A 144,179-nucleotide genomic window follows, 5' to 3' on the forward strand; every position below is an offset into this window, starting at 1 on the left:
ACAAGTGCTCAGCAAACTTTTGGAAAAAATTGTGTTTGAATAGGTCTTAGGAAACTTTGCAGTATTTAATTTTTTTAAGTACTATTTTTTACATTATTAGCTCAGGAAATGTTTTGTGTCATTACAGACACCCGGGAAGAACTATTGGATATTAGAGCGGCGGTAACTCACCAGAACTACCAGCATTACAACCAAGGAATACGACTTCCCTGGAGCAGATCCTTTGTTCACTCTCCCCAGAGCAATTTAACTTATTCCAGAGGCCAATCCAAAACATCACCGGCAGAGGAGAGGCACTCGAGGCGGGCTGCTGGTTCGACTTAAGAGGCACGCACACCACCCACCACTTCCAAGTATATTGCTTGCTAATGTTCAGTCTTTGGGAAACAACGTTGATGAGCGTAGAGCAAGGATTTCTTTCCAGGGAGACATCGAGGCCTGTAATGTACTTTGTTTCACGGAAACATGGCTCTCTCTGGATATTCTGTCAGAGACGGTAAAGCCAGCAGGATTCTCAGTACATTGCACAGACAGGAATAAATATCTCTCCGGGAAGCATAAGGGCGGAGGGCTGTGTTTCATGATTAACGACTGATGGTGTAATTATAGGAATATACAGGAACTCAAGTCCTTTTGTTCACGTGACCTAGAATACCTAACAATTAAATGCTGACCATATTATCTCCCAAGAGAATTCTCCTCCGTCATCGCCACGGCCGTTTACATCTCATCTCAAGCCAAAACCTCGATGGCCCTCAAAGAACAGGAAGTACCCGTGCTTCGTACTATTCAACGCTGGTCTGACCAATCGGAATCCACACTTCAGGATTGTTTTGATCACGTGGGCTGGGATATGTTCCGGGTAGCTTGCGAAAATAATCTAGACGCATACACGGATACGGTGACAGAGTTTATAAGGAAGTGTATAGGAGATGTAGTACCTACTGTGACTGTTAAAACCTACCCTAACCAGAAACCGTGGATGGATGGTAGCATTCGCACAAAACTGAAAGAGCGAACCACCGCATTTAACCATGGCAAGGCGACAGGTAACATGGCAAAACATAAACAGTGTAGTTATTCACTCCGCAAGGCAATTATACAAGCTAAACATTAGTATAGAGATAAAGTGGAGTCGCGATTCAACGGCTCAGACATGAGACAGGCACGCTTTGAAGATAACACAGTGCCAACAACGAGGCCCGCTACTAAGGACTGTGGGCTCTCCTTCTCCGTGGCCGACATGAGAAAAAACATTTAAACGTGTGAACCCTCGCAAGGCTGCCGGCCCAGACGGCATCCCTAGCCACGTCCTCAGAGCATGCGCAGACCAGCTGGCTGACTGGTGTTTATGGGCATATTCAATCTCTTTCTTTCTCAGTCTGCTGTCCCCACATGCTTCAAGATGGCCACCATTGTTCCTGTAGCCAAGAAGGTAAAGGTAACTGAACTTAATGACTATCACCCCGTAGCAATCACTTCTGTCATCATTAAGTGCTTTGAGAGACTAGTCAAGGATCCAATAGATCCACAGACAATGCAATCGCCAACACACTGCACACTGCCTTATCCCATCTGGACAAGATAAATATCTATTTAACTTCTTGCGGCGAGCCATCCCGGATCCGGGATCGTGAATACATCCTCAAGCTCATTATCATAACGCAATGTTAACTATTCATGAAAATCGCAAATGAAATGAAATCAATATGCTAGCTCTCAAGCTTAGCCTTTTGTTAACAACACTGTCATCTCAGATTTTCAAAAATATGCTTCTCAACCATAGCAAAACTAGCATTTGTGTAACGCTATTGATAGCTAGCATTAGCATTTAGCATTAGCATTGAGCAGGCAACATTTTCACAAAACCAGAAAACCATTCAAATAAAATAATTTACCTTTGAAGAACTTCGGATGTTTTCAGGATGTTTTCAGTTTTTCCTGAAAGATTATTTGTGCAGGAGAAATCGGTCCGTTTTCTGCGTCATGTTTGGCTACCAAAAAAAAAATAATAATTCAGTTATAAAAACGCCTAACTTTTTCCAAAATAACTCCATAATATCGACTGAAACATGGCAAACGTTGTTTAGAATCAAACCTCAAGGTGTTTTTCTACATATCTCTTCAAAGATATATTGTTCGTGGAAGCGTGCTTTCCCCTCTGTATCCCATGGGAAAATGCCAGCAGCTGAAAATTACGCACCAATTTAGACAAAGGACACCGGGGGGACCCCTGGCAAATGTAGTCTCTTATGGCCAATCTTCCAATGATATGCCTACAAATACGTCACAATGCTGCAGACATCTTGGACGAAGGGCAGAGAGCTTAGGTTTATTCATGGCACATTCACAGCCATATAAGGAGACGATGTGAAACAGAGCCTCAAAAATTCTGCTAATTTCCTGTTTGAGGTTTCATCTTGGTTTCGCCTGTAGCATGAGTTCTGTGGCACTCACATATAATATCTTTGCAGGTTTGAAAACGTCAGAGTATTTTCTTTCTAAAGCTGCCAATTATATGCATAGTCGAGCATCTTTTCGTGACAAAATATTGCGCTTAAAACGGGCACGTTTTTAAAATCCAATAATGACATAGCGCCCCCATAGGTTGAAGAGGTTAAGAATGCTGTTTATTGACTATAGCTCAGCATTAAACACCATACTACCCTCCAAGCTCATCATTCAGCTCGAGGCCCTGGGTCTGAACCTCACCTCCACTCCACTGATCCTCAACACTAGGGCCCCACAAGGGTGCGTGCTCAGCCCCCTCCTGTTCTCCCTGTTCACCCATGACTGCGTGGCCAAGCACACCTCCAACTCAATCATCAAGTTTGCACACGACACAACATTAGTAGGCTTGATTACCAACAATGACGAGACAGCCTACAGGGAGGAGGTGAGGGCTCTGGTAGTGTGGTGGCTGGATAACAACCTTTCACTCAACGTCAACAAAACAAAGGAGATGATCGTGGACTTCAGGAAACAGCAGAGGGTGCACCCCCCTATCTACATCTATGGGGCCGCAGTGGAGAAGGTGGAAAGTTTCAAGTTCTTTGGCGTGCACATCACTGACAAACTGAAATGGACCACCCACACAGACAGTGTGGTGAAGAAGGCGCAACAGAGCCTCTTCAACCTCAGGAGGCTAAAGAAATTATCCTTGTCACCTAAAACCTTCACAAACTTTTACAGATGCACAATTGAAAGCATCCTGTCAGACTGTATAACCACCTGGTACGGCAACTGCACCGTCCACAACCGCAAGGCTCTCCGCAACGCTCAGAGGTGGGGCGGCCTGCCCAACGCATTACCGGGGGCAAACTACCCGCCCTCCAGGACACCTACCTGGATGTCACAGGAAGGCCAAAAGATCATCAAGGACAACAACCATCTGAGCCACTGCCTGTTCACCCTGCTATCATCCAGAAGGTGAGGTCAGTACAGGTGTATCAAAACTGGGCCCAAGAGACTGAAAAACAGCTTCTATCTCAAGGCCATCAGACTGTTAAACAGCGATCACTAGCACATTAGAGCCTGCTGCCTATAGGCATAGACTAGAAATCACTGGCCACTTTAAGGAATGGAACACGTGTCACTTTAATAATGTTTACATATCCGGTATTACTCATCTCATATGTATATACTGTATTCTATACTATTCTATGGTATCTTAGTCAATGTTTACATATCTTGCATTACTCATTTCATATGTATATACTGTATTCTGTACTATTCACTGTATCTTAGTCACTTAATGTTCACATATCTGGCATTACTCATCTCATATATAGTTTTCTATACTATTATACGGCATCTCATTCACTTAAAGTTTACATGTCTTGCATTACTCATCTCATATGTATATATTATTTTCTATACTATTGTCACGCCTTGGTCTTAGTATTTTGTGTTTTCTTTATTTGTTTGGTCAGGCCAGGGTGTGACATGGGTAATTGTGGTGTGTTTTTTGTCTTGGGGTTTTGTGGGGTGACTAATTAGTCTATGGCTGCCTGAGGCGGTTCTCAATCAGAGTCAGGTGATTTATCGTTGTCTCTGATTGGGAACCATATTTAGGCAGCCATATTCTGTGAGTGTTTTCGTGGTTGATTGTTCCTGTCTCTGTGTAGTTGTTCACCAGACAGGCTGTATAGGTTCTCTCGTTCCGTTTGTTGTTTTTGTATATTATAAGTTATTTCATGTCTCGTTCACTTTTATTAAAGAACATGAGTAACCACCACGCCGCATTTTGGTCCGATCCTTATTCTACTTCTTCGTCAGAGGAGGAGATAGAAGAACGACGTTACAACTATTCTACTGTATCTTTGTCCGTTCCGTTCTGACATCGCTCGTCCATATGTATATAGTCTTAATTCATCACTACTTAGATTTGTGTGTAATTTGTTAGATATTACTTGTTAGATATTACTGCACTGATGGAGCTAGAAGCACAAGCATTTTGCTACACCCGCACTAACATCTGCTTATCACCTGTACAGTGGGGAGAACAAGTATTTGATACACTGCCAATTTTGCAGGTTTTCCTACTTACAAAGCATGTAGAGGTCTGTAATTTTTTATCATAGGTACACTTCAACTGTGAGAGACGGGAATCTAAAACAAAAATCCAGAAAATCACGCCGTATGAGTTTAAGTAATTAATTTGCATTTATAGGATTTTATAACAAAATAAATAAACAAACTAAGCCGTTGACCAAAAGGTTGTGGCCAAAAAGGGAAAGCAAAAAAACAAACGCCTACTCCTGTCTTAGACTATCGTCTACACATAACTGTTACAGGAGGAACGCTTCTCTCTACCTAAACCCTGCCTAGGTTAACAGAGAGACAAGATGCCCAGTCACAGAAGCTTTCTCTGAGGTAGGAAAAACCGACGTCTTCACATGTCCCCATCTCTAATCCCAATCCTCACCCAGCTCCTCTCCTGGCTCACCTACAGTGGCAAGAAAAAGTATGTGAACCCTTTGGAAATACCTGAATTTCTGCATAAATTGGTCATAACATTTGATCTGATCTTCATCTAGGTCACAACAATAGACAAACAGTCTGCTTAAACAAATAACACACAAAACAATTATACGGTTTCATGTCTTTATTGAACACACCGTGTAAACATTCACAGTGCAGGGTGGGAAAAGTATGTGAACCCTTGGATTTAATAACTGGTTGACCCTGCTTTGGCAGCAATAACCTCAACCAAACGTTTTCTGAAGGTGCGGTTCAGACCTGTACAACGGTCAGGAGGAATTGTGGACCATTCCTCTTTACAAAACTGTTTCAGTTCAGCAATATTCTTGGGATTTCTGGTGTGAACTGCTCTCTTGAGGTCATGACACATTATCTCAATCGGGTTGAGGTCTGGACTTTGACTGGGCCACTCCAGAAGGCATATTTTCTTCTGTTGAAGCCATTCTGTTGTTGATGAAGTTATGTGTTTTGGGTCATTGTCTTGTTGCATCACTCAACCTCTGTTGAGCTTCAATTGGCGGACAGATAGCCTAACATTCTCCTGTAAAATGTCTTGATAAACTTGGGAATTAATTTTCCCGTCAATGATAGCAAGCAGTCCAGGCCCTGAGATAGCAAAGCAGCCCCAAACCATAATGCTCCCTTCACCATACTTTACAGTTGAGATGAGATTTTGTGTTGGTGTGCTGTGTCTTTTTTCTATATAGACAAGAAAAATACAAGAATGTGTGTGTTATTAGTTTAAGCACACTATGTTTGTCTATTGTTGTGACTTAGATGAAGTTCCTATCAAATTTTGTGAATTTATGCAGGAATCCAGGTAATTCCAAAGGGTTCACATACTTTTTCTTGCCATAGAGGAAGACACACAGCAATTAATGGGCCCAGCTGTGTACTAATAGGCTTTACACTGAGTATCTATCCCCTGAGGAGGGTGCTGTCGTGTCGTCTTCCTCCAGACGAGACTTCCGGGTCTCGATGGGATAGCACATCTGCATTGCTGTGGGATCTCCCCGATCGGTGAACCACCTGGAAATTAAAGGGTTGAAGCGACAGGAACCATCTTGTTATTCGGCTGTTCGTGTCTTGCTTGACCGCCATCCACTGGAGGGGTGCATGATCCGTGACCAGCCGGAATCGCCTACCTCAGGTATTCCAGTGCCCACTTAATTGCCAGTGCCTCCCTCTCTATCGTCGCATACTTCCGCTCCCTGTCGGGACAGCTTGCGGCTTATGTATAGGACGGGATGTTCCTCCACCCGTCCCCTTGGGACAGAACAGCCACCAAGCTGGTGCTGGGGCATCGGTGTGGACAGTGAAGGGCTGCTGGAAATCTGTGGCTCTCATCACCAGCTCCAGGCACAGCATGTCTTTGAGGTGGAGGCCCGCCCCCTCCGCTTCTGATGTCCATACCACCCTCACCGGGTTCCTCTTCTTAGTCATGTTGGTCAGTGGGGTGGCGATGGTGGCATAACTTGGGATGAACCGCCTGTAGTAACCTGTTGCACTGAGGTTTGATCAGACTGCTTCCGATGGTGTAGCCAAGGTATTCAGCCTCGTTCAGTCCCATGTGGCACTTCTTTGGGTTGGCTGTGAGGCTGGCCACCTCCAAGCTGGCCAGCACAGAGTGCAGCTTGCGGAGGTGGTCCTCCCAGTCCTGACTGTGTATTACCACATCGTCAATGGTAATACACAAGATGTAACCGCGTGTCCATAAGCCTCTGGAAGGTGGCAGTCGCTCCGTGCAAGCCGAAGGGGAGGCGAACGTACTGAAATAGTCCATCCGGGATGGCAAAGAAAGTTTTGTGGCGGTCTTCGGGGGCCAGAGGCACCTGCCAGTACCCCTTTATGAGGTCAAGGGTCGACATACAGCTTGCTTCCCAAGCCGCTTGATCAGCTCATTGACCTTCAGGATGGGGTAGGCGTCAAACCTGGAGATGGCGTTGAGGGCTCTGAAATCATTGCAGAAGCGAATAGACCCATCGGGTTTTGGCACCAGCTCGATATGGCTGGATGATTTGCTGGTGGACGGCTCGATGACAGTCATCTTCAACATTTCCCTCCTCTCTTTCCGTACCATCTCCCGGCGTGACGTTGGTACCCTGTAGGGTTAGAGATGGACCTTCCTTGGCTCGGTGGCTATGCGACGGCAGAGCAAGGTGGTTAACCAAGACCCGTTGTTTATGGTGGACAACCTTTTCAAGATCTTGCGTCTGCTGAGCCGTAAGAGTGGTGCCAAAAGGCACCTTTTCTGGAGGACATTCCTCTCCGTCTGACTTAAGTCCCATAAGCACCTGTGCCTCTCATCCACATAGGCTTTCAACAGGTTGATGTGGTATATCTGCGCCATTTTCCGGGCTGACTCACCCTGTAGTTGACCGGGGACACTTGCTCTATCACCACATACAGGCCCCGCCACTGAGCCAGGAGCCTGTGTTCCGGGGTGGGGATGAGGAGGAGTTTCTTATCTCCTGGACAGAACTGTCGTAGCTGGGCCGTTCTATTGTACGCCGTGGCTTGACTTTCCTCTGTTTTGGCCATGTGTTCCCTCACCACCAACCATTTCGCTGCCATTCGGTCCTTCACGAAGGTGACGTGTTCGATGAGGAAATGGTACAGGCAGGGTTGATTCTCCCAGGCCTCCTTGGATAAGTCAAGGATGCCGCGACAGGGCCTCCCATAGAGCAGCTTGAAAGGCGAGAAGCCTGTGGAAGCCTGGGGAACTCCTGGAGCGTGAAAATGAGGTGGGACAACAACATATCCCAATTCTTCCTGTCCCTCAGGGCCGCCTATAGAGAACCTCAAAAGGCGAGAAGCCCGTGGATGCCTGGGAGACGAACGGGAGCGCAAACATGAGGTGGGGCAGCAACATATCCTATGTCTTCCTGTCCATGTTCACCACCTGGCATAGCACGCTTATTATGGGTTTATTCAGCCGTTCACAAAGCCTGTCCTTCTCAGGGTGGTACACACCGGTCCTTATTTGTTTGACACAGACCCTTCATCAGTCTGGATATGAATGGCGTGCCCTGATTGGTCAGAATGGTGGCCGGGAGACTCACTCGGGAGAACATTAGATACAGTTCCTTTGCTATGGCTTTCGTTGCCATCAACCTCAGGGGAATAGCTTCTGGTAACTTCGTTGCATAGTCCACCACCACCAAGATATACTCATGTCCGCAAGCAGAACGCGGAAGGGGTCGCCCCAGGTTTATGGCTATGTGCTCAAACAGGGTCTTAATAATTGGGGGAGGGATAAGAGGGTTATGGTATGTTCGCTTGGCATTAGTGCGTTGGCAAATGTCACACGGTTTGCAATACTTAGCGACATCTTAGGTAATCCTCGGCCAATAGAAACGCCCCAGCAACCGTTCTGTGGTTTTCTCCCTGAGGTGCACCCTCTACGTTCCTGTTCTACCCCTCTACATTTGGCCTTTCAAGCTGCTCTATGGGAGGCCCTGTCGCGGCATCTCTACATCTACAGAGACCCCGCTTGATGGCGTAATAAGGAGTGGTTACCTCACCTTCCGAGCCAATACTCCTCCCATCTATCCACTTCAATTACCGCATCACCATGTGAAGGTCGGTGTCACGGTGATGGCCCATTAGCTCTTCCGACAGGGTGAAGTTCTGCTTTTGGGTTGAGGGCGGGGGGCTCTCCTGGTTGGATGACTCGTGCCAAACCCCCTCTAGGTGCTCTCCCTCTGACTCCTGAAACACCTGGCGTAACTGTTCCCTCTGGAGTTTGTTGACTTGACCTCGGATGGTGGTCTGGTTAGAACCGGCTACCGCAGAGTTGCTCTCGATCCCCTCCATGTGTCTTCCTCCACGGTCTCTTGGAACAAGTGCCTCAGATAGTCATCGGGGAGTCTCCTTCTTCCCCCTGGTCTGCCGAGGAATTCCGGTTGCCCTGCCACGCCTCCTTGGCTTAATATCATCCCTTCCCCCTGCGGTGTGCGCCATCAAGGGCATCTCTGGGTGAGCTATGAGTGAGCCAGTGCTTGGCGATTAAAGTTGTGTCTGTCTGTGTGATCTATCGGGGCCACTCCCTCGCCCCGCCTTCCTCCACAGAAGCTTGAACAGGGGGCAGTCCCTCCCCAGTAGCACCAGTACCGTCATACGATCAGGGTAGTCTTCCCGGCAGGGGTAATGGAAGCTGACTCGGGCTGTGGGTTAGCATTTGGTGTCCCCGTGGATGCAGGCTATGGCAGTTTCCGCCTCGAGACGGGGCGTGTTGTCCAGGACCTCCCGTACCAAAGACACCATGCTTCCCGAATCCAGGAAGGCCTCCCAGTCCTCCCTCTTACGCACACTGGCACACACAGAGTCGGGGCCAGCTCCACATGCCAACATACCTGTGGTGCGGGACATTCCACCTGGTCATGGGGGGTGGCTGATGATTCAGTGGGCATAGGGATGTCTACACTGGGGCAGTGTCTAGCCATATGACCATATGTGGTGCACTTGAAACACTGTACTGGGCCCTGAGGCATGACCTGACCAAAACTCTTGACTATGGGGCTCGGTGCTGGCCTGGCCTTGTCGACTATCCTGCTAACCTCTGGGCCCGGTCTCTAGGGTTCAGCTGATAGCGGGACTGAATCTCCGCCTTCAGACATGAATAATCCACGGCAGCCCCTTCCTCACAATGTCATAGTACGCCTGGGGCGTTGCCTGTGAGCAGGGGAGCCAGGCGGCCCGCCCATTCGTCCTGAGGCCATCTCTATCTCTGCGCCATTTGTTCGAAGGCCAGAAGGTAGGCCTCCACATCGTCGTCCTCCGTCAGACATGGAATCAGCACGTTGACATTGGGCATCCTACAGTCCCTGGGAGACGGGCGGTCTACTATTTCGGCCTGGAGAAGGTCTAAGGTGTCCTGTTGGGCGAAAGTGCAGGCCGTTAGCTGATGCAGCAATTCTTCGCTCATGCCTATCAGCGGGTGTAGTGGGCTTCCGATAATAAATACAAAAATGATAAATCACAGCCACCGGGAAAGGGGAAAGGTTGTGGTCTTGCCTCAAAGTATCTGCATTCTCCATCAGTTGTGAATGGCTCAGCTTGTCCAAAGCACCCTAACACAGGCGGGAGGCCTGAAATGAACAGACCAGAGGCAGTGGTTGTGACTCCTTTTCTTTTGTAACGTTTACTCAACGGGTCTTCTTTTTCTGGCCAAAATAACTCAGGGAACGTCCAACACTGAAACACCAGAGTAACAAAACAAATAAACATAAACTAAGCCGTTGACCAAAAGGCTGTGGCCAAAAAGGGAAAGCAAAACAACAAACAGCTAATCCTGTCTTAGACTATCGTCTACACATAATAGGAGGCACGCTTCTCTCTACCTAAAGCCTGCCTAGGTTAACCTCTTGCTCCTAGCTGACACGCAGGCGTCCCATCTAGACATCTGGAAATGCAAATGCACTATGCTAAATGCTAATAGTACTAGTTAAAACTCAAACGTTCATTAAAATACACATGCAGGGTATTGAATTAAAGCTACACTCGTTGTGAATCCAGGCAACGAGTCAGATTTTTAAAATGCTTTTCGGCGAAAGCATGAGAAGCTATTATCTGATAGCATGTAACACCCCAAAACACCCGCAGGGGACGTAAACAAAATAATTAGCATAGTCGTCGCTACACAAACCGCACAAATAAAATATAAAACATTCATTACCTTTGACCATCTTCTTTGTTGGCACTCCTAGATGTCCCATAATCACTATTGGGTCTTTTTTTCGATAAAATCGGTCCATATATAGCCTAGATATCGATCTATGAAGACTGTGTGATAAACGGAAAAAAATTGCGTCTTATAACGTAACGTCATTTTTTAAAATAAAAAAAGTAGACGATAAAACTTTCACAAAACACTTCGAAATACTTTTGTAATGCAACTTTAGGTATTAGTACACTTTAATAAGCGACCAAATTGATCACGAGGCGATGTATATTCTTTAGCTGTCCGTCTGGAAATAATGTCCGGGTAAATCTCAACCAAAATATCCGGTCGGGGACCTGAACAAATGGCTTGTCTCTTCTTCGTTTGACCAAGAAACAAAGCCTAGGCAAATGACACGACTGTTGACATCGTGTGGAAGCTGTAGGTATTGCAACCTCAGCCCCATTTATTGTGGTTCGCCTTTATCAATGGGTTGAAGTGGCGGATGGATATATATTTCCATTTTCAGTGATCAGATTTTCCTGCACTTTTCGATGAAACGCACATTCTGTTATAGTCACAGCCGTGATTTAACCAGTTTTATAAACGTCTGAGTGTTTTCTATCCACACATACTAATCATATGCATATACTATATTCCTGGCATGAGCAGCAGGGCGCTGAAATGTTGCGCGATTTTTAACAGAATGTTCGAAAAAGTAGGGGGTAGGAGTAACAGGTTAACAGAGAGACAAGGTGCCCAGTCACAGAAGCTTTCTCTGACGTAGTAAAAACCGATGTCCTCACAGGTCCCTGTCTCTACTCCCAATCCTCCCCCAGCTCCTCTCCTGGCACACCTATTTAGAGGAAGAGACACAGCAATTAGTGGGCCCAGCTGTGTACTAATTGGCTTTACACTGATTACCAATCCTCTGATTACCAATCCTCACTGAACTCTCACAATACATTGTACACAGCACTATTTACTGAACAACTGAATATACTGAACAACTTAATATCAAACACAAATTGTGAGGATTTACTGTCATTTTAATGGTGATAATAAAATGATTAAAATGTTTCCATGTGACAAAAATATTTTTTAACCTAAAAGACAATAGACTGTACAAGATTGTCAATACAAAGATTACCATATATCTGAACGGCACATATAAATATTTTTTACACTTATGTATTTGCTATATAGCTTACACTGTAACTATAAGACAAAATGTAATCTGACGAGTTGGTCTTTTTTGGGGATACAAAAATGACATAATGCTTAATTGTAGGAGAAAAAATATCTTGCTTATGAAAATAAATTAAATACACTGTCTTAGTCTAGACAATTACAGGATTGACATGTTTAAGTCAATTCGACATGGGACATGGGATATTCCATGGTCCTAGATTCCTCAAAAGAAAGCTGAGGGCAATAGCTTAACTTTAACACTATCAACATACTTGGAATAAGTGCATGGATTAATAATCTGGCAGTCCATTAGCTTTGACACATAAACACTGGGATAAAACAAATTAACAATTCGGCTGAGGACACTTTTCAGACAATGGCAGCAATCTTGACATACTGTTATTTGGTTTTTGGCAAGCTTTCCGTCACCCTTCCCAAAGCTTAAAAAGGGTGCCATTACATGAGCAGTCAAATACATATTACACACTTTCATATAGTGGTCAGAGTTATGCACACATTATACACACACATCCAAAGTACAAGAGACAAAAATAAAGATTGTCACCTGAGAATTAAAAAGGGTTTGTTACCACAGCCACAAAGTCACCTTGTCTATAGTAAAACTTCATTTAAACCAACATTGGCTTGTGGCCTTAATTTAAGGTTAGGTATAAGGTTAAAAGTGTGTTTATGGTTAAATTTAGGATTAGGTTTATTATCACATTTTAATTGGAGAAATTGTAAGAATAGGTGGCCTGTATGCCTTTGTGGCTGTGGTAAGTAGGGACGAGCATTCAAGAATTGAGTGACTCTTTTGTGATTAGGTGCCCAGGAGGTCCGGGTCAGACCAATTTAATTCACTCTCCATAATCCCATAGTGCCAGTGCTAGCCCATAGCCAAAATGTTTAGCTAGCTAGTTAAAGTCAGCATATTCGCAAACTAGCACAACATAGCTAGCTAAGGACACAACACTAACTCGACAGCTAACACAGGCAACTGTTTCATGTAAATGAATCCATTGTGATTTAATTATAATGTGTTAGGAAGTGCTATTTCTTATGCAGGTGATCAGCTTACTGCTATTGCATTGTTATAACTGAGACAACACATAGCAACGTATTCTCACAGTAAAGGCTGTGGGGTCCCCTACAGGATAGCTCCCACATTACACACATAATCTCCCTTTTAGCCGAACACTGTGCCCGAAGAGGATTCTACGATGACGGACGGACAACTGAGCCAATGGCGGAAGACTACAGACTACACCCCAGTTGAACCAATCCAAAGATCCGATATTCCAGGATCAACCTACTTTCCGTTCTGTATAAATTGTGTCCTGCTGGTCTGATGGGCTAACGGAAGGGCCGTATTTACGTGTACCAGATATTCTCACTCTGAATAAAATGTCGCTTGTAGTACAATTTTACCACCTTGTCTGAATCGATCCTTAACCGGCTCACCCTTCTACATATCCTTTTATCAACAAATGTCAATACTAGCTACAGTGGTTAGTAAATTGGAAGAAGTATTCAGTGTTGTGTGCAATGCGTCTGTGCTAGAGGTCTTCAAGGATCCACCTGTACCTGAATACCCAAGACCCGAGCAGGTCCGGATCCAGAATTCTAAATAATGTCACGGGTCTGGTTCGGATCTGATTGTCAAAGGCCGCCGGTATGTGTAATTTTAACTGACTTGTCCGGAAGAGCCTGTACATATCCGAATGCGACTCTGTAGAGAGAGAGAAAATGTTGATCATTTATCCTGTTTTTCACAAGTGGAGCGTGGCGCATGTAGCTTGTTGTTGTTGGCCAATCAAAGCGGCAATAGGCTATTCAGTCCTAGAACCAAAAGTGTGTGGCACATTTAGGAGATATCTAATGGAAGATGGAATAAAAATGCCGGAATTAAAAGTTAAAGAAGGATAGGCTACAACAACCAAGAGCCAACGGGAAGGCTGCTACTTAATATTCCGAATGGAGTTGTTGTTATTTGTAACTGTACGATGAGAAAGCACATGCCCGCAGCCTCAATTAGCCTAGCTAGGTAAAGTTAGCTAGCTTTTCCCGGCTTGATGCAGTCAAGACAAGTATCATATTTGATGATAAATAATCTAGCTATGGAAGCAATTAGTCTACTATCTCGTAAGTTGGCTTGGTTGGTTGCTGTCTCCCTCCATGCTCCACCACCTGCTAGAGCGGCACCTCTCTCTCCCACCACGCTTGATTAGCTCCGGTTAATAAAGTAGTTTAAAAAATGACTTTTTTGCTGCTTCCCTTACTCGGATCTAACCAGGTTTGTCTCCGACCAGGTCTGTTCGGAACGGATCTCGTCGCGTCTGTTCGGGTCTCTAAATAAAAATGTATTTATATTGGGTCAGGGTGCGAAAGCCCCAGGTCCATTTCAGAACATTTTGGACCCGTGAAGACCTCCATAGCCTACGTTGCATATGAAGTGTGACTGACTCATGACCGTGGATGTACAGAGAAAATGCCCTCTTTTTTCCTTTATGTTGTCACTCGTTGGGTTCCCCACGTGGGGGTTCATGCTCTCTGATTGGCTCAAAGTCGTGGCCACTGAACATTATTGCAATTCTACAAGTAGAAACAATGCTACCGGGTCGGCAGTGTGTTTCACGCTTTAGGGACCTTTATCTCCAGTAAAGAAACCTTCTTTAAAGGATTTCATACCATTTCCTACTACAGATAAATAATTTTCCATTCACGTACACATACAATAGACAAATATATATTGTAATGCCTTGCAGGTCCTTTTCCTTGACGATAACCATTTTGAGAAACAGAATACATTCGACCTTTGTTTACTCAATCACGCTTTGTCTCTGCAGGTTGACCTGCTTCTGAGGTACTCAGGATGGCACATGAGGATTCTGATTTAACCCATTACCAAACCATAAAATCTGCAAACACTTTATATCGCACCTTACTCCTTTTGTTACTCGCTGAGGTTGTGCATCTGACAAAAATCCAGAGCTAATGTACATGATCCTCTTAGCCCCTTCCAAAGTCACTGCACATGAAAGCAGGGTGGAGAGGAGATGGGGTGTTGCAGGAAATGCTGCCATTTTCATACAGAGTAAAGACTCTCAAATGAGACATAGCTAAATGTATACATTCACTTATTTCAGCCACTGTGAGTTTGCTCATATTGTTCTAGACTAGAGAAACAAATGTTTCTATTTCTCTGCAGAGTGGAGTTTAATGTGAAATGTCTGTATGAAATGTTACTCCATTTGGACTCACATTATTACATGTGGGATTCCTGAACGGCATTGCCATGTCCCTTGTTCTGTACCTCATGGAGGGTTCTATCCTGACTGGATCCATGTTCCCCTAGGCTTTGTTCAGTAAAGAACAGTATGTAGCAGTCAGGGGGTTTGTGTGAGCACCCGGGCTCAGACTGTTTGTCTGGGTCTGTAGGATCAAGGCAGGACTGGGCACGTGGAGGAGGCGAAGGTGTAGGTGGTGGGAGCCGACCCAACACTGCATTAGTTAGTGCTTTTGTACATATGAGCATCCCTGTCGAGACAGTGGCAACTAACACTGGTAGTGAATGTGCTGGTGTTGGTGCACTTTGCCATCCACGTGTGAGTGGGTGTGTGTGTGAATGTCCGTGTAGATCTTTGGGTAGACTTTGGGGACCTCCAGGCCATTGCCTCCCTGGGCCAGAAGGAGCTGCTGCTGCTGGGTAATGTACTCCTCGTAGGTGAGAGAGCCCAGGCAGTCTTTGTCCCCGCTAGATGGTGGACAGGCTGACACCCGGGGGGACGGGCGCTGTGAGGCGTGGGTGGTAACTACCCTTCCAGAGGAGCAATGGTGTTTGGACTGGCAGAACCACAGCAGAACAGTACCCAGGATGAACACCACGCCGGCTGGGATGCCAATGATCACAGGCCAGGGCAGGCTAGGAGAGATGGCTGTGGGGACAGGGATGTGGTGAGGCTTTGGATCTGGAGGGGAGAGAAGATGAGATTTGAGGAGTTATGAGAAGCTTGGTTAAATGTCACTATTAAAACTTGATGGAGAATACATACAGTAGAAAATAAAACCATTACAACAAAAAAACACTTCAGTTATGCATTGTGGATGTAACAGGATATGACATGGTTATAACAGAGTAATAATCTATAATAATCTAATAATCTAAGAATGTAACAGAGTAAGGGTGTAGTAGGGTGCTATATGGTTGTAACAGAGTGTTATGATTAAATAGGGTGTAACAAGGTAAGGGTGTAGCAGGGTGTTCCACTCACCTGGCAGCACAGTGAGGAAGGCACTGCGGAAGCTGTAGCCCATGGTGTTGGCGCCCAGGCAGATGTACATGCCAGCATCCTCATCCTTGGCGCGGGTGATGAGCAGCTTGTTGAGGTAGGAGCCTTCTGGCCTGGACCATACATCTCCCGTGGGCAGCACCACGAAGCGATGGTCGCCCACCTCGATGGTGGAGTTGTACTTGTTCTCGTTCCCCGGCTCCACCCGCTTCAGCCACTGAATCACCGGCTTGACGTCACTGCGCACCTTGCACTGGAACGAGGTTGTGCCACCATAGTTTACTGTGGTGTTCACCGGATGAGTGCCGGTCAGGATGGGCTTGGAGTTTGTCCGCTCTATGATGGAAAGACAAAGGAGATAGTTTTCATATTAACAGCAAAGTTATTGCCATGTTCAGCGCTTTCCTTTCCTCTCTTTCTCCGTGCTGCGGCTAGAATAGGATGAGGTTGATGGAGAAAATGCCACATTTGACACGAGAAAGCACAAGCTGCATTCACTTCATCCTCACCGCTTCTGTGTTTGGTCGAAACATGTGTTTTTGAAGTCAGCACAGAGCTGGGATACAATGAGGAGCAGATGTCGATAGAGAGACTCGCCACGCCAAGCCAGCCCAGCTCTAACCCAACCTCACAGCTCAACACTCAAATCAACCTAAACCTAAACACAAACCCAAACCCCATCCTCAATACTCAACTATAAACCAATTTGGCCAGTGAACACTAGTTCATGCCCAACCTCCAAACTCAACTGCATCAATACTCTACTTCAACCCTAGCTCAATGCTAATCCAACCTTACCATTCAACATTGACCCAAGTCTATGAATCAACCAACAACGAATAAATCTATACTGAAAGTAAGTGACCAAACTTACGGATGACTTCCACTTTGTATGTGGCGTTGATCTCTCCAGCCCGGTTGGAAACGTGGCAGGTATACTTCCCACTGTTCTCAGGGGTCAGGTTCTTCAGACTCAGAGTCCACTTCTTCTTACGGCTCTCACCCACCTCCCCAGGGGTCAACGGCTTGCTGTCCTTCACCCACACGATATCTGGACGAGGGTTCCCGCTAGCCATGCACTTCAGCCGTACTGAGCTGCCCACTGGCCTGGCTATCACGCGCTTCCTCATCTTGGCTGGCTGTGTGAAGCGTGGTCGGACTGCGATCAAAGAAAGGGTTGTTTGCAATAAAGTGCGTTTACAATCAAAGAAATGGTGTTGTTGGGGAGAACATCACAGGAATGTTTTTACAAGTTTTATAATGGTATGCACATCAGACAGCTATTAAATACTTAAATGAATCACGCTGCATGACTTAGAAAATCATTAAGGTCTGTTTATTTGACAACTTTTCTAACACCCAACAGTATTTCTGGTGTGGTAGCACTACTCAGCATAATGTAACCTGCCAAGGGGCACCTTCACAAAGTAATTTTCACTCAGCAGTTCAACGCTTGTTGTATATAAACTGTGCTGAGATTGAGTCAATAGGAGAAAATATATACAGTTGTGGACTCCAGTTTGATAAGACTGGTCTGGCCTTCTAGAGAGCTGAGAGCAGAGAGTGCCACAGCTCAGTGGGAGCACTTCACCACCACACTTCACAGTGCAAAAATACTCATGGCAGCCCAGGGTAGAACATGGCCACATTCTGCAGCCACTGGGGCAGCCAACAGAGGGGGGGGGGGGGGTGGAATGTTTCCCCAATCACACTTCACTTAAATAGCCTGCTCTCTGGCCTGTCAGAGGCAATTACCAAAGCAAACAGTACCCTGCTGTTGAGGTGAGTGGGGGGTTATTTGTGTGTGTGTGTCAGAGAAGCACACACAGGGCAGAGTGGGTCCAGGTGTGTCCAGATGTAAAACTAGACCTACACAAAAAAAAAAAAAAAACCTACACCCCCCTAACTAGAGTACGGGCCACTACATACCCAGCAGTAAGAGAATGCCCTGTTTCTAAATGAACTAGGGTCAGATGAAACAAGAGATAAAGGTCAGAGAGAGAGTGCTCAGTGTCTTACCAAATTTCCCTAACTGGTCAGTGCTGTATTCTGCGTCTCCCGCTGTTCCAGCTCCATCCCTCCCAGTGCTGGTGTCATCTACAGACAGAGAGAGAGACAAGACAGACAAAGGTAGCAGGGCATTACGGTCAGTGGGAGAAAAAGTTTTATAACTCACTGTAACCTCCTGTACAGCTCTAGCTGTGACCCAATACGCTCTAATGGCTGTAGGAGTGGGATTAGGACAGAACCAGAATCCAGTGTCCAGTAACATGGGACACGATGCTGAAGACCCCAGATCTCCTTGTCATGTTTTGTCTTATATTGTCTTGTCATTTTGCTTTTCCTTCTGTTCGTTTTCCCCCTGCTGGTCTTTTTAGGTTCGTTCCCTTTTTTCTCTCTCCCTCCCTCTCTCTCTTCTCTCTATCGTTCCGTTCCTGCTCCCAGCTGTTCCTATTCCCCTAATCAATCATTTAGTCTTTCCACTCCTGTTCCCTATCTTTTCCCCTGATTAGAGTCCCTATTTCTCCCCTTGTTTTCCGTTTCTGTCCTGTCGGATCCTTGTATATTGTTCACCGTGCTGTGTCTTTGTATCGTCCTGTCGTGTCGTGTTTCCCTCAGATGCTGCGTGGTGAGCAGGTGTCTGAGTCTGCTACGGTCAAGTGCCTTCCCGAGGCAACCTACAGTTTATGATCGAGTCTCCAGTCTGTTCTCGTCATTACGAGTGGAATTGTTTTTTATGCTTTATTTACCGCTCCGATTTGTCTAGGAGTATTGCATATTTCCTTTACTGGATTAAAGACTCTGTTTTCGCCAAGTCGCTTTTGGGTCCTCATTCACCTGCATAACAGAAGGATCCGACCAAAGAATGGACCCAGCGACTACAGACGCTCGTAACACTGCCGTCGAGATCCAAGGAGCCATGCTCGGCAGACAAGAGCAGGAATTGTCTGCTGCTCGTCATGCCGTGGAGAACCTGGCCGCTCAGGTTTCCGACCTCTCTGGACAGTTCCAGAGTCTTCGTCTCGTGCCACCTGTTACTTCCTGGTCTGCCGAGCCTCCGGAACCTAGGGTTAATAACCCACCTTGTTACTCCGGGCAGCCCACGGAGTGCCGCTCCTTTCTCACCCAATGTGATATTGTGTTCTCTCTCCAACCCAACACATACTCTAGAGAGAGAGCTCGGGTTGCTTACGTCATATCACTCCTTACTGGCCGGGCTCGAGAGTGGGGCACAGCTATCTGGGAGGCAAGGGCTGATTGTTCTAACAATTACCAGAACTTTAAAGAGGAGATGATTCGGGTTTTTGACCGTTCAGTTTTTGGTAGGGAGGCTTCTAGGGCCCTGGCTTCCCTATGCCAAGGTGATCGATCCATAACGGATTACTCTATAGAGTTTCGCACTCTTGCTGCCTCTAGTGACTGGAACGAGCCGGCGCTGCTCGCTCGTTTTCTGGAGGGACTCCACGCAGTGGTTAAAGATGAGATTCTCTCCCGGGAGGTTCCTTCCAGTGTGGACTCTTTGATTGCTCTCGCCATCCGCATAGAACGACGGGTAGATCTTCGTCACCAAGCTCGTCGTGGAAGAGAGCTCGCGTCAACGGTGTTTCCCTGCTCCGCATCGCAACCATCTCCTCCTCTGGCTCAGAGACTGAGCCCATGCAGCTGGGAGGTATTCGCATCTCGACTAAGGAGAGGAAACGGAGGATCACCAACCGCCTGTGCCTCTATTGCGGACTTGCTGGACATTTTGTCAATTCATGTCCAGTAAAAGCCAGAGCTCATCAGTAAGCGGAGGGCTACTGGTGAGCGCTACTACTCAGGTCTCTCCATCTAGATCCTGTACTACTATGTCGGTCCATCTACGCTGGACCGGTTCGGGTGCTACATGCAGTGCCTTGATAGACTGGGGCTGAGGGTTGTTTCATGGACGAAGCATGGGCTCGGAAACATGACATTCCTTTCAGACAGTTAGACAAGCCTACGCCCAAGTTCGCCTTAGATGGTAGTCATCTTCCCAGTATTAGATTTGAGACACTACCTTTAACCCTCACAGTATCTGGTAACCACAGTGAGACTATTTCTTTTTTGATTTTTCGTTCACCTTTTACACCTGTTGTTTTGGGTCATCCCTGGCTAGTATGTCATAATCCTTCTATTAATTGGTCTAGTAATTCTATCCTATCCTGGAACGTTTCTTGTCATGTGAAGTGTTTAATGTCTGCCATCCCTCCCATTTCTTCTGTCCCCACTTCTCAGGAGGAACCTGGCGATTTGACAGGAGTGCCAGAGGAATATCATGATCTGCGCACGGTCTTCAGTCGGTCCCGAGCCAACTCCCTTCCTCCTCACCGGTCGTATGATTGTAGTATTGATCTCCTTCCGGGGACCACTCCTCCTCGGGGTAGACTATACTCTCTGTCGGCTCCCGAACGTAAGGCTCTCGAGGATTATTTGTCTGTGTCTCTTGACGCCGGTACCATAGTGCCTTCTTCCTCTCCGGCCGGGGCGGGGTTTTTTTTGTTAAGAAAAAGGACGGTACTCTGCGCCCCTGCGTGGATTATCGAGGGCTGAATGACATAACGGTTAAGAATCGTTATCCGCTTCCCCTTATGTCATCAGCCTTCGAGATTCTGCAGGGAGCCAGGTGCTTTACTAAGTTGGACCTTCGTAACGCTTACCATCTCGTGCGCATCAGAGAGGGGGACGAGTGGAAAACGGCGTTTAACACTCCGTTAGGGCATTTTGAGTACCGGGTTCTGCCGTTTGGTCTCGCCAATGCGCCAGCTGTTTTTCAGGCATTAGTTAATGATGTTCTGAGAGACATGCTGAACATCTTTGTTTTTGTCTACCTTGACGATATCCTGATTTTTTCACCGTCACTCGAGATTCATGTTCAGCACGTTCGACGTGTTCTCCAGCGCCTTTTAGAGAATTGTCTCTACGTGAAGGCTGAGAAGTGCTCTTTTCATGTCTCCTCCGTTACTTTTCTCGGTTCCGTTATTTCCGCTGAAGGCATTCAGATGGATTCCGCTAAGGTCCAAGCTGTCAGTGAGTGGCCCGTTCCAAGGTCACGTGTCGAGTTGCAGCGCTTTCTAGGTTTCGCTAATTTCTATCGGCGTTTCATTCGTAATTTCGGTCAAGTTGCTGCCCCTCTCACAGCTCTTACTTCTGTCACGACGTGTTTTAAGTGGTCCGGTTCCGCCCAGGGAGCTTTTGATCTTCTAAAAGAACGTTTTACGTCCGCTCCTATCCTCGTTACTCCTGACGTCACTAGACAATTCATTGTCGAGGTTGACGCGTCAGAGGTAGGCGTGGGAGCCATTCTATCCCAGCGCTTCCAGTCTGACGATAAGGTTCATCCTTGCGCTTATTTTTCTCATCGCCTGTCGCCATCTGAACGCAACTATGATGTGGGTAACCGCGAACTGCTCGCCATCCGCTTAGCGCTAGGCGAATGGCGACAGTGGTTGGAGGGGGCGACCGTTCCTTTTGTCGTTTGGACAGACCATAAGAACCTTGAGTACATCCGTTCTGCCAAACGACTTAATGCTCGTCAAGCTCGTTGGGCGTTGTTTTTCGCTCGTTTCGAGTTTGTGATTTCTTACCGTCCGGGTAGCAAGAACCCCAAGCCTGATGCCTTATCCCGTCTTTTTAGTTCTTCTGTGGCTTCTACTGATCCCGAGGGGATTCTTCCTTATGGGCGTGTTGTCGGGTTGACAGTCTGGGGAATTGAAAGACAGGTTAAGCAAGCACTCACGCACACTGCGTCGCCGCGCGCTTGTCCTAGTAACCTTCTTTTCGTTCCTGTTTCTACTCGTCTGGCTGTTCTTCAGTGGGCTTACTCTGCCAAGTTAGCTGGTCATCCCGGCGTTCGAGGCACTCTTGCTTCTATTCGCCAGCGCTTTTGGTGGCCGACTCAGGAGCGTGACACGCGCCGTTTCGTGGCTGCTTGTTCGGACTGCGCGCAGACTAAGTCAGGTAACTCTCCTCCTGCCGGTCGTCTCAGACCGCTTCCCATTCCTTCTCGACCATGGTCTCACATCGCCCTAGACTTCATTACCGGTCTGCCTTTGTCTGCGGGGAAGACAGTGATTCTTACGGTTGTCGATAGGTTCTCTAAGGCGGCACATTTCATTCCCCTCGCTAAACTTCCTTCCGCTAAGGAGACGGCACAAATCATCATCGAGAATGTGTTCAGAATTCATGGCCTCCCGTTAGACGCCGTTTCAGACAGAGGCCCGCAATTCACGTCACAGTTTTGGAGGGAGTTCTGTCGTTTGATTGGTGCGTCCGTCAGTCTCTCTTCCGGGTTTCATCCCCAGTCTAACGGTCAAGCAGAGAGGGCCAATCAGACGATTGGTCGCATACTACGCAGCCTTTCTTTCAGAAACCCTGCGTCTTGGGCAGAACAGCTCCCCTGGGCAGAATACGCTCACAACTCGCTTCCTTCGTCTGCTACCGGGTTATCTCCGTTTCAGAGTAGTCTGGGTTACCAGCCTCCTCTGTTCTCATCCCAGCTTGCCGAGTCCAGCGTTCCCTCCGCTCAAGCGTTTGTCCAACGTTGTGAGCGCACCTGGAGAAGGGTGAGGTCTGCACTTTGCCGTTACAGGGCACAGACTGTGAGAGCCGCCAATAAACGTAGGATTAAGAGTCCAAGGTATTGTTGCGGCCAGAGAGTGTGGCTTTCCACTCGCAACCTTCCTCTTACGACAGCTTCTCGTAAGTTGACTCCGCGGTTCATTGGTCCGTTCCGTGTCTCCCAGGTCGTCAATCCTGTCGCTGTGCGACTGCTTCTTCCGCGACATCTTCGTCGCGTCCATCCTGTCTTCCATGTCTCCTGTGTCAAGCCCTTTCTTCGCACCCCCGTTCGTCTTCCCTCCCCCTCCCGTCCTTGTCGAGAGCGCACCTATTTACAAGGTACGTAGGATCATGGACATGCGTTCTCGGGACGGGGTCACCAATACTTAGTGGATTGGGAGGGTTACGGTCCTGAGGAGAGGAGTTGGGTTCCGTCTCGGGACGTGCTGGACCGTTCACTGATTGATGATTTCCTCCGTTGCCGCCAGGATTCCTCCTCGAGTGCGCCAGGAGGCGCTCGGTGAGTGGGGGGGGTAACTGTCATGTTTTGTCTTATATTGTCTTGTCATTTTGCTTTTCCTTCTGTTCGTTTTCCCCCTGCTGGTCTTTTTAGGTTCGTTCCCTTTTTTCTCTCTCCCTCCCTCTCTCTCTTCTCTCTATCGTTCCGTTCCTGCTCCCAGCTGTTCCTATTCCCCTAATCAATCATTTAGTCTTTCCACTCCTGTTCCCTATCTTTTCCCCTGATTAGAGTCCCTATTTCTCCCCTTGTTTTCCGTTTCTGTCCTGTCGGATCCTTGTATATTGTTCACCGTGCTGTGTCTTTGTATCGTCCTGTCGTGTCGTGTTTCCCTCAGATGCTGCGTGGTGAGCAGGTGTCTGAGTCTGCTACGGTCAAGTGCCTTCCGGAGGCAACCTACAGTTTATGATCGAGTCTCCAGTCTGTTCTCGTCATTACGAGTGGAATTGTTTTTTATGCTTTATTTACCCCTCCGATTTGTCTAGGAGTATTGCATATTTCCTTTACTGGATTAAAGACTCTGTTTTCGCCAAGTCGCTTTTGGGTCCTCATTCACCTGCATAACACTCCTATCTCATCTCTGTGACTCGTCCTGCTCAAAGCTTTGTACTGCCACCCCCAGTATCTCACTCCAGGAGATGGATTAACAATGATGAGTCAATGCCAAACAGATCTTCCATACTTCACGCCACAAAACCACTTCAAGATGTGGCCATACTCTCACAGAGCAGTTCATCAGAGAAGCAAGAATCAGACGTTACAACAGGTGGGACTGGGTAAACCAGTGGAAACTTGTTTAAACAGATACATTACTTGTCTATTGTCAGTGGCCATCTGTGCGAATATTGGACTGGCTGGCCTGCGCTGAAGATCTAAATAAAAAACCGATGCTTGTGAAAAGAGCGAGCCGAGAACTGTCTTGGACCACCTGCGAGCTCCACGTGCATTGATTTGAAGACAATATTCAGCTATTTGGACTGAGAATATATTTGAAATGCCAATATAAAAAAAAGAATAAAGTATTTTTATAGTGCTGGATGGTAGTATCTGACTAAGTGGTAAAATGAGTTGCTGTATGGTACTCTGGTTACACCACCCTCTCCCCAGCTCCTCCCTCCACCACATGACCGGCATGTTCAGAAGAGAGGAGAGCACCACTGATGATAGGGCATCTGACAGCTTCATTATCACTCAGTAATGCTCCTTACACTCTAGGCCCCTACAGTGGGCCCCTACACTCCCTCCCTCCACAGTACCCTTTCTTCAAGTCTGTCTAATGCACATTCAAACACTAAAGGCACTATGAGAGGTTATTTTGATTACACTGTGCACTTAAATCTGAGCACACACACAGAGAACATGTTGAAAATCATTCATTCAAGTTCAGCTGTACTCAATAACAATACGCACCCTCGTTTGATCAGATCCCTACCCTTTAATCAAAAGCCAAATGTCTTGCCTAGAAAAACATACAGTAATATAGCCTTCATGAAATAGCAATAGATTTCTTGATATACATCCAAACATCACTCCATGCCTGCAGAAAATCACCCCCCCCCTCACCCACGGCAGCCCGCCCATCAAAAACTCTCCCTGATTTATGGAAAGTCAAACAAAGACATGCAGTATGAGGGATGTCAGGTTTCTCAATAAAACAAACTAATTTTCCCCTTTCTTCAGGCACAACAGTGTGCGGCAATTCACACATTTACTGTTTGGGTGCCCTGTGACAGGACTGTTTGTGTAACCCCACAGTTTATTTGCTTTCATGTCTGCCAAGTAACGAGGCTGGTAGCTCGAGAGGGCCAGGTGTTTGGTCAACAGAAATGTAAATCCCTGAGTCCGGTGTTGGTGTAGGGCTCTGTTTTCCAACAGGGTCATGTCCTTCTAGGATTTTAATTTAGATACACTGGTTCTCAGTATGGACAGTCTAGTCTAGTAGCAAGAGGGTGGGTGGGTCAGCGTCTACTCCCCACATTTATTCACTGGCAGGCAGTTGATACCAGGCCAAGTCAACTCTTCACAGTCCAATTGTGGCTTAAGTGGTGAAGGGTTAAAAACTCTCAGAACCAGAGTGTTACCACAACATGTTTTAGATTGATGTACCCAATATCAGATAATAACCCATGGATGCAAAGATGGTCGGACAAGAGCATTACACCCAACTAAACACAGACATTTAACCAAACTATCAAAATAGCACCTAGTCCCTGCAGGACCAAGGTTACCCCCCCAGCTTCAAACTAATTAAGATTTTATCTCAAAGCCACACTAATTAATGTAATCTTTTCTGCCTTTTGAGCAGAAACTAGAGAGTGAAATCCGAGAGGGACTGTTATTCCAACTCAACACATTCAAAGCTCCTGAGGATTGACAGTGTGCAGCACTAGCTACAGTCTTCACCCCCAGCACTCTGATTTATACAACTCCAGAGCCTAGCTTATGGAAAAAATTACAGTTCGGTGCTGTTACACAGGTTTGTATTAACGGCTGGCTCTTAACGGAGGGGGAAATTTACGAGCCTTGGTCACAGCACAGACCTTACTGCATTACCCACTACAAGCATACAAAAGAATGAACAACACAGAAAGACTGACAGATTAACAACCTGTTGAGGATAAAAACAGTCAAAATCGCACCAGATGCATCTTTGAAGTGTTAACATTTTTAAAGTTCATTAAACATGACTGATTCAGCACTATTAAATGTTGACATTTCCTAGGTGTGTGAGTTTTAATCGCTTTTAATGGCCAAACTATGTATGCTTGGCTTGCATTCAAAGACTCAATTCGCAGAGGCCTTCCATAACAGTGGAGGCTGCTGAGGGGAGGACGGCTCATAATAATGGCTGGAATGGAGTCAATGGAATGGTATCAAACACGTTCCTTTTCACTAAGCTGTCCACCTGATACTTGCTTCTTTTAAAGTTATTTTAGACTGAGCCAAGGAAACAAAATTTAGGACTAATACTATTTACTAAATGTGATTACGCATTGCAATTTCTGAGTTCCATCTCGGTCCGAAATATGAACGTTTAAACATTCTGTGAACTGTTTCCAGTATTCAGCCCATTTCATAAGGTAATCCATGTGCATTACCCAGGGTGCCTTGCTCTCTGACATGGGTCCATGGGAAGGAAGCGCAAGTCAGATTTAGGGATGCCTTATTCTGTCGAGCGGAGGATTGACCCGGCATTAAGCATTTCCTCTACTCTTTTAGGGATTACTGGCACAGAGGGGGGAACGACTTGGACCACGCAACATCCTACCTCAGGGCAGGGTTCTCTGGGACCTTAGCACCAGGAGAGACAGAGGGCCAAAACTGGGCTGACTCTTGGCCCCTGGGCTATCTTTTCTGTGCCCTGTACCACTGCCCTATATGAGCCTGGACCCGGCTGCTCTGAAGCTCCCCTGTAGCAGCTAGGAAGGGCAAACTAACAAATGAACAGCTAAAGTAGCCTGGGTACCTTTTCAGCTAACCTTTGCTAACATTTTTTGGCAAATGACAGGAGTGGAATGTTAGCTAAAAAGACTGGTATCCAGACTACAACTAAATCATGAGTAAGAAATAGTGTAACATTGTGATGATCATAAGTGCATTGTCCCCATCTGTTGAACAGATAGGGGATGGGTTCCATTTAATCAAAACAGCATGATACCAATGTACCTACATCTGTATTTGGAGCTGACATCCTGAGCCAGCCTAGTACAACATGGCAGTGATTCAGTCAAGGAGGGTAACTTAAGCTATAGCTACAACTTTTCCTTACTCAGACTGTTAGGGACCCCACGATAAACACCTGCTATTTTAACAACTCAGTCGGACCCCTTACAAATGGCAACTGTATAAGTACCTTCTAAATCCAGAAGCAAACAGAGCAATCCAGGAGCCCATTCAAGGACTGAGAGGTTCAGCTCTCTATGTTTAAAGTCAACAACAAACAGACTAGTATTTCACGTCCCAGGTGGGTGTGCTGAACCCGGAGACCATTCACGTGTCGAGTTGATTCTCAGCCAAGGTAGTGGGCTCACTCACAATTTTGCCTAACAATCGAGAGCATGATGGAGCACCTTGCCGTAAGGCAAAAGTGATAACTAAGTGGCTCGGGGAACAAAACATCGATATTTTGGGTCCATGGCCAGGAAACTCCCCAGACCTTAATCCCATTGAGAACTTGTGGTCAATCCTCAAGAGGCGGGTGGACAAACAAAAAGCCACACATTCTGACAAACTCCAAGCATTGATTATGCAAGAATGGGCTGCCATCAGTGGATGTGGCCCAGAGGTTAACTGACAGCATGCCAGGGCAGATTGCAGAGGTCTTGAAAAAGAAGGGTCAACACTGCAAATACTTCATGTAATTTTCAATAAAAGTCTTTGACACTTATGAAATGCTTGTAATTATACTTCAGTATTCCATAGTAACATCTGACAAAAATATCTAAAGACACTGAAGCAGCAAACTTTGTGAAAATTAATATTTGTGTCATTCTCAAAACCTTTGGTCATGACTGTACAATGCTGTAAACCTGAAAGAAAACCTACATCCAGAGGCTGCTGTTCTGCTTGCCAGAAATTCTGGGTCACTAAGACACATGATGACCAACTTCCATCAACACGTCTCAATGCCACTAGGGACAATATAGTTGTAGACCACTGTTATTCTACCCACAAGCAAGTATACAGGGCTATCCCTCGTCCGTCATTCTGCAAATGCAAATCAGATCATCACTCCATACTCCTGCTTCCTGTTTACAAGCAGAAATTCAAACAGGAATTACCCATGACTTGCTCTGTTTGAGAAATGGTCACCAGAATCAGAGATTATACTACAGGACTGCTTTGCTAGCGCTGATTAGAATATGTTTTGAGACTCCGCCGATAACACTGACGAGCTAACCACCTCCGTCACCGGCTTCATTAGAAAATTTGAGGGTACACAACATCACCTCCACCACTCTGACCCTCAACACAGGGACCCCACAGGAGGACCGAGTTTTGAAATCAGTGGAATTGAAGTATGATAGCTAAGGAGATGGCGAAAACAACTGTCTCCAGATTACATCTTCAAACTAAGTTAGGGCAATGATGGCATCCGTAACAGGCAGAAGCATCCATTCCAGTCCATGTATACAGGTAAGATGGTCTAGCTAGCAAAATTAGATATTACACGTTTGAAATTGTATTTTTTATTTATTTTTTATATGTATTTTTTTACCCCTTTTTCTCCCCAATTGGTAGTTACAGTCTTGTCTCATCGCTGCAACTCCCGTACGGACTAGGGAGCGGCGAAGGTCGAGAGTCATGTGTCCTCCGAAACATAACTCAACCAAGCCGCACCGCTTCTTGACACAATGCCCACTTTTTAAATTTCACCTTTATTTAACCAGGTAGGCTAGTTGAGAACAAGTTCTCATTTGCAACTGCGACCTGGCCAAGATAAAACAAAGCAGTGTGACACAGACAACACCACAGAGTTACACATGGAGTAACCCGGAAGCCAGCCGCACCAATGTGTTGGAAGAAACACCGTACACCTGGCAACCGTGTTAGTGTGCACTGCGCACAGCCAACCACAGGAGTCGCTAGTGCACGATGGAACAAGGACATCCCTGCCGGTCAAACCCTCCCCTAACCCGGACAATGCTGGACCAATTGTGTGCCACCCCATGGTCGCGGCCGGCTACGACAGAGCCTGGACTCGAACCCAGAATCTCTAGTGGCACAGCTAGCACTGCGATGCAGTGCCTTAGAACACTGCGCTTCTCGTGGGAAGTCGTTTCTAATTTTGTCAGAAAGTCGTTTTCATTTTGATGTTAGCTGGCTGGCTCGCTAGCTAACATCACGTGTATGATCTGTGTAGTAATATTATTTGTATCTCAGAGCCTTTTGCTTTGCTAGTTATAGCCTAATGTTAGCTAGCTAACATTGAACGTGGTTTGTTAACTACCTGCAGATTCATGCAGTGTAGTAACGTCATGAGTTGGGATTATGGTTCAGTGTTTAGCTAGCTAGCTACAGGTCTTAACAAAAGACTCCACTATGCAAGTAACCATTTCAATAGAATGTCACTGCAACAACTGTTGATAGACGGAGCTGGTAAATTCGTTCTGGCTATCAACTCAGATTTCAGAGCACCAGTGTCAGTAAACATTGGCAAAAAAGTGTAAATTGTTGCCAGCAGCACAGTTGCAGTCACCAACGCTCTGGATGACATAAAAACAGCCAATCATCTCTGCTAGGGTGGGTAAAATGGTCAGTGAGCTGCTCTCTCATTTGTGTCTGAAAGTAGCTAGCAAGCTAGCCAACATTAGCCAGTTAGCTTGGGTGCTTGACTGCTGTTGTTTTAGGACAAAACGCTTGGATCAACCCTTAAACAGATGGGTGGGGCTAAAACCTAAGAGGGTGTGAACGATGCCGAATGGGTGTAGACGAAGAAGAGCTCTCCAGTAGGTAACAAAACATTCAAAGGCCATTTTCTCAAAAGTGAGGTTCCACACCTGTAGTGTATGATATACCATTTTCTAGCTCTGAGTCTCTACTTTTATCCAATGTAAAAAACACTGTTTCAAATTTTGCTACATAAAACCGATTCGAGCCGGTCAGTCACATGTAAGGAAAGCTATTACTGCCACATTGTGAAAAACACAACGCTCGTAATAAATGAATTGAGTGGTATCCGTGGGCGGTTTTTGATGTGAGAGTGATGTCCCATTCCCTAGTCCTAAATTAGCTCTCTCTACCACTTGCTGCTCCATTTTCAAGTGCCACTCCCCCACGGAGGGACACTGGAAAATGAGGGGGGTGTTGGGATTAAGCCAAAAGCCTGTTTTAGTTCACTGTTCAAACCTTGGTTTCTGTTCAAGCCTGGTTTCTGCCTCACTTGGAAAGCACATTTTCCTCATGCCTGCGTGCAGGGGCTGCTTCATCTCACACTTATTTTACTCAGGGTCACGTATGAAAGCCAAATATTTACCTAAAATGGGTATATGGATGGGCTGGAGAAGATACAGTGGATCCCTGAGCCCTCTGACCCTCTACCATATTAGGATGATGGACTGATACAACCCCCACACGAGGTTGATAGACTCAACCACCCAGGTCCCACATGGATTCACTTCAGGAAGGGAACCGACTGAATACCTCCTTACAGGCCTCTGTTTGTCTCACGGAAGCCTCTCAAGGCGTCGGCATGCTTCCCATCTGAAACAGTTTGGAGCAGTTTATGCATACAGTACCAGTCAAAGTTTGGACACACCTACTCATTCAAGGGTTTTTCTTTATTTTTACTATTTTCTACATTGTAGAATAATAGTGAAGACATCAAAACTATTAAATAACACATATATTTTATATTTGAGATCCTTCAAAGTAGCCATGGCTGCCTTGATGACAGCTTTGCACACTTTTGGCATTCTCTCAACCAGCTTCACTTTGGAATGCTTTTCCAACAGTCTTGAAGGACTTCCCACATATGTGACCCGATTCAGGAAACTAGGCGTATGTCGCAAGAGAGCCTTCACAGGAGAGCCTTTAGAATGTAAAAATATGTTTTTAATCAAAATGCATTGTTTGACACAAATGCCTTCTCGAACAGGTGAACTTTCATGTGCCTTAATATCAAACTTGTATGTCAACTGTAAATATGAATACATTGATAAATTACGAGCTTAGTTCGTTTAGCCGCAGAGAAAGTGAGCAACCTTCCCGCTAGCCATGATTAGCTGAGATAATGAGTGGGCTGGACATGCCGAGAGATGAGTTTGGATTGGTCTGCGGTGTTGCATCTTGTGTCTATAAAATGAGCTGTTCGTAATGCATAGATAATCCTTTATACTGCATTGTTTTCTGAAAGATATAACGTTAGCCATGGAGAACAAATACAATGTCTGCCCTGAATTTATCAAGCGCTATCACCTAAGGTCTGTAGGAAAAAGTTGTGATGGACTACTTTCTGAACGACAATCGTGCCATGCAATGCTGACTCTCTCACTCTGAAAATAACTCGGTTTGAAATCAGTGGGACACAATAGGCCAAACAAGCTGTGCAAACTTAACAGAAACAAAGGATGTCTTGCAAAATGGGTTGCAGTCTGCCGTGAAGCTTTCATCAACGTTTAACGTAAACTCACCCCATTCCGTACAAATGTGTGCAACCGCAACATTCAAACGAGGCTACAAAGAAAATTAATGGGGCTGTAGCGACTGTGTTGACGTCAAAATCGGGGGTGTGAACTACGTTTCTATCCAAGCGTTGATCGACATGGTAATGGCTCTATAGTATTGGAGAAAAGTTTAAAAAGTGGACGCTCTGTTACATCTTGACGTGTCATGTCATAACGTACAGCAACTATTTCTGTCTTACAATCTCTCTCCACCAGGTGTAGCACTTCTATAATCCTTTAAAAACAAGAAATGGACAGTGATGGGGGCAAGGGGGGATACCTAGTCTTTTTTTTGTCATAATTGCATGTGATCATCATTCTCAAAGCCACTGTTTACTTCTAAAATCACTTTAGCACCGCCCTAAAAACCAGATTAAAATTCAACACAAACCTTCAAATAGGTATGTCATGACACATTATATAAACTCTTTATAGTGTTTTATTTAAATTTTAGAGGCGATAAGGTGATAAGTTGGACAGATCGAGTGAAAAAAAGCAATTTTCCAACACAACATTCTCACTATCACGCATTAGTTTCGCTTCCCCACCCGCCATCTTTAAAAAGACCAGACGGGGCTCATTGCCTGCTTGAATTATGCAGAAACGGCCAGCGTTTAGGTCATGTAATTGATTCTGTTGGAAAGGGGAGAAATTGTGCTTTACAATGGTATTGACATTACAGTTGATCTGGAAGTATCACGTTTTTGGGGTGCTAAAATAAGCGCAATTGTACGGACCAAGGCGATGTACGACTTTACGTTACAGGTAAGACTCTAGTGACAGACTCAGAAATTATACATTTCTAATTTTGACAGAAAGTTGTTTTCATTTGAAAGCTAAAGCTTGCTGTTAGCTAGCCAGCTGGAGTTCGATGGCTGGCTGGCTAACTAACAATGAACCTAACGTTATTTGGTTAACTTTAGCTTCCTATGACAATCGGTTTGTATTGCTAGTAACATTACTCTATGGATTGGGATTATATTTCAGTTTAGCTAGCTAGCTAACGTTAACGTGACGTGTCTAAACAAAAGACCCCAAGATAAAGCTCGTTGTTAGCGAGCTAACATCAGCTAAAGTTAGGTGGCTGGCTTGCTAGCTAACATTAACTTGTGTATGAAGTGTGTGTAACGTTAGTGTAGTTCTCTCAGAATGCCATTTCGCATGGCTAGTTATAGCCTAATGTTAGCTAGCTAACTAGCAAACATTGAACCTATTGGTTAACTTTAGCTAGCTATGAAAATCTGTTTGTATTGATAGTTAAAGCTTGCTGTTAGCTAGCCAGCTGACGTTAGATGGCTGGCGAGATATAGTAGCTAACATTACCTGTATCAACTGTGTGTAGTGATATCTCAGAATGCCATTTTGCATCTATTGTATAATAATGCTAAAATATTTGTATCTGGAATTTGTCTATCAGCATCAATCAGTAGAACACGCCTGACTCTAATCCACCAGTAATACAGTCATCAAAAAGAGAGCTGGACCAAGCAAGCAAAGGCAGCAGCGCAGTCATCAACAACATGCACCATTTATTCACCAACTACAGAGTAGGGAAAACACATGTGGACCTGAATTGTGATAACTGCAGTGGCCAAAACAAGAACAAGTTTGTGTTCTGGTATTGTGCCTGGTGGGCCATGCACAAGCTCCACCACAATCTGGACCTTCACTACCTGATCACAGGCCACACCAAGTTTGCCCCTGACTGGTGCTTTGACTTCATCAAGCAGCGCTTCAGAAAGACCAGAGTGAACACTTTGTCTGAGATTGCTGGTGTTGTGAAGGACAGCACTGTGACAGGGGTCAACATCCCACAACTGGTTGGACTGGAGGATGGTACGGTGCTGGTGGAAAGCAATGGCTGGCAACAACACCTGACTCTATACTTCAGGCCGCTGCCACAGATCAAGCAATACCAGCACTTCAGGTAAAAAAAAATGTCATCATATGAGGTTATTCTTATCTGAATTTGGGAGGTGAATTGATGTTGTGCAGGGTTGTAATGTCTTCAGATTTGTTGTTGTTATTCCCTGTTTTACAGCTTCAATTAAACCAGGTTTCAGCTGCTGCGCAATGCTGACATCTTTCCTCCCATACATGGTCTGCCTGTAAAAGCTCCACCTGGACTGGACACAGCTAGACAAACTATATTTTTGACAAGATCAGGGAGTTTTGCGACGAAGAGGCTATGGACATCACATGCCCTGCACCAAAGTCAAGGGCAGGACAGAAACAGGCTTTCCGAATATAGATTCCCTTGTTCATGTGTGGTTTGGACGGACCAGTCATCAGCACTATCTGCAGTGCCTCTATTTACATGACTCTCTCCTAACACACGTTGCTGCTACAATTTTTTTTTTATCCTGCTGCTCAGACACTTTAACCCTGATTGTATGCATACAACTACCTCGTCTATCACTATCGTTATTGATATTGTTATTGTACATACTGTATATTTTATTTATATTGACACCATCTATTTCTGATATTGCTACTATGCAAGTAACCATTTGGCTTTATCATTTACACCTTCTGTAGAGACCATCCACTTAGCAAAATATTGATATATAATAAATATTGATATGTGTGGTCGTAATAAGATTTTGTGACATACCACAACAATATCATGTGACCATATCAAGTGTCCACCACACAAATATATGGAGCATGCATCTGTTTATGGACTGTACATGTGCACCTCACTCAGTTTTAAGCCTTAACTTATGTATGAAATACTATGTGATAAGTACATGTGTAACAGTGTATATATAGTATGCTAATGTACTGGTGTGAAGGCATTTGGGCAGTGGTGTAAAGTACTTAAGTAAAAATACTTTAAAGTACTAAAGTCATTTTTTGTGTATCTGTACATTATTTTACTACTATTTTTGTCAACTTTTACTTCACTACATTCGAAAAGAAAATAATGTACTTTTTATGCAATACATTTTCCTTGACACTCAAAAGTACTTGTTACATTTTGACAGGAAAATTGTCCAATTCACACACTTAGTGAAAACATCCCTGTTCATCACTACCGCCTCTGATGTGGCAGACTCACAAAACACAAATGTTTTGTTTTGTAACAGCATTCAGAGGTGGAAGAAGGATCCGACCAAAGCGCAGCGTGGTAAGTGTTCATGATTTATTCCAAACAAACTGAACACTGAAATACAAAATAATAAACGATGTGAACAAAATGAAAACCGAAACAGTACCATGTGGCCCAAACACTCACACAGAAACAAACACCCACAAACCAAAAGTGAAACCCAGGCTACCTAAGTATGACTCTCAATCAGAGACAACTAACGACACCTGCCTCTGATTGAGAACCATACTAGGCCGAACACAAAAACCAACATAGAAAAACAAGCATAGACTGCCCACCCCAACTCACGCCCTGACCATACTAAAACAAAGACTAAAATAACAGAACATAATAACATAATTTAAAAACGTGACACGTTTGTAAATTATGTCTGAGTGTTGGAGTGTGCCCATGGCTATCGTCAATAAAATATATATATATTAAAAATTGTGCCGTCTGGTTTAATATGAGACATTTGAAATGCTTTACATTTACTCAAGTATGACAATTTAGTACTTTTCCCACCACTGGATGTGACATTTCACATTACCCATCAATTTAGACAAATGTGTCTGCGTAAGTGTCATCTAATATTTATTCAAAAAATGTATCTGGACACAATGTTTACCTGGAATTGTTCCTTATTGTAGGCTACTACCACATTTAGTCTTAATCTTTACTATAATGTTTAGCACGACCTCACATGTGAATCCTTAAAGAGATGGTTGGGGCTGGCTTAAGATGGTGTGAACAATGCTGAATGGGTGTAGACAAAGGAGAGCACTCACAAAGGCCCTTTTCTCAATAGTGAGTTTACAAGTTGATCAACTTTCAAAGCAGAATTACTTTGCCATTGTTCCTCAAATGCAGTGTATGATATACAATTTTGTAGTTCCGAGTCTCTACGCTACTCTCTACTTATCGGCGTTACTCTGGACCCTGATGATGTCTTTTTTGAAGAACATATCAAGACCGTTTCAAGGACAGCTTTTTTCCATCTACGTAACATTGCAAAAATTAGAAACTTTCTGTCCAAAAATGATGCAGTAAACTTAATCCATGCTTTTGTCACTTCTAGGTTAGACTACTGCAATGCTCTACTTTCCGGCTACCCGGATAAAGCACTAAATAAACTTCAGTTAGTGCTAAATACAGCTGCTAGAATCCTGACTAGAACCAAATAATTTGATCATATTGCTCCAGTGCTAGCCTCCCTACACTGACTTCCTGTTAAGGCAAGGGTGTCACGCCTTGGTCATTGTATCTTGAGTTTTTGTTATATGTTTGGGTAGGCCAGGGTGTGGGTTTATATGTTGTATTTCGTATTGGGGTTTGTACTAATTGGGATTGTGTATGATTAGGGGTGTGTCTAGTTAGGCTTGGCTGCCTGAGGCGATTCTCAATTTGGAGTCAGCTGTTTCTCGTTGTCTCGGATTGGGAACCGTATTTAGGTAGCCTGAGTGCGCGTTGTATTTCGTGGGTGATTGTACCTGTCTCTGTATTAGTCACCAGATAGGCTGTAATTAGGTCACGTTCCGTTTGTTGTTTTCGTCTTCAGTTATTTCATGTACCGCATTTATCTTTATTAAAGTCATGAGTAACCTACACGCTGCATTTCGGTCTGACTCTCTTCATACAACAGACGAACGACGTTACAAAGGGCTGATTTCAAGGATTTACTGCTAACCTACAAAGCATTACATGGGCTTGCTCCTACCTATCTCTCTGATTTGGTCCTGCCGTACATACCTACACGTACGCTACGGTCACAAGACGCAGGCCTCCTAATTGTTCCTAGAATTTCTAAGCAAACAGCTGGAGGCAGGGCTTTCTCCTATAGAGCTCCATTTTTATGGAATGGTCTGCCTACCCATGTAAGAGACACAAACTCTGTCTCAACCTTTAAGTCTTTATTGAAGACTCATCTCTTCAGTAGGTCCTATGATTGAGTGTAGTCTGGCCCAGGAGTGGGAAGGTGAACGGAAAGGCTCTGGAGCAACGAACCACCCTTGCTGTCTCTGCCTGGCCGGTTCCCCTCTCTTCACTGGGATTCTCTGCCTCTAACCCTATTACAGGGGCTGAGTCACTGGCATACTGGGGCTCTTTCATACCGTCCCTGGGAGGGGTGCGTCACTTGAGTGGGTTGAGTCACAACCCCCCCTTGGGTTGTGCCATGGCGGAGATCTTTGTGGGCTATACTCGGCCTTGTCTCAGGATGGTAAGTTGGTGGTTGAAGATATCCCTCGAGTGGTGTGGGGGCTGTGCTTTGGCAAAGTGGGTGGAGTTATATCCTTCCTGTTTGGCCCTGTCCGGGGGTGTCCTCGGATGGGACCACAGTGTCTCCTGACCCCTCCTGTCTCAGCCTCCAGTATTTATGCTGCAGTAGTTTATGTGTCGGGGGCTAGGGTCAGTTTGTTATATCTGGTGTACTTCTCCTGTCCTATTCGGTGTCCTGTGTGAATTTAAGTGTGCTCTCTCTAATTCTCTCTTTCTCTCTCTCGGAGGACCTGAGCCCTATAGGACCATGCCTCAGGACTACCTGACATGATGACTCCTTGCTGTCCCCAGTCCATCTGGCTGTGCTGCTGCTCCAGTTTCAACTGTTCTGCCTTATTATTATTGGACCATGCTGGTAATTTATGAACATTTGAACATCTTGGCCATGTTCTGTTATAATCTCCACCCGGCACAGCCAGAAGAGGACTGGCCACCCCACATAGCCTGGTTCCTCTCTAGGTTTCTTCCTAGGTTTTGGCCTTTCTATGGAGTTTTTCCTAGCCACCCTGCTTCTACACCTGTATTGCTTGCTGTTTGGGGTTTTAGGCTGGGTTTCTGTACAGCACTTTGAGATATCAGCTGATGTACGAAGGGCTATATAAATACATTTGATTTGATTTGATTTATATCCAATGTAAAAAAAATAACATTTTAAATTTTGCCACAAATTTTGCCAATTTGAGCTGGTGAGTCACATACGCTGAGCACTTGTTGCCTGCTTTTCCTTCACTCTGCGGTCCAACTCATCCTAAACCATCTCAATTGGGTTTGAGGTTGAGTGAATGTGGGGGCCAGGTCATCTGATGCAGCACATCATCACTCTCTTTCTTGGTCAAATAGCCATAAACCTGGAGGAGTGTTTTGGGTCATTGTCCTGTTGAAAAACATATGATAGTGCAGAATGCTGTGTGGCCACGCTGGTTAAGTGTGCCTTGAATTCTAAATCAATCACAGACTGTCTCCAGCAAAACACCCCCTCACCATTACACCTCCTCCTCCATGCTTCACAGTGGGAACCACACATGCGGAGATCATCCTACTCAGCATCTCACAAAGACACGGCGGTTGGAACCAAAAATAGACCACCATTGAAAATAAGAAATTGTTCTTAACTGACTTTGATGGACTGTTGTTTCTCTTTCTGTAGCTCAGTTGGTAGAGCATGGCGCTTGTAACGCCAGGGTAGTGGGTTCCATCCCCGGGACCACCCATACGTAGAATGTATGCACACATGACTGTAAGTCGCTTTGGATAAAAGCTGTCATGTTTTGTCTTAGATTGTCTTGTCATTTTGGTTTTCCCTCTGTTCATTTTCCCCCTGCTGGTCTTATTAGGTTCGTTCCCTTTTTCTATCCCTCTCTCTCCCCCTCCCTCTCTCTCCTCTCTCTATCGTTCCGTTCCTGCTCCCAGCTGTTCCTATTCCCCTAATCATCATTTAGTCTTCCCACACCTGTTCCTTATCTTTTCCCCTGATTAGAGTCCCTATTTCTTCCCTTGTTTTCCGTTCCTGTCCTGTCGGATCCTTGTCTATTGTTCACCGTGCTGTGTCTATGTATTGCCCTGTCGTGTCGTGTTTCCCTCAGATGCTGCGTGGTGAGCAGGTGTCTGAGTCTGCTACGTTCAAGTGCCTTCCCGAGGCAACCTGCAGTTCTTGATCAAGTCTCCAGTCTGTTCTCGTCATTACGAGTAGTATTATGCCTTTTGTTTGTAAAGTCACTTTACTGGATTAAAAACTCTGTTTTCGCCAAGTCGCTTTTGGGTCCTCATTCACCTGCATAACAAAAGCGTCTGCTAAATGGCATTTATTATTATTATTATTTGAGCTGTTCTTGCCATAATATGGACTTGGTATTTTACCAAATAGGGCTATCTTCTGTATATCCCCAACTGATTGGCTCAAACGCATCAAGGAAAGAAATTCCACATATGAACTTTTAACAAGGTATACCTGTTAATTGAAATGCATTCATACCTCATTGAGCTGGTTGAGAGAATGTCAAGAGTGTGCAAAGCTGTCATCAGTGCAAAGGGTGGCTACTTTAAAGAATCTCAAATATAAAATCTATTTTTATTTGTTTAACTTTTTCGGTTACTACATGATTCCATATGTGTTATTTCACTATTATTCTATAATGTAGAAAATAGTAAAAATAAAGAAAAACCCTGGAATGAGTAGGTGTGTCCAAACTTTTGACTGGTACTGTATATTATGACAACATTTTGTGATGCTTTTGTTTGTTTTGGTCTTCGGCAATGTTTTTTTTGGCTGTTCGTGCACACAACATTTTTCTCGAGGTAAGCAGAAGTCGATAGCCGAAGGCTATGTCCCTTCGTCGGTGATTGGTCAACAGTAGGGATTCTTCAATTAAGTGTTTGTTGTCATTCAAAGAGAGACTAGTTGTTTTCATGCAAATTTGTTCACTAGAGAAACACTGCACCAGACATCTTAATTAGATGTAAAATTGCACAACTAAGATTTCTCAGCAAAAACGTCAAAATTAATTTCAGATTTCTTGACTTATCGGAGTTTGGCTAGACAGCAGCTGAACCGAAGCATGCTTATTCTTTAAGACATATCTGCGGGGAAGTGACATGAGGAAATTTCCAGTTGTCTTCGGTGGTCGCTGCCTGCGACGTGTGTCCCTGTCTCTTCTCTTTGATACTCCCGCTCATCATTCCAGCTGCTTCAGTGTAATTGTAGCAAACATCAAGGTTAGGACGGGACTTTACCAAATTAACATATCTCACATATCTATCGCCCCACACCTACTTTGAAACCGACATTCAGCCCCACACCTACTTTGAAACCGACATTCAGCCCCTGCACTTTAAACTCCCTCTCCAGTTCCATCCAAATAATTTGAACATATTACGGCTCCATAAAACGAACAGGGTTCGAGGATTGGGGTTCCTGTTACTGTGAAATGAAAGACAATTCAGAGAAGCAGGGTACATATTGACATCCCTTCTAAATCTAACATAAAGTTAAGAAAATGGGTAATATGCAGGACATGGATATTATTACAAATCATATCCTCTCTACATTTTCCTCCTCTGTCTCTGCTGCTAAAGCCACTTTCTACCACTCTAAATTCCAAGCATCTGCCTCTAACCCTAGGAAGCTCTTTGCCACCTTCTCCTCCCTCCTGAATCCTCCTCCCCCTCCCCTCCTCCCTCTCTGCAGATGACTTTGTCAACCATTTTGAAAAGAAGGTCGACGACATCTGATCCTCGTTTGCTAAGTCAAACGACACCGCTGGTTCTGCTCACACTGCCCTACCCTGTGCTCTGACCTCTTTCTCCCCTCTCTCTCCAGATGAAATCTCGCGTCTTGTGACGGCCGGCCGCCCAACAACCTGCCCGCTCGACCCTATCCCCTCCTCTCTTCTCCAGACCATTTCCGGAGACCTTCTCCCTTACCTCACCTCGCTCATCAACTTATCCCTGACCGCTGGCTACGTCCCTTCCGTCTTCAAGAGAGCGAGAGTTGCACCCCTTCTGAAAAAACCTACACTCGATCCCTCCGATGTCAACAACTACAGACCAGTATCCCTTCTTTCTTTTCTCTCCAAAACTCTTGAACGTGCCGTCCTTGGTCAGCTCTCCCGCTATCTCTCTCAGAATGACCTTCTTGATCCAAATCAGTCAGGTTTCAAGACTAGTCATTCAACTGAGACTGCTCTTCTCTGTATCACGGAGGCGCTCTGCACCGCTAAAGCTAACTCTCTCTCCTCTGCTCTCATCCTTCTAGACCTATCGGCTGCCTTCGATACTGTGAACCATCAGATCCTCCTCTCCACCCTCTCCGAGTTGGGCATCTCCGGCGCGGCCCACGCTTGGATTGTGTCCTACCTGACAGGTCGCTCCTACCAGGTGGCGTGGCGAGAATCTGTCTCCTCACCACGCGCTCTCACCACTGGTGTCCCCCAGGGCTCTGTTCTAGGCCCTCTCCTATTCTCGCTATACACCAAGTCACTTGGCTCTGTCATAACCTCACATGGTCTCTCCTATCATTGCTATGCAGACGACACACAATTAATCTTCTCCTTTCCCCCTTCTGATGACCAGGTGGCGAATCGCATCTCTGCATGTCTGGCAGAGACATCAGTGTGGATGACGGATCACCACCTCAAGCTGAACTTCGGCAAGACGGAGCTGCTCTTCCTCCCGGGGAAGGACTGCCCGTTCCATGATCTCGCCATCACGGTTGACAACTCCATTGTGTCCTCCTCCCAGAGCGCTAAGAACCTTGGCGTGATCCTGGACAACACCCTGACGTTCTCAACTAACATCAAGGCGGTGGCCCGTTCCTGTAGGTTCATGCTCTACAACATCCGCAGTGTACGACCCTGCCTCACACAGGAAGCGGCGCAGGTCCTAATCCAGGCACTTGTCATCTCCCGTCTGGATTACTGCAACTCGCTGTTGGCTGGGCTCCCTGCCTGTGCCATTAAACCCCTACAACTCATCCAGAACGCCGCAGCCCGTCTAGTGTTCAACCTTCCCAAGTTCTCTCACGTCACCCCGCTCCTCCGCTCTCTCCACTGGCTTCCAGTTGAAGCTCGCATCCGCTACAAGACCATGGTGCTTGCCTACGGAGCTGTGAGGGGAACGGCACCTCAGTACCTCCAGGCTCTGATCAGGCCCTACACCCAAATAAGGGCACTGCGTTCATCCACCTCTGGCCTGCTCGCCTCCCTACCACTGAGGAAGTACAGTTCCCGCTCAGCCCAGTCAAAACTGTTCACTGCTCTGGCTCCCCAATGGTGGAACAAACTCCCTCACGACACCAGGACAGCGGAGTCAATCACCACCTTCCGGAGACACCTGAAACCCCACCTCTTTAAGGAATACCTAGGATAGGATAAAGTAATCCTTCTCACCCCCCTTAAAATATTTAGATGCACTATTGTAAAGTGGCTGTTCCACTGGATGTCATAAGGTGAATGCACCAATTTGTAAGTCGCTCTAGATAAGAGCGTCTGCTAAATGACTTAAATGTAAATGTATATTGATACAAACTGATAGATGCAGACTGCCAAACAACAAACAAAAGTTGAACACACTGACAAACATATTTTATATGAACATATGAACACATTGTTAACACGTACTTTAGGATGCATGGACAAGAGATAGATAAACAGTCTGTACTACACTGTACTATAAAATCAGTTCTGGAATGTGAGACTGGCTTATGCAACCCACACTTCAAAGTCAACAGGCAGCCAAAGAATAAAGCCCTCGGTTAAAAGATCTGGCATCCTTCACTGTGTCGAGGTTACTGTCCCTTTGATGAATGTGATTACAGCAAAACACTAAATCAGAATTTGTACTATTCTACATCGTTAAACTATTCAATGCATTATTACTTGAGTGCTAGACACTAGTAGGAGGAGATGAGGGCTGAATGAACTCTACTTTGTGGTTTGTACTTGACTTGGTACAACATGTTTATTAAGCCTTGCTCTTTCACTTTCCACCATATGACAGCTTTCCTCCTTCTGCCAGACGTGTACAGTACATACTCAAGGAGTCACAATTAATTAGATCTAACAAATCAGAAAGTAGAAGCTACCAACCACATCGAAGCAGAGCTCTCACTCAAGTAGAATGTTTTTGCCACGCAGGCTGACATACCTTCATAAACTATTTTAAATCTCCGAATAATGCAAACATTTGCAGTTGAAATTAATTAAGAACGATTACAGTGAATTGTACGTGGGTATACTGAATGAGCAGAACGTTTTGAAATGCGCTTAGGATAGAATGTGAAAAACAAGCCTTCATTCCCGTTGACTCCAGCTATTACTTACAACACAATGTCCTGCTGATAAAACTGACGTCCGATAGCTGAGGCACCGGGGATTGATTTCTATGTTTGTGTAACAAACTAATTAAAGGTGTAATTGCATAGCTATACTCACACCCAGATATGGAATGTTAACTTTAAAAAGGAGACCTTTATATCAACATCGGAAAGAAAAAGTAGTTTGTGTTGTGTGTTTGGACTTCTAATGGAATGTTAAAGTTGCTTTACGTCTACCTTTCCTCATAAAGGAAACATAATGAAAAGATTTGTTGAGCCAGATAATCTGCACATGAACAAAAGAAGACTAAAGGAAAGTCAGACAAGTAACTGCTAGTTCTTGGGCATTGAGGGACAAACATGTCAGGTACATAGAATTACCAAAAAGGAACATTATGCAGAATTGCTGTGCTTTGATGGAAGAATGGAGGGTGCAGGACAAATATTTTTGAAACTTCAAAAGAAACCTTTTGTGTGCACCGTGCTCGCTCTTCAAACATGTCTTTACTAATTGCTATGCCTATAATTCCCCCCATCCACACTCCGCTTGTTTCTTTTCTATTCAGGTTGGACCACTGCAGAATTTGGGCTGATATTCACTCTGCAGAATCACAAAGGACAACAAGAAGGACACACACACAAAACACACAAAAAAATTGAATGAGAAAAGATTCCTCCACCATACAACCTAGCCGCCATAGACAACCTATTATGGCTCTTTTCAAAAGGGGGAAACTCAGGGTAGGTGTATGGCTGCTCGCTCAAAGGAGGACAAGTCCCTCCCTCTGTGGGCCAAGCCCCTGGTACCTCCCCAGGGAACAATAGAGGACAATCTTAATCCTCAGCACCACATAATGAGCTAAGTTTTCCTTTCAGCACATAAATGTATCCGTGCTTAGTGTTCTAATCACAGACAAACGCCCCTGTCCCATTCACAGGCCTGAAAACCTTGTTCCTTCCTGCACCTCTCCGCTAACCCTGGTTCCTCTCTCTGTTTTTTAAGTGTTTTTGGGAGTTGATGAAGTTTGAGTGCTGGACGATCTGTTAGAATGGATGGATGGAATTTAATTCATTTCATAGGAAGTATGCTTTGAATTGAGAAGCTTTCTATCTTTTGATGGGTCGGCATTTGCTTGGATGTTGACGGGCTTTTGTTGATGTGAGATTTTCCCAGTGCATCACATTAGCGAGGAAGGCCCATATTCGCCATGGTTCGAGGGAGATGAGCTACAGCAGGGCAAATGTACACTCTCACTCCCTCCAGCAAGCCCCTATCTAAAATTAAACTACCCTTCTTCAACATTTGGTCAGACTTACTGAGAACAAAAAAATACATATCATGCTAACTGTATGACAAATGTTGATGCTGTAATTTCAGTCAAAACTGTGGATAGGCTACTTAAGTTTCATTAGAGAGCATTTGTATGAGCTTGACTTACCCTGGCCCCCATTTTAATACATACAACACAGCCCCTAGACTCAAACAGAGCAGATACAAACAGAAGAAAACAAAAGATCCGAAACCAATTCAACTCCTGAGAGAAAGGAGCCTTCCAACTGCAGCTGAAGCATGTAGCGCTCTGCCAGGGAGGAATTCTTCCCTTTGAGCGGTGGGTCTGCGAGGGAGAGGGCTGGATGAGGAATCCATTAAAGCAGAATGACAGCAAATAGGCTTAGGGAGAGCTGTTCTGTGGCTGGCCCAAATGAAAGGTTTGGGCTCCAAGACTACATGTTCTATTTAAGCTCTCAATGGGGCTGCAGGAGCCCCCGAGGGGCAGACAAACGACCTGCCACTTCAGGAATGATGGGACAATTAAGCATTACAAATTAATAAGCCCATTAACCACCAGGGAAGGCCCACTGCCTGGCTGTGACAACTAGTACAGATCAGCTTTGAAGATGCATCAACTCTCTTTATTCTAAGGAACATTTATGTAAACAAATTCAGTAAGCATTGCAAAGTCCCGGGCTTTCTCGCACCTGGACTACTGTTCAGTCGTGTGGTCAAGTGCCACAAAGAGGAACTTGGGAAAATGGCAGTTGACTCAGAACAGGGCAGCACGACTGGCGCTTAAAAGTACATGGAGAGCTAACACTAATGGCATGCATGCCAATCTCTCATGGCTCAAAGTGGAAGAGAGTGACTTCCTCATTACTTGTTTTTGTAAGAGATGTTGACAAGCTGAAGGTACCAAGCTGTCTGTTAAAAATACTAGCACACAGCTCGGACACCCATAGTGTGTTCTGAATTCTATAATGAATGTATTGTAATGTTTTTAAAATTGTATAACGACCTTAATTTTGCCGGACCCCAGGAAGCAGTTAATGGGGATCCATAATTCCCTACCACTGAGGAAGTACAGTTCCCGCTCAGCTCAGTCAAAACTGTTCGCTGCTCTGGCTCCCCAATGGTGGAACAAACTCCCTCACGACGCCAGGACAGCGGAGTCAATCACCACCTTCCGGAGACACCTGAAACCCCACCTCTTTAAGGAATACCTAGGATAGGATAAAGTAATCCTTCTCACCCCCCTTAAAATATTTAGATGCACTATTGTAAAGTGGTTGTTCCACTGGATGTCATAAGGTGAATGCACCAATTTGTAAGTCGCTCTGGATAAGAGCGTCTGCTAAATGACTTAAATGTAAATGTAAATAATAAATAAAAAATAAAAATCATTCAGTGAACAGCATTGGCTTTGCTCTGAAGAGGTTGAGCTAGTATCTCCAGATTTCCAGAGCTGATGTCTGCCTGCATTGCAGCTCTAACAAACAAAAAGGAATGTGACGCTTTCTACTTTCCTCCATTTATCTAGCTTGTTTCCGTCTTTCTATGGTCGGTGAAATGATGCAGAACCGCGATGTGGGGCGCGTTGACCCATGACAGTGCAGCTCCCTCTCCGGGCCACAGGAACAGGCAGGCGTGAAATGGAAGTCAGGGCCCCCGTGCTGGGGTGCAGTGGGGCTCTGTCCCTGCCTCACTGGTCTGATGCCGTTTTCTTTTCCGGCTTTTTGAATAACTGCTTGCAAATACCTTTGAAACCTGAAGCCCAACTTCCACCTTTGGCATGGCAACCCCTCCGGACTGCCATGTTGACATTTGAGTTGTTTTCAAATGCCATCTTCATTTCCTCTGTGCTGTTTCCACGGGAGTCTGATCTAGGGCTGTGACAGTCATGAAATGTTGTTTGCCGGTTATTGTCATTAAAAAAACTGCCGCTCTCACAATAATTGACTGTTGATGAACATAAACACGTATAGCATCTCCAGGCCTCCATGCATACAAGCTGCTGATGTGTGCCTGTGGAACATCTACATTCAAAAAAGTCTAATAAAATCAATTGAATATACTCCATCATAATAAACACATTATTTATTTTCGGAGGTCTAAAGAAACATTTTGATATTAAGAAAATATATTTCAGAAGAATAGAATATGAGTTGGCCTACTGTATGCTATATCACTATGTACCATATACATTTTTTATTTAACCTTTATTTAACTGGGCAAGTCAGTTAAGAACAAATTCTTATTTACAATGACGGCCTACACCGGCCAAACCTGGACAACGCTGGGCCAATTGTGCGCTGCCCTATGAGACTCCCAATCACGGGCGGTTCTGATACAGCCTGGATTCGAACCAGAATGTCTGTAGTGACGGCTCTAGCACTGAGATGCAGTGCTTTAGACCGCTGCTCCACTCGGGAGCCTGGGGTCTGGCAAAATTAAGGCAGTTATACAATTTCAAAAACATTACAATACATTCATTACAGAATTCACAACACACTAAGTGTGTGCCCTCAGGCTCTTACTCCACTACCACATATCTACAATGAAAAGTCCATGTGTGTATAGTGTGTATGTTGTCATGTTGTATGCAGGTGTCTGTGCCTATATTTGCGTTACTTCACAGCCATGCCATAGGCTGTAGGCTTGTTAATTTAGCAGACAAGTCCCATACCATTATTTTATATTATATGATTTTATAGCGAGAAGATTATAATTGAGCTTAGCTTAATAAAATATAAATTATATTTTTTTCATCCTGGAGCTAGAGTGACCATTGAGCATAAAAGTGATCCTTTGAAAATGGAGGCCACTTTCCCGCTGGTTCATTCCATGTTGGGTAGGATACTCCGGTTATGTCACTGTGTAACAGGTGATATAAAAGCAACGCCATTCCCTTTATAGTGCACTACTTTTTACCAGTGCTCATAGGGCTCTGGTTAAAAGTAGTAGACTATATAGGGAATTAGGTGCCATTTGGGATGCATACTCTGTAACCCTGTTCACCTTCTTGATCCCTCCCTACTACAGGCTGTCAGTCAACCCCTGGTTCCTGACCACCCCTTTGCTCCAACCACCCCTCCAGCATGGCAGGTAGGCACGTGGAGTGTGGACACATGGCCAGTGTAGATCAGTGGAGCAAAAGTGAAGCCTTCATTTCTCAGAACAAGAATATACAGTCGAGTTTCAGAAGAAAGTTCTTGGTTTCTGACCATTTTGAGCCTGTAATCAAACCCACAAATGCTACTGCTCCAGATACTCAACTAGTCTAAAGGCCATAATTGCCAAAGGGTTTTCTAATAATCAATTAGCCTTTTTGAAATTATAAACTTGGATTAGCTAACACAACGTGCCATTGGAACACAGGAGTGATGGTTGCTAATAAATGGGCCTCTGTACACTTATGTAGATATTCCATTAAAAAAATCTGCCGTTTCCAGCTACAATAGTCATTTACAACGTTAATGTCTACACTGTATTTCTGATCAATTTTATGCTATTTTAATGGACAGAAATGTTGCTTTTCTTTCAAAAACAAGGACACTTCTAAGTGACCCCAAACTTTGGAACGGTAGCATGTATACACACACACACACACACACACACACACACACACACACACACACACACACACACACACACACACACACACACACACACACACACACACACACACACACACACACACACACACACACACACACACACACACACACACACACACACACACATTTTTACTGCCTCTGGGCTTCAGATCCAGTCAGCCCCTGCATTATCCAGCCTGCCAACACTTTGGGCTCTTTCATCTCTGTCAAAGAGACACCAGATTTCTCAATTAAACTAAGAAACCTGAGTCGATGCCTCAGAGCTCTTTTCAATTTATTCAACATCTAATGGAATATCGTGGAGAGCACCCATGAAGGTTGTGATTTTGGTCGTAATATGATCTCTTTTCTTAGGTTCTGCACCGAGACAGCTGTGGAATTTGATACTTGTGTCATGGTGCGGAGAGAGAGTGTGATTAAGGAGAACAGGCAGGCCCAGAGTGTTTGCTTCCAGTTGATTTACCTTCCTGTTCAAACTAAAATGTATTGCTCTGTGTTTTTTCAGTACAGACTCAAGGTCTGTGTGCCGTGGAACATGGATACAGAGCGCCTGCCTGTGCTGAGAAGAACATTCGGAGAATTACAATGGCGTGACAGGACACCCTTGTGATCATACACTAAATGTTTCAGAAAGTTGTCTACCAGTAATTGTTATTGCTGGGCTCCCTGCCTGTGCCATTAAACCCCTACAACTCATCCAGAACGCCGCAGCCCGTCTAGTGTTCAACCTTCCCAAGTTCTCTCACGTCACCCCGCTCCTCCGCTCTCTCCACTGGCTTCCAGTTGAAGCTCGCATCCACTACAAGACCATGGTGCTTGCCTACGGAGCTGTGAGGGGAACGGCACCTCAGTACCTCCAGGCTCTGATCAGGCCCTACACCCAAATAAGGGCACTGCGTTCATCCACCTCTGGCCTGCTCGCCTCCCTACCACTGAGGAAGTACAGTTCCCGCTCAGCCCAGTCAAAACTGTTCACTGCTCTGGCTCCCCAATGGTGGAACAAACTCCCTCACGACGCCAGGACAGCGGAGTCAATCACCACCTTCCGGAGACACCTGAAACCCCACCTTTTTAAGGAATACCTAGGATAGGATAAAGTAATCCTTCTCACCCCCCCCCCCCTTAAAATATTTAGATGCACTATTGTAAAGTGGTTGTTCCACTGGATGTCATAAGGTGAATGCACCAATTTGTAAGTCGCTCTGGATAAGAGCGTCTGCTAAATGACTTAAATGTAAATGTAAATGTTACAACTTAACATATGTAAAACATATCACCAATAGTGTGTGAATATCCTGTATTTAAGATGAGTGGCTCTAGTACCACAAATTCCAGTACCTTTAGCAATACTCTTACTAACAATGAATAACAGACCGTTCCAGAGTCTATCACAGTTGTATAGATGGAGGATGGACATATAGAAGGCAGAGAGAGTGACATTAACCCCTCACTCTGACAATCACCAGTGTAAACAACCATTTCGCCAGGCAGTCAGGCACTCTGACCAGCAGCAGTCACATTCTGGTCAGATTAACCTGTCCTCATGAAAAAAAGTGTTTATTTTATCTGAAAAATATCAGTCAGGCACATCCCTGTTTGGACACAAAATGTGACCTTAAGAATATAACATTTGGAGAATTCAGAGACTCTTATCTAGTTCAACTCCTGAAAAGTCTCCCGACCCCTCCTGTCTCAGCCTCCAGTATTTATGCTGCAGTAGTTTCTGTGTCGGGGGATAGGGTCGGTCTGTTATATTGGAGTATTTCTCCTGTCTTATCCGGTTCTCTCTCTCCAACTGTTCTGCCTGCGGCTATGGAACCCTGACTTTTTCACTGTGATTACTATTGTTTGACCATGTTCGTCATTCATGAACATTTCAACATCTTGGCCATGTTCTGTTATAATCTCCACCCAGCACAGCCAGAAGAGGACTGGTCACCCCTCACAGCCTGGTTCCTCTCTAGGTTTCTTCCTAGGTTTTGGCCTTTCTAGGGAGTTTTTCCTAGCCACCGTGCTTCTACACCTGCATTGCTTGCTGTTTGGGGTTTTAGGCTGGGTTTCTGTAAAGCACTTTGTGACATCAGCTGATGTAAGAAGGGCTTTATAAATACATTTGATTTGAAAAGGAAAACAAATATTGCTGCTGGTAACGGTTATCACTTTCATCGTAGTCATATGTCTACACTCCATCACACTAGCGGCATGTGCAAAAAACAACCTGTATTATGGGATCAACAGAGCGCCGTAATCATAAATAGTAAACTTTGATTACTGAACCATACCGTAGACAGGCTAAGAGAACCAGGTACGTACATTTTCTATACAGTCTATCTGCCTATATTTTCTTCCTGGTCCAGGATCAGTCCCAGATGTTTGCTCAGTATAGGCTTCTAGCGCCAGAGCAAGCTGCAAAAATCACCATAAATCACAATGTCACTTCCAACCAGCTCCCTTACACACGTGTCTATCCAACACTCAGTTCTAGTCACGCTTGTATTGTTATCACACCACACAAATAAATCCAATAGTGCCATTCACGATGGTGCAGTATACAACTTCATAAATGTGAGAAGTAGCATTGAGTACAGTACAAGTTGTGGGTCCCATCATTAAGCCATTCTCCATCTCTCTTTGACACTGTAGCTTAGAGGAACAAGTTTGTTCTTTAACCAGGCCTGTTTGATGGTAGAACTCCAAATGCCCATGTCCTCCTTTTATGTAAGCCTCATCCTCCAACTGAACAATCCCCAGTCAAAACAAATGGATGCCAAAAGAAGGCATTAGTAAAGTGATGGATCAAAATGGACAGAATGGGTACCTGGAGGAAAATGGGGAAGGGTCATGCTTTTTAAATTTCAGTCAAGGGGAGGGTTTAGTATATATTTGTTTATCTAGTCCATGGGAGGGTCATGTAACTTATAATGTATGACATTTTAATGTGTCTTATTAATGTGTCTTATTATTTTAGAATGTTTCTATATAGGCTATATATCGATGTGTGCACAATGCCGCCCAATGCCTATAGGCTATTCACTATTGTCTCAATCAAAGTGCATGCTCAGATAAGCACAGAGCAAAGTTATATTTCTAAGAAAATGTACTTTCTTCCTGACTATTTTGCACTGCTGGGATGGTGCAAATACATTTTTTAGCAATTTGGCAATTTGTATTTATTATGCGTCCCCATTAGCCAAGGCAGCAGCTACTCTTCCTGGGGTCAACAATGGATAATCCAACCCTGAGCCCCAGCCTGCTCTTGCTGATCCAAAACTTTTTTTTGTGCTGCCTAACCAATGATGTGCTGTGTAGGCCTACAGTGGCAGTTCAGGAGGATTGTGAAGAACCCAGCAGCGTTGCAGTTCTTGACACTCAAACCGGTGCTCGTGGCACCTGATACCATAACCCTTTCAAAAGAGCTTAAATATGTCGTCTTGCCCATTTACCCTCAGAATGGCACACATACACAATCCATGTCTCATTTGTCTCGAGGCTTAAAAATCTTTCATAAACCTGTCTCCTACCCTTCAAATACACTGAATGAAGTGAAACAATAAGGGGTGACATCAGTAAGGGATCATAGCTTTCACCTGGTCAGTCTGTCATAGAAAGAGCAGATGTTACTAATGTTTTGTTTGCCATGTGTTATGTATTCTCAATGTTTTCTCGTGCTATTTTGAATGCAATGTTTGATTATGTAAATTATGCATTTCTTCAGTTTGTGTAAACTGCGAGTAACAATAAATAAAGCCAAAGTCGCTCATTGCCTTGTTCGCTGTATAAAATACACTACAAGACCAAAAGTATGTGGACAACTGCTGATCAAACATCTCATTCCAAAATCATGGACATTATTATAGAGTTGCCCCCCCCCTCTTTGCAGCTATAACAGCCTTCACTCTTCTGGGAAGGATTTCCATTAGATGTTGGAACATGCTGTGGGGACTTGCTTCCATTCAGCCACAAGAGCATTAGTGATGTCGTGCGATTAGGCCTGGCTCGCAGTCGGCATTCCAATTCATCCCAAAGGTGTTCGATGGGGTTGAGGTCAGGGTTCTGTGCAGGCCAGTCACGTTCTTCCACACCGATCTCGACAAACCATTTCTGTATGGACCTCGCTTTGTGCACGAGGGCATTATCATGCTGAAACAGGAAAGGACCTTCCCCAAACTGTTGCCACAAAGCTGGATTCACAGAATTGTCCAGAATGTCATTGTATGCTGTAGCGTTAAGATTTCCCTACACTGGAACTAAGGGGCCTAGCCCGAACCATGAAACACAGCCCCAGACCATTATTCCTCCTACACCAAACTTTACAGTTGCCACTATGCATTGGGGCAGGTAGCATTCTCCTGGCATTCGCCAAACCCAGATTCATCTGTTGGACTTCCAGATGGTGAAGCGTGATTCATTACTCCAGAGATTGCATTCCCACTGCCCCAGAGTCCAATGGAGTCGAGCTTTACACCACCCCAGCCTAATAATCACTTGGCATTGTGCATGGTGATCTTAGGCTTGTGTGCGGCTGTTCAGCCATGGAAGCCCATTTCATGAAGCTCCCGACGAACAGCTCTTGTGCTGACGTTGTTTCCAGAGGCAGTTTAGAACTCGGTAGTGAGTGTTGCAACCGAGGACAGACACTTCTTACGAGCTACGCGCTTCAGCACTCGGCGGTCTCGTTCTGTGAGATTGTATGCTCTATCCACTTCACCACAACAGCACTTAGAGTTGACTGGAGCAGCTCTAGCAGGGCAGAAGTTTAACAAACTGACTTTCTGACAGTGCCACGTTGAAAGTCAATGAGCTCTTCAGTAAGGCCATTCTACTGCCAATGTTTGTCTATGGAGATTCTATGGAGATTGCATTTTATACACCAGTCAGTGGTGTGGCTGAAATAGCCAAAGCCACTAATTTGAAGGGATGCCCACATACTTTTGTATATATAGTGTATCAATGTGACCTAGAAATAGGATGATGGCCATTTTTGTAATTTCTCAATAAATCATTGTAGCCTAATGGCAGGCAGGAATTGAGCTTCAAGTAGGCCTACAGATATTCTACAATTAAACAGAATAATTCATATTAAGTAGCAAGTTAAGCGACGTTGCCATAGACCTTTATGTTGACCTTTAGATTATTGGTTAGATACTGTGAAATGTGTGAGCTTTTAGATAATAGTAGCCTATAGGCCTAATAGCTCAGATGTAGCCTAATGGCTTAATTCTAGGTAGGTCTATCGACTGCACATACCTGAAAGTGATGTCAATATTTATCCTAATAATCTAGCTATTATATAATTTTGTCATCTCGGTTTTCAGATTTTATATTTTATTTATCCTTGCTTCGCTTGTTTATAACATTGCAAACTTTTCAGGCTATTTATATTCAACTATGAAGTATTCGGAGGTCACAATGAGACAGATGAACATCTTCATTCTATGTTTAGCTGAGATTTTCTGTGCGTTAAGTGAGCCAGGAGGGCAAACAACACTCTTAGCTGTTCTAAGAGTGGTCTGAGACAGGCATTAGATTTACGAGCGACTTCAAGTGCAACACTAAAAAAGACGGTTCTGGGAAACGGCTCGGAAATGTAAAGGTGCTCTTACGAAGTTTCTAACAATGAACTTAGCCTTAAGATGCTTTTGGAAAACCAGGCCCTGGACTCAAATTGATGATGATTGAGAGGGTATGCCATAGGCCTACATTTCATTAAAGAAAATGAAAAAAAATCACAGGCCTATCCATTGTTATAAACAACAGATCTGTTGCATTTTGGTCTGTGATGCTAAATGCTAGAATCAAGCTGTAAAATACCCGGGAAAAACGGGACTCCGACACATATGGGGATATCATTGTTTAGTTTCTTTGACATTCAGAGGCTGAGCTACAACCTTCTACAGCCAAGGATACATTTTTTTTTATTTTGCTTTGGAAGTAATCTAATTAATTAACTTTCACCTGATTTAGATATTCACTTTCTGTACAATAGAAGCTGATTAAACCCAGACAGCGTTTAGGGAAACACTTGTGACCTTCCCTCATCGGGTTAAGGTAAGCCATGGAAGAAGAGTAGCAAGCAGTTAAAGCTAACATTTTTATGCATCGGTAGGCCTACTCTGTCTGGGATGGAAAGGTAGCCCTACTCTGTCTGGGAGGGAAAGGTAGCCCTACTCTGTCTGGGAGGGAAAGGTAGGCCTACTCTGTCTGGGATGGAAAGGTAGCCCTACTCTGTCTGGGGTGGAAAGGTAGCCCTACTCTGTCTGGGAGGGAAAGGTAGCCCTACTCTGTCTGGGGTAGAAAGGTAGCCCTTCTCTGTCTGGGATGGAAAGGTAGCCCTACTCTGTCTGGGATGGAAAGGTAGCCCTACTCTGTCTGGGATGGAAAAGTAGTCCTACTCTGTCTGGGATGGAATGGTAGGACTACTCTGTCTGGGGTGGAAAGGTAGGACTACTCTGTCTGGCATGGAAAGGTAGCCCTACTCTGTCTGGGGTGGAAAGGTAGGCCTACTCTGTCTGGGATGGAAAGGTAGCCCTACACTGTCTGGGATGGAAAGGTAGCCCTACTCTGTCTGGGGTGGAAAGGTAGGCCTACTCTGTCTGGAATGGAAAGGTAGCCTTACTCTGTCTGGGGTGGAAAGGTAGGCCTACTCTGTCTGGGGTGGAAAGGTAGCCCTACTCTGTCTGGGGTGGAAAGGTAGCCCTACTCTGCCTGGAGTGGAAAGGTAGCCCTACTCTGTCTGGGGTGGAAAGGTTGGCCTACTCTGTCTGGGATGGAAAGGTAGCCCTACTCTGTCTGGGATTGAAAGGTAGGCCCACTCTGTCTGGGATGGAAAAGTAGTCCTACTCTGTCTGGGATGGAATGGTAGCCCTACTCTGTCTGGGGTGGAAAGGTAGGACTACTCTGTCTGGGATGGAAAGGTAGCCCTACTCTGTCTGGGGTGGAAAGGTAGGACTACTCTGTCTGGGATGGAAAGGTAGCCCTACTCTGTCTGGGATGGAAAGGTAGCCCTACACTGTCTGGGGTGGAAAGGTAGCCCTACTCTGTCTGGGATGGAAAGGTAGCCCTACTCTGTCTGGGATGGAAAGGTAGCCCTACTCTGGGATGGAAAGGTAGCCCTACTCTGTCTGGGGTGGAAAGGTAGGCCTGACTTTTGCTCAGATTTCTAATGACGACTCTGATTTTTTATTATCTGCAAACGGGGACAGTTTGCAAACAATACACATTGATTTGGTATTGGATAAATATGATAAGATGAACATAGGCCTCTCTCTCTCTCCATTCTCAGCCTGTAATTTCTGTGGTGTTTCTGCAAACATGTAAAAGGACCTAGAATTGCATGAAATGTTTATAAAAATACAATTTTCTCACAGACCTGCACATATGATAGATTCAATGCTTTTACTATAAAGTAGATATTTCCACCCCCTACTGTTGTCCACTGTGGTCTGTGAACCCACAACCATCAAAATTCCTGCGTTGCCATGTAATGCTTACAGTACAAAGATGATCGTTGTTGGAAGGATTGGGCCAAGGTGCAGCGTGTAAGGCGTTCATCATATTTATTCATGTGAACCAGCAACAAAACAATAAAGAGTAACTAAACGAATGTGCAGCTTTGTAGCGCAAAATGCTACAATACAAAAACAAGATCCCACAAACAACAGGTGGGAAAAAAGGCTGCCTAAATATGATCCCCAATCAGAGACAACAATAGATAGCTGCCTCTGATTGGGAACCATACCAGGCCAACATAGAAAAGAAAAAACAAGACTACCCACCCTAGTCACACCCAAACAAAATAGAGAAATAAAAGTTTCTCTAAGGTCAGGGCGTGACAAAAGAACAGTTTCTATAAAGGCATATATAAGGCTCTGGTCTATCTAAGAAGCGAGGGTAAATGGTAGGCATGTTCTCTCCACTATTTTTTTTATTATTCATTTGGGTATAGGGGTCATCGGCTTATTATTTTTTCAAGTGTTCAGGGAGGGTTTAGGTCAAATATATTTTGCTGAAGGGAGGGCCACCCATTTTAATTTCAAAGAGGTCTGAATTTCTCCATGCAAGTGTTAATGTAAATAACATTCACTCCCTAAACAAACCGGGATACTCGGGTGGCAAGAGGAAAAATAAATCTGTTATCATGGCAGCCTGCAGAGTGTAGTAGTAGAACATTCATTCACACACATACTGTTGAAGGGGATGGAGCGGGAGGGAGGGAGGGAAGAGAAATACTAGCGAGTGACCCAACAATGGAGGGGAAGGGGAGGGAGCCCAGGGAAGGGCCTGCCACTGACGGATGGACTGAGATGCCTTTACCAGCTGGATGGAGGAAGGGCAGGGCTCCAACAAACTCCTCTCATCAACCAGTCAGTCTTCAACATAACATTTAAATAATGCTGCTGGGGTGACTCACTCTATAGAGGCAGACATATGTAAAACCTCCCACTCATTTGGTTGAAAGACTGGGCCAAATGAAATGGTCAGAAATCAAACTTATTAAAGACAGGGTTTGAGAAATACACGTGTCTCTGGCGCCAGTGCGTAGTGGGGTGACCATGCAAAATGTATTTGTAATACCCGCTATCTCCTCAATCACCTGCTTCCAACTGGCTCATACACCCCCTGTAACTATTCCCCAGGTCGTAGCTGTAAATGAGAATGTGTTCTCAGTCAACTTACCTGGTAAAATAAGGGTTAGAGCTGTGCCTGCTCCTGTGGTCCATCAACCAGCTCACTGTCTATAATAAATCCATACATGCACAATACTCACTGAACATACTAAATGGTCTTGTTACTGGGTTATTACACTTCTTATAAACACCTTATGATAATTTTTGAATATACATGTAAATGAAAGCTGGGCCATAATAGGGAGCAAACGTTACTTGAGCCCTATAGTCATAACAGACTATCATCAGCCTTGCTGGTCCCGTGGCTGACGCCTGCATATAATCAGAGAGGCTTTGACTCCCCGTGGTCCCATTTGCCAGCACGCTGATATCCTGCACTCAGTAAAAACAGATATGCAAGGAGAAAGAAATTATGAACAAGTGTTGTCACATAACTCTCCCAACTGGCTTCTGTAAGCGGGTCGAACAGTAGATGATTTGTGTGATATAATACAAAAAGTAGAAAAGGAAAACTGTGAAAATACTTATACAATTAAATGTGGTCCGTGAAGCAGGAGTTGGAAGGGCAGCCAGAGACTTGAGCCATAATGGGAAAAAGGTGGGGGGAAAAAACTGCAGAGGCTCAACCAGGCTCTTTTAGTCCAGGTTTGGGTTAGACTTTGCCTTTCCAACAACCAAACATGCACGATCATTATTGGGAGTACACAAGAGAAGCATAGATTCATCTATATTCTCATGTTTGATTCAGAGTTCACCAAGCAGATTGGTTGGGCTAATGAAAATACACTTGTCTATTTCCATACTAAGTAGACCTCTGTATGGATCTTAGTTAACGTGTACGTTCTCTGACTGCAATATACTGTATATGGACCTCAAATTGAACACCTCTCATTCCTGCCACATGAACAACATGCCGGCTGGGCTTGGGTTACATGAGAGGAAGCGAGCCAACAATGAGATTAGAAAACAAGGAGTTCAAGAGGCCTGACTAAACGACATCTCCAGGCCTGTGTCGGCACTTCAAAGGTGGGCTGGCACCCAGAGCACCCAGGCTCAGGCAGGGGGAGGGGGCGGGGACAAGGCAGGAGGAGCAGCTGCTGATGAGGTCATCTGGTCTGCTGTCTCTCTCCACACCTCACAGGCCCAGGCAGCCATCACTGGGGCCCGGCCTCCCAGCATCACAGAACTACTGCAGGCCTCCATTCAGACTCTCTCTCGCTCTCCCTTTTTCTCCCCTACTCTGCCATTCACAGCCCTCTTTTCACTTTGCTTAACTTCCCCAAACATTTCCCGCTCATCCTTAAACCTTAGTCTTCTTCCTTTCTCTCTCTTGCATTTCCTTACCATGATTCATGCCAACATTTTACGAGTACAATACCCATTTTGCCGATTAAATATAACATTTATTGGACATGTTCTTCATTCAGGCACCATAATAGGCATGTGCATCCACACACTGCGGCCAATGCCAAATGACCACAGCACAGGCCCAACACAAACAGCCCATTCATAGCCTTTGGAAGCGCTCGCCCCTCACTTCTGCTCCTTTCGTCTAGAATTACAGCTAGTGGATTAGGGCAACAAATAAAAGGCCAATTAATCTAGCCACGCTAATCTGGACCTGGCAGTGAACAGGGCCAATGTCTGTGTCCCGAATGGCACCCTTTTCTCTATGGGCCCTGGTGAAAAGTAGTGCACTATGCACTGTACAAAACATTAGGAACACCTGCTCTTTCCACGACATAGATTGACCAGGTGAATCCAAGTGAAAGCTATGATCCTTACTGATAACACTTGTGAAATCCACTTCAATCAGTGTAGATGAAGGGGTTAAATAACTATTTTTAAGCCTTGAGACAATTGAGACATTGATTGTGTGTGTGCCATTCAGAGGTTGAATGGGAAAGAAAGGATTTATGTGCCTTTGAACGGGGTATGGTAGTAGGTGCTAGGCGCACCGGTTTGAGTGTGTCAAGAACTGCAAAGCTGCTGGGTTTTTCATGCTCAACAGTTTCCCATGTGTATCAAGAATGGTCCACCACCCAAAGGATATGCAACCAACTTGACACAACTGTGGCAAGCATTTGAGTCAACATGGGCCAGCATCCCTGTGGAACGCTTTCGACACCTTGTAGAGTCCATGTCCTGACAAATTGAGGCTGTTATAAGGGCAAAAGGGGGTGCAACTCAACATTAGAAAGGTGGCCAAGGTGACGCTGAGGGTGGGTCAGTGGATTACCCTACTTCCTTTGTCACAGTGGCAGCCATTCTGGCCCAGCAGCCAGGGGCTACATACGCTAAAGCCCAGTTCCTGATGTTGTAACATCGGTACTGTTTAGACTAATCGAGGACTTGTGTTTTCAAACACAGCAATAATTGTTGCCAGTTTGGCTTTTTATGATATTAGTTATTTGTCTACAGACATCTGTCAGAGCATGTTCATTACAACATTTCCCTGAGTTGTTAGGACACTAGTCAAACTAGTGAATGACGACTGGCTAAAGTAAACAACCCTGCAAGATCAAACCCTGACAGTAGGAATGAGTACGCTCCATACTAGCCTCGAACACACACAGTTAAATAAAATCACACTCACTCATATGCAAGCACACACATTGAACCAATGCGTCCCCCAAAATAGGAAAAGATCTCGCTCTCACAAACACACATGAACATGCACATTCTCATCCATGGGATGAGGGTTCATGTCATTAAATAGTTTGGGTTTGGAGGGAGGGAGAGAGAGAGAGAGGAAGGGCAATCACAAGACCAGGCCATGGATGAATGACCCTCCCTCCATCCCAGCGTTCGTCTCTCCCCAGGACACCCTGCCAAATGAGGCACTGATTCATTAGGCAGACACTCAGACCACTCAGGCTCAGGCCCCACTCTCCTATACTTTCATTCTCCTTTCCTCAGACAAGACATGGCTTATAACTAGGGCTGTTGCAGTTACCATATTACCTCCAAACTGGCGGTCACGAGTCATGAAGGCAGTCACATTCCAAGCGACCGTTAAGATCACGGAAATTAGGCTTCTCGAAACTCTGATGCTGCTGATGGTCATTATTAGCCTACCAAACTTGCTAACTGACTGGTACTCAGGACTCTACATCCATTCAATGATAATTGAAAATCTAATCAAACACTTCATGAGAGCCCATGAGCTAATGTTGCGCAGCAATTCTATAGGCTATGCAATTGAGCGAGAAAACAGAGTGATGACTTCTATTAAAAAGAGGAGGGTCCCATCAAGGCTCTAGAGTAGGACAGCAGTCTAAGTCACTGCATCTCGGTGCTAGAGGCATCACTACAGACCCTGGTTAGAATCCAGGCTGTATCACAACTAGCCGTGATTTGGAGTCCCATAGGGCGGCGCACAATTGGCACAGCATCGTCCGGGTTAGGGTTTGGCCGGGGTAGGCTGTCATTGTAAATAAGAATTTATTCTGAACTGACTTGCATAGTTAGAAAAGGTTAAATTAAAAATAATTCTATAGGCTAGGCCTACTATATTTATTTCTCAACTTTCCTAATATTAAGCACATTGCTTATCTTTACAACAGGAGTATAGCCTACCTGGCTGGCATGAAAATGAACCACGGGAAAAGCGTCCTCCTTACGTTATTTAAGTGCATTAGATGACATGTATTTTTTTCCCCTACCCCTGCTTTGAGACAGGTGCATGATAATGGTTCAGTCTAAATCAAAACAAATGTCACACATATATTAGTTAGCATATGTAAAGACCAGATTAAATAAATAGTAGTCTGATGGGTGACAATATTACCCTATCACTTATGAATTAAATATAATACTTATGAAAGATGCCAAGCGTAACGCAATGAAACAATGTCTTTTTTTTGCGACTTTCAAATCACAGTCGCACCTGATGTAGCCTAGCCCATAGGCCTATAGATTTTGATAACATATAGACCTATGGGTTAGGCTATGTTTTGATAAACCTAAATGCATACATAAGCAGCACGTGAGTTTCAAGTTTGGGGAAGATCATTTTCACCAAAAAAACACACCTTTACAATAAAAGCATTACATGCATAATTGCATTTGCGGTCACTTTTGATAAATGGTGTTTTCCTGTGAATGGAACATTCACGCAAATAGCCTACTGCTGTGTGCACATTGCTGCTCTTATAATGTAAAGAAAAAACCCAATAGCTTTCTCAACATTTTGAGCTAAACATTCTGATCTGTTGCATCAGCCACATTGTGTTTTTGTTGCTAGTGGTTGTATTAATTTGGGATCTATCAATAAAGGTAAAAATAATAATTCACAGACTATTTTTGGAATATTGATTTCTCGCACAGAATTGTTCGACTTTTGTATTATGGGGGATAGTACAGTTGTGGCCAAAATATTGAGAATTACACAAATCTTAATTTCCACAAAGTTTGCTGCTTCAGTGTCTTTAGATATTTTTGTCAGATGTTACTATGGAATACTGAAGTATAATTACAAGCATTTCATAAGTGTAAGATGCTTTTATTGACAATTAAATGACGTTTGATGCAAAGAGTCAATATTTGCAGTGTTGACACCTCTTTTTCAAGACCTCCGCAATCCGCCCTGGCATGCTGTCAATTAACTTCTGGGCCACATCCTGACTGATGGCAGCCCATTCCTGCATAATCAATGCTTGGAGTTTGTCAGAATTTGTGGCATTTTGTTTGTCCACCCACCTCTTGAGGATTGACCACAAATTCTCAATGGGATTAAGGTCTGGGGAGTTCCCTGGCCATGGACCCAAAATATTGATGTTTTGTTCCCCGAGCCACTTAGTTATCGCTTTTGCCTTATGCTCATGCTGGAAAAGGCATTGTTCATCACCAAACTGTTCCTGGATGGTTGGAAGAACTTACTCTCAGAGGATGTGTTCTTTATTCATGGCTGTGTTCTTAGGCAAAGTTGTGAGTGAGCCCACTCCCTTGGCTGAGAAGCAACCCCACACATGAATGGTCTCAGTATGCTTTACTGTTGGCATGACACAGGACTGATGGTAGCACTCACCTTGTCTTCTCCAGACAAGCTTTTTTCCAGATGCCCCAAACAATCGGAAAGGGGATTCATCAGAGAAAATGACTTTACCCCAGTCCTCAGCAGTCCAGTCCCTGTACATTTTGCAGAATATCAGTCTGGCACTGATGTTTTTCCTGGAGAGAAGTGGCTTCTTTGCTGCCCTTCTTGACACCAGACCATCCTCCAAAAGTATTCACCTCACTGTGCATGCAGATGCACTCATGCCTGCCTGCTGCCATTCCTCAGCAAGCTCTGTACTGGTGGTGCCCCAATCCCGCAGTTGAATCAACTATAGGAGATGGTCCTGGTGCTTGCTGGACATTCTTGGGTGCCCTGAAGCCTTCTTCACAACAATTGAACCGCTCTCCTTGAAGTTCTTGATGATCCGATAAATGGTTGATTTAGGTGCAATCTTACTGGCAGCAATATCCTTGCATGGTTCCGGTTCCGGTTGGAGCGAGTGGTCGCATCTGCACGTCGCTCCAACGGGTAGTATAACTTTTTCATTATATTTCATTATATCACAACGGTTTGATTTGTCTTATCTTAGCAATTTCTTCTCAGCTAGCTACATAGCCGTCTTTGTATCAAAGATAATTGCGTAATTATCGTATTTCGCCGTCCTAACGTAGTCTTCACTAGCCAGCTAGCTAACGTCCACTGATTAGCTGCACTGGAGAAACTATTACACTCAACTGAACGACTTGATTAGTTTAGTGTTAGCTAGCTACATAGCTGTCTTTGCTGTCTTCGTATCATCGTATCATCGTATCCAAGATAATTGTGTTGTTTAGGTTTAGAGTGTGTAGTCTTAGAGTGATTATCTTAATTTACCGAGGTTAGCTAGCCAGCTATTTGTCGTCCTTAACGTAGGTGACTCTGCTAGCTAGCCAACAGCTAGCCAACGCTAGCCAACGTCTTCTGTATAGAACTCAACTACCCGGTCACATTCACAGGTAGTATCACATTTTCACTTCATTTCATTACAGTACAACGGTTTGATTTGTTTGATCGTAGCTAGCTACTTAGCCGTCTTTGTATCAAAGATAATTGTGTAGTCTAGAGCGATTTTCTAGGTTCGCTAGCCATCTATTGTCGTTCTTTTAACGCAACGTAACGTAAACAACACTGCTAGCTAGCCTGCTAGCCCCCGAATAGCAACACTGCAGAAACTATTACACTCAACGGAACGACTTGATTAGTGTAGTGTCAACAACGCACCCACTGCCAGCTGGCCTACTTCAGCAGTACTGTATCATTTTAATCATTTTAGTCAATAAGATTCTTGCTACGTAGCTTAACTTTCTGAACATTCGAGACGTGTAGTCCACTTGTCATTCCAATCTCCTTTGCATTAGCGTAGCCTCTTCTGTAGCCTGTCAACTATGTGTCTGTTTATCCCTGTTCTCTCCTCTCTGCACAGACCATACAAACGCTCCTCACCGCGTGGCCGCGGCCACCCTACTCTGGTGGTCCCAGCGCGCACGACCCACGTGGAGTTCCAGGTCTCCGGTAGCCTCTGGAACTGCCAATCTGCGGTCAACAAGGCAGAGTTCATCTCAGCCTATGCCTCCCTCCAGTCCCTCGACTTCTTGGCACTGACGGAAACATGGATCACCACAGACAACACTGCTACTCCTACTGCTCTCTCTTCGTCCGCCCACGTGTTCTCGCACACCCCGAGAGCGTCTGGTCAGAGGGGTGGTGGCACCGGGATCCTCATCTCTCCCAAGTGGTCATTCTCTCTTTCTCCCCTTACCCATCTGTCTATCGCCTCCTTTGAATTCCATGCTGTCACAGTTACTAGCCCTTTCAAGCTTAACATCCTTATCATTTATCGCCCTCCAGGTTTCCTCGGAGAGTTCATCAATGAGCTTGATGCCTTGATAAGCTCCTTTCCTGAGGACGGCTCACCTCTCACAGTTCTGGGCGACTTTAACCTCCCCACGTCTACCTTTGACTCTTTCCTCTCTGCCTCCTTCTTTCCACTCCTCTCCTCTTTTGACCTCACCCTCTCACCTTCCCCCTACTCACAAGGCAGGCAATACGCTCGACCTCATCTTTACTAGATGCTGTTCTTCCACTAACCTCATTGCAACTCCCCTCCAAGTCTCCGACCACTGCCTTGTATCCTTTTCCCTCTCGCTCTCATCCAACACCTCCCACACTGCCCCTACTCGGATGGTATCGCGCCGTCCCAACCTTCGCTCTCTCTCCCCCGCTACTCTCTCCTCTTCCATCCTATCATCTCTTCCCTCCGCTCAAACCTTCTCCCACCTATCTCCTGATTCTGCCTCCTCAACCCTCCTCTCCTCCCTCTCTGCATCCCTTGACTCTCTATGTCCCCTATCCTCCAGGCCGGCTCGGTCCTCCCCTCCCGCTCCGTGGCTCGATGACTCATTGCGAGCTCACAGAACAGGGCTCCGGGCAGCCGAGCGGAAATGGAGGAAAACTCGCCTCCCTGCGGACCTGGCATCCTTTCACTCCCTCCTCTCTACATTTTCCTCCTCTGTCTCTGCTGCTAAAGCCACTTTCTACCACGCTAAATTCCAAGCATCTGCCTCTAACCCTAGGAAGCTCTTTGCCACCTTCTCCTCCCTCCTGAATCCTCCGCCCCCTCCCCCCTCCTCCCTCTCTGCAGATGACTTCGTCAACCATTTTGAAAAGAAGGTCGACGACATCCGATCCTCGTTTGCTAAGTCAAACGACGCCGCTGGTTCTGCTCACACTGCCCTACCCTGTGCTCTGACCTCTTTCTCCCTCTCTCTCCAGATGAAATCTCGCGTCTTGTGACGGCCGGCCGCCCAACAACCTGCCCGCTTGACCCTATCCCCTCCTCTCTTCTCCAGACCATTTCCGGAGACCTTCTCCCTTACCTCACCTCGCTCATCAACTCATCCCTGACCGTTGGCTACGTCCCTTCCGTCTTCAAGAGAGCGAGAGTTGCACCCCTTCTGAAAAAACCTACACTCGATCCCTCCGATGTCAACAATTACAGACCAGTATCCCTTCTTTCTTTTCTCTCCAAAACTCTTGAACGTGCCGTCCTTGGCCAGCTCTCCCGCTATCTCTCTCTGAATGACCTTCTTGATCCAAATCAGTCAGGTTTCAAGACTAGTCATTCAACTGAGACTGCTCTCCTCTGTATCACGGAGGCGCTCCGCACTGCTAAAGCTAACTCTCTCTCCTCTGCTCTCATCCTTCTAGATCTATCGGCTGCCTTCGATACTGTGAACCATCAGATCCTCCTCTCCACCCTCTCCGAGTTGGGCATCTCCGGCGCGGCCCACGCTTGGATTGCGTCCTACCTGACAGGTCGCTCCTACCAGGTGGCGTGGCGAGAATCTGTCTCCTCACCACGCGCTCTCACCACTGGTGTCCCCCAGGGCTCTGTTCTTGGCCCTCTCCTATTCTCGCTATACACCAAGTCACTTGGCTCTGTCATAACCTCACATGGTCTCTCTTATCATTGCTATGCAGACGACACACAATTAATCTTCTCCTTTCCCCCTTCTGATGACCAGGTGGCGAATCGCATCTCTGCATGTCTGGCAGACATATCAGTGTGGATGACGGATCACCACCTCAAGCTGAACCTCGGCAAGACGGAGCTGCTCTTCCTCCCGGGAGGGGAAGGACTGCCCGTTCCATGATCTCGCCATCACGGTTGACAACTCCATTGTGTCCTCCTCCCAGAGCGCCAAGAACCTTGGCGTGATCCTGGACAACACCCTGTCGTTCTCAACTAACATCAAGGCGGTGGCCCGTTCCTGTAGGTTCATGCTCTACAACATCCGCAGAGTACGACCCTGCCTCACACAGGAAGCGGCACAGGTCCTAATCCAGGCACTTGTCATCTCCCGTCTGGATTACTGCAACTCGCTGTTGGCTGGGCTCCCCGCCTGTGCCATTAAACCCCTTCAACTCATCCAGAACGCCGCAGCCCGTCTGGTGTTCAACCTTCCCAAGTTCTCTCACGTCACCCCGCTCCTCCGTTCTCTCCACTGGCTTCCAGTTGAAGCTCGCATCCGCTACAAGACCATGGTGCTTGCCTACGGAGCTGTGAGGGGAACGGCACCTCAGTACCTCCAGGCTCTGATCAGGCCCTACACCCAAACAAGGGCACTGCGTTCATCCACCTCTGGCCTGCTCGCCTCCCTACCACTGAGGAAGTACAGCTCCCGCTCAGCCCAGTCAAAACTGTTCGCTGCCCTGGCCCCCCAATGGTGGAACAAACTCCCTCACGACGCCAGGACAGCGGAGTCAATCACCACCTTCCGGAGACACCTGAAACCCCACCTCTTTAAGGAATACCTAGGATAGGTTAAGTAATCCCTCTCACCCTACCCCCCTAAGTTTTAGATGCACTATTGTTAAGTGACTGTCCCACTGGATGTCATAAGGTGAATGCACCAATTTGTAAGTCGCTCTGGATAAGAGCGTCTGCTAAATGACTTAAATGTAAATGTAAATGTAAGCCCTTTTTGCGTAAAGCAATGAAGACAGCACGTGCTTCCTTGCAGGTAACCATGGTCGACAGAGGAAGAACAATGATTCCAAGCACCACCCTCCTTTTGAAGCATCCAGTCTGTTATCTGAACTCAATCAGCATTACAGAGTGATCTCCAGCCTTGTCCAATACAGAATCACTGACATGATGTCAGCGGGTCCTTTTGTGGCAGGGCTGAAATGCAGTGGAAATGTTTTGGGGGGATTCAGTTCATTTGCATGGCAAAGAGGGACTTTGCAATTAATTGCAATTCATCTGATCACTCTTTATATGAAGTATATGCAAATTGCCATCATACAAACTGAGGCAGCAGACTTTGTGAAAATGTATATTTGTGTCATTCTCAACTTTTGGCCACAACTGTTGATTGACATAGGTTAGTGCTTTTGCTGTTCATTAGGCATACTGATCTTGTTGGCTGACGAAAAGTAAATGTGGACAGTTCTTCCAATATCTTCAATATGTACCTTGGAATTACATAAGGACACACACAGTTGCGTCCCTGATGTGTCTGAGCCATGTGAGTGAGGTGCTTCGGAGCAGGAAGCACTCAGGGAGAAGGGCACAATGCAGCACTCCAGGCCAGGGGCACATAGGCCACTGGCCACATAAGGCATGCATTTCTTTTAGGGTGCATTACGGCCACACAATGGGGATGCCGCTGGGAAATTGGAGGCATTAGCAAGTGCTTGTCAAATTGTGAATGAGAGACTGATGGAAGAGTGTACAGCCTGCACAAAAACAAAGCAGAGCTCATACCTTTCAATTTAAAAAAATCATCATTAGAGTCGCATCATTTGAAAGTTTGGGCATGACCCACATCAACACCATTATCCCAGAAACCCTAGACCCACTCCAATTTGCATACCACCCCAACAGAAGTATAGATGATGCAATCTCAGGAGGCTTTGGGCTTGCACCAGCTGAGTTGGCACAAGTTGATATCAATGATTGAAACCCCGGACTCATTGCTCTCGCTCTCTTTTTTGTTCATTAACACAGGCGGTCCAAGGTGCCGCAACGCCGGACACAGAGTGACCCACCTGTTACCTTTTAATTGCATTTCTCCCCTCCCTATTCCCCCCAACCTTTATTAAAGAGCAACTCTGATTTGAGCACCGCAAAAAGGTCTCCCGCTGTCTTATTTTATTGTGAATTTCACCTCTGATTCCCCTGGGCTGCCACAGTTGGTGGAGAATGTGGGCACAACCCTTCCATGCTCTGAACTACCAATAAAATAAGAAGCAGATGGTCATCATGGAAGATGCTGTAACTCAGCTGGCCTTCAGGAGGCAGTTACACAGCTTAGCCAAGGAGTGGTACAGCCGGACCAAATGATGGAACCAGACAATATCCTCACCAAGCTAATTTCTGAAAATGACATTGGTATTTGAGTGCAATGCAGAGAGAGCGCGATGGCTCAAGGAGGACTGGGCTGGCAAAGTGGCCCCTGTCTGACTGGAGAAGCCCAGAGGGCCTGGAGGGACTTGGCACTGGCGGACTTCAACAACTACGCTGCTCTAAAAACTGCCCTCTTGGCCCATTATGGGCACAACTTACCAACCTGGGCCCATCGCTTCTACTCCTGGGCCTATGATGTCCATGCCCCGGTAAGACCTTAAATATCCAAGCTGGTTAGACTAACTAAAAGTTGGCTTACCACAGGGGATGGGCCATCAGCAATAGATTGACTGGTAATGGACCAATGTATCTGGGGCCTCCCCACTGACGCAAAGCGCCATGCTGCCCAGAGCAACCCCCCGTTGACGTCCTGGTCGCTTTATTCTAAAATCACCAAGTTACTTTAGAGATGTTGCGAAGCAGTAGGCCTGAAGTCAAGGCTGAACCAACTAGGGAGACGCCTATTTCAAATCAAATCAAATTTTATTTGTCACATACACATGGTTAGCAGATGTTAATGCGAGTGTAGCGAAATGCTTGTGCTTCTAGTTCCGACAATGCAGTGATAACCAACAAGTAATCTAACTAACAATTCCAAAACTACTGTCTTATACACAGTGTAAGGGGATAAGGAACATGTACATAAGGATATATGAATGAGTGATGGTACAGAGCAGCATACAGTAGATGGTATCGAGTACAGTATATACATATGAGATGAGTGTGTAGACAAAGTAAACAAAGTGGCATAGTTAAAGTGGCTAGTGATACATGTGTTACATAAGGATGCAGTCGATGATGTAGAGTACAGTATATACATATGCATATGAGATGAATAATGTAGGGTAAGTAACATTATATAAGGTAGCATTGTTTAAAGTGGCTAGTGATATATTTACATCATTTCCCATCAATTCCCATTATTAAAATGGCTGGAGTTGGGTCAGTGTCAATGACAGTGTGTTGGCAGCAGCCACTCAGTGTTAGTGGTGGCTGTTTAACAGTCTGATGGCCTTGAGATAGAAGCTGTTTTTCAGTCTCTCGGTCCCAGCTTTGATGCACCTGTACTGACCTCGCCTTCTGGATGATAGCGGGGTGAACAGGCAGTGGTTCGGGTGGTTGATGTCCTTGATGATCTTTATGGCCTTCCTGTAACAACGGGTGGTGTAGGTGTCCTGGAGGGCAGGTAGTTTGCCCCCGGTGATGCGTTGTGCAGTCCTCACTACCCTCTGGAGAGCCTTACGGTTGAGGGCGGAGCAGTTGCCGTACCAGGCGGTGATACAGCCCGCCAGGATGCTCTCGATTGTGCATCTGTAGAAGTTTGTGAGTGCTTTTGGTGACAAGCCGAATTTCTTCAGCCTCCTGAGGTTGAATAGGCGCTGCTGCGCCTTCTTCACGACGCTGTCAGTGTGAGTGGACCAATTCAGTTTGTCTGTGATGTGTATGCTGAGGAACTTAAAACTAGCTACCCTCTCCACTACTGTTCCATCGATGTGGATAGGGGGGTGTTCCCTCTGCTGTTTCCTGAAGTCCACAATCATCTCCTTAGTTTTGTTGACGTTGAGTGTGAGGTTATTTTCCTGACACCACACTCCGAGGGCCCTCACCTCCTCCCTGTAGGCCGTCTCGTCGTTGTTGGTAATCAAGCCTACCACTGTTGTGTCGTCCGCAAACTTGATGATTGAGTTGGAGGCGTGCGTGGCCACGCAGTCGTGGGTGAACAGGGAGTACAGGAGAGGGCTCAGAACGCACCCTTGAACCCCACTTCAAGACTGACTCCTATTACTGAACGCAGATCACCCCGAGGCAGCGACCGCTAGTTAGCGGGGACCAGAAAAGGTGTCACACCTGGCCTGGAGCTGCCCGGAAAACAATGAGTCCCTGCCATGGCCAGTCCCGTAGAGAAGACCACCAGAAGGTGTGACTACCTCACAATCTACTGGGCCCACAAAGCCACTGCAGCCCCCAGATCCCTGTCAAAATAGGCATTCAGGATAAGGCCACCTTCTTGGACACAGGTAGTATGGTCACTCTCATCAAGCCTCAATTTGCTGCTGACCCCTTAGGGCTGCCCATAACAGTGGCTTGTATGCATGGAAAAGTATGAAAAGTTACCCCACCTGCCACGAGGAAGGTGCAAACCCCTCAAGGTAGCTTTGTGATTGTAGCTGGGGTAGTAAAGAAAATCCAAGTAGATGTCCTACTGGGCTAGGCCCAATTTTCCAGAGATTCTGGCGCAGAGGGGTTACAGCCCCTAGGAGAACAGCTTGGGGAAAAGGAGAATGGTTCCCCGATGTAGAAGCGTCATACCAGCCTGTGCTGCTGCTTCCCCACCCATCTCCTCAGACTCTGTGGAGGCCCCAGCCAATCCCACCTCGGCTCTCCCCAGCACCGACCGAGATAAAGAGAAACCCGGGGAGGAGAACTACCCTGGCAAAATGTTTTCAGAGTTTCCCTTTGCGGAGGAGGGAAAGGGAACCTCCCCGGGACAGTTTGGCACTACCCAACTCACCAATCCCAACCTGCAGCAGGCGAGGATGAGAGTTGTCGGTGGAAAACCAGTAGATGGGGTGAGTGAATGTGCCTTTCCCAATTTTGCTGTCAAAAATAATTTATGTGATCAGGTTGTGAAAGTGGGAGACTAAATGGTAGTGCCCAAATTTTACATCTCCAAAGTCCTATACCTAGCACACTCACGTTTGCTTGGAGCACAAACCTATGATCGGTTTCTGGCTTGGTTCCACTGGCCCGGAGTGAAGAGGGCTGCCCAGGATTACTGCTGACAGTGTGCGAATGCCAGAAAACAGCCCCAAAAGGTAACCTATCAAAATCCCTTTACCAATGATCAAGATCCCTTTTCAGAGGATAGCCATGGACATAGTGGGACCTCTGCCCATGTCCAATCGAGGACATAGGTACATCTTGGTAATCATGGACTACGCCACCCGCCATCCTGAGGCCATCCCACTACGTGCCACCAGCGCCCATGCCATGGCACGGGAACTGTTCCTTCTCTTCAGTCGGGTGGGGATTGCAGAAGAAGTCCTGACCGATAAAGGATCGTGCTTCATGTCCCGGGTAATGAAATGAAATGCATGGGATGTTAAAGGTGAGCCAAACCGATGGGCTCGTGTTAAGGAAAGCCCATTGGGACCAACTAATACTCTTTGTTCTGTTTTCCATCAGAGAGGTCCCACAGGCATCCATAGGATTCTCATCCTTCGAACTCCTATACGGCAGACGGGCCCCAGGCATGCTGGACCTGGCAAAAGATGCCTGGGAGCAACAACTTTGCCCTCACCAGTCAGTTACTGAATAAGCAGAGGAGATGCGCCACTACATGGCGAGAGTCTAGCCTCTGATGCGGGAACACATGCTCCAGGCTCAGCAGGCCCAAGCCCGGGTCTACAACAGGGGGGGCCCCGTCTCCTCGAATTCACTCCAAGAGAACTGGTCTTAGTACTCATCCCTAAGGTGGAGGCTCTTTCAACCTGGCCTTAGCCCACCACAAAGAAGCAGGTAAAAACCTTTCTTGTGTTGGTGGGGTATTATCAACGGTTTGTTCTCCAGTTTGCCATGATTGCTGCCCCTCCCCGTAACTTTGGTTTAAGCACCGCAAAGCGGTCTCCGCATGTCTTATTTTATTGTGAATTTCACCTCTGACTCCCCTAGGCTGCCACAGTATGCTATTCTCTTCTAGAAAAGACTACATTTTCTTCCTATCATGTTTCTTTAGACCTGTCTGTTCACAGAGAACAATACAGGAGGAGAGATGTAGGGGTATTTGTGTGTCTTATTGTTCAAGTCAAGTTCACTCGTTTCTTAGCCTGGTGTCACGGTGGTGGTGATTCTCCAACAGCATGAATGTGGAAGAGGAGCCATTCCACTGATGAGCATGATATGACTATAACCACTAACCAATGGCAGAGCAGACATGTGTAATCATACACATATTAGAGCCACTTTGCTCCCATCCAGGGAGAGGAGGAGATACTGGACTGTGTGGTAGTGGATGGAAGCCTGGTCTTAGATCGGTTCACTCTGTCTTGCCCACTCCTATGGTCATTGTCACACCCCAAGACAGCATATCTGAGATCAGGCAAGGTGGATGGGGAGGGGACTCACCGATGACGATGAGGGTGTAGTTGATGTTGACGCTGCCAAAGCCATTGGTGGCCTTGCAGATGAAGGTGCCTGAGTCCTCGCCCTCCACATCTTTTATGCGCAGTGCCTGCTGCAGCACCCGGAAGCGCATCCAGCCGCTGTGGATGTTGCGACCGTCCTTGGTCCACATGATGAGGGGTGGCGGGTCGCCCTCCACTGGACACTGCAGCTTCATGGTGCGCCCGATCCGCACCGTCTGCCGGTGGGCGATCTTCTCTGCCACGCGGGGAGGCCCTGGGACAGGAGAGGGAGACGTAAGAGTGTTACAATGGGACATACAGAAAACTGAATCAATCAGTAATATGTAGCTAGTGTCATACGTCAGGCAGAGATTGGCTGCCATGCAGAACATAACAAAGCAGAGCCTGGTAACGACTATAATCTGAACTGAGATCAAGTTCCAGCCATGAAAACATCAACCTTAAACAGAAGCTGGTGTGTCCTGATTTGAGGATTAGAAAAACAGTGTGTCTGTGAGGAGATGTTAAGATTAAATGAAAGGTGGAGCGGAGAGGGGGAATTTGAGGGGGTGATTTAAAAAAAGGAGAGTATGCATAGGAGAGTGGGAGAAAGGCAGACAGACAGAAAGAAAAGACAAAGGATTCGTCTTCTTTCATCTCCATTCTCTCCTCTTAAATAAATGTGATACTGGTTATGGATCCCAGCAGTCTAAAACAGATCCATGTGAGCAGCATGTCTGAATCCTAGCTCATCTTTCTGCATAAATCACATCATGCTCATACACAGTAACATTTACACAGAGTTCAGTCCCTGGGCACCAGAGGCTAACAAGCCTTTACTGCCTCGTAACTCACACATCTTGAGCCCTCGTACCATCCAAAGTCAACCTTTTTAATAGCCAAAGTGAAATAAATCTAAGAAAAATGCTAACACTAAGTATTTGACTACAGGACAACTCGTGTTTAATGTGGTTAGTGTTAGCCATCCATAGAGCTAGCTGTGCCGATGTGTGGAGAGAGGCTTCAGTGATGGCTTCTCCAGTCTAAACACTGCATGGCTCACCCGTCGGAGTCTGGAGGCAGGAAATTGATATAGTCACTGTTTATGTCTGTGGGGAAATGGTAACCACCGTACCTTGTCAGCTGGCCACTTTGCCCTCCTCACCTACCGTGCTGTGTCTGGGTGGATCTCATTTGGGTTGTTTGTGTGCTGGTCTTACTACTCTGTTTGTGTTTGTGTTTGTGTTTGTGTGTGCGCGTGTGCCAGTATCACTACAATGTGCTCCGTGGTTATTTGATTCTTCCTGGGTTAACCCCCCAGAGTAACACTTGCCAGAGCTCCCTCTCTCTACCATGCTGTGAGTCATGCTAATGCCCATTAGCGTAAAGCTAATTCCAGATTTGTTTCATATGACTGGCATGAAATGCAGTCCAATGAGGCCTTTGATGAGAAACATATGCGAAAATAAAAAAAATCTCAAGCAATACAATGTTTGTTCAGCTTTGACTGTCACCTTCCTATCATGTCCATTCATCCTCTAATCTGTTTCAGACAATCATGTCACAGAAATGGGTATCATGCGTGAATAATCCTAGAGAGAATTCTGGAATATGTTTAGAGGGGGCACTACCAGTCTTGCCAAGATGATAGCGCTCCACTGTTTTCACAGGAGAGCACGAGAACCGCCATTTTGACGCATGGAGTTTGAAAGTGTGAAAATAAATTAGTCACAGTCAGGAATTCATTGCAGCCATTGAGTTGCTCATACTGAGAGGCTCTGGGGCCCAACAAAACCATACCACATCACCACACATCCCAGAGATCACAGAAGCACAACCCTGCTTTTCACTCCTCTTTTGCCAAGAGTGACGAATTGAACATACATTAGACACATTTTTGAGGAGCTTTCCTTTACGTTGGAGGGACTGGCTCTAGAATATTTTTGATAATTATTTTTTTCATTTACATTTTTTAAAAACTTTTACCCCTTTTTCGTGATATCCAAATTGGTAGTTACAGTCTTGTCCCATCACTGCAACTCCCCTACGGACTCAGGAGAGAAGAAGGTTGAGAGCCATGTGTCCGCCGAAACACGACCCTGCCAAGCAGCACTGCTTCTTGACACACTGCTCGCTTAACATGGAAGCCAGATGCACAAATGTGTCAGAGGAGACACTGTCCGACTGGCGAACGAAGGTCAGCTTGCAGACGCCCGGCCCACCACAAGGAGTCGCTAGAGCAGAATGGGACAAGGAAATCCAGGGACTCCCCTAATCGCTGGGTAAATTGTGCGCCGCCTCATGGGTCTCCCGGTCACGGCCGGCTGTGACAGCCTGGGATCGAACCGGGGGCTGTAGTGAAGCCTCAATCACTGTGATGCAGTGCCTTAGACTGCTGGGCCACTTGGGAGGCCCTGGAATAAAAAATGTTACCTCTCTGTTGGAATGACACAGAAACTACCAAAAAAACAATTCAATGAGATTGTCTGTGAGTTTAGGATCTGCGTGGATGTGTTTATGTAAATGTGTGTGTGTGTGTGTGTGAGAGAGAGAGATAGAGAGTGAGTGAGTGAGAGAAAGTTGTAGAGGGGGAGCAGAGGGAATTGTGCGGAGAGGAAATTGCAGGCTGGACCTTTTAAAACACAATCTGTTTTGTCCATTTCAACCTAAATGCATTACCCTATGCTGCTGTCATGTTTTGTCATTTATTATCTTGTCTTGTCCCTGTGCTTCCCATTCTATTCGTTTCCCTCTGCTGGTCTTATTAGGTTCTTTCCCTCTTTCTATCCCTCTCTCTCCCCCTCCCTCTCTCACTCTCTCGCTCTCTCTTCTCTCTATCGTTCCGTTCCTGCTCCCAGCTGTTCCTATTCCCCTAATCAATCATTTAGTCTTCCCACACCTGTTCCCGATCCTTTCCCCTGATTAGAGTCCCTATTTCTTCCTTTGTGTTCCGTTCCTGTCCTGTCGGTTCCTTGTCTAGAATTCACCGTGCTGTGTTTGTGTATCGCCCTGTCGTGTCGTGTTTTCCTCAGATGCTGCGTGGTGAGCAGGTGTCTGAGTCTGTCTGGTTCAAGTGCCTTCCCGAGGCAACCTGCTGTTCACCTGCTGTTCAAGATCGAGTCTCCAGTTTGTCCTCGTCATTTCGAGTGAAAGTTGTGTTTTTTGTTTGTATTTACTTTACTGGATTAAAGACTCTGTTTTCGCCAAGTCGCTTTTGGGTCCTCTTTCACCCGCATGACAGAAGGAACCGACCAAGGAATGGACCCAGCGACTTCAGACGCTCGTTACACTGCCGTCGAGATCCAAGGAGCCATGCTCGGCAGACACGAGCAGGAATTGTCTGCTGCTCGCCATGCCGTGGAGAACCTGGCCGCTCAGGTTTCCGACCTCTCTGGACAGTTCCAGAGTCTACGTCTCGTGCCACCTGTTACTTCCTGGCCTGCCGAGCCTCCAGAACCTAGGGTTAATAACCCACCTTGCTACTCCGGGCAGCCCACTGAGTGCCGCTCCTTTCTCACGCAGTGTGAGATTGTGTTCTCTCTCCAACCCAACACATACTCTAGAGAGAGAGCTCGGGTTGCTTACGTCATTTCACTCCTTACTGGCCGGGCTCGAGAATGGGGCACAGCTATCTGGGAGGCAAGGGCTGATTGCTCTAACAAGTTCCAGAACTTTAAAGAGGAGATGATTCGGGTTTTTGACCGTTCAGTTTTTGGTAGGGAGGCTTCTAGGGCCCTGGCTTCCTTATGCCAAGGTGAACGGTCCATAACGGATTATTCTATTGAGTTTCGCACTCTTGCTGCCTCTAGTGAGTGGAACGAGCCGGCGCTGCTCGCTCGTTTTCTGGAGGGACTCCACGCAGTGGTTAAGGATGAGATTCTCTCCCGGGAGGTTCCTTCAGATGTGGACTCTTTGATTGCTCTCGCCATCCGCATAGAACGACGGGTAGATCTTCGTCACCGGGCTCGTGGAAGAGAGCTCGCATCAACGGTGTTTCCCTGCTCCGCATCGCAACCATCTCCCTCCTCTGGCTCAGGGTCTGAGCCCATGCAGCTGGGAGGGATTCGCATCTCGACTAAGGAGAGGGAACGGAGGATCACCAACCGCCTGTGCCTCTATTGCGGAGTTGCTGGACATTTTGTTAATTCATGTCCAGTAAAAGCCAGAGCTCATCTGTAAGCGGAGGGCTACAGGTGAGCGCAACTACTCAAGTCTCTCCATCAAAATCCTGTACTACTTTGTCGGTCCATCTACGCTGGACCGGTTCGGGTGCTACATGTAGTGCCTTGATAGACTCTGGGGCTGAGGGTTGTTTCATGGACGAAGCATGGGTTCGGAAACATGACATTCCTTTCAGAGAGTTAGAGAAGCCTACGCCCATGTTCGCCTTAGATGGTAGTCATCTTCCCAGTATCAGATTTGAGACACTACCTTTAACCCTCACAGTATCTGGTAACCACAGTGAGACTATTTCTTTTTGATTTTTCGTTCACCGTTTACACCTGTTGTTTTGGGTCATCCCTGGCTAGTATGTCATAATCCTTCTATTAATTGGTCTAGTAATTCTATCCTATCCTGGAACGTTTCTTGTCATGTGAAGTGTTTAATGTCTGCCATCCCTCCCGTTTCTTCTGTCCCTACTTCTCAGGAGGAACCTGGCGATTTGACAGGAGTGCCGGAGGAATATCATGATCTGCGCACGGTCTTCAGTCGGTCCCGAGCCAACTCCCTTCCTCCTCACCGGTCGTATGATTGTAGTATTGATCTCCTTCCGGGGACCACTCCTCCTCGGGGTAGACTATACTCTCTGTCGGCTCCCGAACGTAAGGCTCTCGAGGATTATTTGTCTGTGTCTCTTGACGCCGGTACCATAGTGCCTTCTTCCTCTCCGGCCGGGGCGGGGTTCTTTTTGTTAAGAAGAAGGACGGTACTCTGCGCCCCTGCGTGGATTATCGAGGGCTGAATGACATAACGGTTAAGAATCGTTATCCGCTTCCCCTTATGTCATCAGCCTTCGAGATTCTGCAGGGAGCCAGGTGCTTTACTAAGTTGGACCTTCGTAACGCTTACCATCTCGTGCGCATCAGAGAGGGGGACGAGTGGAAAACGGCGTTTAACACTCCGTTAGGGCATTTTGAGTACCGGGTTCTGCCGTTTGGTCTCGCCAATGCGCCAGCTGTTTTTCAGGCATTAGTTAATGATGTTCTGAGAGACATGCTGAACATCTTTGTTTTTGTCTATCTTGACGATATCCTGATTTTTTCTCCGTCACTCGAGATTCATGTTCAGCACGTTCGACGTGTTCTACAGCGCCTTTTAGAGAATTGTCTCTACGTAAAGTCTGAGAAGTGCTCTTTTCATGTCTCCTCCGTTACTTTTCTCGGTTCCGTTATTTCCGCTGAAGGCATTCAGATGGATTCCGCTAAGGTCCAAGCTGTCAGTGATTGGCCCGTTCCAAGGTCACGTGTCGAGTTGCAGCGCTTTTTAGGTTTCGCTAATTTCTATCGGCGTTTCATTCGTAATTTCGGTCAAGTTGCTGCCCCTCTCACAGCTCTTACTTCTGTCAAGACGTGTTTTAAGTGGTCCGGTTCCGCCCAGGGAGCTTTTGATCTTCTAAAAGAACGTTTTACGTCCGCTCCTATCCTCGTTACTCCTGACGTCACTAGACAATTCATTGTCGAGGTTGACGCTTCAGAGGTAGGCGTGGGAGCCATTCTATCCCAGCGCTTCCAGTCTGACGATAAGGTTCATCCTTGCGCTTATTTTTCTCATCGCCTGTCGCCATCTGAGCGCAACTATGATGTGGGTAACCGTGAACTGCTCGCCATCCGCTTAGCCCTAGGCGAATGGCGACAGTGGTTGGAGGGGGCGACCGTTCCTTTTGTCGTTTGGACAGACCATAAGAACCTTGAGTACATCCGTTCTGCCAAACGACTTAATGCCCGTCAAGCTCGTTGGGCGTTGTTTTTCGCTCGTTTCGAGTTTGTGATTTCTTACCGTCCGGGTAGCAAGAACACCAAGCCTGATGCCTTATCCCGTCTGTTTAGTTCTTCTGTGGCTTCTACTGATCCCGAGGGGATTCTTCCTTATGGGCGTGTTGTCGGGTTAACAGTCTGGGGAATTGAAAGACAGGTTAAGCAAGCACTCACGCACACTGCGTCGCCGCGCGCTTGTCCTAGTAACCTCCTTTTCGTTCCTGTTTCCACTCGTCTGGCTGTTCTTCAGTGGGCTCACTCTGCCAAGTTAGCTGGTCATCCCGGTGTTCGAGGCACTCTTGCGTCTATTCGCCAGCGCTTTTGGTGGCCGACTCAGGAGCGTGACACGCGCCGTTTCGTGGCTGCTTGTTCGGACTGCGCGCAGACTAAGTCGGGTAACTCTCCTCCTGCCGGTCGTCTCAGACCGCTCCCCATTCCTTCTCGACCATGGTCTCACATCGCCCTAGACTTCATTACCGGTCTGCCTTTGTCTGCGGGGAAGACTGTGATTCTTACGGTTGTCGATAGGTTCTCTAAGGCGGCACATTTCATTCCCCTCGCTAAACTTCCTTCCGCTAAGGAGACGGCACAAATCATTATCGAGAATGTATTCAGAATTCATGGCCTCCCGTTAGACGCCGTTTCAGACAGAGGCCCGCAATTCACGTCACAGTTTTGGAGGGAGTTCTGTCGTTTGATTGGTGCGTCCGTCAGTCTCTCTTCCGGGTTTCATCCCCAGTCTAACGGTCAAGCAGAGAGGGCCAATCAGACGATTGGTCGCATACTACGCAGCCTTTCTTTCAGAAACCCTGCGTCTTGGGCAGAACAGCTCCCCTGGGCAGAATACGCTCACAATTCGCTTCCTTCGTCTGCTACCGGGTTATCTCCGTTTCAGAGTAGTCTGGGTTACCAGCCTCCTCTGTTCTCATCCCAGCTTGCCGAGTCCAGCGTTCCCTCCGCTCAAGCGTTTGTCCAACGTTGTGAGCGCACCTGGAGGAGGGTGAGGTCTGCACTTTGCCGTTACAGGGCACAGACTGTGAGAGCCGCCAATAAACGCAGGATTAAGAGTCCAAGGTATTGTTGCGGCCAGAGAGTGTGGCTTTCCACTCGCAACCTTCCTCTTACGACAGCTTCTCGTAAGTTGACTCCGCGGTTCATTGGTCCGTTCCGTGTCTCCCAGGTCGTCAATCCTGTCGCTGTGCGACTGCTTCTTCCGCGACATCTTCGTCGCGTCCATCCTGTCTTCCATGTCTCCTGTGTCAAGCCCTTTCTTCGCACCCCCGTTCGTCTTCCCTCCCCCCTCCCGTCCTTGTCGAGAGCGCACCTATTTACAAGGTACATAAGATCATGGACATGCGTTCTCGGGGACGGGGTCACCAATACTTAGTGGATTGGGAGGGTTACGGTCCTGAGGAGAGGAGTTGGGTTCCGTCTCGGGACGTGCTGGACCGTTCACTCATTGATGATTTCCTCCGTTGCCGCCAGGATTCCTCCTCGAGTGCGCCAGGAGGCGCTCGGTGAGTGGGGGTACTGTCATGTTTTGTCATTTATTATCTTGTCTTGTCCCTGTGCTTCCCATTCTATTCGTTTCCCTCTGCTGGTCTTATTAGGTTCTTTCCCTCTTTCTATCCCTCTCTCTCCCCCTCCCTCTCTCACTCTCTCGCTCTCTCTTCTCTCTATCGTTCCGTTCCTGCTCCCAGCTGTTCCTATTCCCCTAATCAATCATTTAGTCTTCCCACACCTGTTCCCGATCCTTTCCCCTGATTAGAGTCCCTATTTCTTCCTTTGTGTTCCGTTCCTGTCCTGTCGGTTCCTTGTCTAGAATTCACCGTGCTGTGTTTGTGTATCGCCCTGTCGTGTCGTGTTTTCCTCAGATGCTGCGTGGTGAGCAGGTGTCTGAGTCTGTCTGGTTCAAGTGCCTTCCCGAGGCAACCTGCTGTTCACCTGCTGTTCAAGATCGAGTCTCCAGTTTGTCCTCGTCATTTCGAGTGAAAGTTGTGTTTTTTGTTTGTATTTACTTTACTGGATTAAAGACTCTGTTTTCGCCAAGTCGCTTTTGGGTCCTCTTTCACCCGCATGACAGCTGCTGCTGCTGGCTCCACTTGGGGATCTAAAGTACCTTAAAGAGGCAGCAGCCTCCTGTTTTCCTCTGTCTCTCAATAGATCTCTCTTTAAGCTGCATACTACCATTTCTCTTTATTCCCTTTCATGGCATACTGGCTTACGGTATGCAGGGAGGGGGCACGCATGTCTGGAATGTCTACTAATGACAAACAAAAAGTATAATTCCTTTCGGCTATGTCCGCTGACCAACGTCAACATTGTCAAAGAGGTCTGATTGTCCTTGTATCCTTGTGAGTCTGAGCTGTGATCATAGTCTGGAAGAGGAAGAAGAATTACCCAGCAGATACACTGTCTATTGGCCAGTGAGTCAAAAATGGACCCTTGGTCTGAGTCCAATGCACAATATTGTTGCTGGCATGCGTCAGGGCTTGGAGAAGGGGAGTTGGGATCTGTGGAATGCTTTTGATTATTAAGCAGGACTTAGAGCTAATGTGTTCTCTGAGCCAGAGTCTTCACTTTGAGGAGGTCAGGGTGAGCCTGGTGATAACCGATAGGCCTACCACACCATCCTAGACCATAGATTAACCCTACCACGTCAACCTAGACTGTAGGTTCAACCCTACTACATCATCCTAGACCAGGGGTTACCAACGAGGGGTTCTAGGAACCCTGGGGGTACTTGACCTATCCATGGGAGTACTTGAGAAGACGCATGCGTCCATAGCGTTACTGGTAAGACGCACATGAGGGGGTACATCAGAGGTACTCTGGGTAAAGCAAAATTCAGTTGGTGGTACAGTAACCGAAAAAGGTTGGGAACCACTGTCCTAGACCATAGGTTATCCCTACCACACCTTCCTAGACCATAGTTACCCCTACCATAGGTTACAATATGTTATCACTAATAAAAACACAACACTGGAATGAATTGCATGATTGAAATATAATGTTTAAAACAACAATACATTTATGAGATTAACACACTTTTCAAAGATCAGTGAGCAGTAGGGGAAATTTTCAATTTTACAATAGCCAATTTGACAACCTGGATTTTGTTGGGTGACTATAGACATGGGATTCAAAATAGCACTGGTTCCCTAGGCAATGACACTGCGCTCCCTCTCAAGCAGGGTTCCCCAACTGGCGGTCCACTGGGCCAAATTTGCCCCCTGGTGATTTTATTTGGCCCCCCAAGTGTTCAGAACAAAAAACAATGTTTCAATATTGGACATAAAACATTGCAGAAACACCAGCAAATCAGCTCCAAGTAATATTTATTTTGGAAATCTGTTCCAAAGTATATAAGCAGTGTAAAAAACATTAGGAACACCTGCTCTTTCCATGACATAGACTGACCAGGTGAATCTACAGTTGAAGTCGGAAGTTTACATACACCTTAGCCAAATACATTTAAACTCAGTTTTGAACAATTCCTGACATTTAATCCTAGAAAAAATTCCCTGTCTTAGGTCAGTTAGGATCACCACTTTATTTTAAGAATGTGAAATGTCAGAATAATAGTAAAGAGAATGATGTATTTCAGCTTTTATGTCTATCATCACATTCCCAGTAGGTCAGAAGTTTACATACACTCAAGTAGTATTTGGTAGCATTGCCTTTAAATTGTTTAACTTGGGTCAAATGTTTCGGGTTGCCTTCCACAAGCGTCCTACAATGAGTTGGGTGAATTTTGGCCCATTCCTCCTGACAGAGCTGGTATAACTGAGTCAGGTTTGGAGGCCTCCTTGCTCGTACATGCTTTTTCAGTTCTGCCCACACATTTTCTATAGGATTGAGGTCAGGGCTTTGTGATGGCCACTCCAATACCTTGACTTTGTTGTCCTTAAGCCATTTTGCCACAACTTCGGAAGTATGCTTGGGGTCATTGTCCATTTGGAAGACCCATTTGCAACCAAGTTTTTAACTTCCTGACTGATGCCTTGAGATGTTGCTTCAAACAATCCACATAATTTTCCTCCCTCATGATGCCACCTATTTAGTGACCTGCACCAGTCCCTCCTGCAGCAAAGCACCCACACAACATGATGCTGCCACCCCCATGCTTCACGGTTGGGATTGTGTTCTTCAGTTTGCAAGCCGCCCCTTTTTTCCTCCAAACATAATGATGGTAATTATGGCCAAACAGTTATATTTTTGTTTCATCAGACCAGAGGACATTTCTCCAAAAAGTATGATCTTTGTCCCCATTTGCAGTTGCAAACTGTAGTCCGGCTTTTTTATGGCGGTTTTGGAGCAGTGGCTTCTTCCTTGCTGAGCCGCCTTTTAGGTTATGTCGATATCGTTTTACTGTGGATACAGATTCTTTGTACCTGTTTCCTCCAGCATCTTCACAAGGTCCTTTGCTGTTGTTCTGGGATTGATTTGCACTTTTCGGACCAAAGCGCTCCTTCCTGAGCGGTATGATGGCTGCGTGGTCCCATGGCATTTACCAGTTTGCCAAGAACTAAAACGCTGCTGGGTTTTTCACGCTCAACAGTTTCCTGTGTGTATAACGAATGATCCACCACCCAAAGGACATCCAGCCAACTTGACAACTGTGGCAAGCATTCGAGTCAACATGGGCCATCATCCATGTGGAACGCTTTCTACACCTTGTAGTCCATGCCCCGATGAATCGAGGCTGTTCTGAGGGCAAAAGGAGGTGCAACTCAATGATAATGTTTTAGTCAAATGTTATCTCTGTTTGGGCTTCTTGCAGTCACCTTACAGTCTACAATTATTTGTAATTATGTTACTCCTTGGCCCTTAAGGCCCAGTCCTTGATCTAAAAAAGTTAAAGAACATATACACATCCAGGTACTTTTTGCAGGTTTAGGGGTGAACTCATGAAATATAAAAAAAATACAATTCCGCACACTGCTGTTCATGATCCCAGGTGATTGTATTGATACAACATTTCAACCCTTAGGTATTAATAAGGCATCAATATCCCAGGTGGGTGTAAAGGCCCTATATAGGGGCCTGACATCACTTCCTTGAGCTCCAAATTCATTGTGACTGTCTGCTGAAGTGGTCCAAGTGAACAGAGAAAAGACGACAGAGGGGCGAAAGGAAAAGATGATGATTGGGTCTCTAACCTTTACCTTCCCCTAGGGAGGGGAGAAATGAGGGACTGGTGGGATTTCTCATGTTGCCACCATGGGCTTTGCAGAGCCAACAGCAACATACTGTATCTCAGACAGACCAGAACATGGCCAGCCAACAAGCACTATTTTTTAGTCTCGCTCTCCCTCCCATCAGAGCAGGCTCCATCCCAAATAGCACCTTATTTAATGTACTACTTTTGGCCAGGGCCCATGGCTCTGGTCAAATGCAAAGATAAAGGTTAGGAAACGATGGTGGGACAATACATTTCAGCACATTTAGTTTCCCAACAGAAAGGCCCATCACAATCGTCACCTGGTTGGAAAACCAAGACACACATTCTCTCTTTTTTCCACCCATAGCTTTCTAAACACCCCCTGAGAGCCTCATTCTCTCGCTCTTCTTACTCCTTCCTTCCCCATAGCCTAGGGTGACCCGGCAGAGTGATGACTACACATTTAGAGAGACCGCACTGTCTCTCCTTTAGACAGGTAATTTCAACCGCTGTCAATAGGTAAATTGCTCCCAATTGGTAAAGCATAACAGTTAACACTAGCCCGGGGCTGGGAGGTGGATACGTTTACACTAAGCACTGGGAACTTAAATCACAGCCACACTTTCTTCATAATATCACCATTCACACCTTTACTGAAGTGACTTATCTGAAAATAATTTTTCAGAGGTCCTCCTGAATTATAGATGAATAATAATCAGTTGCAATCAACCCACATGGTGTAGTTACTACAGTGCCTCTCTGATCTCTTGACATTTGTTACATGGCAGAAATAAGAGAGAGAGCAGAGGAAGAGAGGGTGGGTGAGATAGAGGGAGAGAGAGGAATAGAGGGAGAGAAAAAGACATATGAATCCAGCCTGCGTCTCCTTCCCCCTTTAGCGACCCTGCAGCTCGAGGCTGGTGGAGGGACTCCGTGTTAGCACAGGGTTCTGGGAAAGCCGAGTGTTGGGCACTGAGCGGATCATGTTGCCACACTGACCAGTCAGCAAATTCCATCCTTAAAGTTCCACTTGCTGTTTTGAGAAAAGGGGCGAGGTCTGAGGTCCATGTTTCAGGCAGGCAAAATTAAACATCAGTGCTCCTGTGAGGCTCCACTCCACCATTTTCTTTCTGGCATGATGTGCGCTGTTTGACTGATGCATTATTGATTTGTCTGAGTAAGAATGTTCTGACTGCCTGGTTGTGAAAACAAGACGCCATGTGTCCATGGGATTCATTGGACAAAAAGCCTGGCCATGTCAAAAGAACCACAAGGAGGTCTTTCTCAAAACCAACTCCATTGTCCTAGCTCTGAGTAATGGCAGTGAGTTAACGGAGAACTGGAAGTAATCCAGCCCCCACAATTACCTCTTGTTTTGTCCAACATCTATTCATCTCTATTCATCTTCAAACACACCTGTCTTTTTTAGGGTTAACAAAACAGATTGCAAAATAAAGAAATGTTGCAATCAGACCTGGAACATGCACTGTAAAATCAGTGAAAAAAAGATTAACAGTTTCAGAATCATTTTAAAAGAGCAACCAAAAAGCCAATATCCTGAGGTAGAGTTTAATGGATAGCATTCTTCCAAAAGGTTATTAAGTATTTTACTGGAACCCAGTCGAAGAAAACTTGGGCCTGAATGACAATTATCCAGACGTACTCGAAAGGAAAGGAGTGATTAAAAAACTACGTAAAATGTGCAGATAATTCCCAGGCCTGTGACCTGGGTATAGGCGGGAGAGGAGCTGGAAAGCTGTGGCAGGAAGAGTGTGTTAAAGGCCACAACTATGATTACACTGCCACTATAGGGGCTTTATACAGTATTTCACAGGGGGTAGCTAAAAATGACCCTCCATGAGTATCGGCCCATCCCCCTCTCAATTTTACTGAGCTGGGAAGCAACTGAACAAACTAATTCCACCCCAACCAACCTTGACCATCGGACTCTAACTATTAATTAATAGGGCAACAGGACTTCACAGGACCAGGGCCACAAAGAGTAACTGTGCTGTGAGTAGGCTACAAATAACCCAATTAGTCTGTCTCCCTAGCCTAGGCCTAGCATGCAAAAACATATGGGATGTAGAGCAGTAGTATTGTGCCTATGTTCTGAGCAGAGCTCCCCACACACCAACACAGCCCCCCCTTCCCCCTTTTGATGAAGGATGTAAAACAGGAAGCTATAAATGATCAGTGGCTGTACTGCTTTCAACACAATGACATGGCTCCACATATATAGTATTATTTCTGGTATTTCAGGTGTTTGTGCAGAATAAGTTTACATACAGTGTATTTGGAAAGAATACAACTATTCAGACCCCTTGACATTTTTCACATTTTGTTATGCCAGTCTTTTTCTAAAATTGATTAAATCGTTTTTTCCTCATCAATCTAAACACAATACCCCATAAAGACAAAGCGAAAACAGGTTCAGATATTTTAGCAAATGTATAAAAAAATAAAATATCACATTTACATAAGTATTCAGATCCTTTACTCAGTACTTATTTGAAGCACCTTTGGCAGCGATTACAGCCTCGAGTCTAATTCGGTAGGATGCTACAAACTTGGCACACCTTTATTTGTGGAGTTTCTCCTATTCTTCTCTGCAGATCCTCTCAAGCTCTGTCAGGTTGGAGGGGAGCATCGCTGCACAGCTATTTTCAAGTCTTTCCAGAGATGTTTGATTGGGTTCCAGTCTGGACTCTGGCTGGGCCACTCAAGGACATTCAGAGACAAGTCCTGAAGCCATTCCTGTGTTGTCTTGGCTGTGTGCTTAGGGTTGTTGTCCTGTTGGAAGGTGAAGCTTCGACGCAGTCTGAGGTCCTGAGCACTCTAGAGCAGGTTTTCAAGATTCTCTGTACTCTGCTGCGTTCATTTTCCCTCAATCCTGACTAGTCTCCCAGTCCCTGCCGCTGAAAAACATCCCAACGGCATGACTCTGCCAGTACCATGCTTCATAGTAGTTATGGTGCCAGCATTCCTCCATTCCACCAAGAGTTCAATCTTGGTTTCATCAGACCAGAGAATCTTGTTTCTCATGTTCTGAGTTCTTAACCGAAAGGTTGCTGGATCGAATGCCCAAGCCGACAAGGTAAAGATCTGTAGTTCTGCCTTTGGACAAGGCAGTTAACCCACTGCTCCCCGGTAGGCTGTCATTGTAATTAAGCATTTGTTCTTAACTGACTAAGATACTAACAGCTTACAGACGGTAGGCAAATAAGATCACAGTTATGACAACTTAGGACAATAAAGAGACTTTCTACTGACTCTGAAAAACACCAAAAGAAAGATGCCCAGTGTCCCTGTTCATCTGCATGAACGTGCCTTGGGCATGCTGCAAGGAGGCTATGAGGACTGCCGATGTGGCAAGGGCAATAAATTGCAATGTCCGTACTGTGAGACACCCAAGACAGCGCTACAGGGAGACAAGAAAGACAGCTGATCTTCCTCACAGTGGCAGACCATGTGTAACAACACCTGCCCAGGATTGGTATATCCGAACATCACACCTGCGGGACAGGTACAGGATGGCAGCAACAATTAATGAATTGTTCCCGAATAGCAGCACTGTAGAAACTATTACACTCAACGGAACAACTTGATTAGTGTAGTGTCAACAACGCAGCCACTGCCAGCTAGCCTACAAAGTCAACAACGCAGCCACTGCCAGCTAGCCTACTTCAGCAGTACTGTATCATTTTAATCATTTTAGTCAATAAGATTCTTGCTACGTAAGCTTAACTTTCTGAACATTTGAGACGTGTAGTCCACTTGTCATTCCAATCTCCTTGCATTAGCGTAGCCTCTTCTGTAGCCTGTCAACTATGTGTCTGTCTATCCCTGTTCTCTCCTCTCTGCACAGACCATACAAACGCTCCACACCGCGTGGCCGCTGCCACCCTAATCTGGTGGTCCCAGCGCGCACGACCCACGTGGAGTTCCAGGTCTCCGGTAGCCTCTGGAACTGCCGATCTGCAGCCAACAAGGCAGAGTTCATCTCAGCCTATGCCTCCCTCCAGTCCCTCGACTTCTTGGCACTGACAGAAACATGGATCACCACAGATAACACTGCTACTCCTACTGCTCTCTCTTCGTCCGCCCACGTGTTCTCGCACACCCCGAGAGCTTCTGGTCAGCGGGGTGGTGGCATCGGGATCCTTATCTCTCCCAAGTGGTCATTCTCTCTTTCTCCCCTTACCCATCTGTCTATCGCCTCCTTTGAATTTCATGCTGTCACAGTTACCAGCCCTTTCAAGCTTAACATCCTTATCATTTATCGCCCTCCAGGTCCCCTCGGAGAGTTCATCAATGAGCTTGATGCCTTGATAAGCTCCTTTCCTGAGGACGGCTCACCTCTCACAGTTCTGGGCGACTTTAACCTCCCCACGTCTACCTTTGACTCATTCCTCTCTGCCTCCTTCTTTCCACTCCTCTCCTCTTTTGACCTCACCCTCTCACCTTCCCCCCCTACTCACAAGGCAGGCAATACGCTCGACCTCATCTTTACTAGATGCTGTTTTTCCACTAACCTCATTGCAACTCCCCTCCAAGTCTCCGACCACTACCTTGTATCCTTTTCCCTCTCGCTCTCATCCAACACTTCCCACACTGCCCCTACTCGGATGGTATCGCGCCGTCCCAACCTTCGCTCTCTCTCCCCCGCTACTCTCTCCTCTTCCATCCTATCATCTCTGATCATCTCCTGATTCTGCCTCCTCAACCCTCCTCTCCTCCCTTTCTGCATCCTTTGACTCTCTATGTCCCCTATCTTCCAGGCCGGCTCGGTCCTCCCCTCCCGCTCCGTGGCTTGACGACTCATTGCGAGCTCACAGAACAGGGCTCCGGGCAGCCGAGCGGAAATGGAGGAAAACTCGCCTCCCTGCGGACCTGGCATCCTTTCACTCCCTCCTCTCTACATTTTCCTCCTCTGTCTCTGCTGCTAAAGCCACTTTCTACCACTCTAAATTCCAAGCATCTGCCTCTAACCCTAGGAAGCTCTTTGCCACCTTCTCCTCCCTCCTGAATCCTCCTCCCCCTCCCCCCCTCCTCCCTCTCTGCAGATGACTTCGTCAACCATTTTGAAAAGAAGGTCGACGACATCCGATCCTCGTTTGCTAAGTCAAACGACACCGCTGGTTCTGCTCACAGTGCCCTACCCTGTGCTCTGACCTCTTTCTCCCCTCTCTCTCCAGATGAAATCTCGCGTCTTGTGACGGCCGGCCGCCCAACAACCTGCCCGCTTGACCCTATCCCCTCCTCTCTTCTCCAGACCATTTCCGGAGACCTTCTCCCTTACCTCACCTCGCTCATCAACTTATCCCTGACCGCTGGCTACGTCCCTTCCGTCTTCAAGAGAGCGAGAGTTGCACCCCTTCTGAAAAAACCTACACTCGATCCCTCCGATGTCAACAACTACAGACCAGTATCCCTTCTTTCTTTTCTCTCCAAAACTCTTGAACGTGCCGTCCTTGGTCAGCTCTCCCGCTATCTCTCTCAGAATGACCTTCTTGATCCAAATCAGTCAGGTTTCAAGACTAGTCATTCAACTGAGACTGCTCTTCTCTGTATCACGGAGGCGCTCCGCACCGCTAAAGCTAACTCTCTCTCCTCTGCTCTCATCCTTCTAGACCTATCGGCTGCCTTCGATACTGTGAACCATCAGATCCTCCTCTCCACCCTCTCCGAGTTGGGCATCTCCGGCGTGGCCCACGCTTGGATTGCGTCCTACCTGACAGGTCGCTCCTACCAGGTGGCGTGGCGAGAATCTGTCTCCTCACCATGCGCTCTCACCACTGGTGTCCCCCAGGGCTCTGTTCTAGGCCCTCTCCTATTCTCGCTATACACCAAGTCACTTGGCTCTGTCATAACCTCACATGGTCTCTCCTATCATTGCTATGCAGACGACACACAATTAATCTTCTCCTTTCCCCCTTCTGATGACCAGGTGGCGAATCGCATCTCTGCATGTCTGGCAGACATATCAGTGTGGATGACGGATCACCACCTCAAGCTGAACTTTGGCAAGACGGAGCTGCTCTTCCTCCCGGGGAAGGACTGCCCGTTCCATGATCTCGCCATCACGGTTGACAACTCCATTGTGTCCTCCTCCCAGAGCGCTAAGAACCTTGGCGTAATCCTGGACAACACCCTGTCGTTCTCAACTAACATCAAGGCGGTGGCCCGTTCCTGTAGGTTCATGCTCTACAACATCCGCAGAGTACGACCCTGCCTCACACAGGAAGCGGCACAGGTCCTAATCCAGGCACTTGTCATCTCCCGTCTGGATTACTGCAACTCGCTGTTGGCTGGGCTCCCTGCCTGTGCCATTAAACCCCTACAACTCATCCAGAACGCCGCAGCCCGTCTAGTGTTCAACCTTCCCAAGTTCTCTCACGTCACCCCGCTCCTCCGCTCTCTCCACTGGCTTCCAGTTGAAGCTCGCATCCGCTACAAGACCATGGTGCTTGCCTACGGAGCTGTGAGGGGAACGGCACCTCAGTACCTCCAGGCTCTGATCAGGCCCTACACCCAAATAAGGGCACTGCGTTCATCCACCTCTGGCCTGCTCGCCTCCCTACCACTGAGGAAGTACAGTTCCCGCTCAGCCCAGTCAAAACTGTTCGCTGCTCTGGCTCCCCAATGGTGGAACAAACTCCCTCACGACGCCAGGACAGCGGAGTCAATCACCACCTTCCGGAGACACCTGAAACCCCACCTCTTTAAGGAATACCTAGGATAGGATAAAGTAATCCTTCTCACCCCCTCCCCCCTTAAAATATGTAGATGCACTATTGTAAAGTGGCTGTTCCACTGGATGTCATAAGGTGAATGCACCAATTTGTAAGTCGCTCTGGATAAGAGCGTCTGCTAAATGACTTAAATGTAAATGTAAATGTAATTACCCGAGTTTCACCAGGAACACACATTCCTCCATCAGTGCTCAGACTGTCCGCAATAGGCTGAGAGAGGCTGGACAGAGGGCTTGTAGGCCTGTTGTAAGGAAGGTCCTCACCAGACATCACTGGCAACAACATTGCCTATGGGCACAAACCCACCGTCGCTGGACTAGACAGGAACCGGCAAAAAGTGCTCTTCACTGACGAGTCGTGGTTTTGTCTCACCAGGGATGATGGTAGGATTCATGTTTATCGTCGAAGAAATGAGCGTTACACCGAGGCCTGTACTCTGGAGCTGGATCGATTTGGAGGTGGAGGGTCCGTCATGGTCTGGGGAGGTGTGTCACAGCATCATTGGACTGAGCTTGTTGTCATTGCAGGCAATCTCAACGCTGTGCGTTACAGGGAAGACATCCTCCTCCCTCATGTGGTACCCTTCCTGCAGGCTCATCCTGACATGACCCTCTAGCATGACAGCCATACTGCTCGTTCTGTGCGTGATTTCCTGCAAGACAGGAATGTCAGTGTTCTGCCATGGCCAGCGAAGAGCCCGGATCTCAATCCGTTGGATCGGAAGGTGAGGGCTAGGGTGATTCCCCCCAAAAATGTCGGGGAACTTGCAGGTGCCTTGGTAGAAGAGTGGGGTAACATCTCACAGCAAGAACTGGCAAATATGGTGCAGTCCATGAGGAGGAGATGCACTGCAGCATTTAATGCAGCTGGTGGCCACACCAGATACTGACAGTTACTTTTGATTTTGACCCCACCTTTGTTCAGGGACACATTATTCCATTTCTGTTAGTCATGTCAAGTGGAACTTGTTCAGTTTATGTCTCAGTTTTTGAAACGTATTATGGTCATACAAATATTTACTCACTCCAAGTGGGATGTCATGTGTCTTTTACTGAGGAGTGGCTTCCGTCTGGCCACTACCATAAAGGCCTGATTGGTGGAGTGCTGCAGAGATAGTTGTCGTTCTGGAAGGTTCTCCGATCTCCACAGAGGAACTCTAGAGCTCTGTCATATTGACCATCGGGTTCTTGGTCACCTCCCTGACCAAAGCCCTTCTCCCCCGATTGCTCAGTTTGGCTGTGCTGCCAGCTCTAGGAAGAGTCTTAGTGGTTCCAAACTTCTTCCATTTAAGAATGATGGAGGCCACTGTGTTCTTGGAGACCTTCAATGCTGCAGAAATGTTTTGGTACCCTTCCCCAGATCTGTGCCTCGACACAATCCTGTCTCGGAGCTCTACAGACAATTTTTTTCGACCTCATGTCTTGGTTTTTGCTCGGACATACACTGTCAAACTGTGGGACCTTACATAGACAGATGTGCGCCTTTCCAAATCCTGTCCAATCAATTGAATTTACCACAGGTGGACTCCAATCAAATTGTAGAAACATCTCAAGGATGATCAATGGAAACAGGATGCACCTGAGCTCAATTTCTAGTCTCATAGCAAAGGCTCTGAATACTTATGTAAATAAGGTATGTTTTTTTATTTTTAATACATTTGCAAAAATGACTAAAACCCTGTTTTCACTTTGTTTTTATGAGATATTGTGTGTAGACTGATGAGGAACAAATATAATTTAATCCATTTTAGAATAAGGCAGTAACGTAACAAAATGTGGAAAAAGGGAACAGGGTGTAAATACTTTCCGAATGCACTGTAGATGCTACTGAATCACTGCAACAGTGAAAAAAACAAAGCTACCTGCCATAATGAAAGTGTTATTGAGTGTCTGAAAGTGGGTGGTGGGGGGCGGGGGGGTGTCCTACTCCAAAGACAGAGGCTTGATATCAGGGATGTTAACGTATAACAGCAGCTGCCTCCTGCGGCCTGATAGTGGCTTGGGTTGAGAGCCCGCTGGATCCCACTTCCCCTGGGGCTTATCTCAGAGGCACATGGCTCTCCCGGCTCTGCCCCCACTCCTGATAGGCCAGTAGACTACACCAGCACCTGCCATGGACCTGTCCAGCAATCAAAGGTCAATATTGATTTAGGCATAGGCTATTAGACTAGAGCAGCCATACATTTCCCGCCATAAAAACAGAGCAAACAACAGAGTTATTAATACATTCATAAATCTTACCAGGTGTCTTCATCCAAATAGATTTGAGCGATATGGATTATACATTAGAGGTAGAATATTGCAAATGGTTGTGTTTTCATATGTATGCCATTAATGTTCGTTGAAATGTATGTTTGTAAATGTTAAGTTGTCTATTGTTTTTATCTTTAATGTTTTTGTATTGTCAAAAAAGTAAATTAAATATTAAAAAAAAAGCTAAACACACACCAAAAATGACTTCAATTAAAATGCACAGGTCTTAATTGGTACAATGGAGATGTGCTTCCTCTTCTCTCTCTCCCACGTGTCATCCTCCTCCACTGGTTGGAGGAGTCAAGCATTCCTTCCCCCTGCAACTCCACCCTCTGATCTCCCCACCTCACACCCATATGTACCCCTGCCTCCCTCCCACATTCCACACCGAGTCTCAGCCATGACTAACTCAATTTGTTCTGCGCAGGTCTCTGTTCGAAAAGGTATCATCCAAAACCACAGTCAATTGAGTGCAGGGTCAACCTGGCCCTGACACACTGAGGCTAACTGTTCCTCAGGGAAACACAAAAATGATGTGTGTCTACAGACGGAGACAAGCACTGAGGCGCATCTCCCTTTCTCATATCGCACTCACTGACATCTTAATGAGGTGTACACACAAACGATGAAGTGCAGCAGTCAGCTCAAATCTACATAGAAAGCATTGACAACATGTCATTTAAAAGAAAATGGGTTAAATCAGAGAAGTGACCTACACAATATAATCTCATTAACATTTTGAATGGTCAAGCTCCAGATATGAGATGACGGCAGTACTTGGCGCACACTGCACCAACGATGCTGTCCTTGTAAACTGTGTGTTGCGGGCCAGTGTGGATTGGCACCGCTATGCACGAATGCTGGGGCCCACAAGGTGTCAATTAGCAGCCCCAGACACTCACAGTGCAGATGGTAAAATATGAGGATTTTATTTTGTTGATAGAGGACTTCAACTGAATACAATGCTGAAAAGAGAGAAAATTAGAGAAAGGAAGATGGAGGAAATGGGGAGGACATCAAATGTGCAGAGTTTGAATACCCTGTGGAGGATTTGCTTACGTCTTTCATTTCATGCTCAAGAGAAACACACGTTTCTCAGGCCCATTCAAATCCTATTGAGGAAGACTGGGGGAGGCAATAGACTGCGCTGTTCTTAAAGACAAACCAACTGTGAGAACAACACTGTGAGACGGTGACACCTCCAGTAGACAAAGGATTCCAAAACTGGGGGGGGGGAAAGACAGACACACCTTTTCATAGTCATATCACATGGTCATTTAATCAGGCCTGATCCACCATGGGGCTGAGGGTGAGATTTAAGAGGCAGCAACAGATGAAGAATCCCACAGGTGTAGGCCTAGACACTCCAGATAGACACCCTAACGCCGTAAAGTTCCTCCACTAAATGCTGTGCCTGGACCAATGGGTTTGGCTGGGTCTGTGTCCCAACTACCTGATTGAAAAGGCCACAACACTGCAGCTAGTCGAAAAAGTTCCTCGGTTGCTAAAGCCTTCAAATTCCCAACTTTTAAACCACCCCCACAACTCTCACAATCCTTACACATTCCGACTGCAGTGTGGATTCCACCCCAACAGCTGGCGTAATGAACAAGCCGTGTGTGTGTGTGCTATGCCTCCATTTCTCTGCCTGAGGGCAACTGCAAACCGTGTGGCTACGGGCAAAAACACAGCAGAACTATTGTCAGTCCACTCTTCTAGTGCTGCCCAACAGCTTACCATCACAAAGCCAAACATAACTCCACAAAATAATAATGAAAGACAATCTCTGACGAGAGTGACGTGCATCCTGATTTAAGGACTTCACCGAAGAAAGCAACCTGGGCTTATGGGGAGGCTCTGTGAAGTCATTCAGAGATACATCAGACATGGCCTCAGTCATTTAGTGTCTTTATCACCTCTGTTGTTTTTCTTTTTTAGAATACACAGCTAACCTTTCACCTCAGCACCAAAATAAATACCTGTGAAGGCTGATGGTTCAGGATGTTCAGGAAGAGAGCACAGGGGGCACTGCGTCGGTCCCACACTTCAAACAAACCAGCGGCAGGCAGCGAAGAGGGAGAGCAACTGACTCAATCTATGGGTGTGTCACAAATAGAACCCTATTCTAGGGAATGGACGGACACATGCATCAAAGGACACCTTTTCAAATCTCTCATCAGGGAACGCCAGCCGTTCCATGTAAATGAACTATTCCAGAGCAAGCACACCTGATTCAAATAATTATCAAGCCCTTGATAAAGTGAATTAGGTTAGCTAGTTTAGGGCTCCAACAAAATGGTGAAACATCTGGGGGTCCAAGAGGAGAGGTTTGAAAATCACTGGTGTAGAGGACACACAATATGTCTGCCATCCATCAATCACATTAATGCTCTGTTTGTTTAGGTCCCAGAATGGCATCTCTCTCTCTCAGCTGGGGGAGCCTTCTCCTCTCTGTCTCTCTGACATGGGACACACACACACAGCTGCTCAGGGGCACAGGCCCCAACACAAACTGACACGCAAAATACAAAAGAAAACAAGGAGAGCTGTCTCCAGTCCAGGGACTGCTTTTCAACATCTCATTTGTAATGTGACCAGGAGAACAGCTGGGAAGGAAGGAAGTACATGCTTACATCTATACATACATATCTGAAAAATAGGGGGATGAATGAACGCAGAGAAAAAAAAAGCAGAACCTGCAGTACTGATGTGTTATTGTAAGCCCCTCTGGTAAGAGGTCAGGTATGCACACTCCCTGATCCGATCTGGGGCCTTTCCCTGGTCCTCTCCGTTGCCCTTTGACCCATCCAGCACTAACCAAACAAAGGCTCCAGGCCCCCAAACAATAAGCCATTATGTCACCAGCACAACACAATGCATTGTTCGGTCCGTGAAAGTATGTGTGTCTGTCTATGCTGTGGCTATTTCAGGTGAGTGAGTGAGTGAGTGAGTGAGTGAGTGAGTGAGTGAGTGAGTGAGTGAGTGAGTGAGTGAGTGAGTGAGTGAGTGAGTGAGTGAGTGAGTGAGTGGCACAATTCCAATATATTCACAAATTAACAGCCACAATAAAAATGTAGATGTAACACTGCATTAGTTTCAGTGGTTGATGTTTTTGCAACATTGATTGGCCCAGAGGTTGGCTAGCCAAGTGGAAGTCATGTCAGACAAGACTGGAGGATTACATGGACTTAGGAAAATAGTAGGCCAGTTGGATTTGTTGGCTGGAGAAAGCTAACATTCAAATTAGTAGTAGTAGTTTTAAGGGTAATATATAACATTTAAAAAAGTGGTACACATTGTTATAAACTTATCGTGATAAATTGTAATATGAATTTTTGTCCATCTCGCTCTTATTTTTATCGTACTCTCGGCACAGTTAATATTTGTGGCCACAGTCCTGTGAAGTCACGTTGCCTTAGCAATTACCAGGTGGGGGCTGATGGTAAAGGTTGGATGGGGTGAAATGGTGAGATCACTTACTTCAGACTTTGTTCAGTTGCTTTCAGGCTCAGTAAAATGCCTCCCCACTCTCTGCTGTCCTTCTCATTAAAATGCCTCTTATTTCTCTTGCTCTGTGCTTGTGTGTTGGGAGCTCTCCTCAGAATATAGGCACACTACTCCACATTCCATGCGCCTCTGCATGCTCACACACACAACACCTATCCCATCAACCTACCCCGTGAGGTGTCTTGATGGACACATTAAAACCAAACACCAAGGGTGCTAAGCTAACTTTATCCGAGCTCCCATTTAATGGGACAATCCAGTTATTTTTGAAGCCAGCCTGTATTTACTAATAACCACATCATCAACATGCTGTTCCCAGTCTTAAATCAATGTACGACCTCCTGTCTAATACAGCTTCATTACTAAGGAATATGATTAGCAGCCCAATGCTAATGAGAAGGGGTGAGAGAAAGATGGTGGCTGTGTAAACACCATTTGGCAATCTAATAACCACTTGATGGCCTGTAGTCTGACAGCAGCCTTTCTCTATGGATCCATCCTCCTCATTGAGATGAATTTGGAGCCAATCTCTCATTCCTTACTCACACTCAGCTATGTTTGTCACGTCTGGAAAACGGTTTATGTGTGAGATTAGCCTGATGGTTTTGTGCCTTACATTTTGTTTGCACCATTACATGTAAATTACTATAGGAATGTATTATAACATTGCAATATTTACATTTTATGACATGTCTCAATATACACACTTTATGACTTTATGATCATTGTTAATAGCATTGCCTTTTACCTAGACATATGCATTGATCCCTATTCAAACTTTAACTACTGTTTGTTTAAACCCACAACCCAGGCTCTGTCGATATTCTCTAGTTTACTACAGCTATGAAGGGTTGTGAAGTGACAAAAGGCTACCCAATGGTTCAGCTATGTTTCTCCAACACACTAAATTAACTTCACACATTTCCTCTGGCTTAGACCTAGCCATAAACTGCTGCAGTGTGAGGAGGAGAGGGAGAGATTTTCTGTGTATTTTTTAACCTTTAACTAGGCAAGTTAGTTAAGAAGAAATTCTTATTTATAATGACGGCCTACCCCGGCCAAACCCAGAAGATGCTGGGCCAATTTTGCACCGCTCTATGGGACTCCCAATCACAGCCGGATGTGACACAGCATGGAATCGAACCAGGGACTGTAGTGACGCCTCTTGCACTGAGATGCAGTGCCTTAGACTACTGTGCCACTCGGGAGCCCAAGAATGGAAGGAGGGAGAGATTGAGGGAGAGAAAGAGCAGATTCTAAAAATGTGCTGCTCCTCCTCATCTCAGTTTCTATTGACTTTTAAAAGGCTCAGACGAATACAAGAAAGTTAGACAAGCAGACAGTACTTCTTCTCAGTGTATGTGTTTTGTGCATCAGCCCATTTTGTTGTCTGCTCTTGAAGACGTGTCCAGATGCTCAATCATGAATCCTGGAAGGCTGCCTCTCACTGACACACCAGCATGACGCTGCAGGGTGGTCCTAGTTTGTACAGTGCACAGCAGGCCCCTACAAACCCACCAGTTCCACCTCCAATAGCCCCCACACGTCCACACGGCTGCCTGTCGCCTTTGTTTAAATGCAATGCTGTAGTATTTAGTCTACCATTGCTGCACCAAGATCCTGTGCTTATAGCTGGGTCCCACCACATCTTGCTTCCAGTGTGGATGGAGTTTTAAATGTAGTTAGTTTAATCATGTGTGCCATAAGGAGTCAAAAGAGTGATACCTAAATGAATGCAGTTGTATTTTATTTGTGATCATAATTTTTTTTAAATTGCGTTATGGCAACCATCCCATGACTTCGTTGATTTCCCCATTCAGTCGGGCTCCCGAGAGGAACAGCGGTCTAAGGCACTGCATGTCAGTGCTAGAGGCGACCACTACAGACCCTGGTTCGATTAATGGCTGTATCACAAACTGTGATTGGGAGTCGCATAAGGCAGTGCACAAATGGCCCAGCGTCTTCCGGGTTAGGGTTTGGCCGGGGTAGGCCGTCATTGTAAATAAGAATTTGTTCTTAACTGACTTGCCTAGTTAAATATAAAGGTTAAATAAAAATAAATAAATAAAAGTTAGCACAGACATTAATGCCCACATTTATGCATGAATACTCTCTCTCAGGCATGCACCAAACAGAGTAAAATCCTCACCTTTCCGCTGCTCAGACTCAGACCCAGAATCATTGCATAAGCGTATACAGTTCACATGTCTCTCTGGCAGCGGGGCCCAAACTGTGCTTCCGCTTGCAGCGGAAAATATTTGTCATCTGACGTGATGTTTCTGCATTCCCCGTGCAACAAGGACACACCAGGAACAGCAAACTTGGTCAGTAGGGGAGCGCTCAAATGGGGTTGGGGGATAATTTTTTGCCACGTTCCATATCATAGCAAATCAACGTGGACTCTTCCTCTAGAAAAATAATCCTTAAAAAAAGTATTAATTGTCCTGTAATTTTTAATGTCCATTCCTTTTCTTCTCCTTCTCCTTTTAATGTCCATTCCTTTCTTCTCCTAAAGTTCACATAATGAAGGTATTAAACTCAGGTCACAAAATATTGATTTTTATGTCAGGAAAAGTTTTCCATGAGGAGAAGTGTGTTGATGTGGACTCAACCTTTTCTGCTGTATGTTGAGTAGCCGTTGTTGACCCACCACAGTTCGTCAAAATCACAGTGTTTGGAAAAATAGAGGCCAAAGAATCTGACATTCAATTGGAAAATAATCTCTGATTCTGTCTCAGTACCTCTGAGGTATTTTGTTTTCAACACAACCCTTCAACACAAGTCTTATCAAACGTGTCATATCAGACTTTATAAAAAAGGTAAAAAGTTCCTTGCTCAAATATCCTAATGCCATCATGATAGAGAAACGTTTAGTCTCTCTCCCCCTCTGTGTACACAATAAGGCGCTAGCTAGGCTAAGCTAGTGAGTAAAACCCCTCTGATACCATCACCAGAAAGACAAGTTGTCTCTTCTACTTTTTAAGCCCACAGGACTCCTTGCCGTGTTGCTCCGGTCATGGTCGGAAACGCGGTGGCATTGCACAGCAAACAAACATAATTGCCTAATCTAATCACATTGCTCTCTATGGGTCTCTGTTTACTTTTGCCTAAGCGTCTCCATGACGGCTCAACTGTGTGATTGTGAATGCTGCATTGTTCAGGCTAGGGCTCTCACCGATCCAATCTGCCTGGGCGCCGTGTGTTTGGGTCCCCCCCATGCCCCTTTGCTTTCCCCAGACAGGCAAGCCAGAGCAGACGACCAGCGGCATGTTGAGTCTAGGTTTGACAGCTCAGATTGTGCAGCAGGAGGGTCAGGACTACACTCTATCAGCATGCCTCACTTGACACTTGCACACCAGGTATCCCAAAGGTTACTGTCCCAAAGTCTGTGTGATCTAGGCAAGGTACGTTAGAAAACGGAAGATAGGCCATTGGCCTGAATGGACAATATCACCAACTTGGAGTTACACAACCACAATTGTGTACAGCTTGTAGTAGATATCATTCATTGCGGTGAGGCACTTTTTGAAGATGGTTGCCTACAGATCCACTAAAACACTCAGTTATTATTGTTCATTACTACTACGTTACTACTCACCCCGTGCACAGTCCGACAACAGGATTATCTCACAAATGAGCAGGCAAATGCATAAAAGTCCCATTCTTTCAGGATGGAAGTCTTCAACACTTGAAATCTTAGAGAAAGAAAAAAGTAAATTCACAGTGAGGAGAGGTGCAAGAACACATTGTTATTATCCATATCACATCTTAAGCTACTGTATATTATGCTTTACAACCAAATTATATTTCTCACAGAAGTTTCTTTTGGAAGTGGCATTTTCAAGGCATTGAGGAAATGTAACAGAATTACATTCGAAACGAATAAAAATAAAATAAGTTGTTAATTATTTAACAGATGAAAAACACAAGACGTCTGTCCCCAGCACTATAAAATGTGTTTCCGGAAAAGCAACATAGGCTTTTTATTCATGAACTTCAATCAAATGTGGAGCTCTTATTTTGTCCATATGTCCCTATGTTTCTGGTTAGAGGAGTTGTTCTTTCTGCCAGTTTGCACAACAAACAAGTAAATTGAAATCCAAAATGAAAATCCTTTAGAGTTTTCCATTTAATCTTTGATCAAATACATCTACATAACAAGTGTTTAATTGACTGTTAAATCATCAGCTATTGGGGAACTACACATATCCTCCTCTCATTGTCTTAGAATGGGTTACATACTACATTATCAAAAGTATGTGGAGATCTTCTCATCGAGCATCTCATTCCAAAATCATGGTCCCCCCTTTGCTGCCATAACAGCATCCACTCTTCTGGGGAGGCTTTCCACTAGATGTTGGAATGTTGCTGAGGGGACTTGCTTCCATTCAGCCACATGAGCATTAGTGAGGTCAGGCACTGATGTTGGGCGATGATGTTGGGTGATTAGGCCTGCATTTCAGTCGGCGTTCCAATTCATCCCAAAGGTTTTCAATGGGGTTTAGGTCAGGGCTCTGTGCAGGCCAGTCAAGTTCTTCCACACCGATCTCAACAAACCATTTCTGTATGGACCTCGCTCTGTGCACAGAGGCATGGTCATGCAGAAAAAAGGAAAGGGCCTTCCCCAAACTGTTGGAAGCACAAAATCGTCTAGAATGTCATAGTGTGTTGAAGCGTTAATATTTCCCTTCACTGCAACTAAGGAGCCTGAATCAGGAAAAACAGCCCAAAAACATTATTTATTCCCCACCTAATTTTACAGTTGGCACTATGCATTTGGGCAAGTAGCGTTCTCCAAACCCAGATTTGTCCGTCGAACAGCCAGATGTAAAGCGGGGTTCATCACTCCAGAGAACGTGTTTCCACTGTAGGCGAGCTTTACACCACTCCAACCGACACATGGCATTGCGCATGGTGATCTTAGGCTTATGTGCGGCTGCTCGGCCATGGAAACTAATTTCATGAAACTCCCAACGAACATTTCTTGTGCTGACGTTGCTTCCAGAAGCATTTTGGAACTCGGCAGTGAGTGTACGTGTACGTGCTACGCACTTAAGCCCTCAGAGGTTCCATTTTGTTGACTTGTGTGGCCTACCACTTCACGGCTGAGCTGTTGTTGCCCCTAGACGTTTCCACTTCACAATAACAGCACAACACAGTTGACCGGGGCAGCTCTAGCAGGGCCGAAATTTGACTTGTTGGAAGGGTGGCATCCTATGACAGTGCCACGTTGAAAGTCAATCAGCTCTTAAGTAAGGCCATTCTACTGCCAATGTTTGTCTATGGAGATTGCATGGATGTGTGCTCATGTTTTATACACGTGTCAGCAACACGTGTGGCTGAAATAGCCAAATCCACTAATTTGACGGGATGTCTACGTACTTTTGTATATATAGTGTAGATGCTGTTGTATAGGCTACAGCTAAATCTACCTGCGTATTAAACTTGTTAGAAAGCAAAGACCTAAGCCCCATCCACTCTCATACACACATAGATCCATTAATGGTAAATCAGTGGAATTAAAACATTCTACACTCAAGACGTGGACTACAAATAATAGTTTTGTAAGGTAATATAGCAGAACTATAATTATGATTAACACAATATTGATTTATGCAATACAGTTGTGTATTATTCTATTAGTAATACATAAGTAATAATATGTAGTATAAATTGAAAGTTAAAAAGTATTCCAATTGCATTTTTTTATTACAGGTCTACAACAAACCTGCATCCTTCTAAAATCAACGTCTTATAAATAATCACACTTGTGATCAGGGCCAATAACACTTTCATATTAATACAAGTTAGGGACTTACCTGAAACGTCCAGCAGCAATGATTTGTCTTGAATCGGTTTCCCACTAATGACAAGTTTATCATGATTACATTGTCTTTAAAATAAAGGTGATTTAATCCAAATAATTAACATATCAATGTCCACTAAAAGTTGAACTGCACGCACCCCTCGCTCAAAGTATCCGTGGCTCAGTTACTGGATACATTGTTACCCTCTATGAAAAATAACACTAGAAAACGTGAATGTCAAACATGCAGCTAAAATATGGCTAGTTTTATTTAAATTGACGGTCATCACATCACGCTCGTGCGAGACCCAACACACCGGACCGAGCGTGCGTCAAAACTAAATAAAAGCCCTGTGCTCGCGTTACAGTTAACTCCTACCATTATCCATTTTGGAAGAGAAGCAGTTGTCTCTTTTTTAATCCCAAATACCATTTACATCTAATGAATTTACTGCAATAATTGATCTAACATACCTTGCCATCAAGGAATCGACCGCATTAGTGGGAACTGCTGTCCGTCCGACCTCGGAATTTTTGCCCAATCACAGAGTAGCCCAAGTAGCTACTCAACACATTTCAAGAATTTAACTCTTTCGCTTAGGGCAGTTCTGCTATTAACATCATGGACTACGTCATGATAATTAAACCAAAATATATTAATACACGAATTAAATGTACTGAATGCATTATGTAATTCCAAAGTAATTAACACTGAATTGGTAAATTGAACTTCTACTTTCATTATGTAATATGACACTGATCATTTATTAAAATGATATGGTTTGGGTGTTATAAATACACACTGCGCCAACATTAGGAAATAAGGTCAACAACATAAGAGAAAATTGTCATTTGAAGAAAATTAGATATGAGAAAGGGACAGTTGTTCAAACTCAGATTAAAGCCAAATCCTGGACTGAAACACACTCCATGTAAAATCTCCATAGATAATTTAGTCCTGGACTAGGTTTATTCTGGGTCCAAGAAATAAATCATGTGTTTGATAATATGTTAATAAAGTAACACACCCCTTGCACTGAGAATGGAGAGGAAACTGCATTATCGTTGATCATTATTGGACAACAGACAATATATGCGCAAGATACTGCCCCTTAGTGGCAATTTGAGGGGATGCGTGTCACAACGGAGTCAGCAAAGTTACATGTAGTACAGAATAAAAAAATAATTAAAACTTTACAAATTCAAATGTAAAAGTCAGTGAAAACATGTAATAAAAAAAAGAAGCTTCTTGGCAAGTCAGCATGAGGGCTCAACAATGCAATGTCCTACGTTTGGGCTTGTCTCTTCTCACAGTCTCGGTCACAGACAGGCTGGCTGTGAGAATAAACTATCTGGGTCAGGTGAGCAAAACATGTAACAAACCTTTACAATCATACATCTCTTTTATTGAACCTTACAGATTAGGCGCACCTTAACTTGTCATTCAACCATATATACAAAACATACAACAATATTTACAATGGTGATGACCAGATTCAAGCAACACCCACCGTTCAGACATCACCTACTCAGCAGCAATAAAAACCGACAGACATTTCTACTTTCGAGTTCTCATTGCACTTGAGTGCCAGTCACGTGTGATTGCTACCAATACAACATCACACGTGGCTTCTTTAAGAGCTAAAAACCTTTTTTTTTTAGCTTAATCAGTGGAAGAAAATTACAAAAATCTAAGTGAATGTGCGCTGGCATAAGAGTGCGTCCCTATGCTCCTGCTTCTTTCATTGCAGAAGAAAGACAAAATCGGTCCGATGTGTATGTAAATGTGTAAATTATTCTTAAATCCAGTAGGGGGCAGTGATATGAGAAGGTATAATTAAAGGTTTTGCAGGTTTGGTGAGGGTGAAACCAATGGGTGAGTCTTATGAGTGTTTGATGTCAGATATATATGGGGTGGCATTGCTTGTGGGTCAGTTTCTTTCTACAGGTTGGGCAAGTGTGGGATCTCAACAGTGAGTCGCGTAGGCAGTGACTGCAGAACAGGTGACCACATTTTGTGGAGACTACTAGCCTCCCACTTTCAATGATCTAGAGGAAGAAGAGAAAGAGCTCAATCTTAGTTGAAGGGACAACTTCACATTCTTGGTAGCTACACAGCAATTACAGCTTGACATAGTCACCTTCACACACATGTTGAATTGTGCTTCGCTTACCTCAGCATAGGCGTCCATACACACTGGGCAGCTGACTGTCCCTGGAGTAGACCTATGGAGGACAAGAGACCATCAGGGTGTACCCTAACTCAAGGTCTTGATTTCAGTAGTCACGTGGCCAATATTATGAGTGGATAAATGGATGGATGAGGATGACATTGCATTTGTGTGCTTCAATTTTCAAATAGAATTGATTTTAAAAAGTTTGATTTGCCATCTGAAGAGATCATCATAGTCAGAGGGGTTGTGGGGCTTAGTACCTGGCTCTACTGCTGGCCTGTAGAGAGGACAGGAGGTCGGCACTGAGTCCTCCATTAGTATCCTCCTCCTCATCACTGCTCAGTACATAACTCTCACTGTCAGCTTCACGTCTGCCATGAGGCCCTGAGATAGACACAAGCAGATAGACAAACTCACAGAAAATACATGCTTGACATAGTAATAAATGCTTGCTTTATTAGAGGACCAAAACATATTTGAATCTAAATATAATTGTTGCAATTGAGGAAAAGCAATGAATTACCTTCATCGACAACCTGGTTTCCCAATTTGCAATCACGCAGTGGTGGAAAAAATAAACAAATATGTCAACTTTTCAGTCTTTACAACAGTGATAAAAGCATAATCTTATAAATACATTAAAAACAGTTATTTGTATATATCATTATTTGCATAAAGAAAGCTCAAACTCACCACCACAGAATCATTGCTGGTCAAGTCAACCACAGTCAACTCAGAACCTTCACATGTCAAGTCCACCACCTCCTCACCTGCACAGCCAATAGACGGGTTAGAATTTCCATAATCAACCAAAATGACAGAGAAAAGCATAAAGTCATTGCTACCCACTCTCAGTCCTGCTGCTTTCCAGCACATCAATGGTCTCTGGGACTGCTGCTGATGCTGCAGCACGAGGTCGCACACTGGTTGTGGTGACTCTGCTACTCTTGGCCGTGCGTCTGGAATTTGAAGGGACTCCAGTCCTTCTTTTCCTCTGTGTCTGTGACAACAAAGCACTGCTTCTTAGAAACCAGACACCTGTGCTAAATGTCTGTGAAAATTAAACTGAAGGTGTTGGAGGGTTATCACGTGGCCCTGGGTGCACATGTGAGGACTTACTGTACTGCTCATGTTGCGATAGGGAAGGTGTGAGTGAAATCAAAAATGGTCAAATGTTACAGTAGTAGTACACACTGAAAAATCTACATCCGTTCCAACTCTGATTGCGAAGTTCTTGGACCAATTTAACAATAATCTGGTGAGAGAAAAATAAACCAATTAAGTTACATAAAAAGCCTTCACACATTTGATAAACAACAAACCATTGGCCATAACTAACCTTTATGACCAGAACACAGCAGCTGAAGAACACAAACCATAGTCTATCGTTAACAATATTCTGAGATCCACTCCCTAACCACAAAGTCAAAGCATAATGTTGTTGACAACTTGTAACATATTAGCTTGTAAAATGGATCAAATCTTCAACCCCTCTCTTTCTGTGTTCATCTGCTTAACGTAACTGGGGAAAAAATGTATTTAGCTAACGTTTAGCTGCTGACATTTAGCTGCTGTAATCACAAAACTGCTTGTCAGCTACAATATCGTAAGTTAGCTAACATTAGCTGGGTCTGAGCTGGGAAGCTCATCAGGCGTTGGTTTATCACGACAAAATGGAAATTAACACGGTGTATTAAGCATGACATGCACCTAACCAAGTAGCTAATGTATCTGGCAATACAATTAATAAACGCAATGGTGAATCAAAACATGAGCTAGCTAGAATTAGCATTTGAGCTAGTTAGCTAACAAAACCAAAGACAACTAGCTAGCTAGCAACCAACAAAGGTAGCTAATTTAGCTAGCAATGCTAACACGCTCTACGCAAGCTCTAGCTCCTGGTTTTACAAACGGGATCAGCTTTACTTTTACATAACATCAACACCACAATTCAACATTTGTATAAGGGACTGGTGATAGATGAATAAACTGAAAAATAATCTAGTTTTAAAACTAAGGGTGGTTAACAGCAGCCTACCTCCTCAATCACTTCTTCTATGGTCCTTCTTGATGAGATTTAAAGGCCGTTGGCATCCAATAAATGTTTCATTACTGCCACCTACTAGACTGGAGTATAACTCCCTTATACTTTGCTTCATTTTTTTTCTACAAAAAAAGAAAATACAACAAATACCCTACCATCTAACATTACACTCAAAAAAAAAAATACCATACTCCACTATTAAAATGTATTTAGTTCTACTTCAGGCCAACAGCCTGGAAGGATGGGACACCACCACATTAACACACCCTGTAACTCTTCTGATTTCAAGTCTCGCACACCCAAATACCTCTCTACAGCTGCCACCACAACCTCTATTTTCTGCAACTTACATTCTATCCCTGCTGTACAGTTGATAACCATTAATATAAATACCAAAAATGAAATCTTACTGAAACATATATACCTTGTTGGTGGATCCCTATGTACTGTTACAGATCGACTACTCTCACCACTCCTCTCAGGATCCCTCCCCCTTGGCCCATCTTCCTCTACTTTCTTCACTGCCTCAGCATATGACAACTTCTGCACTACTCTAACCCTGGAAACCTCAACCTGCCTCTCATAAAGGACATTTCTGATCCCCAGCCCCCTACAATTAACACAAACCACTACTTTCCCCAATGCTACACATTCCTTTGTCTCATGCTCTTCTGCACACCTAGGAGGCTCCCTCCTACACACTGCTGCCACTTGCCCATAAGCTTGACACCTGTAACAACGTAATGTAGTTGGCATTAAAGCTTATACAGGATAACGTATATATCCTAACTTCACTTTGTCAGGCAAAGACAACATCAAAACTTGAAAAAAAACAGATAACAACCATGTTTCTCCACTCACGCCACCCTATTTGCGTCACACCAAATGACGAGCATCACAAACACCGGGAATCTTCCCCTTCAGTTGGTCAGCTTTCACATTTACCGTTACCCCAGTATTCAATCCTTTCAATGGCACCCTTTTCTTGAGAGCAAAACAATCCACATCTCTTGCCCCCATTCGTTTAACATGGAGTGCTTGCTCCCTCTGACAAGCAGAAATATATAATTATCACAATACCACATCTGGATACCCTCACTGATTCAACAGCACCCAACTCTGTTTTCACCCAGCCTGAAACCTCAAATGGTTCAGCAAAAAGGCAAGGGTCCACTTTTTCCATAAACTTCACTCCTCCCCTTTATCCTGACCCTTGGTGCAAACCTCGGGCTCTGAGAACTTCAACACGCCTATCACCTCCAATACTTCCCCCTCATTCACTTCCATTTCTCCTTCAACTCTTTCTGCTTACACTTTCTACCATTCTTCTTTAACAAACCATCTCCTTTTATCCACCATTTATAACTGACTCAAGCTCACCCTCTTCCCCCCTCTCTCTCTCAGACCTCCTCTCCCTCTCTTTTTCCCTCCATTCTTCCTCTGTATAACTCTCCTTATGATAATACTGCACTTCCCCTGACACACATCTTGTTCTTGCCTTCTCAAGGGACGCCATTTAACCAGCGGTCACAATCTCTGTATAATCAGCACGAACCCCTCGGGATGTAGCGCTCAACAGTGCACCACTTGTATAGCACCTGTTTCGTCTTGATGTTCCTCTTTATCTGACCTCTTCGATGGTACATTGGAGATCGCACAATTTCATTCATGTGCATCCCGTCACCTACTGTGCGGGAATGGAAACAGGATTCCCCAAAATGGAACAAAATAGATGAATAAAACTAAATCAAACAACTTTCTGTTAAAACAGATCTGATCCCTACACAGGCTCAAGGGGAGGGAGGGTCTTCCGGCGCTTGTACAACTTTGCAAGTCTTCAGATGTAAAATCCTTAAGTCCCAAAAGCGTTTTTGCCGCAGCCACAAACATGTCCAGTTTCTTAGACTTCAAGACTTGTGCTGTACAGTTTATAATGGTGGCAATCCACCTTTTTAACACACAGGGTGTCTTTTGCCTGGCAGCAAACATTTACTACAGGCTGCGGTACGTCTACTACAATCTCTTCACTAGAATCACTTGCTTTCTCAATCACTTTCATTTCCTCCGCATAGGAGATTTGATTGACCAACAGACTTTCTTACCTTTCTCCATTCACCCAGTGGGTCAGATGCCAGGCACCAGCTACACCAGGAATTTTCACCAGGTATTCAACCTGAACATCCAATGTTGCCCCCGAGATTACTCCTTTGACGGGTGCTCTACTACGAAGTCAAAACACAAAACTTCCGTTGTCCGGATTCTTTTGAGGCTCACTGCAATCTTCCTCTGTTCTTCAGATGTACAATTAAATCAAAATAAGACCACTCCTGGTCTCTCTGACAGACTCTACATTTCCAAGCACATACTTCACCATTTTTGACACCTCAAATGGGTTTCCCACATATGCATCCTTACTCAACAAACACATCCCATCATTCATACACGTATCCTCCACTCCAATTTTAAACAATTTCCTTTTTGTTCCAGTTTTCGCTACTACTGTCGTCTATTCAGAACATTAGTCTTCACCAACTTTGCTCGACATGCTGCTTGAATCGAACTCAGCATACACTTCCGCCATCAATTTCCGCTCTGAACATTTGTCATCACCAACTTTGCTTGATGCGCTGCTTGATTCGAACTCATCATCCACTTCTGCCATCCATTCAACATTTTGTTTGAGGGACTGGTCATAGATGTATCAACTGATAAATAATATAGTTTTAAAACTAAGGGAAGTTAGAAGCATACCTTCTCAATCACTTGTTGAAGCACAGCTTCTTCTGTCCTTTGGGATTGGGTTGGCAGATCACAGCCAACTTTTAGGTGCATACACCTCCACCTACTGTACTGGGGTGTGAGGCCAGTCACGGCCTACCTAAATTAAATTCTCTTCACTAGTCCTGTTCCCCCAAGAAAGTGAAATAGAGCCCTAGACACCACTTCCCACTACACCACCCAAACCCCAACCCCTTCACACAATCTCTCCCTATCTACGTCATACAGTTAAAAAATATCAACACATGCTCCACCATTTTCCTCCACTAAACACTCATCACACAGACCTGTTTCATGTCTTCCTATCATCCACAATGTGGCATTCAAACCCTGTGTGCTCAAAGTGTAGTCTACTCCACACAACTTCCTCTCTCCTACATCCCATACTCCCCACCTCTTCCTTTACTGACCAGTACATGCGAAAACATTGTCTCCCACTTATTACTAGCATCCCATTTAATTTGCCAAAGACCAAACCCTTTTGCCCGGATCAAGGACTAGACTTCCCTACGGCCCAGCGGGACCTCAGCAAAATAGCCCATCTCTCCTCACAGCAATCTTAGCCACCACATCGGCCTTCTCATTACCCACAACCCGATGGGAACCCAGTAAAAGCTTTTACTACCACTCCCATCCTCTCCAATCCCATCATCTCCACAAACAAGTCTCCCTTTTCTGACCTGCCCATCTTCACACTACCCAACATTGCAGGAAAATCAAAGCAGCTCACCACTCTGAGTGGTTTCACCTCCTCCACCCATCTCAAAGCTATCATGGCAATCAACTCAGCTGCATAAACTGATGCAGAATTAGTTAACCGCTTACATATTCTAACATTGAAATATGGGATATACACCCCTGCCCCCACCCTACTACTGACTGGGTCCTTTGAACCATCTGTATATATCCTTAAAAACAAATAAAACCAATTATTTATATATCTCTCCAAACACCATCTCACGTCCTCACCCCATTCTCTCCTGCCCTCAATCATGTCCACATCTACAAAACAGCTACAGAGGAAAGATCCCCAATGCAATTGCCGGCCCCATCTCTCTCTCCCCCAGTCCATATTCTACCACCTTCTGCCCAATTGTCCACCCATACGCCCTCTGCTTTCCCACTCCTCGCTCCCTGCATTTCCCAATTGCTGTGACCACAGGATGTCCTTCTGATCACCCTTTCAACCTCGCCCATTATGCTAATGCAGGTTTGTCCCGCCTTATCCTCAGTGACAGTTTCCCACTATCCACCTGCAATATCTCAACAGGTGTCGTTCTGAACACAGGAGGTTGGTGGCACATTAACTGTGGAGGACTACACAGGAGCTGATTCAAATAACCAAATGTTGATAAGGAGTTTCTAAATTTAATCAGCTGTGTAGTGCTAGGGCAAAACCCAAAACGTGCACTCCTTGGGGTCCCTAGGACAGAGTTTGGGAAACGCTGGTCTAAGCACAACCCTTAACAACCAAAACCCCATTCCTCATCTCAAAGTATTGTCTGTAAATCACCCCCAGCCCATTGACTTTGACAGATCATTCTTGTCAATAGCAGCCTTTTGCAGGGGCTTTTTGTAGACATGGATTTGTATTGTGTTTTGAGAATTTGCAGAGAGAATAACGAGGTGGTTGTGTCATTACTGTTGTAGTCTTGATGTTATAACTTTCAGCGTCCCTTGCTGGTTTCTGTCCCACAATCTTGTTGTGCTTCATAACCTCAAGGTGTGTCTGCTCCCTCATAGTTGTGTACCCAAAATGCATTGGGGTATTTTTCAGCAGTGCACTGTGAAATGACTCTAGATACGAGTTTTACTAAGATAAATAAGAGGGGTAGACTAAATTGATTACATGGTCTGGAAGAGACTCTGTGGTCCTCAGGCTACATGTAACCACCTGTAACCCCATAACACAAACACTACCCAATTCATGATAATACCATGCTTACTGTAAATTGAGCTATCTTAGCCGTCAGCTTGTAAATATTTTTGCCAACTAACCTTCAACTTGGAATCACACTCTGTACCACCTACAACAGAGTACACAACAATACACAATTTAACCACCTCACCCACTAATTGTATTGATCTATATTAGACTGGCTAGCTTACCATACCCAACATGGACATTTCAATATTGTCTGTTTGCTGTTAGCTAACTAGCGTCACTAAATTTGGCGTCATGATTGCTATTCAGCTGAGACTGGCTAAGAACCAACTAACCAACCATAGAAGATTTATACACATTCATCATTGCTAACGTTACCAACACACAAACAAATAGTGAATTAGCTATATCGCCAATTCTATAATAACAGTGTTTTCCAGACAAGGGTGGAATAGAAGGCTACCAGATTGAGCTACTCTTATTTGCTAATATTAGCTAGCTTACTTTAGCTAAAGTCAGTCAAAGATACAACGAACAAACAAACATGTTTGCTCTGCTATAAGTAGTTACCAGTCTAGCAGTGACTACCATGGCATAACCGAAATACAAATTAATTGACAGTGTATACAGTGCATTTAGAAAGTATTCAGACCCCTTGACTTTTTCCACATTTGTTATGTTACAGCCTTATTTAAAATTGATGAAATAGTTCCCCCTACCATCAATCTACACACAATACCCAATATTGACAAAGCAAAAACAGGTCTAAAGAATTTTTTGAAAATGTATTAAAAATGTAAAAAAACATAAATATGACATTTGTTGAAGCACCTTTGGCAGCGATTACAGCCTCAAGTATTACTGAATGTGACGTTACAAGCTTGGCACACCTATATTTGTGGAGTTTCTCTCATTCTTCTCTGCAGATCCTCACAAGCTCTGTCAGGTTGGATGGGGAGCATCGCTGCACAGCTATTTTCAGGTCTCTCCAGAGATGCTCGATTGGGTTCAAGTCAGGGCTCTGCCTGGGCCACTCAAAGACAAAGACTTGTCCCGAAGCCACTCCTGAGTTATCTTGGCTGTGGGCTTAGGGTCGTTGTTCAGTTGGAAGGTGAAACTTCACCCCAGTCTAAGGTCCTGAGTGCTCGGGAGCTGGTTTTCATCAAGGATCTCTCTGCACTTTGCTCTGTTCATCTTTCCCTCATTCCTGAGGAGTGGCTTCCATCTGGCCACTCTACCATAAAGGCCTGATTGGTGGAATGCTGCAGCCTACAGTTGAAGTCGGAAGTTAACCTACACTTAGGTTGGAGTCATTAAAACTCCACAAATTTCTTGTTAACAAACAATAGTTTTTGCAAGTCCGTTAGGACATCGACTTTGTGCATGACAAGTAATTTTTCCAACAATTGTTTGACAGATTATTAGACTTATAATTCACTGTATCACAATTATAGTGGGTCAGAAGTTTAGATACGCTAAGTTGACTGTGCCTTTAAACAGCTTGGAAAATTCCAGAAAATGATGTCATGGCTTTAGAAGCTTCTGATAGGCTAATTATCATAATTTGAACAAGGTACAGGCACAAAAGTATCTATATCTGAAACGTCTCTCATCAGAATGAGGATCAGACCAAAGCGCAGCGTGGTAAGTGTTCATGATTTTTATTTATCAAAACACTCGAACAAAATAACAATGTGAAAAACCGAACAGTTCTGTAAGGCAAATAATCTATACAGAAAACAAGATCCCACAAACACCAAAAGGAGAATGACAACTTATATGTGATCCCCAATCAGAGACAATCAGCTGCCTCTGATTGGGAACCACACTTGGCAAAAACCAAAGAAATAGAAAACATAGAAATAAAGAAACTAGAATGGCCACCCTAGTCACACCCTGGCCTAACCAAAATAGAGAATAAAAGCCTCTCTATGGCCAGGGCATGACAATATCCACGGTAAAATGAGTTCTTTATCGACATAACCTGAAAGGCCGCTCAGCAAGGAAGAAGCCACTGCTCCAAAACCGCCATAAAAAAAGCCAGACTACGGTTTGCAACTGCACATGGGGACAAAGATCATACTTTTTGGAGAAATGTCCTCTGGTCTGATGAATCAAAAATAGAACTGTTTGGCCATAATGACCATCATTATATTTGTAGGGAAAAAGGGGGAGGCTTGCAAGTCGAAGAGCACCATCCCAACTGTGAATCACGGGGTGGAAGCATCATGTTGTGGGGGTGCTTTGCTGCAGGAGGGACTTGTGCAATTCACAAAAAAGATGGCTTCATGAGGGAGGAAAATTATGTGGATATATTGAAGCAACAACTCAAGACATCAGTCAGGAAGTTAAAGTTTGGTCGCAAATGGTTCTTCCAAGTGGACAATGATGCCCACGCATACTTCCGAAGTTGTGGCAAAATGGCTTAAGGACAACAAAGTCAAGGTTTTGGTGTGGCCATCACCAAGCCAGGACCTCAATCCTATAGGAATGTGTGGGCAGAACTGAAAAAGCATGTGCAAGCAAGCAGGCCTACAAACCTGACTCAGTTACACCAGCTCTATCAGGAGGAATGGGCCAAAATTCACTCAACTTATTGTGGCAAGCTTGTGGAAGGCACCCCGAAACGTTTGACCCAAGGTAATCAATTTAAAGGCAATGCTACCAAATACTAATTGAGTGTATGTAAACTTCTGATCCACATGGAATGTGATGAAAGAAATTAAAGCTGAAATAAATTATTCTTTTGACTATCATTCTGATATTTCACATTCTTAAAATAAAGTGGTGTTCCTAACTGACCTAAGACAGGGAATTTTTACTAGGTTTAAATGTCAGGAATTGTGAGAAGCTGAGTTTAAATGTATTTGGCTAAGGTGTATGTAAACTTCCAACTGTATATTATCCCTTATTGATGTAACTTGTTAAATCCACTTCAATCAGTGTAGATGAAGGGGAGGAGACAGGTTAAAGAAGTATTTTTAAGCCTTGGGACAATTGAGACATTGATTGTGTATGTGTGCCATTCAGAGCGTGAATGGGCAAGACAAAAAAATGTAAATGCCTTTGAATGGGGTATGGTAGTAGGTGCCAGGCGGACCGGTTTGTGTCTTGATCTGCAACGCTGCTTTTCACGCTCAACAGTTTCCCGTGTGTATCAAGAATTGTCCAGCACCCAAAGGACATCCAGCCAACTTTACACAACTGTGGGAAGCATTGGAATCAAGCATCCCTGTGGAACACTTTCGACACCTTGTAGAGTCCATGCCCCGACGAATTGAGGCTGTTCTGAGGGGGTGGGTTGCGCAAATCAATATTAGGAAGGTGTTCCTAATGTTTGTTTTACTCAGTGATTTAAAAAAATCTAATTTAATTTTTTTATTTAACCTTTATTTAACTAGGCAAGTCAGTTTTAAGAAAAATTGTTATTTACAATGACTGCCTACCCCGGCCAAACCCGGACATCGCTGAGCCAATTGTGCTCCGCCCTATGAGACTCCGAATCTAGGCCTGAATGTGATACAGCCTGGATTCAAACCAGGTACTGTAGTGATGCATCTTGCACTGAGATGCAGTGCCTTTGACTGCTGCGCCACTCGGGAATACCCCTTGATTATGGCTTGTGCCTTCATTGTAGTAGCGTAACTGTTATGATATCATAAATAGAGTAATCAGAAACTATTTCTGGATCAGCCAACGGGATGGTTCTCGATGTCATGGGAGACTTGTAACTGGCTGGCCACCCCTTTACAACTCCGAAGGCATGGTTTTGCCGATATTAAAAGTGACCAAGACAGTTTCGGTAAGTGATTTCCCTTAAATCATTGAAGGAGAACTCAAAACCGAGGTTTTAGGTTACAGCAGCTGACAATCTGCAGCGGATGTTGTCTATTTAAAGCAGATTGCACCAATCAACTCAGTGGGGTTGGGGTTATTGTCGGCCCTGAGATTGGAAGGTTGGGTGCGATCCTCAGTTCAGTCATACGAAAGTGTGACCTGATGCTCTGCTTAGCATTCCACATTAAGCAGATGGATTTGGGGTAAGGAATTGCGATAGACTAGCATCCTGTCCAAGGGGTAGTATACTTGTATATCAAGTTGCCTCACACCACTGACAAGGCTAATTATTAAGCACCCAGATGCAACGTTATTGCCCATACATTTTTCAGCAAACCTTAACTTCTTGCTCTTGTTGGTTATGTTTACTATGTGAAATACAAAGTTTTCTACGTTGTTGACCCTGAATGATGGTGAAACTGAATTCCTGACTGTGTATTGTGCATCACAGATATGTCAAAGAAAACAAGTTATATTTGCATTGCAAAAAATATATATATATATTTTTAATGGAACTTTTCATGACTAACTAGTTTTCTTCATTCAGGCCGCATGCATGATGTGCGAGTAGCGCTCTGCCAATGTGAGCCGGAAGCAGTGTCAGGTACAGGCTCTGACCTTGCACAACCCGCCAGCCTCAGACCGCAGTGGTCTGCTCACTACTCAAGCGGATAACCAGCCTGCAGCTTGAGAGTGGTGTTTCACTGAGGGCCATATTCCTGTCAGGGAAGAGACTTGTATACTGCCCTGACAAATGAGGCCTAGGAGGAGTTCCGACATGCTATGTCGAAACGATATGTTGCACCGCCTGGCCCCAGAAACAGTATTTTTTTGGCCTATTAAATGTTTTATCACCCCCACAAAACACATCAAAGCATAAGCTAGGATTTGTGATGTCTCCCTCTTTTATAAACACAAATGATCTGTTAGTAACATCTGTTCCATTTTTGTCAAACAATTGTGCAGACGAATAGACTTATAGTCTTTCATTTTATTTGTTTATTGGGATCCCCACGATCTCTTACAACTGAGCAGCTACTATTCCTGGGGTCCATAAACTATAAAGTTGTATCCAATTATATTTGACATCTCTTTACAGGACAATGGAATAGTGGTGGTAGCAGCGGATAGGCTTTTTGGTTTGCCTAGGAAAAAGTCATCTGGATCAAGTTATGAGCCACCAAAACATGGGGAAAAGTACTTTGCAAACCAAGCTGATGTGAATCGATTAGTTTGTTAGCCCAAATCACCAACTTGGGTAATGCCTGAATGTAAAATGCACTGCATTTTAAAACCTTTTGTGACTAGGGGGCAGTATTTTAATTTTTTGGAAAAATAACGTTCCCGTAGTAAATGGGATATTTTGTCAGGACAAGATGCTAGAATTAGGATAGAAAACACTCTAACGTTTCCAAAACTGTAAAAATATTGTCTGTGAGTATAACAGAACTGATATTGCAGGCGAAAGCCTGAGAAAAATCCAATCCGGAAGTGCCTCATGTTTTGAAAGCGCTGCGTTCCAATGCGTCCCTATTTGAGCAGTGAATGGGCTATCAACCAGATTACTTTTCTCCGTATTCCCCAACGTGTCTACAGCATTGTGACCTAGTTTTACGCATTTATGTTGAAGAATACCCGTAAGCGGCTACATTGCGCAACTGGTCGCCTGATGGCTCCGAGAGAGATTCTCGAGTAAAATACAGAGGTAACCATTATTCCAATTTGTCCTACTGAAAAACCAATTGTCCCGGTGGATATATTATCGAATAGATATTTGAAAAACACATTGAGGATTGATTATAAACAACGTTTGCCATGTTTCTGTCGATATTATGGAGCTAATTTGGGAAAAAAATGGCGTTTTCGTGACTGCAATTTCTGGGCGATTTTGTCAGCCAAACGTGAAGAACCAATGGAGATATTTCGCCTACAAAAATTATATTTTTGGAAAAAAGGAACATTGGCTATCTAACTGGGAGTCTCATGAGTGAAAACATCCGAAGCTCATCAAAGGTAAATGATTTAATTTGATTGCTTTTCTGATTTCCGTGACCAAGTTACCTGCTGCTAGCTGGACAAAATGCTATACTAGTCTATGATAAACTTACACAAATGCTTGTCTAGCTTTGGCTGTAAAGCATATTTTGAAAATCTGAGATGACAGGGTGATTAACAAAAGGCTAAGCTGTGTCTCAATATATTTCACTTGTGATTTTCATGAATAGGAATATTTTCTAGGAATATTTATGTCTGTTGCGTTATCCTAATTAGTGTCTGTCGATGATTACGCTCCCACACGCGGGATGGGGAGTCACTAGGGGTTTAAGGATACATTTCATTATTACCTTATGCACTACTGGAAGGGAATGTGAACAAGATCTTGAACTCATGACATCGAACTTTGCCACTAATTCATATTTAAATGATGCAGTTGTCCCTCCACTTCATCTGTTTGACTCCCTGGTCTTATGGTTGGTGACGGTATGTTGGTATTGTGTATGTTGAATGTAATATCACTGGTTGTGTCATGCAACATCCATATAGGCACTGAACCTGCACCACTGTGTGTGATCTGCTTCAGGCAACATCTCCGTACATTATACCTGTACTATACCTGTACTATACTTGATATTATTTTTATTTATTTTTTGGGTTGCCATGGATTAGAAGAGGGCAACACCATCAGGTCCAAAGCCAAAACAACAAATTTGGATGAGACAGGCGTGTTTTGGTTTCCTGCAAGCATGAGCACTCACTTCACTTCTTGAACATGAAAAAGGGTGAAAGGTGGGATGCAGTAATTCATTTTATTTCATTTTCTTTTTCAGTGTTTGATTAACCTAGTTTGCAAATAATTATGTATGAGATGAAAACATTGTGTCTCTTCTGTAGTTTATCAAATGCAGTGTACCTGCTTTGAGAGATGAGGCAAGAACATAAATCTCATCTTCATGTATGACATTTGTATGCAAGATGCGCTGCTGCGCCTTCTTCACGATGCTGTCTGTGTGGGTGGACCAATTCAGTTTGTCTGTGATGTGTACGCCGAGGAACTTAAAACTTACTACGCTCTCCACTACTGTTCCATCGATGTGGATAGGGGGGTGTTCCCTCTGCTGTTTTCTGAAGTTCACAATCATCTACTTAGTTTTGTTGAAGTTGAGTGTGAGGTTATTTTCCTGACACCACACTCCGAGGGCCCTCACCTCCTCCCTGTAGGCCGTCTCCTCGCTGTTGGTAATCAAGCCTACAACTGTTGTGTCGTCCGCAAACTTGATGATTGAGTTGGAGGCGTGCGTGGCCATGCAGTCGTGGGTGAACAGGGAGTACAGGAGAGGGCTCAGAACGCACCCTTGTGGGGCCCCAGTGTTGAGGATCTCTCTCAGAATGACCTTCTTGATCCAAATCAGTCAGGTTTCAAGACTAGTCATTCAACTGAGACTGCTCTTCTCTGTATCACGGAGGCGCTCCGCACCGCTAAAGCTAACTCTCTCTCCTCTGCTCTCATCCTTCTAGACCTATCGGCTGCCTTCGATACTGCTCCTACCAGGTGGCGTGGCGAGAATCTGTCTCCTCACCACGCGCTCTCACCACTGGTGTCCCCCAGGGCTCTGTTCTAGGCCCTCTCCTATTCTCGCTATACACCAAGTCACTTGGCTCTGTCATAACCTCACATGGTCTCTCCTATCATTGCTATGCAGACGACACACAATTAATCTTCTCCTTTCCCCCTTCTGATGACTAGGTGGCAAATCGCATCTCTGCATGTCTGGCAGACATATCAGTGTGGATGACGGATCACCACCTCAAGCTGAACCTCGGCATGACGGAGCTGCTCTTCCTCCCGGGGAAGGACTGCCCGTTCCATGATCTCGCCATCACGGTTGACAACTCCATTGTGTCCTCCTCCCAGAGCGCTAAGAACCTTGGCGTGATCCTGGACAACACCCTGTCGTTCTCAACTAACATCAAGGCGGTGGCCCGTTCCTGTAGGTTCATGCTCTACAACATCCACAGAGTACGACCCTGCCTCACACAGGAAGCGGCGCAGGTCCTAATCCAGGCACTTGTCATCTCCCGTCTGGATTACTGCAACTCGCTGTTGGCTGGGCTCCCTGCCTGTGCCATTAAACCCCTACAACTCATCCAGAACGCCGCAGCCCGTCTGGTGTTCAACCTTCCCAAGTTCTCTCACGTCACCCCGCTCCTCCGCTCTCTCCACTGGCTTCCAGTTGAAGCTCGCATCCGCTACAAGACCATGGTGCTTGCCTACGGAGCTGTGAGGGGAACGGCACCTCAGTACCTCCAGGCTCTGATCAGGCCCTACACCCAAACAAGGGCACTGCGTTCATCCACCTCTGGCCTGCTCGCCTCCCTACCACTGAGGAAGTACAGTTCCCGCTCAGCCCAGTCAAAACTGTTCGCTGCTCTGGCCCTCGAGCTTGATGATGAGCTTGGAGGGTACTATGGTGTTAAATGCCGAGCTGTAGTTGATGAACAGCATTCTCACATAGGTATTCCTATTGTCCAGATGGGTTAGGGCAGTGTGCAGTGTGGTTGAGATTGTCTGTGGACCTATTTGGGCGGTAAGCAAATTGGAGTGGGTCTAGGGTGTCAGGTAGGGTGGAGATGATATGGTCCTTGACTAGTCTCTCAAAGCACTTCATGATGACGGAAGTCGTTTAGCTCAGTTACCTTAGCTTTCTTGGGAACAGGAACAATGGTGGCCCTCTTGAAGCATGTGGGAACAACAGACTGGGATAGGGATTGATTGAATATGTCCGTAAACACACCCGCCAGCTGGTTTGCGCATGCTCTGAGGGCGCGGCTGGGGTTGCCGTCTGGGCCTGCAGCCTTGCGAGGGTTAACATGTTTAAATGTTTTCCTCACGTTGGCTGCAGTGAAGGAGAGTCTGCATGTTTTGGTTGCGGGCCGTGTCAGTGGCACTGTATTGTCCTCAAAGCGGGCAAAAAGTTATTTAGTCTGCCTGGGAGCAAGACATCCTGGTCCGTGATGGGGCTGGTTTTCTTCAATCCGTGATTGACTGTAGACCCTGCAACATACCTCTTGTGTCTGAGCCGTTGAATTGAGATTCAACTTTGTCTCTAGACTGACGCTTAGCTTGTTTGTTTGCCTTGCGGAGGGAATAGCTACACTGTTTGTATTCGGTCATGTTTCCGGTCACCTTGCCCTGATTAAAAGCAGTGGTTCGCGCTTTCAGTTTCACACGAATGCTGCCATCAATCCACGGTTTCTGGTTTGGGAATGTTTTAATCGTTGCTATGGGAACGACATCTTCAACGCACGTTCTAATGAACTTGCTCACCGAATCAGCGTATTCGTCAATGTTGTTGTTTGATGCAATACGAAACATATCCCAGTCCACGTGATGGAAGCAGTCTTGGAGTGTGGAATCAGATTGGTCGGACCAGCGTTGAACAGACCTCAGCGCGGGAGCTTCTTGTTTTAGTTTCTGTCTGTACGCAGGGAGCAACAAAATGGAGTCGTGGTCAGCTTTTCCGAAAGGAGAGCGGGGCAGGGCCTTATATGCGTCGCGGAAGTTAGAATAGCAATGATCCAAGGTTTTTCCAGCCCAGGTTGCGCAATCGATATGCTGATACAATTTAGGGAGTCTTGTTTTTAGATTAGCCTTGTTAAAATCCCCAACTACAATGAATGCAGCATCAGAATATATGGATTCCAGTTTGCAAAGAGTCTAATAAAGTTTGTTCAGAGCCATCGATGTGTCTGCTTGGGTGGGAAGATATATACGGCTGTGATTATAATCGAAGAGAATTCCCTTGGTAGATAATGCGGTTGACATTTGATTGTGAGGAATTCTAAATCAGGTGAACAGAAGGACTTGAGTTCCTGTATGTTGTTGTGACCACACCACGTCTCGTTAACCATGAAGCATACGCCCCCGCCCCTCTTCTTACCAGAAAGATGTTTGTTTCTGTCGGCGCGATGCGTGGAGAAACCAGCTGGCTGCACAGACTCCGATAGCGTCTCTCCAGGGAGCCATGTTTCCGTGAAGCAAAGAACGTTACAGTCTCTGATGTCCCTCTGGAATGCTACCCTTGCTCAGATTTCATCAACCTTGTTGCCAAGAGACTGGACATTGGCGAGAAGTATGCTAGGGAGTGGTGCACGATGTGCCTGTCTCCTGAGTCTGACCAGAAGACCGCTTCGTTTCCCTCTTTTACGAAGTCGTTTTTTGGGGTCGCCGGCTGGGATCCATTCCTTTGTCCTGGGTGAAAGGCAGAACACAGGATCCGCTTCATATTCTTGGTCGTACTGATGGTGAGTTGACGCTGCTCTTATATTCAGTAGTTCTTCTCGACTGTAAGTAATGAAACCTAAGATGACCTGGGGTAGCAATGTAAGAAATAACACGTAAAAAAACAAACTGCATAGTTTCCTAGGAACGTGAAGCGAGGCGGCCATCTCTGTCGGCGCCGGAAGTAATGATATGCCAGAGGCAACGTTAGTACACTTGGAATTTGTATTCATTTACTTGTTGCTGGTTGACTCTAGTGATGTTCTTAACATTTCCTGTTTTTGTTTTGTTTTAGTGGATTCTCTGCCACAGAGGTTTTCCAGAGCAACAGAAGTTGCAACAGAGGCAGAAAGGGAAATGGCAGAAATGGCACAGTCTCTTTCAGGAAAACCATTGTATCAATAATCTAAGCATAGCATTTCAGTATTGATTAGAAATGTTGTCACATCTGTCACTGTTGTTATGTTTTAGGAACAACACTGGACACCATTAGGGATTGGGACAGGAATGTAGGTGTCACCCTTGAGAGGCAAAAACCTGATCTTTGCTGGGAGGAGCAATATGTTGCAATGCTCCAGCAACATACAATTGCAATGTATGTAATTAATTTGAAATGACAAAACAAAGTTGTTACTTTTCGGCATGCATTATTGTTTTCAGGGCACAGCAGGAAAGTGGAGACGGAACAGCTGTTTTTCAGCTTGTGCAGATCGAGGGGTACTTCCTCAGTTTTTAACAGAGCAATTGTTAGATCAATTAATATAATTGATCTCCCTGGTCAAAGTATTTAGAACCTTTCTGATTACATAACACTCAAGAGGATGGAGAGGAAAAACAGCATCCTCCATCGATGGTCCCCTACCAGCAGTCGCTTTCAGACTCCACTCCACAGACTGCAGAGTAACAGATTGAGGACCAATCTGGAGGGAACCTTCAGTCTGGTGCTAGAACAGAGGTTTCTCTGTGGCCTGATGAGAATATATGCACATACAGTACTGTGCAATAGTTTTCGGCAGGTATGAAAAAATGCTGTAAAGTAAGAATGCTTTCAAAAATAGACATGTTAATAGATTATATTTATCAATGAACTAAATGCAAAGTGAGTGAACAGGAGAAAAACCTACATCAAATCCAAATTTGGTGTGACCACCCTTTGCCTTCAAAACAGCATCAATTCTTGTAGGTACATTTGCACAAAGTCAGGGATTTTGTGGGCATGTAGTACGGTGTATGGTTAAACAATTATACCAAACAGGTGCTCATGATCATCAATTCAATATGTAGGTTGAAAAACAATCATTAACTGAAACAGAAACAGCTGTGTAGGATTTATGATATAACACAATGGATGGCTGATTCATCATTTGTCATACTACATTGATATTATTTATAATGTGTTACGCTTTGTTTTGATTTGATTTAATGTTTTGCATGCCAACAGTGGTTCCATGCGCTGTGCCTAGGATTGAAGACAAGAGTTCAACAGAGTAAAGAACACAAACTGGAAGTGCAGTCTTTGTTGTTGAAAATGTATGCTACACCCCATCTACACTGAAGAGGCTCTGAAATGTACATCAACCGGGGATATAGAGAAAGTTAACACTGTGAAATGTTCGATACTTAATTGAAGTTAAGTGTCTGTTGACATGTTGGAAAAGATTAAAGGTCTACAATTTCTGCTTAATTTGTCAACATTACATTTTTAGTCATTGATTTACTGGCCACCATTACTGTGGTTACATGTTCAGTATATGTATTTACCAGCTTTGGACAATTAATAACATGACTCAAGAACTTTGCCCTTTTTGTTTATGGTTGATATTAACGACGAAAGGAGATATTATCTGTCTCTCTCCTGTTGTGTACCACTGTTAAGTACTTTGGAAAAATAAAAAACAGGGAAATGGGTACTTAGAACTACCAATTAGTGTAGCTAAATATTAAAGAAAAGGGTAAACACAACACTGGACTGAACCCCCTAATTGTCAAACTAATATTAATGTACAACAATATAGAAGATACATGACTAGAGGTTATGCAATATGGGTGTATATCCACTGCATGCTTCTTAGGTGTGTAATTGACATGACCAAGGAGCTATTGCAAATTTGAAACAATTAAAAGTACGTTACACCGTGTGATTTTACAGTACACAAACAAGAGTGTGCAAGAGGGTAGTCAGTGGATATTAGGTCACATGACCAAGGAGCTATTGAAATTCTACATTTAGAACAATTTATGTAAAACCATATGAGATGAAAATGGGCAAATTAAAGGGTGTGCAATGTGTAGGTCTACTGAGTGGACATTCTGAACCTTGTTTTTGAAGTCCCCGGGTCACATGACCAAGGAGCCATTGAAATTCTATATTTTGAAAATTTAATGTAAAATCATGTGAGATGAAAATGGACAAACTAAAGGGTGTGCAATGTGTGTCTATGCCATTGGGTTAGCTGCAACCAGTTTTGAATGTGTTTGGAGTAATGGTTAAAGAGCTATTTAAATATGTTGACAGTCCCTAACTGCTGTTGGTGGACGTAAGGATAACTACAGGCGAATATCCGTTGAATATCCATCCTGAAACTGTTTTTACCTCGGTTGTTCCCCGGTAGCCTATCATTGTAAATAAGTATTTGTTCGTAACTGACTTGCCTAGTTAAATATATATATAAAAAAAAAATGCTGCAGCGCCATATGATGGAAGCAGCCTAACGCCATACATGTTAGAACATACATTTATTTGCATAGTTTTAATATAGGCAATGTTGACATATAGACTGTAGGTCAATGCCTATAGAGCCCAAGCAGATAGACGCACCTATCGCATCATTGCGTCTATAATAAACACCCACTATAAAGATGTGCTTATTATCGCATAGGCCGGTAGGCTATTTGAAGGAAAGTCGGTCATATAAGACTGTTGTTCCCTGTTACGAATCGATTAAACAAATTGGCTTTACGTAGATTACAGTTTCTCCAGTAGGCTAATGCAATGGAAAGTGGACTACCAGTGGTTCATACTGTAGTGCAGCTGCATGTTTTGAATGATAGGCCGATAATTAGTCTTTATCCTTTTTTGACGTTGCTTATGTAACAGTGTAATTAAATTCCTGCATGAAATGGATATTATCTCACCTCCTGGTGGATTAGTGTGTTTACATTGTCTAATACACACAGTGATAAAGGTTGGGATTGTCACGCCTTGGTCTTAGTATTTTGTGTTTTCTTTATTTGTTTGGTCAGGCCAGGGTGTGACATGGGTTATTGTGGTGTGTTTTTTGTCTTGGGGTTTTGTGGGGTGACTAATTAGTCTATGGCTGCCTGATGCGGTTCTCAATCAGAGTCAGGTGATTTATCGTTGTCTCTGATTGGAAACCATATTTAGGCAGCCATATTCTGTGAGTGTTTTCGTGGGTGATTGTTCCTGTCTCTGTGTAGTTGTTCACCAGACAGGCTGTATAGGTTTTCTCGTTCCGTTTGTTGTTTTGTAATATTATAAGTTATTTCATGTCTCGTTCACTTTCATTAAAGAACATGAGTAACCACCACGCTGCATTTTGGTCCGATCCTTATTCTTCCTCTTCGTCAGAGGAGATAGAAGAACGCCGTTATAGGGATTCTGGGTAATCCACAGCAAATTTATGGACAATTGCTGTTGGTGAGTTGAAAATTGTGGTCCCGGGATAGAATTGTATGAAGTTGACATTACATCATAAAATCGACCTTTTACATCGTACATTAGCAATTTATGTTGTTAATAACTACTGTTGTTGATTTGGTGTCAAATAAGCCACTTTATATGTTATTTGCCGAATCTCAGTTTGCCATGTGGATTTTATGCTAGCTAAAATTCCCTCTTTGAAGTTGGGAGCTAACTCGAAAATGCATCTTCTTTAGGAGTGCTATTTACATCCCGTTGACTACTCATCATTCATCCATACGGTGTGTCCCCCACGATTGCCGGTCATTTATGACAATTGTATAAAGTATATGTTTATACATTTTGAAGCGCCAGCTAGCAGTGTATTAGCCTGGTTTTGTTAGTTTAGGAAAATATGTGGGACATTCTAGGTGTATTATATTGTAACGACCCATGTTCGAGACATTTTTCAGGTTCATTTGATGTATTTTGAATACTGGAAATAGATTTAACTCATGGGAAAGAGAGAAAAAAGAGATCTTTCTTTATTTGGACGTGTACTTTTATCAAAATCTTTTATCAAAATACAAAACTATTTAAGAAATAAGCATTGCATTTGGAATATCATCCCTAATTTAATATTCCAACAGATTGGTGGTCTAGAATTCTTACTCAAATGCAACTTTGATATTGGTAAAATCCCTATTAAGCTTGCAAACCTTCATAAACAACTACTTCTAACTTGGAACCTCATGTACAAACACAATTCTGGCTAGAGGGTCAAGGGTTTTTACCTTGTCAGCTAGGGTATTTGATCTTGCAACCTTTCTGTTACTAGTCCAACACTAAACACTAGGCCTACCTGCCTGAATGCTCTGGATTTTAAAACCTCTAATATAATATTTAAGATTAAATGGATACAAAACTATTTAAGAAATAAGAATTACATTTAGAATATCATCCCTAATTTAATATTCCAACAGATTGGTGGTCTAGAATTCTTACTCAAATGCAACTTTGATATGGGTAAAATCCCTATTAAGCTTGCAAACTTTCATAAACAAGTACTTCTAATTTGGAACCTCATGTACAAACACAATTTTTCCCCACATAGGTATACAATCTGGAATAAGACATAAATAAAGACATAAAATACAAAAACAAGTATTCATTTTTCCAGAACTGGTTTGACAACAACATTATTTGGGTAAAACAATTATTGAATAATGATGGACAACTATAAAATTATCCAGAATTTATGAGAACACACAATGTTACATTCACTCCTGAGGAGTATCACATTGTTGTGAGAGCTGTCCCTACAGGTGCTATTCTTTTATGAGAATATAACAATATTCCAAGTTCAACTGTTGATGATTTGCCTACAGATTCAACAGTATTTGCACTTCAAAATGCAACATTCTCAAACATTTTGATGATTTTTTTCTCATTAATATACTAAGAGGATATAAGTTGTTCAGGCAAATGTTCTGCTCTAACATTTTAACATCGTGCTATGTGACTGACTATATAGTAGCCTACATCTATAGTCTACATATACTGCTTTAGGCTAAATACTATAGTTTTCTGTGTTTCAATAGGACAAATGGGAAGAGTACCTACTTTATGTCCTACCATTAGAAATTGTGGTGTAGCGTACTTATAATACACTGCTTAAATGTATATGTTGGGTAAAATTCCACTCAATTGGAGTGAAACGGTTGGATAGACCTTACAAGTGTTAGATTAGGAAAGTCGCATCTTAAAAAGGTGTTGTTGTACAGTGTTGCAATGGGAAAAAATGTTTTTATACAGCAAAATAATTCACACACACTTGCTTATGTGGATGATGTTTCCATTGTCATGTTTTGTCATATATTGTCTTGTCCTTGTGCTTTCCCTTCTGTTCGTTTCCCCCTGCTGGTCTTATTAGGTTCGTTCCCTCTTTCTATCCCTCTCTCTCCCCCTCCCTCTCTCTCTTCTCTCTATCGTTCCGTTCCTGCTCCCAGCTGTTCCTCATTCTCCTACTCACTCATTTACTCTTTTCACACCTGTCCCCTATTTTGCCCTCTGATTAGAGCCCCTATTTCTCCCCTTGTTTTCCGCTTCTGTCCTTGTCGGATCCTTGTATGATGTTCGCTGTTCTGTGTCCTGGTCTCGCCCTGTCGTGTCTTGTCTTCTTCAGATGCTGCGTGTGAGCAGGTGTCTTAGTCTGCTACGGTCGGTGCCTTCCCTAAGCAACCTGCAGTCTATGGTCGAGTCTCCAGTCAGTCCTCGCTACTACGAGTGGATTTAAGTTTTTCCTGTTTTGTTTTCTCCTTGTTATATCCAGGATTATTACTTTTGTCTTATACTGGAATAAAGACTCTGTTTTCGTTAAGTCGCTTTTGGGTCCTCATTCACCAGCATAATATCCATAGTCTAGGACCGGTATGAAAGTTGACTGAATAATCTGCTTCTACTACTTGGTGAAAGACATTTTCCTGCTGCTGCTATATGAGCCATTCTGGATCGCACAAGAGCGGATGGTCGGGGGCTGGAACATAATTTAGCAATAAGGCCTGAGGGGCTGTGGTATATGGCCAATATACCACGGCTAAGGGTTGTTCTTATGCAAGGTTCTTATGCATGATGCAACGCGAAGTGCCTGGATTACAGTCCTTAGCCGTGGTGTATTGGCCTTATACCACAAACCCCTAAGGTACCTTATTGCTTTTATAAACTGGTTACCAACGTAATTAGAGCAGTAAAAATAAACGTTTTGTCATACCCGTGGTATACGGACTGATATACCACAGCTGTCAGCCAATCAATCAGTTTATAATTACAAATAATTTGTCGAACTATTGACAGCAAGAAACCCAAACATATATGTTTGACTGAAACATAATCATTTAAAGGGCAGTGCAGTTGCCGTACAGCCCAACAGGATGCTCTCGATTGTGCATCTGTAAAAGTTTGTCAGGTCCTCCTAAGGTTGAAGAGGCGCTGTTGCGCCTTCTTCACCACTCTGTCTGTGTGAGTGTACCATTTCAGTTAGTCAGTGATGTGTGATGTGTACACAGGAACGCTGAGGAACTTCAAACTTTCTACCTTCTCCACTGCTGTCCCTTCGATGTGGATAGGGGGGTGCTCCCTAGCCACATCGTTGTTTTCCTAACACCACACTCCGAGTGCCCTCACCTCCTCCCTGTAGGCTGTCTCGTCATTGTTGGTAATCAAGCCCACTACTGTTGTGTCATCTGCAAACTTGATGATTGAGTTGGAGGCGTGCATGGCCACTCAGTTGTGGGTGAACAGGGAGTACAGGAGGGGGCTGAGAACGCACCTTTGTGGGGCCCCAGTGTTGAGGGTCAGCGAAGTGGAGATGTTGTTTCCTACTCCACCACCTGGCGGCGGCCCGTCAGAAAGTCCAGGACCCAATTGCACAGGGCGGGGTTGAGACCCAGGGCCTCCAGCTTTATGATGAGCTTGTTGGGTACTATGGTGCTTAATGCTGAGCTGTTGTCAATGAACAGCATTCTTACACAAGTATTGATTTTGTCCAGATGTGATAGGGCAGTTTGCAGTGTGATGGCAATTGCGTCGTCTTTGGAACTATTGGGGCAGTATGCAAACTGAAGTGGGTCTAGGATGGCCGATAAGGTGGAGGTGATATGATCCTTGACTAGTCTCTCAAAGCACTTCATGATGACAGAAGTGAGTGCTACGGGGAGGTAGTCATTTAGTTCAGTTATCTTTGCCTTCTTGAGTACAGGAACAATGGTAGCCATCTTGAAGCATGTGGGGACAACAGACTGGGATAGGGAGCGATTGAATACGTAAGCACACCAGCCAGCTGGTCTGCGCATGCTCTGAGGACGCGGCTAGGAAGCCGTCTGGGCCAGCAGCCTTGCAAGAGTTAACATGTTTAAATGTTTTCCACAGGACCCAAGGAGGGGGGGGGGGACTGGGGGGGGTGGCAGCACTTTTATTATCCTCAAAGCCATTTAAAAACTACAATAGGTTAAATATTTTGCTAGATTAGCTAGCTACTTGTCATTAGGCTTTTAAAGGGGAAATAAGCAGTTTCTAGATCCATCTTTGTTATTTTTAAATTAATGATATGTACCCATTGATTCTTGAAGATATAACTTATACATGCCTTATGAGCTTAGTTCAACTGTCATACCCCACCAGAACCCCAAATAAAAGCTTGTTTTACTCCAATGTTTGTAAACAAATTAAATGTAAACAAACACTGTATAGCCTCAAGCTACAGCATGGATGGTCAGTGCTTGCATCCATAGCTCTGGCTATGAATTTGAGAGTGGTAACATTTCTCCAGCTCCGTCCCATAGCTTTTTACCCAACCAGGAACATGGAAGATGCTTTATTGTTTCTACTGCTGATTGCTGCTTTAAGTGCTTTTCATTTGCTTCATATTGTAACCTGCAGTAGGCAGTATAATGAAAAGACTACCGTGACCAAGGGCTTTGGGTCTTGCTTAGACCAAAAGGCCTGAAGGCTCTTAAATGTAAACAAACACTGTATAGCCTCAAGCTACAGCATGGATGGTCAGTCCTTGCATCCATAGTTCTGGCTATGAATTTGAGAGTGGTAACATTTCTCCAGCTCCGTCCCATAGCTTTTTACCCAACCAGGAACATGGAAGATGCTTGTTGTTTCTACTGCTGATTGCTGCTTTAAGTGCTTTTCATTTGCTTCATATTGTAACCTGCAGTAGGCAGTATAATGAAAAGACTACCATGACCAAGGGCTTTGGGTCTTGCTTAGACCAAAAGGCCTGAAGGCTCTTGTTCATAGACTAGGAAATACAATTACATTTACATTACATTTAAGTCATTTAGCAGACGCTCTTATCCAGAGCGACTTACAAATTGGTGCATTCACCTTATGACATCCAGTGGGACAGTCACTTAACAATAGTGCATCTAAAACTTAGGGGGGGTGGGGTGAGAGGGATTACTTAACCTATCCTAGGTATTCCTTAAAGAGGTGGGGTTTCAGGTGTCTCCGGAAGGTGGTGATTGACTCCGCTGTCCTGGCGTCGTGAGGGAGTTTGTTCCACCATTGGGGGGCCAGGGCAGCGAACAGTTTTGACTGGGCTGAGCGGGAGCTGTACTTCCTCAGTGGTAGGGAGGCGAGCAGGCCAGAGGTGGATGAACGCAGTGCCCTTGTTTGGGTGTAGGGCCTGATCAGAGCCTGGAGGTACTGAGGTGCCGTTCCCCTCACAGCTCCGTAGGCAAGCACCATGGTCTTGTAGCCGATGCGAGCTTCAACTGGAAGCCAGTGGAGAGAACGGAGGAGCGGGGTGACGTGAGAGAACTTGGGAAGGTTGAACACCAGACGGGCTGCGGCGTTCTGGATGAGTTGAAGGGGTTTAATGGCACAGGCAGGGAGCCCAGCCAACAGCGAGTTGCAGTAATCCAGACGGGAGATGACAAGTGCCTGGATTAGGACCTGCGCCGCTTCCTGTGTGAGGCAGGGTCGTACTCTGCGGATGTTGTAGAGCATGAACCTACAGGAACGGGCCACCGCCTTGATGTTAGTTGAGAACGACAGGGTGTTGTCCAGGATCACGCCAAGGTTCTTGGCGCTCTGGGAGGAGGACACAATGGAGTTGTCAACCGTGATGGCGAGATCATGGAACGGGCAGTCCTTCCCCGGGAGGAAGAGCAGCTCCGTCTTGCCGAGGTTCAGCTTGAGGTGGTGATCCGTCATCCACACTGATATGTCTGCCAGACATGCAGAGATGCGATTCGCCACCTGGTCATCAGAAGGGGGAAAGGAGAAGATTAATTGTGTGTCGTCTGCATAGCAATGATAAGAGAGACCATGTGAGGTTATGACAGAGCCAAGTGACTTGGTGTATAGCGAGAATAGGAGAGGGCCAAGAACAGAGCCCTGGGGGACACCAGTGGTGAGAGCGCGTGGTGAGGAGACAGATTCTCGCCACGCCACCTGGTAGGAGCGACCTGTCAGGTAGGACGCAATCCAAGCGTGGGCCGCGCCGGAGATGCCCAACTCGGAGAGGGTGGAGAGGAGGATCTGATGGTTCACAGTATCGAAGGCAGCCGATAGATCTAGAAGGATGAGAGCAGAGGAGAGAGAGTTAGCTTTAGCAGTGCGGAGCGCCTCCGTGATACAGAGGAGAGCAGTCTTAGTTGAATGACTAGTCTTGAAACCTGACTGATTTGGATCAAGAAGGTCATTCAGAGAGAGATAGCGGGAGAGCTGGCCAAGGACGGCACGTTCAAGAGTTTTGGAGAGAAAAGAAAGAAGGGATACTGGTCTGTAATTGTTGACATCGGAGGGATCGAGTGTAGGTTTTTTCAGAAGGGGTGCAACTCTCGCTCTCTTGAAGACGGAAGGGACGTAGCCAACGGTCAGGGATGAGTTGATGAGCGAGGTGAGGTAAGGGAGAAGGTCTCCGGAAATGGTCTGGAGAAGAGAGGAGGGGATAGGGTCAAGCGGGTAGGTTGTTGGGCGGCCGGCCGTCACAAGACGCGAGATTTCATCTGAGAGAGAGGGGAGAAAGAGGTCAGAGCACAGGGTAGGGCAGTGTGAGCAGAACCAGCGGTGTCGTTTGACTTAGCAAACGAGGATCGGATGTCGTCGACCTTCTTTTCAAAATGGTTGACGAAGTCATCTGCAGAGAGGGAGGAGGGGGGAGGGGGCGGAGGATTCAGGAGGGAGGAGAAGGTGGCAAAGAGCTTCCTAGGGTTAGAGGCAGATGCTTGGAATTTAGCGTGGTAGAAAGTGGCTTTAGCAGCAGAGACAGAGGAGGAAAATGTAGAGAGGAGGGAGTGAAAGGATGCCAGGTCCGCAGGGAGGCGAGTTTTCCTCCATTTCCGCTCGGCTGCCCGGAGCCCTGTTCTGTGAGCTCGCAATGAGTCATCGAGCCACGGAGCGGGAGGGGAGGACCGAGCCGGCCTGGAGGATAGGGGACATAGAGAGTCAAGGGATGCAGAGAGGGAGGAGAGGAGGGTTGAGGAGGCAGAATCAGGAGATAGGTGGGAGAAGGTTTGAGCGGAGGGAAGAGATGATAGGATGGAAGAGGAGAGAGTAGCGGGGGAGAGAGAGCGAAGGTTGGGACGGCGCGATACCATCCGAGTAGGGGCAGTGTGGGAGGTGTTGGATGAGAGCGAGAGGGAAAAGGATACAAGGCAGTGGTCGGAGACTTGGAGGGGAGTTGCAATGAGGTTAGTGGAAGAACAGCATCTAGTAAAGATGAGGTCGAGCGTATTGCCTGCCTTGTGAGTAGGGGGAAGGTGAGAGGGTGAGGTCAAAAGAGGAGAGGAGTGGAAAGAAGGAGGCAGAGAGGAAAGAGTCAAAGGTAGACGTGGGGAGGTTAAAGTCGCCCAGAACTGTGAGAGGTGAGCCGTCCTCAGGAAAGGAGCTTATCAAGGCATCAAGCTCATTGATGAACTCTCCGAGGGAACCTGGAGGGCGATAAATGATAAGGATGTTAAGCTTGAAAGGGCTAGTAACTGTGACAGCATGGAATTCAAAGGAGGCGATAGACAGATGGGTAAGGGGAGAAAGAGAGAATGACCACTTGGGAGAGATGAGGATCCCGGTGCCACCACCCCGCTGACCAGACGCTCTCGGGGTGTGCGAGAACACGTGGGCGGACGAAGAGAGAGCAGTAGGAGTAGCAGTGTTGTCTGTGGTGATGTCATGTTTGTCATTTATTATCATGTCTTGTCCCTGTGCTCCCCATTCTATTCGTTTCCCTCTGCTGGTCTTATTAGGTTCTTTCCCTCTTTCTATCCCTCTCTCTCCCCCTCCCTCTCTCACTCTCTCGCTCTCTCTTCTCTCTATCGTTCCGTTCCTGCTCCCAGCTGTTCCTATTCCCCTAATCATCATTTAGTCTTCCCACACCTGTTCCCGATCCTTTCCCCTGATTGGAGTCCCTATTTATTCCTTTGTGTTCCGTTCCTGTCCTGTCGGTTCCTTGTTTAGAATTCACCGTGCTGTGATTGTGTATCGCCCTGTCCTGTCGTGTTTTTGCTGTGATTGTGTATCGCCCTGTCCTGTCGTGTTTTTTGCCTTCATCAGATGCTGCGTGTGAGCAGGTGTCTCTGTCAACTACGGCCTGCGCCTACCCGAAGCGACCTGCAGTCTGTGGCCGCTTCTCCTGTTATTCCCCTCTACAGACTAGAGGATTTCTGTTATTCCCTGTTTGGACTTGAATAAACTCTGTTTCTGTTAAGTCGCTTTTGGGTCCTCTTTCACCTGCATGACAGAAGGAACCGACCAAGGAATGGACCCAGCGACGTCAGACGCTCGTTACACTGCCGTCGAGATCCAAGGAGCCATGCTCGGCAGACACGAGCAGGAATTGTCTGCTGCTCGCCATGCCGTGGAGAACCTGGCCGCTCAGGTTTCCGACCTCTCTGGACAGTTCCAGAGTCTACGTCTCGTGCCACCTGTTACTTCCTGGCCTGCCGAGCCTCCAGAACCTAGGGTTAATAACCCACCTTGCTACTCCGGGCAGCCCACTGAGTGCCGCTCCTTTCTCACGCAGTGTGAGATTGTGTTCTCTCTCCAACCCAACACATACTCTAGAGAGAGAGCTCGGGTTGCTTACGTCATTTCACTCCTTACTGGCCGGGCTCGAGAATGGGGCACAGCTATCTGGGAGGCAAGGGCTGATTGCTCTAACAAGTTCCAGAACTTTAAAGAGGAGATGATTCGGGTTTTTGACCGTTCAGTTTTTGGTGGGGAGGCTTCTAGGGCCCTGGCTTCCTTATGCCAAGGTGAACGGTCCATAACGGACTATTCTATTGAGTTTCGCACTCTTGCTGCCTCTAGTGAGTGGAACGAGCCGGCGCTGCTCGCTCGTTTTCTGGAGGGACTCCACGCAGTGGTTAAGGATGAGATTCTCTCCCGGGAGGTTCCTTCAGATGTGGACTCTTTGATTGCTCTCGCCATCCGCATAGAACGACGGGTAGATCTTCGTCACCGGGCTCGTGGAAGAGAGCTCGCATCAACGGTGTTTCCCTGCTCCGCATCGCAACCATCTCCCTCCTCTGGCTTTGAGACTGAGCCCATGCAGCTGGGAGGGATTCGCATCTCGACTAAGGAGAGGGAACGGAGGATCACCAACCGCCTGTGCCTCTATTGCGGAGTTGCTGGACATTTTGTTAATTCATGTCCAGTAAAAGCCAGAGCTCATCTGTAAGCGGAGGGCTACAGGTGAGCGCAACTACTCAAGTCTCTCCATCAAAATCCTGTACTACTTTGTCGGTCCATCTACGCTGGACCGGTTCGGGTGCTACATGTAGTGCCTTGATAGACTCTGGGGCTGAGGGTTGTTTCATGGACGAAGCATGGGTTCGGAAACATGACATTCCTTTCAGAGAGTTAGAGAAGCCTACGCCCATGTTCGCCTTAGATGGTAGTCATCTTCCCAGTATCAGATTTGAGACACTACCTTTAACCCTCACAGTATCTGGTAACCACAGTGAGACTATTTCTTTTTTGATTTTCCGTTCACCGTTTACACCTGTTGTTTTGGGTCATCCCTGGCTAGTATGTCATAATCCTTCTATTAATTGGTCTAGTAATTCTATCCTATCCTGGAACGTTTCTTGTCATGTGAAGTGTTTAATGTCTGCCATCCCTCCCGTTTCTTCTGTCCCTACTTCTCAGGAGGAACCTGGCGATTTGACAGGAGTGCCGGAGGAATATCATGATCTGCGCACGGTCTTCAGTCGGTCCCGAGCCAACTCCCTTCCTCCTCACCGGTCGTATGATTGTAGTATTGATCTCCTTCCGGGGACCACTCCTCCTCGGGGTAGACTATACTCTCTGTCGGCTCCCGAACGTAAGGCTCTCGAGGATTATTTGTCTGTGTCTCTTGACGCCGGTACCATAGTGCCTTCTTCCTCTCCGGCCGGGGCGGGGTTCTTTTTGTTAAGAAGAAGGACGGTACTCTGCGCCCCTGCGTGGATTATCGAGGGCTGAATGACATAACGGTTAAGAATCGTTATCCGCTTCCCCTTATGTCATCAGCCTTCGAGATTCTGCAGGGAGCCAGGTGCTTTACTAAGTTGGACCTTCGTAACGCTTACCATCTCGTGCGCATCAGAGAGGGGGACGAGTGGAAAACGGCGTTTAACACTCCGTTAGGGCATTTTGAGTACCGGGTTCTGCCGTTCGGTCTCGCCAATGCGCCAGCTGTTTTTCAGGCATTAGTTAATGATGTTCTGAGAGACATGCTGAACATCTTTGTTTTTGTCTATCTTGACGATATCCTGATTTTTTCTCCGTCACTCGAGATTCATGTTCAGCACGTTCGACGTGTTCTACAGCGCCTTTTAGAGAATTGTCTCTACGTAAAGGCTGAGAAGTGCTCTTTTCATGTCTCCTCCGTTACTTTTCTCGGTTCCGTTATTTCCGCTGAAGGCATTCAGATGGATTCCGCTAAGGTCCAAGCTGTCAGTGATTGGCCCGTTCCAAGGTCACGTGTCGAGTTGCAGCGCTTTTTAGGTTTCGCTAATTTCTATCGGCGTTTCATTCGTAATTTCGGTCAAGTTGCTGCCCCTCTCACAGCTCTTACTTCTGTCAAGACGTGTTTTAAGTGGTCCGGTTCCGCCCAGGGAGCTTTTGATCTTCTAAAAGAACGTTTTACGTCCGCTCCTATCCTCGTTACTCCTGACGTCACTAGACAATTCATTGTCGAGGTTGACGCTTCAGAGGTAGGCGTGGGAGCCATTCTATCCCAGCGCTTCCAGTCTGACGATAAGGTTCATCCTTGCGCTTATTTTTCTCATCGCCTGTCGCCATCTGAGCGCAACTATGATGTGGGTAACCGTGAACTGCTCGCCATCCGCTTAGCCCTAGGCGAATGGCGACAGTGGTTGGAGGGGGCGACCGTTCCTTTTGTCGTTTGGACAGACCATAAGAACCTTGAGTACATCCGTTCTGCCAAACGACTTAATGCCCGTCAAGCTCGTTGGGCGTTGTTTTTCGCTCGTTTCGAGTTTGTGATTTCTTACCGTCCGGGTAGCAAGAACACCAAGCCTGATGCCTTATCCCGTCTGTTTAGTTCTTCTGTGGCTTCTACTGATCCCGAGGGGATTCTTCCTTATGGGCGTGTTGTCGGGTTAACAGTCTGGGGAATTGAAAGACAGGTTAAGCAAGCACTCACGCACACTGCGTCGCCGCGCGCTTGTCCTAGTAACCTCCTTTTCGTTCCTGTTTCCACTCGTCTGGCTGTTCTTCAGTGGGCTCACTCTGCCAAGTTAGCTGGTCATCCCGGTGTTCGAGGCACTCTTGCGTCTATTCGCCAGCGCTTTTGGTGGCCGACTCAGGAGCGTGACACGCGCCGTTTCGTGGCTGCTTGTTCGGACTGCGCGCAGACTAAGTCGGGTAACTCTCCTCCTGCCGGTCGTCTCAGACCGCTCCCCATTCCTTCTCGACCATGGTCTCACATCGCCTTAGACTTCATTACCGGTCTGCCTTTGTCTGCGGGGAAGACTGTGATTCTTACGGTTGTCGATAGGTTCTCTAAGGCGGCACATTTCATTCCCCTCGCTAAACTTCCTTCCGCTAAGGAGACGGCACAAATCATTATTGAGAATGTATTCAGAATTCATGGCCTTCCGTTAGACGCCGTTTCAGACAGAGGCCCGCAATTCACGTCACAGTTTTGGAGGGAGTTCTGTCGTTTGATTGGTGCGTCCGTCAGTCTCTCTTCCGGGTTTCATCCCCAGTCTAACGGTCAAGCAGAGAGGGCCAATCAGACGATTGGTCGCATACTACGCAGCCTTTCTTTCAGAAACCCTGCGTCTTGGGCAGAACAGCTCCCCTGGGCAGAATACGCTCACAATTCGCTTCCTTCGTCTGCTACCGGGTTATCTCCGTTTCAGAGTAGTCTGGGTTACCAGCCTCCTCTGTTCTCATCCCAGCTTGCCGAGTCCAGCGTTCCCTCCGCTCAAGCGTTTGTCCAACGTTGTGAGCGCACCTGGAGGAGGGTGAGGTCTGCACTTTGCCGTTACAGGGCACAGACGGTGAGAGCCGCCAATAAACGCAGGATTAAGAGTCCAAGGTATTGTTGCGGCCAGAGAGTGTGGCTTTCCACTCGCAACCTTCCTCTTACGACAGCTTCTCGTAAGTTGACTCCGCGGTTCATTGGTCCGTTCCGTGTCTCCCAGGTCGTCAATCCTGTCGCTGTGCGACTGCTTCTTCCGCGACATCTTCGTCGCGTCCATCCTGTCTTCCATGTCTCCTGTGTTAAACCCTTTCTTCGCACCCCCGTTCGTCTTCCCTCCCCCCCTCCCGTCCTTGTCGAGAGCGCACCTATTTACAAGGTACATAAGATCATGGACATGCGTTCTCGGGGACGGGGTCACCAATACTTAGTGGATTGGGAGGGTTACGGTCCTGAGGAGAGGAGTTGGGTTCCGTCTCGGGACGTGCTGGACCGTTCACTCATCGATGATTTCCTCCGTTGCCGCCAGGATTCCTCCTCGAGTGCGCCAGGAGGCGCTCGGTGAGTGGGGGGGTACTGTCATGTTTGTCATTTATTATCATGTCTTGTCCCTGTGCTCCCCATTCTATTCGTTTCCCTCTGCTGGTCTTATTAGGTTCTTTCCCTCTTTCTATCCCTCTCTCTCCCCCTCCCTCTCTCACTCTCTCGCTCTCTCTTCTCTCTATCGTTCCGTTCCTGCTCCCAGCTGTTCCTATTCCCTAATCATCATTTAGTCTTCCCACACCTGTTCCCGATCCTTTCCCCTGATTGGAGTCCCTATTTATTCCTTTGTGTTCCGTTCCTGTCCTGTCGGTTCCTTGTTTAGAATTCACCGTGCTGTGATTGTGTATCGCCCTGTCCTGTCGTGTTTTTTGCTGTGATTGTGTATCGCCCTGTCCTGTCGTGTTTTTTGCCTTCATCAGATGCTGCGTGTGAGCAGGTGTCTCTGTCAACTACGGCCTGCGCCTACCCGAAGCGACCTGCAGTCTGTGGCCGCTTCTCCTGTTATTCCCCTCTACAGACTAGAGGATTTCTGTTATTCCCTGTTTGGACTTGAATAAACTCTGTTTCTGTTAAGTCGCTTTTGGGTCCTCTTTCACCTGCATGACAGGTGATCCATGTTTCCGTCAGTGCCAAGAAGTCGAGGGACTGGAGGGAGGCATAGGCTGAGATGAACTCTGCCTTGTTGACCGCAGATTGGCAGTTCCAGAGGCTACCGGAGACCTGGAACTCCACGTGGGTCGTGCGCGCTGGGACCACCAGAGTAGGGTGGCCGCGGCCACGCGGTGAGGAGCGTTTGTATGGTCTGTGCAGAGAGGAGAGAACAGGGATAAACAGACACATAGTTGACAGGCTACAGAAGAGGCTACGCTAATGCAAAGGAGATTGGAATGACAAGTGGACTACACGTCTCGAATGTTCAGAAAGTTAAGCTACGTAGCAAGAATCTTATTGACTAAAATGATTAAAGTGATACAGTACTGCTGAAGTAGGCCAGCTGGCAGTGGGTGCGTTGTTGACACTACACTAATCAAGTCGTTCCGTTGAGTGTAATAGTTTCTGCAGTGTTGCTATTCGGGGGCTAGCAGGCTAGCTAGCAGTGTTGTTTACGTTACGTTGCGTTAAAAGAACGACAATAGATGGCTAGCGAACCTAGAAAATCGCTCTAGACTACACAATTGAAGCTCTCAACCTGCTCCACTACAGCCCAGTCGATGAGAATGGGGGCGTGCTCGGTCCTCCATTTCCTGTAGTCCACAATTATCTACTTTGTCTTGATCACGTTGAGGGAGAGGTTGTTGTCCTTGTACCACACGGCCAGGTCACTGACCTCCTCCCAATAGGCTGTCTCATCATTGTCAGTGATCAGGCCTACCACTATTGTGTCATCGGAAAACTTAATTATGGTGTCGGAGTCATGCCTGGCCGTGCAGTCATGAGTGAACAGGGAGTACAGGAGGGGACTGTGCACGCACTCTTGAGGGCGCCCCTGTGTTGAGGATCAGCGTGGTGGATGTGTTGTTTCCTACCCTTACCACCTGGGCGAGGCCCGTAAGGAAGTTCAGGATCCAGTTGCAGAGGGAGGTGTTTAGTCCAAGGGTCCTTAGCTTTTTGATGAGCTTTGAGAGAACTATGGTGTTGAACGCTGAGCTATAGTCAATGAATAGCATTCTCACATAGGTGTTCCTTTTGTCCAGGTGGGAAAGGGCAGTGTGGAGTGCAATAGAGATTGCATCATCTGTGGATCTATTAGGGCAGTATGCAAATTGGAGTGGGTTTAGGGTTTCTGGGATAATGGTGTTGATGTGAGCCATGACCAACCAGCCTTTCAAAGACCTTCATGGCTACAGACATGAGTGCTACAGGTCAGTAGTAATTTAGGCAGGTTACCTTAGTGTTTTTGGGCACAGGGACTATAGTGGTCTGCTTAAAACATATTGGTATTAGAGACACGCGGTCAGCGCATGCTCGCAGGACATGTCCTGGTAATCCATCTGGCCCTGCAGCCTTGTGAATGTTGACCTGTTTAAAGGTCTTACTCACATCGGCTGCGGAGAGCCTGAGACACAGTCGTCTGGAACAGCTGGTGCTCTCATTCATGTTTCAGTGTTATTTGCCTCAAAGCGAGCATAGAAATAGTTTAGCTTGTCTGGTAGGCTCGTGTCACTGGGCAGCTCTCGGTTGTGATTCCCTTTGTAGTCTAATGGTTTCCAAGCCCTGCCACATCCGAAGAACTTCAAAGCTGGTGTAGTACGATTCGATCTTAGTCCTGTATTGGCGCTTTGCCTGTTTGATGGTTCGTCAGAGGGCATAGTGGGATTTCTTATAAGCTTCCGGGTTTAGAGTCCCTCTCCTTGAAAGTGGCAGCTCTAGCCTTTAGCTCAGTGCGGATGTTGCCTGTAGTCCATGGCTTCTGGTTGGGGTATGTACGTGTGGTCACTGTGGGGATGATGTCATTGATGCACTTATTAATGAATCCAGTGACTGATGTGGTGTACTCCTCAATGCCATCAGAATAATCCCAGAACATATTCCAGTCTGTGCTAGCAAAACAGTCCTGTAGCTTAGCATCGGCTTCATCTGAAAACTTTTTTTATAGACCGAGTCACTGCTGCTTCCTGCTTTAATTTTTGCTTGTAAGCAGGAATCAGGAGGATAGCATTATGGTCATATTTACCAAATGGAGGGCAAGGGAGAGATTTGTACACGTCTCTGTGTGTGGAGTAAAGGTGGTCGAGAGATTTTCCCCCTCTGTTTGCACATTTAACATGCTGATAGAAATTTGATCATACGGATTTAAGTTTCCCTGCATTAAAGTCCCCAGCCACTAGGAGCATCACCTCTGGATGAGCGTTTTCCTGTTTGCATATTGCAGAATACAGCTCATTGAGTGCGGTCTTAGTGCCAGCATCGGTCTGTGGCGGTATGTAGACAGCTACGAAAAATACAGATAAACTCTTTAGGTAGATAGTGTGGTCTACAGCTTATCATGAGATACTCTACCTCAGGCGAGCAAAACCTCAAGACTTCCTTAGATATCGTGCACCAGCTGTTGTTTACAAATATACATAGTCCGCCACCCCTTGTCTTAACAGACGTTGCTGTTCTATCCTGCCTATACAGCATATAACCAGCCAGCTGTATGTTGATAATGTCGTCGTTCAGCCACAACTCCGTGAAGCATAAGATATTACAGTTTTTAATGTCCCGTTGGTAGTTTAATCTTCCTCTTAGGTCGTCAATTTTATTTTCCAATGATTGCACGTGAGCTAGTAGAATGGAAGGCAGTGAGGTTTTATTCAATCGCCTACGAATTCTCAGAAGGCAGCCCAACCTCTGCCCTCTCTTTCTCCATCTTCTATTCACGCAAATGACAGGGATTTGGGCCTGTTCCTGGGCTCGTCGGACTCATTAAAGGAAATAAATATTCTGCCAGTTCATGGTGAATAATCGCTGTTCTGATGCCCAGAAGATATTTTCGGTCATAAGAGGAGGTGGCAGCAAAATTATGTACAAAATAAGTAAAAACACAAGTTACAAATATATATAATTTTTTTTACGTTAGCCATCTTCTCCGGCACCATGAAACACATAAGGGGTACCCTTGTGTCTTATCATGAACGGGGTTTGAAAACTGTGTCTGTAGTTAAGGTATGAAATGGAGGAAAGGTGTGGTTGGGGGTGAGAGGGAGGTGGAATTAGGGACATGTGACCACAGGGTTGGTAGATTTTGAGGGGTTAGTGGAAAGAGTGATTGGGTGGACAAATTGATTTGATTTATTTCAGCTTTTATTTATTTTATCACATTCCCAGTGGGTCAGAAGTTTACATACACTCAATTAGTATTTGGTATCATTGCCTTTTAAATTGTTTAACTTGGGTCAAATGTTTTGGGTAGCCTTCCACAAGATGCCCACAATAAGTTGAGTGAATTCTTGCCCATTCCTCCTGACAGAGCTGGTGTAACTGAGTCAGGTTTGTAGGCCTCCTTGCTCTCACACTCTTTGTCAGTTCTGCCAACAAATGTTCTATAGAATTGAGGTCAGGGCTTTGTGATGGTCAATCCAATACCTTGACTTTGTTGTCCTTAAGCCATTTTGCCACAACTTTGGAAGTATGCTTGGGGTCATTGTCCATTTGGAAGACCCATTTGCGACCAAGTTTTAACTTCCTGACTGTAGTCTTGACATGTTGCTTCAATATATCCACATATTTTTTCCTCCCTCATGATGACATCTATTTTGTGAAGTGCACCAGTCCCTCCTGCAGCAAAGCACCCCCACAACATGATGCTGCCACCCCCATGCTTCACGGTTGGGATGGTGTTCTTTGACTTGCAAGCTTCCCCCTTTTTTCTCCAAAGATAACGATGGCCATTATGGCCAAACAGTTATATTTTTGTTTCATCAGACCAGAGAACATTTCCACAAAAAGTATAATCTTTGTCCCCATGTGCAGTTGCAAACCGTAGTCTGACTTTTTAATGGCGGTTTTGCAGCAGTGGCTTCTTCCTTGCTGAGCCGCCTTTCAGATTGTGTCAATATAGGACTCATTTTACTGTGGATATAGATACTTTTGTACCTGTTTCCTCCAGCATCTTCACAAGGTCCATCAAAGTGCGTTCATCTCTAGGAGACAGAACGCATCTCCATCCTGAGTGGTATGACGGCTGGGTGGTCCCATGGTGTTTATACTTGCATACTATTGTTTGTACAGATGAACGTGGCACCTTCAGGCATTTGGAAATTGAGGTCTTGGCTGATTTCTTTTGATTTCCCCATGATGTCAAGCAGAGGTAATGAGTTTGAAGGTAGGCTTTGAAATACATCCACAGGTATACCGCCAAATGATGTCAATTAGCCTAGCAGTAGCTTCTAAAGCCATGACATCATTTTCTGGAATTTTCCAAGCTCTTTAAAGGCATAGTCAATTTAGTGAATGTAAACTTCTGACCCACTGGAATTCTGATACAGTGAAAAGTGAAATAATCTGTCTGTAAATAATTGTTGGAAAAATTACTTGTCATGCACTAAGTAGATATCCTAACTGACTTGCCAAAACTATAGTTTGTTAACAATTTGTGGAGTGGTTGAAAAACTAGTTTTAATGACTCCAACCTAAGTGTATGTAAACTTCCGACTTCAACTATATACTTTTTAGCTTCACTTTAAATTAGAAACAGCAAAATTTACAAAGGTTTAGGGAGTCGTACCCAGGGAGAAGGAGAGCTGATCCTGGCTGGAGGTAATACTTTTGCCATACTTACAATTCAACTGCCAGACTGCCATTACTGGAAGTTTGGTGTAAGTCACCTTCACGTCTCTTGTCCTCTCAAGGCAGGCCAACCTTTACAAATAATGGTAATATTCTGGCCACTGGGAAACACTGGAAATGTATAGGGAAAACCCCACCCACCAATAACGAGATGCACTTTTTATATTGAAAACAAATGACTAATTGGTGGTGACCTAACATAATCGCTTGTGTTGCTTTCGCTGTAAAGCATTTTTGAAATCAGCTGGAAGACATACTGGCAAAGGCAGGGGACTTCAAATGTGAAATTAGTAGGGTCTCATTCTATCTTATTGTTAAATTTTCTGATGAAATGTGTCACGCCTTGGTCATTGTATTTTGTGTTTTTGTTATATGTTTGGGTAGGCCAGGGTGTGACATGGGTTTATATGTTGTATTCGTATTGGGGTTTGTATTATTTGGGATTGCGGCTGATTAGGGGTGTGTCTAGTTAGGCTTGGCTGCCTGAGGCGATTCTCAATCAGAGTCAGGTGCTTGTCGTTGTCTCTGATTGAGAACCGTATTTAGACAGCCTGACTTTCGCTTTGTATTTTGTGGGTGTTTGTTCCTGTCTCTGTGTAGTGTTCACCAGATAGGCTGTAATAGGTTTCACGTTCCGTTTGTTGTTTTTGTATTTATGAGTTATTTCATGTACCGCAATTCCTTCATTAAAGTCATGAATAACCTACACGCCTCATTTCGGTCTGACTCTCTTCTTACAACAGACGAACGTCGTTACAGAAACACCCACCACTCACAGACCGAGCAGTGTGTAAACTGGCAGGAGCTAAAGGAGGACGTTATGGACAGCAGAAGCATGGATTATACGACGTGGGAAGAAATCGACAGGTGGGCGGCCGACCCAGAGAGAGTGCAGGCGCCCGCCTGGGATTCGCTTCAGCAGTGCGAAGAGGGCTACAGGCTAATGGAGTCAAAAAGGAAAACACATTTGTGTGTTCAATTACAGGCTCAAAATGGCCAGAAACAAAGACATTTCTTCCGAAACTCATAAGTTTATTCTTGTTCTGAGAAATGAAGGCTATTCCATGCGAGAAATTGCCAAGAAACTGAAGATCTCGTACAACACTGTGTACTGTATCTTCACTCCACTGATTACCTAAAGGCCATATTTCCTCATCATCCTTGCTGGTTCAGCTAATAGTCCACTACACCTGTCACTAGTATAAACAACCCTGAACCCATTACAGCTGTTTGTATTCAAGACCAAACCTTGACTGAAGTATCCCACAGCGTCAGAATCTCCAAGTGGAATGCAATTTGCCATTGAAGTTGTGTAACCAATTTGCTAATGTCGAGCTGAACATATTCCTAGATGTATTTTGTCTAACCAAGGAATTTATATGTTCCTTTTTAGCTATGTAGTCCTTCACGACATCTTTCAGTATTTTATATTTCTTTATTGGCCATTCTTTTACCAAGCAAGTTGACTGAGAACACAAACTATATTAAAGCACAAGCTGGGGACCATTTGCATGCATTGGAAGGTGACAGGTAGAATGGGCCAAATTTAAGTGTTCAAAAATCAACATGTCTTCTCTTGTATTTTTTTGTGGGGTAGGGTCTCCCTGTCTTGCCTGGACCCCCTGGGGCTCCAGGTCCTGCAGTTACTGGGTCAGTGGGACCCATAACTGACACTCTTGCCCATAACATGCTGGTGTCAGATGTGAGTCTTAAAAATGTGGTTGTTTGCTTTGTTTTTAATGGTGGGAATTGAGTCACAAATATATGTTGAAATTAAGTGTCCAGTATATTGAAATTAAATGCTATCTCGTGGGGATAAGTAATCTACCTGGTGTTTATGTGAGACAGAAAGATGAATGTAAGTAAAATGAATTGTTTTGTTTATGTGTTATGCGTGTGATAGTATTTAACAGCATGGCAGTACATGTTAGTATTTTAGTCAATTTCAGAACTATACATTAAATATGCACTTGGTTATAAGGAGTCCTAAAACATACATTTGTGTTACAGATAACCCCATACGCCCTGGTGACATTGGACATCTCATATCAACATTTCAAGTAGTACAAAATCTAAAACTGTCATGAAAACTGTCAGCTATGTCATCCATGTTCCAGATACAGTGACATTTACTGTAAACATTTTTTATAAATTCTGGAAGCAGTAGGCATAGCACACATGCATACTACCTTTACTCTGGTCACTGTCGTTAATATGATTACTTAAAGAGAAAGTTCACCCAAATTATTAAATGATTGTGTCCTTGCCTTGAAAGCAGTCTATGGACATGGAGATTGCAGTCTATGATTTGGTTACCTACTGCCATCAAACATGAATATTTCCTTGGGGGTGGCAGGGTAACCTAGTGGTTAGAGCATTGGATTAGTAACCGAAAGGTTGCAATATCAAATCCCCAATTGGACAAGGTAAAAATCTGTTGTTCTGCCTCTGAACAAGGCAGTTAACCCACTGTTCCTAGGCCGTCATTGAAAATTAACTGACTTGCCTAGTTAAAGAGTTAAAATAAATACAAATATTTCCTGTGCAGAGCCTTGGTTTAGTCGAACATGTGCCAGCAGTGTTACAACTTTCCACCTGAGAACAGGGATCAATCTCTGCTCCTAACCCACTGTTTCTAGCATTTGCCTGTTTTCCTATCTCATTTAATTACTGGCTGAATAAAGTGTCAAACCACATAAAAAAACATGGTGCCTATTTTACATTTCATCCCCCAAAAATCACAAAGTAACAAAGTTGTCCAATTTTGAGTGTTAATGTTCAAAGCATCCTGAATACACCAGACTGCAATATGACCATAAGGTTGGCATCTCAAATGCCTTAGTGGGTTCGGCCCAAAAGCTCCCACAGGATAACTGATATATCCTTACATGACTTTATCAGGTAAAGCCTCTCCTTCAAAACTTAAAAGGACAGACAGTGTCTTCTCAGTTTTATTGTCCATAACAATGTCTATCCGTTCATCATGCTCATGCCGTGCCTTTATCTGCTGTACTGTTTGCAGAACATGCACTTATGACCTTTTTCTAATACCCACCTTTTCCTAGCCCAATTTACTAGTCTGGCTATCTCTGGCTTCTCCATGCTTGCAAAACATTCTTCTCCAGATCTTAGGAATGCTAACAGGAACTATAGTGTCGGCAGCGGTGT

At 45.3% G+C, this 144,179-nt stretch overlaps 2 protein-coding genes across 5 annotated transcripts; both read right to left on the minus strand.

Annotated features, from left to right (window-relative positions):
* Positions 1-11,681: 11,681 nt before the first annotated feature.
* On the minus strand, positions 11,682-101,223 carry LOC123993189 (fibroblast growth factor receptor-like 1). Of its 3 annotated transcripts, XM_046295066.1 has the most exons (8): positions 101,090-101,223; positions 100,629-100,672; positions 98,408-98,504; positions 71,158-71,430; positions 18,145-18,222; positions 17,000-17,284; positions 16,108-16,461; positions 11,682-15,804 (listed from the first exon to the last, which is right to left on the minus strand). In XM_046295066.1, the coding sequence occupies exons 3-8, from the start codon at positions 98,469-98,471 to the stop codon at positions 15,392-15,394; spliced, it is 1,467 nt and encodes a 488-aa protein (XP_046151022.1). In that variant the 5' UTR covers positions 98,472-98,504; positions 100,629-100,672; positions 101,090-101,223; the 3' UTR covers positions 11,682-15,391. The 3 variants fall into 3 exon arrangements, with proteins under 3 accessions (XP_046151022.1, XP_046151023.1, XP_046151020.1); XM_046295067.1 differs by lacking the exon at positions 100,629-100,672; XM_046295064.1 differs by lacking the exon at positions 101,090-101,223 and having other exon boundaries at positions 100,629-101,079.
* A 776-nt stretch (positions 101,224-101,999) lies between these two features.
* Positions 102,000-104,915, minus strand: LOC123993190 (E3 ubiquitin-protein ligase RNF4-like). 2 transcript variants are annotated; one of them, XM_046295068.1, is made up of 8 exons: positions 104,828-104,915; positions 103,909-104,044; positions 103,639-103,789; positions 103,483-103,559; positions 103,313-103,325; positions 103,050-103,173; positions 102,790-102,841; positions 102,000-102,664 (listed from the first exon to the last, which is right to left on the minus strand). In XM_046295068.1, the coding sequence occupies exons 2-8, from the start codon at positions 103,918-103,920 to the stop codon at positions 102,515-102,517; spliced, it is 579 nt and encodes a 192-aa protein (XP_046151024.1). In that variant the 5' UTR covers positions 103,921-104,044; positions 104,828-104,915; the 3' UTR covers positions 102,000-102,514. The 2 variants fall into 2 exon arrangements, with proteins under 2 accessions (XP_046151024.1, XP_046151025.1); XM_046295069.1 differs by lacking the exon at positions 104,828-104,915 and adding an exon at positions 104,129-104,798.
* Between the last annotated feature and the right edge of the window lie 39,264 nt (positions 104,916-144,179).

This window comes from Oncorhynchus gorbuscha, linkage group LG13 (genome assembly GCF_021184085.1).
Source record: "Oncorhynchus gorbuscha isolate QuinsamMale2020 ecotype Even-year linkage group LG13, OgorEven_v1.0, whole genome shotgun sequence".
Lineage (NCBI taxonomy): Eukaryota > Metazoa > Chordata > Actinopteri > Salmoniformes > Salmonidae > Oncorhynchus > Oncorhynchus gorbuscha.

Bases quoted from the DNA above. Each gene is read 5' to 3' on its own strand.
- LOC123993189 (XM_046295064.1), bottom strand. From the start codon at position 100,691: ATGATAAACTTGTCATTAGTGGGAAACCGATTCAAGACAAATCATTGC. The intron at 16,462-16,999 runs GTAAGTTTGGTC...TTTCCATCATAG, and splicing joins ATACAAAGTGGAAGTCATCC to AGCGGACAAACTCCAAGCCC. The intron at 15,805-16,107 runs GTGAGTGGAACA...TCTCCCCTCCAG, and splicing joins CTTCCTCACTGTGCTGCCAG to ATCCAAAGCCTCACCACATC.
- LOC123993190 (XM_046295068.1), bottom strand. The intron at 103,560-103,638 runs GTGGGTAGCAAT...TTGGCTGTGCAG, and splicing joins GGAAAGCAGCAGGACTGAGA to GTGAGGAGGTGGTGGACTTG. The intron at 102,665-102,789 runs GTAAGCGAAGCA...TTCTTCCTCTAG, and splicing joins GTATGGACGCCTATGCTGAG to ATCATTGAAAGTGGGAGGCT.